General features: G+C 37.9%; 11 protein-coding genes and 2 long non-coding RNA genes across 19 annotated transcripts; 7 read left to right on the top strand and 6 right to left on the bottom strand.

The window, feature by feature from the left end:
• Positions 1-13,086: 13,086 nt before the first annotated feature.
• Positions 13,087-26,530, bottom strand: LOC136240480 (kelch domain-containing protein 1-like). 2 transcript variants are annotated; one of them, XM_066031469.1, is made up of 5 exons: positions 25,722-26,527; positions 23,590-23,744; positions 22,096-22,344; positions 18,758-18,929; positions 13,087-13,311 (listed from the first exon to the last, which is right to left on the bottom strand). In XM_066031469.1, the coding sequence occupies exons 1-5, from the start codon at positions 26,401-26,403 to the stop codon at positions 13,145-13,147; spliced, it is 1,425 nt and encodes a 474-aa protein (XP_065887541.1). In that variant the 5' UTR covers positions 26,404-26,527; the 3' UTR covers positions 13,087-13,144. The 2 variants fall into 2 exon arrangements, with proteins under 2 accessions (XP_065887541.1, XP_065887542.1); XM_066031470.1 differs by lacking the exon at positions 22,096-22,344 and having other exon boundaries at positions 25,722-26,530.
• Positions 26,531-26,551: 21 nt separating this feature from the next.
• LOC136240479 (uncharacterized) lies at positions 26,552-46,236 on the top strand. Its single transcript, XM_066031468.1, has 5 exons — positions 26,552-27,035; positions 32,653-33,353; positions 33,665-33,799; positions 43,181-43,361; positions 45,686-46,236. Exons 1-5 carry the CDS (start codon positions 26,636-26,638, stop codon positions 46,039-46,041), a joined length of 1,773 nt encoding a protein of 590 aa, XP_065887540.1. The 5' UTR covers positions 26,552-26,635; the 3' UTR covers positions 46,042-46,236.
• Positions 46,237-48,160: 1,924 nt separating this feature from the next.
• Positions 48,161-55,804, top strand: LOC136240695 (uncharacterized). Its single transcript, XM_066031719.1, has 5 exons — positions 48,161-48,590; positions 51,483-52,147; positions 53,956-54,090; positions 54,160-54,343; positions 55,297-55,804. The coding sequence occupies exons 1-5, from the start codon at positions 48,221-48,223 to the stop codon at positions 55,671-55,673; spliced, it is 1,731 nt and encodes a 576-aa protein (XP_065887791.1). The 5' UTR covers positions 48,161-48,220; the 3' UTR covers positions 55,674-55,804.
• A 5,029-nt stretch (positions 55,805-60,833) lies between these two features.
• On the bottom strand, positions 60,834-65,125 carry LOC136239977 (uncharacterized). Its single transcript, XR_010693617.1, has 4 exons — positions 65,025-65,125; positions 63,189-63,266; positions 62,274-62,334; positions 60,834-61,163 (listed from the first exon to the last, which is right to left on the bottom strand). It is a non-coding gene; the product is annotated as an uncharacterized lncRNA (long non-coding RNA).
• A 121-nt stretch (positions 65,126-65,246) lies between these two features.
• LOC136240876 (uncharacterized) lies at positions 65,247-68,663 on the top strand. The gene is made up of 5 exons (XM_066031941.1): positions 65,247-65,725; positions 66,713-67,377; positions 67,616-67,750; positions 67,808-67,985; positions 68,038-68,663. Exons 2-5 carry the CDS (start codon positions 66,754-66,756, stop codon positions 68,400-68,402), a joined length of 1,302 nt encoding a protein of 433 aa, XP_065888013.1. The 5' UTR covers positions 65,247-65,725; positions 66,713-66,753; the 3' UTR covers positions 68,403-68,663.
• Positions 68,664-69,184: 521 nt separating this feature from the next.
• LOC136240210 (leucine-rich repeat serine/threonine-protein kinase 2-like) lies at positions 69,185-79,609 on the bottom strand. Its single transcript, XM_066031128.1, has 2 exons — positions 79,151-79,609; positions 69,185-74,390 (listed from the first exon to the last, which is right to left on the bottom strand). The coding sequence occupies exons 1-2, from the start codon at positions 79,560-79,562 to the stop codon at positions 69,310-69,312; spliced, it is 5,493 nt and encodes a 1,830-aa protein (XP_065887200.1). The 5' UTR covers positions 79,563-79,609; the 3' UTR covers positions 69,185-69,309.
• Positions 79,610-89,984: 10,375 nt separating this feature from the next.
• Positions 89,985-94,309, bottom strand: LOC136240212 (uncharacterized). Its single transcript, XR_010693743.1, has 3 exons — positions 94,227-94,309; positions 92,335-92,406; positions 89,985-90,314 (listed from the first exon to the last, which is right to left on the bottom strand). It is a non-coding gene; the product is annotated as an uncharacterized lncRNA (long non-coding RNA).
• A 163-nt stretch (positions 94,310-94,472) lies between these two features.
• On the top strand, positions 94,473-97,875 carry LOC136240211 (uncharacterized). Its single transcript, XM_066031129.1, has 5 exons — positions 94,473-94,928; positions 95,923-96,587; positions 96,826-96,960; positions 97,018-97,195; positions 97,248-97,875. Exons 1-5 carry the CDS (start codon positions 94,550-94,552, stop codon positions 97,610-97,612), a joined length of 1,722 nt encoding a protein of 573 aa, XP_065887201.1. The 5' UTR covers positions 94,473-94,549; the 3' UTR covers positions 97,613-97,875.
• A 572-nt stretch (positions 97,876-98,447) lies between these two features.
• Positions 98,448-108,882, bottom strand: LOC136240209 (leucine-rich repeat serine/threonine-protein kinase 2-like). Its single transcript, XM_066031127.1, has 2 exons — positions 108,424-108,882; positions 98,448-103,610 (listed from the first exon to the last, which is right to left on the bottom strand). Exons 1-2 carry the CDS (start codon positions 108,833-108,835, stop codon positions 98,530-98,532), a joined length of 5,493 nt encoding a protein of 1,830 aa, XP_065887199.1. The 5' UTR covers positions 108,836-108,882; the 3' UTR covers positions 98,448-98,529.
• Positions 108,883-109,519: 637 nt separating this feature from the next.
• Positions 109,520-117,008, bottom strand: LOC136240532 (uncharacterized). The gene is made up of 5 exons (XM_066031524.1): positions 116,229-117,008; positions 114,982-115,130; positions 110,706-110,945; positions 110,480-110,651; positions 109,520-109,865 (listed from the first exon to the last, which is right to left on the bottom strand). The coding sequence occupies exons 1-5, from the start codon at positions 116,953-116,955 to the stop codon at positions 109,705-109,707; spliced, it is 1,449 nt and encodes a 482-aa protein (XP_065887596.1). The 5' UTR covers positions 116,956-117,008; the 3' UTR covers positions 109,520-109,704.
• A 24-nt stretch (positions 117,009-117,032) lies between these two features.
• Positions 117,033-121,465, top strand: LOC136240533 (kelch domain-containing protein 2-like). Its single transcript, XM_066031525.1, has 5 exons — positions 117,033-117,799; positions 118,251-118,402; positions 119,118-119,357; positions 119,459-119,630; positions 121,173-121,465. Exons 1-5 carry the CDS (start codon positions 117,091-117,093, stop codon positions 121,334-121,336), a joined length of 1,437 nt encoding a protein of 478 aa, XP_065887597.1. The 5' UTR covers positions 117,033-117,090; the 3' UTR covers positions 121,337-121,465.
• A 5,603-nt stretch (positions 121,466-127,068) lies between these two features.
• Positions 127,069-131,168, top strand: LOC136240449 (kelch domain-containing protein 1-like). Of its 5 annotated transcripts, XR_010693805.1 has the most exons (6): positions 127,069-127,816; positions 128,332-128,483; positions 129,169-129,503; positions 129,567-129,691; positions 129,743-129,837; positions 129,887-130,431. XR_010693805.1 is itself a non-coding variant. In XM_066031432.1 (5 exons), the coding sequence occupies exons 1-5, from the start codon at positions 127,108-127,110 to the stop codon at positions 131,064-131,066; spliced, it is 1,437 nt and encodes a 478-aa protein (XP_065887504.1). In that variant the 5' UTR covers positions 127,069-127,107; the 3' UTR covers positions 131,067-131,168. The 5 variants fall into 5 exon arrangements, 2 of the variants coding, with proteins under 2 accessions (XP_065887504.1, XP_065887505.1); XR_010693804.1 differs by having other exon boundaries at positions 129,567-129,837; XR_010693803.1 differs by having other exon boundaries at positions 129,743-130,431.
• A 723-nt stretch (positions 131,169-131,891) lies between these two features.
• LOC136240447 (uncharacterized) lies at positions 131,892-140,890 on the top strand. 2 transcript variants are annotated; one of them, XM_066031429.1, is made up of 5 exons: positions 131,892-132,376; positions 135,356-136,047; positions 139,837-139,980; positions 140,089-140,242; positions 140,359-140,890. In XM_066031429.1, exons 1-5 carry the CDS (start codon positions 132,004-132,006, stop codon positions 140,748-140,750), a joined length of 1,755 nt encoding a protein of 584 aa, XP_065887501.1. In that variant the 5' UTR covers positions 131,892-132,003; the 3' UTR covers positions 140,751-140,890. The 2 variants fall into 2 exon arrangements, with proteins under 2 accessions (XP_065887501.1, XP_065887502.1); XM_066031430.1 differs by having other exon boundaries at positions 131,892-132,358.
• Positions 140,891-144,179: the final 3,289 nt, after the last annotated feature.

Here is a 144,179-nt window from a genome sequence, read left to right on the forward strand (position 1 = left end):
GACTTCCCCTGGGACCAAAGGCTGTTCAGATTACTGAAACGTTCGGATTTGTGAATCATCAATTAACACTGTTTTAAGCTTTTATTGACTAAATAAGTATATAAGAGGTCTTCACATAGATCAAGTTTTACAGTACAGTGTATACGTTTTTGCAGATAAGTTGAATGAAAGTAAGTGTCAAGAGTAAGTTAGTTAGCATTACTGAAAGTGATGGGGTAGTGCACTCATCTTGACATTCATACCAAGTGAAACACTTGGTATGAATAACACTTAGTCTAGTCACTTCTTCACTTTAGCTTATCTTCATTCTTTTTAATGTCACTTACAGTTGATTTGCCAATGCCATATTCTTTAGCAATGTAGCTTAAACTTGCTCCTCCAGTAATCTTTTTCAATATAGTAAACTTTTGCTCAATTGATAAGGTCACACGTTTTTGCTTTTCTTCAGCCATATCCTCAACTTTTTAACCTCGCTAAAAACGCGTTTAATGCTGGGCGTTAATTAGTTTTTTTTTCTTGTTTTTTTTTGCTAGCTACATGACCCGTTCGGATTATCCGAGGATCCGGATTAGAGAGGGTCGGAGGTCCACTGTAATGACAATTCAGGTGAATTTTGTGCCAAGAACAAGCGGCACAAAAATTCACCTGAATTGTCATTATTAAAATTTTTACCATTAACCTACCATCACAGCCATTTCTTGGCCGCCACCTTGGATTTCACATCTTTTTTCACCTTAGCCTTTCTGAGGGCCGCACACTTTTTTTACAGCTTGGCTGTTTTGGATTAGATTTATATTACATAAACATCATTCTAACATGTCTTGATATCAATTTCAGTTTCATTTTTTGAAATACTGGTGCATGTATATGTACAGGCCTACAGCTTGCAAATGTCAAAATTTCTTGAATATGCAGACCTACAGGTTGAATATGATTCATATGTGTATAGTACAAGCTGGGATCATATAAACCTCTCAATGCATATGTATTCATCAAGGAGAAAATAATAATTTGCTATCCATATCATTAGAAAGCACAATTATCATCAGGTAAAGCATCACTTGAACGTATAGACATTACCAACTGCCAGGGTAATGATGGAGCCAATGCAAATCCTCTACGGAAAACTGTTGAGGTGACAGTTACACAAATGAGTACATGCAACCATCACACATCATGTTATACTAAATAGGTTATAGGGCTGTGTAAATATGAATAAGTTTCTATGCTGTACAGGTATCCAGCAATAAGTCAATTGTATACTACAGCATATCAAGACACACGATAGTGTGTTGTGCAGCCCAAGAAGCCGGCGCGCCACACCGTGAGTATATTAACAGGAAGAAAGAAAACGCAATTTTCACACATATGTAGCTCTGTGAATTGGACCCAAACTTGCTGCAGACGTGCCGGCCAGTTATGGAAGTCTACATACCAAATTAGAAGAAATTTGGTCCAGCCATTTCCGAGATACGAGAGAACAAAATTTCGTATTAATTTCTTCGTTTTTTTCTTCTTCATCTTCATTTCGCACACTTCGCAAAATCCGCCATAAAACACGGATGCGTACTCCAATCGGGATGAAATTTGGCACACGTGACGTGCTCATTAAGGCGGATCTCAGTACCAACCTCGGTAGGAATCCGATGGACATTCACGGAGTTATGACCGATTATGTGCTTAAAATAAGGTCGAAGGTCTGTCACGCCTACAGGATAACCCCTTGGAAGAATGAGTTGAAAATTGATATGTAGATGGAGTAACCATCGTAGGAGTGCCTTTTTGTGGTTTAAAAGGAATTGAGATAAAGACCATGGAGATATGACACAAAACCCAACCTGTGTCAAAATTACGCGATCGATTTTTATGAATACAAAATCTATTAGTTTTCACGTCTACCAGGCAAACCGCTTAGAGCAATGAGCTGAAAATCAGTATGTAGCTGGAATAAGCATCATAGAAAGTCCTTGCAGTAGTACAGAAGAATCGGATTACAAACCACTGAGTTATGATTCGAAAGGCAACTACGTGTAGCAAATGCGAGATCGAGATACTCTAATAGAACAGTCACCCTAATAGAGCATTCAGCTACGTTTATAACTTACTCCATTATAGAATGATATTACATTGCAAGATATCCTGTACGGAATTCAGCTACAAACAGTTAATCTGATATTTCAGCTACATGCAAGTCACCCTGTAGAGAGTTCATCTAGAAACAAGTCACCCTGTAGAGAGATCAGCTAGAAGAAGTCACCTTGTAGAGAGTTCATGCTACAAAGAAACCACCATGTAGAGAGTTCAGCTGCAAACAAATCACCTGTAGAGAGTTCAGCTAGAAACAAGTCACCCTGTAGAGAGATCAGCTAGAAACAAGTCACCCTGTAGAGAGTTCAGCTAGAAGAAGTCACATTGTAGAGAGTTCAGCTACAAAGAAGCTACCATGTAGAGAGTTCAGCTGCAAACAAATCACCCTGTTGAGAACTCAGCTACACAAATATGCCCTGTAAAAAGATCAGCTAGAAGAAGTTACCTTGTAGAGAGTTCAGCTACAAAGAAACCACCATGTAGAGAATTCAGCTACAAACAAATCACCCAGTAGAAAGTTAAGCTATGAACAGATCACCCTGTAGAGAGTTCAGTTAGAAACAAGTCATCCTGTAGAGAGATCAGCTAGAAGTATCACCTTGTAGAGAGTTCAGCTACATACAAATCACCTGTAGAGAGTTCAGCTACAAACAAATCACCCTGTAGAGAGATCAGCTAGAAGAAGTCACATTGTAGAGAGTTCAGCTATAAAGAAACCACCATGTAGAGAGTTCAGCTGCAAACAAATCACCTGTAGAGAATTCAGCTAGAAACAAGTCACCCTGTAGAGAGATCAGCTAGAAACAAGTCACCTGTAGAGAGTTCAGCTAGAAGAAGTCACATTGTAGAGAGTTCAGCTACAAAGAAACTACCATGTAGAGAGTTCAGCTGCAAACAAATCACCCTGTAGAGAACTCAGCTACAAACAAATCGCTCTGTAGAAAAATCAGCTAGAAGAAGTTACCTTGTAGGGAGTTCAGCTACGAACAGATCACCCTGTAGGAAGTTCAGCTACAAACAAATCAACATGTAGAGAGTTCAGTTACAAAGAAACCACCATGTAGAGAGTTCAGCTGCAAACAAATCACCCTGTAGAGAGATCAGCTAGAAGAAATCACCTTGTAGAGAGTTCAGCTACAAAGAAACCATCATGTAGAGAGTTCAGCTGCAAAAAAATCAATCACTCAGTAGAGAGTTCAGCTAGAAGAAGTCACCTTGTAGAGAGTTCAGCTGCAAATAAATCACCTGTAGAGAATTCAGCTACAAACAAATCACCCTGTAGAAAGATCAGCTAGAAGAAGTTACCTCGTAGAGAGTTCAGATACAAAGAAACCACCATGTAGAGAGTTCAGCTGCAAATAAATCACCTGTAGAGAGCTCAGTTAGAAACAAGTCACCCTGTAGAGAGATCAGCTAGAATCAAGTCACCCTGTAGAGACTTCAGCTAGAAGAAGTCACATTGTAGAGAGTTCAGCTACAAAGAAACTACCATGTAGAGAGTTCAGCTGCAAACAAATCACCGTGTAGAGAACTCAGCTACAAACAAATATGCCCTGTAAAAAGATCAGCTAGAAGAAGTTACCTTGTAGAGAGTTCAGCTACAAAGAAACCACCATGTAGAGAGTTCAGCTGCAAACAAATCACCCAGTAGAAAGTTCAGCTATGAACAGATCACCCTGTAGAGAGTTCAGTTAGAAACAAGTCACCCTGTAGAGAGATCAGCTAGAAGTATCACCTTGTAGAGAGTTCAGCTACAAATAAATCACCCTGTAGAGAATTCAGCTACAAACAAATCACCCTGTAGAAAGATCAGCTAGAAGAAGTTACCTTGTAGAGAGTTCAGCTACAAAGAAACTACCATGTAGAGAGTTCAGCTGCAAACAAATCACCCTGTAGAGAACTCGGCTACAAACAAATCGCCCTTTAGAATGATCAGCTAGAAGAAGTTACCTTGTAGGGAGTTCAGCTACAAACAAATCACCCTGTAGAGAGTTGCAAACAAGTTATCTGTAGGGAATAATTAACATGTAATAAATGTATTATTATGTATATATAATTTGTACATTTACTGATAAAATCAGAATTAGTTAAAGTATTTAAAAACTTCTTCATCTTTCTCTTCTTCCTGTTGTAAAGAAAAAAAGATGGTTAAAAAAGCCCCAAAGCCGGCCATAGGCCGGCTTTAGGGTATACAAAAAGAAGTGAAATCTAATCCAAAACAGCCAAGCTGTAAAAAAAAAGTGTGGCCCTCAGAAAGGCTATGGTGAAAAAAGATGTGAAATCCAAGGTGGCGGCCAAGAAATGGCTGTGATGGTAGGTTAATGGTAAAAATTTTAATAACGACAATTCAGGTGAATTTGGTGCCGCTTGGTCTTGGCACAAAATTTACCTGAATTGTCGTTATTAAAATTTTTACCATTAACCTACCATCACAGCCATTTCTTGCCCGCCACCTTGGATTTCACATCTTTTTTCACCATAGCCTTTCTGAGGGCCGCACTCTTTTTTTACAGCTTGGCTGTTTTGGATTAGATTTCACTTCTTTTTGTATTTGTATACCCCAAAGCTGGCCTATGGCCGGCTTTGGGGCTTTTTTAACCATCATTTTTTCTTTACCGCAGGAAGAAGAGAAGTTTTTAAATACTTTAACTAATTCTGATTTTATCAGTAAATGCCGGTACAAATTATATATATAATAATAATACATTTATTACATGTTAATTATTCCCTACAGATAACTTGTTTGCAACTCTCTACAGTTTGTAGCTGAACTCCCTACAGGGTAACTTCTTCTAGCTGATCTTTCTACAGGGCGATTTGTTTGTAGCTGAGTTCTCTACAGGGTGATTTGTTTGCAGCTGAACTCTCTACATGATAGTTTCTTTGTAGCTAAACTCTCTACAATGTGACTTCTTCTAACTGAACTCTCTACAGGGTGACTTGTTTCTAGCTGATCTCTCTACAGGGTGACTTGTTTCTAGCTGAACTCTCTACAGGTGATTTGTTTGCAGCTGAATTCTCTACATGGTGGTTTCTTTGTAGCTGAACTCTCTACAAGGTAACTTCTTCTAGCTGATCTTTCTACAGGGTGATTTGTTTGTAGCTGAATTCTCTACAGGGTGATTTATTTGCAGCTGAACTCTCTACAAGGTGACTTCTTCTAGCTGAAATCTCTACTGAGTGATTGATTTTTTTGCAGCTGAACTCTCTACATAATGGTTTCTTTGTAGCTGAACTCTCTACAAGGTGATTTCTTCTAGCTGATCTCTCTACAGGGTGATTTGTTTGCAGCTGAACTCTCTACATGATGGTTTCTTTGTAGCTGAACTCTCTACAAGGTGACTTCTTCTAGCCGATCTCTCTACAGGGTGACTTGTTTCTAGATGAACTCTCTACAGGGTGACTGGCATGTAGCTGAATTGTCTCTCAGATTAACTGTTCAGTTTGTAGCTGAATTCCGCACAGAATATCTTACAATGTAATTTAATTCTATAACAGAGTAAGTTATAAACGTAGCTGAATGCTCTATTAGGGTGACTGTTCTATTAGAGTATCTCGATCTCGCATTTGCTACACGTAGTTGCCTTTCGAATCATAACTCAGTGGTTTGTAATCCGATTCTTCTGTACTACTGCAACGACTTTCTATGATGATTATTCCAGCTACGTACTGATTTTCAGCTCATTGCTCTAAACGGTTTGCCTGGTAGATGTGAAAACTAATAGTTATTTTATTCATAAAAAATTGATCGCGTAATTTTGACACAGGTTGGATTTTGTGTCATATCTCCATGGTCTTTATCTCAATTCCTTTCAAACCACAAAAAGGCACTCCTACGATGGTTACTCCATCTATATATCAATTTTCAACTCATTCCTCCAAGAGGTTTACCCTGTAGGCGTGACAGACCTTCGACCTTGTTTTACGGACATAATCGCTCATAACTCCGTGAATGTTCATCGGATTCCTACCAAAGTTGGTACTGAGATCCGCCTTACTGAGCCCTTCAAGTGTGCCAAATTTCAACCCTGTCCGAGTATGCATTCGTGTTTTATGGCGGATTTTGCGAAGTGTGCGAAATGAAGATGAAGAAGAAAAAAAACGAAGAAACTAAAACGAAATTTCGTTCACTAGTATCTGGGAAATGGCTGGATCGATTTTCTTCAAATTTGGTATGTAGACTCCCATCACTGGCCGGCACGTCTGTAGCAAATTTGGTTCCAATCGGATAAGGGATCACAGAGCTACATAGGTGTGAAAATTGCGTTTTCTTTCTTCCTGTTAATATACTCATAGATATACTAAACTTTACAACGGGATTGGAAACGGAAGTAACTCACGTGACGTCTCTGTACAAATTCCCAATGTGACGTAACGAGCTCGAAAAATCATCCACGTTTCGCTTGCGCTAGTTAGTCGCCATAGATACTGTCCGTAGTTACGAGCGCGATATTATTTCTAATGGCTTTATTTGCCAACTATTAGCAATTTGTCGACTTTTAACTTGATGAATTGGTTAACCTAGCCTTGTACACAATAACAGGAAAGCGTGTGCAACCACAAGAGGCTGTTGTTTGTAATAAACAAGCCACCAGTATGTCAAGAGGTAAGCGAATTATGTTATGGCCACACCGTCTCATTTTTGTAGACTTTTCACAGATTCTCTGTGTTGGGAAGCAGCTTAGGTAGCTTTGTTTTGAAATCTATATCAAGTGTGTAGTGTAATAGGCAACTTGGAGTTATTGTATCAATTGTCATATTGTATAAAATTACTGTGCTTACCACTTTACACTTGTGGACTCAGTTTTAGTAGGCCCATGACCAATGCTAGATATCAATTTACCATACCATCAACTACTACCACACTTGGGGGGTGTAAAGTGTGTGTTGGATTGCTCTGAAACCAAAGCTGTATGGCACGGGGATGAAAGACAATCTTCTAATAAGACACAAAATTTTGAAGAAATCATCCAAGCCACATGATTAGACATCCATCAAAGAACACCAAATGACAGTGTACTGATGACCAACAAGCAAGAGCTCAAGATGCACTACCAAATTATATGTTTAAACAGTACGTGTACTTTCAAAAGAAGTGACATAAACACTTATAGCTAGCTACATTGCACATGTAATTCAACATACACATATTACTGTACCGTTAAAATATTCAAAGTGTATGGTTTCTTTGTTAGTTAGTGTGAGGGATTGTCGATTTGATTTAGAATTTAAACTCAAAACCAGTCGGCACCAGCCGTTCTTCCCTGGTTGAGTACACACAAAAAAAAACCACTACAAACACACATACATTATGGTTTATAGTACATGACACATGATACAACCACAAGAATACAACACAAAACATACAGAAAATAATTACAAAATCAATTAAGTAACTGACAATAAACATAAAAACAGTTCATCAGAAAAATCTCTTGCCATCACCATTTCCTCAGGTAAAGCATTCCACCACATAGTTGACTTATATCTAAAATGTTTTTGTGCAAAAGACAATCAGCTGAGCAAAAATTGCAGAAGTTCTAGTATGGTAGGAGTGTGTACTACCAAACACAATTGGTGGATCTAATGGTAAACGTTGGTACTTGAACATTCTATGCAGAGCACAAAGAGAGCGATACTGGACTAATAGTTCAAAAGGTAACCAGTTCAATGAGTGGTAATGATGACTAACATGGTCATACTTGTGAAGACATCTACACAAACGGACAGCATGGTTCTGCATACGTTTGATGCGTTCAAATGAACAATGTGGCAATGAAGGACCCCACACAGGCAGGCAATAGGTCAAGTGAGAAAAAACTAAACTTTCTGCGAGAGTTTTCAAGAAGTCATCTGTAAGGACATGCCGATGTTTACAAAGCAAAATGCAGATAGTATGACATGGATTTACACACTTTTGAGACATGGTAATATCATGTTAAACGCTCATCAAATATCAGACCAAGGTATTTCTGTTTGGGCATCACAGATTGTATAACATCATCCATCATAATTGGTGGGTAACCATGTGGCAATCTTCTATTAGACACTCTAAACCACATGACAGATGACTTGCTGTAGTTCACTGTCATCTTATTAGCACTGGTCCACTGGTCAATTAACTTCAACTGACTATTCATTAATGAAGCTACATCATCCTTAGTAGGTGCACTGCATATAATAGTGGTATCGTCAGCATACTGTAGCAGTAAACCACCGGTGACTTGAGATGGTAAGTCATTAACATATATTAAAAATAAGAGAGGACCCAATGCACTGCCCTGAGGAATGTCGACTTAACACAGTCTGGTTGTACTGGTGCGGCTACCTTTAGCCAACTCTGTAGCAATGGTGAATGGCTTGTGTAATTAACTGAAGTCATACTGGGACCAATCAATCATGTTTATCCACTTTGTAGTATAATGCCACGTAAGTACTAAAGCTTTCATACAGGCCTCCTGCAAATCTATGAAATCATAGAATGACCTGGACTGGGAATTGAAGAATGTGGCCTGGTGGACCAAGTGTTCTATTAGCTAGTTGCAGACACACTTGCAGGACAGTATGGTATGGTATGGAATACATCTAAAGTCCGTTCTTTCAAATATACGACTCAGTACAAGGTCACGGGTCGTTGAAATCAGTCACTAAACAAACTGGATAAATCATGCACCAGCGTCCAATGTGTCACTACCGAAAATTCGCCGAAATACGGCTCTTGCAAACTCTTCAAACTTTTGTTATTGCCCTGGGAGACTTAACTGCTTCATCCTGAAGTGAAGTTAGCAACAAACAAACTACGGACACTCCTGCTCGCCATCATCGTCCTTAGCAACGGCACTATGACGCAAATCGAAACACGGATGTTATAGTGCGCGAGTTCCGTTTCCAATCCCTATGTGTATAGTACATCTATGATATACTCACGGTGTGGCGCGCCGGTTTCTTGGGCCGCACGACACACTATCTTGTGTCTTGATGTAAATTCATGTTCAATTATCAAATTACTATCCACACATGTTGAAACCAAATGCTGCATATCAACAGCATTTTGTATAATATGTGACCAAATCAAGTGAATTCCTACATTTGCATGCTTGTGCAGTATGCTGTGTTTATACACTGTATGTGTTCTTTAAGTTAATCATCATTGTCAGTTACAGCTTAGTCTGCAGTAAGTACGTAACTAGGAATTGCAGGTACTCATCAATGTTACGTTGTTTCAGGTCATTTTAATTATGATGGTTCTGTAAACCTGTTTAACTTGTTACCATAACCACATGATGCAATTAATACAGGAAATCAAGTTTCATTGCACATGCTACGTAGCTCTACGTACGTGTGTATATAATATAGTGATCTCAAATACATATCAAGTTAAAGTTGTTCAGTGACTTAAGACAACCTCTTCTACAGATGCACTATAAATAGCATGCGCATACTTCACTGCTCCACATGCAAACTCTCAATATGCTGATGATAACAAGTTTGTTACTTGGAGTACTCCTTGCAGCTAATGGATGTCCTCTGGATCTTATCAACTGTACAATTCCTTATGATGACCTCAATGTCAGTACAGTTGTGATATTTGATGCTGCGCAATATTGTCATGTTGATAACTGTACAGTAAAGGTCATAAAAACAGGAGATGAACTGAATATTGCATATTATAAAGAGCACTATCATCTGGGATGTACAACCACTACACTGCAGCTACTGAAGTTCAGTGATAACAATATCAGTTATTGTGAACAAGAAGAAAATACTAAACCAAGTTTGGTTTACATATTTGCTGAATATGCAGTTGGCGTGATAGGATTTTTTTTCAATATATCAATATTAATTGTGATAATAAAGAAGAAAAAATATACAATACTTCCATTTCGTTTACTCCTGGTGTCCACAGCATTTTGGCTGGCAATGTATCTTGCTACATTTATCACTTTACTCACAATGTATACCATACAGGTTCCAAATGGAGTGTGTATTACACTTTTACTGATTTTATTTGGCTTTGTTCAGGCTGCAAACTTTATTGAAACTGAAATTGTAGTAATTATTTTCTACACATTTTATCGCTGTTATAAACTGTATTCCATACTATCTGAGGAAGCCATACAGAAACTCTTTTGGAGATTAATAGCTGTGGTGGTTGGTGTCATTATCATTTTGAGTACCAACAGAGCTTTGATCTTAGTACTTCAAGAAGCGAGTTACATGACTTCAGCTGGATATTGTATAGCACCTTCTGATATGTACAAAGCTGCTCCCAATGCACAATTCTTTGGTATAGCACTATATACCAGTACAGTTATTGCTCAAATTGTTTTCTCAGTTTGTTGTGGTATTTTGCTCTACACTTTATCAAAAAACAACAACTCCTCACAAGCTGATAGTAGTCATAAATGTTTACTAAAGATTGCAGTAATTATGTCATCTGTCAGTTTGGCAAGTGGAGTGATTTACACTTTAGCATTATATTTGCTTGGAGATTACAGCATTTTAATTGGCGGTTGTGCAGCAATTTGTGAAAGATGTACTATTTTATTTATGCTGCTGAACAAAGATGATATGAAAAAGTTCTATATATGTATTTAGCTAGCATATTTTATGTTTGTATCACTGTATAGTTATGTATTGAAATATTATACTACATTTGGTGTAGCAGTATCTAAAAGTAAACTCTGATACTAACAGTTAACATGTGTGTTGGGCTGCCAAGAGAGCCAGCATGCCATACCATGCATGGGTATATTGACAGAATATGCAATTTTCATGAATGGTCGAAGCATTCCCTTCTCCAAATGAAATGATTAATGTGCTGCATGCACTATAATCTTCTTAGATCAGGCCACAAGCACACTTACATCTCTAGTGTACATTGTGGTATGCTTCCCTACGCAAACCATCCTTCCACCACACCTGGCTCTACAACATTATATACAATGCTGAGAACAAGCAGACACTGACTGACCATAGACATATACAAACATACTGAACTAACACAGGAACACATGGGGGGGGGGGGGGGATTCAACGTAACACATGTCACAACATAAGAACACACTACACATGCAGCATCCCACACACATTGCATCACAGAGCTTAATTTAATTCTTAAGGTGGTAAGGACAAACTTAATGTCCTTATATATATATTCACAATTGTAATGGACATGAGCTACTTTATAAGGAATACTTTACACTGCTGGACTGCTGTAAAGCATTACTTAGGAGTATAGGTTGAGAATGTCTGAGCCATCTTGTCATATCAGGCATGGTTGAAATGTGCTGTGTAAAAAACAATCCCCACATTACAGAAATGATTTTTAGTGATGCTTTAGTAACTGAACTATACAATGCTGACTCACTCAATCATTTAGAAAATGCTTAGCCTAACTAAATTAACATGCTAAACTCAAACCCAGAATGCAAAACTTTAAGTAGCTCAATATTTTAGATTGCATACCATACAAAACTGTCAATGAATCACCCTTATCCACAGAGTCTGAAATAGCATGCAAGTTGCTAAGGGGTCATCCATTATATTTTCAGCCTTTACGCAAGAGTACAAAGAGTACGCTTGGGGGGAGGGGGTTAAATCACATGTACGCTTATAAAATGATGAATAATCATCGTGTATATACTGTACATAGTATCAACATTTATACAGTATGCTTTGTGAAGGAGGGAGGGAGTTAGAAAAAAGAGTACTCTTTGTACGCTTGCATAAAGACTGAAAATTATGGATGGTCCCTAAGACAATTGCATGACCATTTAGTGGCAGTATACAGAAGCTTGCAACCCAGACACTGCACTGCAAACCTCTGTTGCAGTCCTCCTCATGTTGGGGCCCCTTAGAGCAAGACGTGCACCAACACTCTCACCACACTAAAGATGCAGGATAGCTATCCATTGAGTGCACTCCTTTAAACTATTTAAATACCTCATCAGGATGTAAATTTACTTCAGTGCTGGTCACTGTAAAGTGTTAATAATAAATACTTTAGGTTTAAAGAAGAAAATCCATCCCTCCTGGAGGAAGACTGAGTGTGGCCCCAACTAGACATTGGGTTACCTGCAGTTCGAATCCTGGGGTTGGAGGGATTTTTTCCCTTACTTTGGCCCCTTTTCTGTTACACCTTTCCAGCTATAAGTCTAAGTCAGTAAGTGTAAGTCCTTGAAATTAGGTTAGGTAATCCTAAGGCTGCAGCACATAATGCTGTAGACCTTCAGTGTTGGTCACTGTAAAGTGTTAATAATAAGTGATTGTCAACTTTCAGTAACTGGTGTTATTGCAAGGTGTAAGGATAACTCGTTGAGTGAGATGAAAGAACTACATGTGAAGGTGGTTGTCATCATATGTCAGTGTCCACAAGGGTTCTTAACATTGGCTGATAATTAAAACAAGAACAGAAAGATTAAAATCAGAACAGAAACAAATGACAGGTTGTTCAATCAATTTACCATGTATGTATTATATAACACAGAATGCATGCACATAAATGTCTCAACTAAGTTAAGTGCAAATGGGATGTTTTCATGAATAGCATGTGAACAAGAGTTCATAATATATATACTAAGGAGAGTATCCTACTCTCATATACCCCTGTAGAAAGGCGTATCGTGAAGTTATGACGTAACGACAGGATGTTGTGGTTTGTGACGTACAGGAAGCCGTAAAAGTGCAAGAATCGTTAGCACCGTTTCACACTTGTGACGCTCAGGATAGCCGTATTCGTGAATGGCCTAGTAAGAAACGCCTACGAAGCGGTCTTAACCCATGAAGGAACGATTATAGTTGGGTGAGAAACGCTTAGAGCTGGAGTTAATTTGGTTGCTAGCCACGTTGGTAGGCACGCGTTCAATCGGTACCATGTTCAACGAATGACATCATTAATTATACAAAGAAAAACGGGCGAACTCAGAAGTGTTACATCATAACTTCACGATACGCCTTTCTACAGGGGTATATGAGAGTAGGATACTCTCCTTAGTATATATATTATGAACTCTTGATGTGAAGTATTGAATACATGCACGCCTAAAAAAGTTAGTTACACTGCAGCAGCACCAAACATCATTGGAATCACTGTTTCCAGACTGTTTTGATAGTTGAACTGATCAATCTGATGAAGTACCACATTGCTGACTTTTCCGAGATCATACAATGTTTTGTTGATACTGACTGTCATGAGACAAAACTGACGTAGAGAAGGGACTCCTAAGACATGTACAGAAGCACCAGTGAATCAATCAACTAAGAGTTCATAGTACAGAATATGTGTGATACATATGTTTCACACTGTAAAATAAAAAAATAATTTTAAAAAACAATACTCAGTAAAATCCCATTTATAATGACATGTTCTTGTCTATATATTGTATGTATATAGCTAATCCAAAACAGCCAATGGTGTGGCCTTATAAAAAGATGTGATATCAAAGGTGGCGGCCAAGAAATGACTGCAATGATATTATACTGTCACTTAATTTATTGACATATCATTGTAGCCATTTCTTGGGTGCCACCTTTAGGGACCCGCCGATTATGCTGGCATAATTATGAGCATAATAAGTGCCTGAAAGCATTGAGCATAATGCTAGCATAATGGGTAGAATATTTGTGTAATAGTATGAATCCTTAGTAGCTATCACAGAAAGATCGATATACTCTAATAGAACAGTCAGTAACACTAATAGAACAATCGTATAGGTACTATAGCTGACTGTTCTATTAGAGTATATCGATCTTTTCTGTAATATGCATTTTGACAAGTAAGTTTGTGCTTCAGCCACTTATTATTTATCCATAAACTGGAAATTATTGGTAGAGTATGAGAACTGAGGCATAAATAATTGGGCATAATTTGAGCATAATAGGTAAGTATTGAGCATAAATTTAAGCATAATAGGTAAATTTTTGAGCAGTGCAGCATAGCATAATAGGTAAAATTATGAGCATAATCGGCGGGTCCCTAGCCACCTTTGATATCTCTTTTTTTATACTAGCCTATTTTTTGAAGGACATACCCTTTTTTCACAGTTTGGCTGCTTTGACATTTCTTTTTGTTCTATTTATTTCTTTTTCAGGTAAGCAGATGAAGTAGATTTTAAGTAACATTTGTACTATTCTAAAATTTTGCATTATTTTGTAACTGCCTGTCACAGATGTATCCAGGATCTTGAAATCCATTTGTTTAGGCCATGCATTAGTTTCATTCTACGGGAGGGCAGATTTTTATTTTAACTAGATAGCTGAATTATAGCTACATAGCTAAAATGGCTCAGAATGCAGTTTTCTCAGACTGCTCTAGTTAGTCATCAAATTTAAAAGGTGCTAGATGGCTAAACTCAACCACCAGTGGTACAAAAAATCCTTTATGCAGTAAGAAAAAATGGGAGGGGATGAGAAACTAATAGTTTATTTGGTTTGTTTACTTTGTTATAAAATCCATTACATGTTGATACTGAGGTGCAAAAAAACTTCAACTAGTTTGCATAAGCGGTTTAGCCAGACAACAAATCACACTATTGCCGACTGCTCTATTAGAGTTGCATTACTGTTTAGTTTACAGCCTATTTTATTTTTTACTATTTATTTTTTTGTAGTACTGTGCTAGAACACACATTTTTTCTGGTACAATGCACACAGAATGTCCTAATCCATTGATAGATCTATCTACTCCAGCTGTGAAAAAGGATGCGCCCTCCAAAAATAGGTTAGTATGAAAAACGTATGATATCAAAGGTGGCAGCCAAGAAATGGCTGCAATGAAATTTATACTGTCACGTAAGTGACAGTATAGCCACATCTTTTTCGCAACCTCTGATATGACATAGATAATTTCCATTTAGTCAGCATAAGGAAACATTCTACCTGTGAATCTACACATAAAGAAATGGTAACTTGTATATACAGGCTTGATATTTTTAGCAGACCTTTGCGATCCCTACTATACAGTACTACCATACTGTATGATAGCAGATTGCAAGACCCAAGTTTGTGTATCATACTGATAAAGGCAACTTCTGATTAATGTTAGATTAGATTGATGCAACACTGGTAGACAAAGTGGAAGCTAAGCCGTAATGGAAATCTTTTTGAATTATAACGTGAAAACCAACATGTACCAAGCCAAGATTCCTTCTAGCTAGCACAAAATTTCAAAGTGTGGTAGCTACAAATGTCTTTTAGAATCTAGTTCTTCTGTTTACCTGTAGGTAGCAAAAGCCAGCATAGCTATACAAATGCTAAAATATATAAACATATAAATGGTATCTAATCCAAGAGCCCAGCTGTGAAAAAGGGTGCGACCTTCCAAAAATTGGCTATTATGAGTTGTTTTAGTTTATACTCAGAGGACCTTCAACCTACTATATTGATAATCTCCAAATAAAATACAGGCCCATAGCCAGGGGGGGGGTTTGGGGGGGTTCTGAAGAACCGCCCTCTTGCAAAAAAGTCCACAATTTTACCAAAAAGGTCCACAATTTTAGTATACACAGTGGTGGATCCAGGGGAGTGGGGGAGGGGGGGCACATGCCCCCCTTCCAAAAAAAAGTATACAAGATCAAAGATCAAAATACTCTAATATAGCAGTAAATTACTCTAATAAAGCAGTCTCAGTGTTCATGAGGCAGTGTAGCTTAACTATATGAAGCTATGAATAAGGATCTGAATAAGAATTTTTATATACTTTATAGTATATACATTTGGTAAAGGACAACCATTATTGCCGTGACCTTTTTTTTTTGTTATTCAACTTTTCAGCAAAGTGCATCCCCCCTTTCCAAACTCTGGATCTGCCACTAATACAAGCCCAAACTTTCAGTAGCAAAAGTCCATTGGCTACAGGTTACTACATACCACTAATAAGAAGCTGAATTAAGTGCTCTGAGTAGCTCATTCAGTGCTTATATTAAATGCAATGCATGATCAAGATACTCTAATAGAGCAGTCAACCACTCTAATAGAATAGAACAGTCACAATTACATTTTCTTTTAAAAGCTGTATGTAACTACTGCAAAAACATATTGAGATTGTCTAAACTTGAGCTTTCATTAAAACAATAAAAATTTTAGTGGACAAGCCCCTCCATGCAGAGCCCACGAATAGCATCCATCCTTCAACTCCATGAAATGTGTAAATTTCATTGTTTAAGACACTCTTTGTTCTGCTCCACTGCCCCTGTTGATCATGACAGAGTGCTCAATCTTTTCCAATCTTTTGCAGTCAGTATAATATATCATCATCACACGAAAAATGTAGTTAGTTTGATCTGAGTATTACAATCACATATTATAATACTTACAGCATTCTTAAATGCTTCGAGATCAATTTTGTCAATGTCAGGAACTTTTAGGGAGTTCCATTGAATAATTGTTCAAGGGAGGAAGGAGAATTTGTATTGGTGGTAGAGTTTTTTTTGTTAGTAGAAAAATTACTGGATGAGAAAGGTTACTGTGGCATTCCAATATATTATATTTAGACACATGCATGTGCAGACAGTATAATTACAGTAGCAGTTTTCCAGATGTCATCCATACAGTTGAGCTTACCTAAAAAATTGTTATTTTTATTGACTGAAATGTCACTAAATTCAACATTAGTATAAAATTCCGGGGGGCATGCCCCCAGAACCCCCTAGTTTCAGCATGCAAAGTATGCTGGATGAACACAGTGTGACCCAGTCTGGGAATACAGGTCTTATCACCCATATCAGCAGATTTGATTTTTCACCAAGAACACAAAACTACATGAATAAACTATTTAATTTCACAATCAAAATCAGCTAGACTTCGAGTGGTTGGTTTTGTTGGCTGCTTTTCCCAAGCCCAGTGGTGATCCGTACATGCAGTGTGGGGTCTTAATGGAGCTCTGGTCAGCCTGATGGTGGCTGTACAGCTCCGTGGTGTTGAATAAAGACCTATGCTGTAAATTTCCTTTCATTCGAACCAGTTTTGAGACCTGAATGGCCCACAACTTGGCCTAATTCATCCCTACGCCTTCCTTTTCAATTTTTTAAACAGCCTTTTGTCCTCCTTCTGGGCCCCCACCTCCCTCCCAATGGCAGATCCAGGATGGGGCATTTGGGGCAAATGCCCCCCCCCCCCTCATGGGCTAGCTACTTCTTTTGATTAGTACTAAACTTTATGTCAGACCAAGATCAATTTATAACTCATGAAAATATACAAATATTACTATTACAAATTCACCTAAAACCAAAGCGAATCAATCAACCAATCAAACTAGCTGTGAAATTGTCACCCAGCACCTTCGTGCGTACTAAGTGCCTCTAAAAATAATTATCGTGTTGCTGCTTTTAAAGACATTACTAGTCTTTTAAGCAGCTTTTAAGACTTTACAACCATCTACAAAGGCCAAAATGGCAAAAATCAACAGTGAGACACTATACTAAGAGGTGATTAATTTGCAGCTTCAAAAATGCAGCAACTAGCAAGAGAACTGATCTTGCTCTCCCAACCACTTACAACTTAGCCTGTTTGTGCCCCTCCCCTTTCCAGCTGCTGGATCCACCCCTGCCTCCCCTTTTGGAGTTCGCCTGATACAGCCAACCCCAGTTTAAAAACTATCTAAAATGATGGGAAACTTAGCTGCTGGCTACTTGAACAGTGGATGCTCTGGAAGGTAAGGAATTGGTCTAAAACGTGTGAAAATTTGGTACAACACACTAAATACTTAAAACCGGCATTTCTCGATACTTTAAAATAGGCAATAAGACCCCTTTCCCAGACTGGGTCACATATAATCTGAATCATGCCACACAAAAAGGTCCACTTTTCTTCAAAATGAACCTACCCAGATAAAACTCTGGCTACGGTCCTGAAATATCTCATGCATGCTAAATATCTGTAACAATTGATCAGAACCTTATACCTGGAATGAACATATTGCACAGATAGCAAGCAAAAATGTCACTACATTATAACCTATACTATTGCAGGGTATTTGATAAGGCAATATGGTGCTCCATTGGCACAAAATGACCTGGCTTCTGCTCCAATTTTCTCAGTATTAGTTCAGTTTTGTGGCTAATACAATTTAAGATTGAGGTGATTGACCCAGTGGTATACTACTGGTGGAGCAGCAAGCATCTGGGTTGGGCCAGTTTGACTTGCAAGTCAAAATACTTATCAAAAATCCTGTAATACTGCCCTGTCAGTATATGTCAAACTTGATGAAACTGTTATGGTAAGACCAAGCAAAGATCAATGGCAAGCTTGTGCTATATAGGGACTACTATAGATTATTTCATTGATGTTATACAAAGCCTTAAAATTTACCTGCCCTAAAACAGCTACACTGTATAAACAATAGCTTAGTTCCTGCTCCATATCTTTCCTGAGCAACTGTAGGCACAAGAGTTGATAGTCATTGTTTTCTGCTTGACAATTAAACTGTGGAATTCTATAGTCAACTTCCCTAGACAAGATCAGTTTTGTACCCTGCCACACCTTGGTATGTATTTACACCAAATGATAACCAATAACCACTGACATCACATTGCCCATACATAACAAAACTTGTTTACCAGCAAGGTTTAAAGTTTGTATCATACACAGAAGCCATGTAAATTTAATAACTTCATATGATTAAAAACATTTTTTATATACTCAGCATGAATAATATTTCCCCACAATTTACCAAATTCAAACATCCTCAGTGTGTTGACTCCCTTTCTAGCAGATCCTGGAATTTCTTTGTCAACATGTGCGTTACCACCAAATGCCACCACAATACATTCTTGTACACCATCAGCATAGTATGGCTGTGCTATGTGCCAGGCTGTTGGCTTGACTCCTTCAAGAGTTGGTAACTGTTAGAACATTAATAGCAACACTATTAATTTACACAATAAAGAAATGCATCTACATATAAAATGTGTGTACATAACAATTTTGTGATTGTTGGCAGCTTAACATCATACAGTATGGTAGTAGGGATCATATGGAGGATTGGGCTTTCCTGAACAAAAAACACACCTTCTCCAAGACAGCTTGGCAGTATATATAACTATATATTGGTTAGACATAAAATGTACCCCCAAAAACCTCCAACGAGTTTTTCTATGAAAAATTCTATTTAAGTGAATTTTCTACTAACTGACTGACCTTCATTACTCGACTATGATACTGTGGTTAATAAATGTTATAGGTTTAATTTCTTCATTGTTTGTCATCTGAGATGTCACCACTGCAGCAGCTACTAATAGACTCACCTTAGTCCTTCTTTGTTATTTCTTTCTCCATGAAGGTGTTGATTCACGAGAATCGTGTGTAATTTTCATACTGACTGGATTGATTGTAGAAGCACTTCTTGTACCGTTCTTTGCTTGTAACACACTGTATAATGGGTGGAACAGAGCTGAAAATGAAGAGGAATGGCCACAGTATTTGATAATACCATACCTGTTTCACTGCCCATATAAAAGTCTCAATAGTAGCAGTGAAATTTATCCCGTATTTCACTGACAGCAGTGAAAAAGTTGTAATTGCAATTTCATTGGCTAGAATTTATGTTAACAATGTAGCGCCAATTAGTGTTGACGCGTGTTTAGTACATAGTGACAAATTGCGTATATAGAAACGCTAATGCACAGCATGCATATATGCAGCGAGTATGGTATTAACTGGGAATAGCATGGGTAGCAGTGAAATTTGGGATAAATACCACTCTTGTTGTATTGGAAATGGTAAATTTCCAATACAACACTAGTGGTATTTATCCCAAATTTCACTGCTACCCATGCTATTACTAGTACATAGTTCATTTTTATGATGTTGGCACCATTCATTCCTTTGTTGCTATATTCACCAGTAATAAATTATGTTATTACAAAAAAGTAAACACATAAATACAAGGAAAAATTTACATTTGAGTATATAGAGATTATAGGCAATGAAACCAGGGAGACACCTGTAGCTATACTAGTGGACATTTAATCCTACAAGGCCGGAGGAGATGGTCCGGTTGCACTGGTCAGGCCTGAGCTGAACCAATAATCTGGAACTGGACCAACTAGCTGACCAGCTCAAACTAAATTACTTTCATGCAATCTCTGGACGATCATATTTACATTTCAGATGTTATTTAAAATGCATGGCACGAGTAGTTACCTATAGTTTCTCAGCCTAACTAAAGCACAAAACTACACGTACAGTACTTCAAATTACCTTACAGTACAGCATAGCATTCGTATCATTTTGTACTGAAATGATTGTGGGTTCTACGTGTCACGTGTGCTGACAGTTGGCATTAATTTATCATGTGTATGGTAGGTGCCTTCTTTGATTCTAAACCAGCACACTTATATCACAATTCAACCTTCATATATAATCATGAGCATTTCTTGGCTTGGCTTCTTTTACTGAGCGAAGGGCTGGCAGCGACAAACTAGGTGCCTCATTCCGTGGCAGGAAGCTGTACACCCATACATTACATGGCGGCCATCTGGATAAGATCTTGAGTAGAAATCACTCCTCTTCAACAACCCACTCATCCTGTCGAGATGCTGAACAAACTCCCCACATCGCGCCATTTTCGAATAGTGATTGATCTTGTGACTGTCCACCAGTATATTTACGTGATGATTTGTTCACTTATATTGCTTACAAACCAGTATAGCATGTATAGCATACTACATTTTGTAGCTGTGTAGCTATTCACTGTATCCAGCTATGTAGCTGCCTACTAGTAAATACATTAATTAGGCCACTCCAACAAAATTCATTGTTTCCCATTTCCCGCCCGCATGCAGATTTTCTTCCCGCATGGTCATTCCGGCATTATTGCTGTCAATATTCATTATTTATCCTGTGACTGCATAGGCAGTATAGCAGTAACTAGTTTAGCATTCAGAAAGCCCATTTAGCTAGCTTTTCACTGTTAAGGTTCTTAATTTAAATGTTTCTACTCTATTCTTACCTGTAAGATAGTTATGAATTTCGAAAATTGGTGGAAATATCTATAATGAATAATGGATAATGAACCGCCCGCCCGCATGTATTTTTAAGGTCAATGGAATGGGAAACAAGGAATTTTGTTGGAGTGGCCTTATAGGATATTCTATAAGGCGGTTGCATGGGTTCCCTGTGAAATTTGGGAGGAAAGTTGCAAGTTGCTAGCTCAGTAGTTTTACTTTAAACTTTAGCATCAATTTTAATGCATTTTCAAGCCTTTAAATTTCAAAAATTCTGCAGCTCCTGGGGGTTGCACCCCCAGACCCCCTTGAACTTCTAATTGCTATAACTAACTGTACACTGCATGGGCCTAGCAAGTTTCATGCTGTGTCTCCTGTCTGTCAGGTCTACAATTACCTATACATATATAATACATAGAAAGTCTGAAGAACAACAGATAGCTACAGGCTTGAGATTTATATTGCTAGCTAGCAGTGAGATATCACTAAAACTGCATATCCGAGTGTCGAATTTTCAAAAATTTTCCTGTGGGGGCATGCCCCCAGACCCCCCTAGAATGCTCGTGCTTTGCACTTCGCAGAGTGTGTTTCACACACTGTGCAGCACTTCCTCTCTCATTGGCAGCACCATGTATATAGTAGCAGCTTCAACATATACAATGGCCTGACCAACTCAATTTTCCCTCCTCCGGCCCTGTCCTATGGTTGCCGGTATTGTTGAGAGGCAGCTTTATAACTATTAGAATAAAATGTCTGCATGCTAGCTAGTACAGCTGCAGGTGAATTCAACCACCCTTGTTTCATTACTTTTTCTCTACTCAAACATAAAATTTCAAAATATCTTTATTTCTCTGTCAGTATTTCTGCACACAGATAGCTAATACATAGCTTCACTATTAAAATGTATTTACCTGGCATATAATATATGACATGCTGTTCATCTCACATACCTACCATTATAGACAGTCCTACATAAACAAGGCACTAATTAGGACTTGCTTACATGTAGATACAATATTACATTCTGCATATAAAGTGATGATTATACAATTGTGAAGGTCACCTTTTTCCATTTGAAGTTCTCGATGTCATCTCCATCAATGTCCAGTACCCACATGTCACTAGTGATATGTTCTTCATCGTCTTTACCCCACAGGATTAACACCTTCTGTGTTAGTCGAGGACCTCCAGACCATATTGTATTACCGACCTCATCAGGATTGACCAGACAAGTAGCAGTGTGGAATGTCAGTTTTCCTGGCCACTCCAGTGGAAACACATTATTAGGTGGTTTCAATGAATCGGTGAACTCCTACATATGTTATCTATGCATAAGTTATCTATACACCTTTGATAATTTCATTTGCCACAATAGTCATTTGTATTAGGTGTTTGTACTAAGCACTTCTTTAGGTGAGAATTAAACACCTTACTGTGTTAGGACTAGGCGAACAGTTCCCCAATAAACTCTTTGGCTACAATGGTATATATTTTGCGTACATTCTGTGTATCAATGTCAGTTGAATGAAACCTGCTGTGTTTGCACATTTCTTGAATTTCCTTCTGTGTTACCGATAATAACAAGCCAAATTTCAGCCACTCAAGTTGCATTGGAATTATACAGTGCTAGAGTATTGTACAACAAGAAATTCGATTTGTACTAGTAATAGCATGGGTAGCAGTGAAATTTGGGATAAATATCACGAGTGTTGTATTGGAAATGAAGATAAATTTCACGAGGCGAAGCCGAGTGAAATTTGCCATTTCCAATACAACACGAGTGGTATTTATCCCAAATTTCACTGCTACCCATGCTATTCCCAGTTAATACCATACTCGCTGCATATACGCATGCTGTGCATTAGCGTTGCTATATACGCAATTTGTCACTATGTACTAAACACGCGTCAACACTAATTGGCGCTACATTGTTAACATAAATTCTAGCCAATGAAATTGCAATTACAACTTTTTCACTGCTACCAGTGAAATACGGGATAAATTTCACTGCTACTATTGAGACTTTTGTATGGGCAGTGAAACAGGTATGGTATTAGTACAAAAACTACGTATAGAGCTAATAAAATTACAGGCATTTAATTAATCACTCATAACTCATGACTGAATCTAGGTATATACAAATATGGAGCATGGCTCAGTGTGTTCACCATGAACAGATGAATATACGGGTATAGTGTTTTCCCTAAAAATTAATTTCTCTGTGTGTACAAACAAGAAAGCATTCCATTGATGATGATGGTAAACTTTATGTCTAGTGCATTGTAAACAAGCTTCCATAACTTATTAGTGTACAGGTGCAAAACAAAAATATTCTTAATAAACAGGCAAATCTGGATTTCGTTGATTTGAGCTTTGCTTTACTGCATACTGAAGTGATTATAACAGGTGTAAAGGTTCTTATGTAGTAACCGTGTTTCTAGTTATATACTCAATACATTTTATGGCAAAATAGAATGCCAAATATAACAGGATTTCTCTTAGTCATGATCAGTCAGTCACATATTGACCTGAGGAACATTTATACTTTATAACTTACTTTGGTATCAAGATTAAAAATAAAGAGATCATCACTTCTATCCTTCATGTAGTTTCCAGCATATATCACAACTTGGTTGCTGTTTATTCTGGTGAATGTCATTACACCCATTGGTTCTGGCCTCTTGCCTCTTGTTGGTGGTGAACTCCACTCCTCTGTAAACAGCATGTATCTTATGATGAAGTGGCCAACTCAACAGAACAAGTATTTGATACACACCGTTTCAAGATATACAAGTGCACCAAAAAAATTGGAATTTTCAACTGGAGTAGGGACCATAGCACATCGATAAAAGTACTGAAACAAGCTGGAGTAGTGCACGATATTAAAACAATAAGAAGTGTTATATCCCTACTGTGCTCCAAGATACCATAACGGAAATGCACAGTAGGGATATCATAACACTTCATCTTATTGTTTTACTGTGATTTAATACCGTGCGCTACTCCAGCTTGCTTCAGTACTATTTATTAATGTGCTATGATCCCTACTCTAGTCAAAAATTCCAATTTTGTGTGTGATTGTTTGTCAACTTTTTTTTGTAAATAATTATTATGGCTGGTGAACCCATGCATACTGCATCTGAAATGGTGCCGCATTCCCCAGCTATATTAATTATTGTCTGAAAAGTAGAGTATCTGTTGTCAGCTATGTTCAACCCGTTACACGAATCAAGAACTTTTCGAAAAGCATCTCTGTAATCCACACATACCGAAAGAAAGAAATGGTGCCACACACCCCAGTTATATCAATTATCGTCTGAAAAGTGAAGTATCCATTATGCTTCATTGTTGGCTATGTTCAACCCATTACACAGCAGTACGAATCAAGAACTGTTCAAAAAGTATCCTGCAATCAAAATAGCCACTATGAAAAAACATAGACAACTTCCGTTACGAAGGGAAGCCATCATGTGCTACCACCAAATCAACACTTTTTGCTGTCAGCAAAGATAAATGGGACACAAAGGAGGACACTGTTAAGTCCATGAAGAATGCATTGTATGTACTGCAGTATACTAAAAGGCACCTCTCGGGTTGAAGCAATGCCGAACAGTGAAAAAAACAAGTCCGTAGCCTTAGTCATTATTGAGTTATGCTTGTCTGAAGGCATCAGTCAGTCAGTCAGTTACTCAGTAGAAAATTCTGTTAAATTTTTATTGTTTTTAAATTCCGTAACATAATGAGGATTGTCCGTAGTGACGTCACTGTTGCAAATCCCTACTTGTACTATATTATCTATGACTAAATCATTCCACCATACAGCTAGAGGTATAGCCAACTGTAAGGTGTAGTTATATGCCATTACAAGGATGATATCATTGTTGTTACATGAGACTAAAGTACATAGAGCCTAAGTAGAGATGATATCATCCGAGTGTATAGAAAATTGGGAATTTATGGATATCAGATTAAGCTTCTGCTGTAAGTGTACACAAAATTTCAGCTATAGCTACTAGAGAGACTATAATTGTGAGTCATGACTGGGTCTGCAAATACAGGGAAGATGGGTACATCAATTTGCTTAGTTAGTACATTATGGAAGTTTCATGACTCATAACTTTCCATAATCATGCAATTTTTAGCTATTTTAAACTTTAAATTATAGCTTTGTAATGCAAATTACAGAATGCAGATATTCTATTCCGGTGCTAATATGATCTGTTATGTGATGGGATATACTGTGCCCACATGCCTGGTTTTGCAGGTACAGTCACAATACAAGAAGCAGCCACATTATTCGCCTTTGTTTGGGGCTGCTTGAGTCATGCCTAAAAAGGAAAAAGGATTATGATGAGCCAGCCTCAGGGTGGCACTTTGAACTCGGTAACATTAGGCCTACACACACTGCACATATATCACATATAACTATACTAGTGTTGTCGGGGGGTAGCCAGTGCCCACACAAAAACCCAACAAGGTGTACAAGAGTCCCAATATTTAAGTATTTCAAAACGTATTTCTGTATTATTTCAATAAATATTTTATGTATTTATATGTATTTATAATTGGATTTCTGAGATAGTGTACGAGAGTCCCAAGACGTTAGCTACCCCTCGAGTGTTGTACGTACTACTATCAGTTTACACATGCACACAATTCCATGTACACTTGCATTTTTGCAGGACTTACTTTGGAGCACATCAAATTCAAAGTACTCATTAGTCCAGTATTTATCGTTGATCATAATAGGCCCATACGGCTTGCAAGAGGCACCATTTTGAAGATGCTTTCTTTTCCTTGGTTCAGTTCCAATTGGACATAATCTCTCTTCCCTGGTCATTCCTCCAAACACACACAACTTTCCCTTATATCCCAGTGTCCCACACAGATACAATGGAGGTGGAATATGCTCATTTTCTACCACCTCCAGCTTCTTCCACTTATAGGTGGTCATTTTGAGGTGATAAACTTCACTTGAAAATATCCCATATCGGATCTTAGTTGCAGACTCTTTCTTTATCATTTTTGCATTGTGTCCAGAAAAAGCGTACAGGTCGCCATGAATTTCAACCATATTACAGCCACGACCCAGCTGGGGCATATCATCTAGGGTATCTACCACTGTTGGCTGCTGTCTCCATGTCCTCTCCTTCAAATCGTATACATCCATGTTGGCATAATGTTTGCCATCCTGGCCTTCACTTATGGTCGGTAGTTGTTCTGGTCCGATGATGTGAGGAAGGGAGGGACAAAGTTTTAATAGTTCCTCGAAACCAGGTTGTATCGCTTCAACTTCGCCGCCCCATACGTATAGCTGTTCTCCAATAACCACCCCACACCCACCATTTCGCCTGGAAACAATTGCAGACATTGCCGGCTTTACAAATCACACAACTAGCCGTAATCTGATCTATATGATAAGCATCATTTCGACTCGCATCATTTATAACACTACAGTGTATAGGTGGTTGCGCTCATTAGTGACGCAATCTAGGGAATTCTAAGGGGGATTCCCGCTATTCATAAAAAGCTATGGTCTCTGCTATGGTCTCTGCTATGGTCTATTCAGTTCGAGATTCAGTTTTATATTCTAGACTGACGAGATGGCTGATCAAGAGACAGAAGTTGGGGTCGTACTTGAATTAAGCAGAGCTGAGTTACAACAGCTGAATTTTGGCCGGATCTTCAATGAGCTAGAAGAACGGGAAATTCTTCCAAAAGGCGTTGCGAATGCTATGAAGTTGAAAGCTGCGAACGAAAAGTGCAACGTGATAAAGAGTTTCCTCCAATATAAGGGGAAAGATACTTTCAGGAGCTTTCTTGAGGTTGTTATGGCCGAAGAGGATCCTCATTTTGTTCCACCATCCAGCGACTTTTTAGCTATGGTTCGAACATTTCCGGGTTACAAAGAGATTCCCGGACTAGTTCCCGGATTAGACCAGGACATCTGCCAAGTGCAGCTTCCCCGTATTGAAGCGGCTCAAGAGCACCCAACACAGCAAGGTATAGCTATAGCTACTCGTTATAGTTGACAGACGTCATAAGTACACTATATGCTGGCATCATACCTTAGCACTTATGCCCCAGGCGGGCTCTGGCTAATTAAACAATATAATACTATAATAAATACGGCTAGACCACTCAACATTATTTTTTTAAATGTTTTACAAGCTTTGCTTTTTGTGTACATCTTCCAGTGCTGAATAAAGATAACTAGATAACTATCAGAGCCAATCAGGTAGCCTGTGGTTTGTTTGAATCCTGGAGTGGAGGGATTTTTCTCTTGCCTAGCGTTTTGTTTGTAGCTGCATGCTGTCAGACCAAAGAAGTCTTCACTTCTTCATTCTCCATTCTACTGAGCTGTAATGCAGTTAGCACTAGTCATGTACTCTAACATGTGTTGTGTATAAGAACTTGGATGGTTTCAAGTTTAAATATGGAATGCCTCATGCATTGGTGTTACATATCAGTGGTATTCCCAAGAAAAAGTACCTGCAATTAAATAAGAAGCCCTAATGTGATTTCTAGGAACTTGTTAATTAATACTGTTAATTCTTGCAGGTGTTGGAAGCAAGACCATGCCTGTTTTGTTTTACAAGATCTGTGTGTGTGGGCCAGGAAACTACAATATCCTGCATTGTGTGAATTTATTTTCAGAGATTATATGGCATAGATGGGCCAAGTTGTTATGCTAATTGTGGTGCAATACCAATGATGAGAATGGTTAGGGCTCATTCAAACTGTCCTTCTAAATCCAAGGCTACTGTAAGAACCAGAACAATATGGACACCTTGGGATTAATAAGGTGTCCTTCCTGATTATACAGCACCAACTTTGATATCTATACTCCTTGACTTTGGTATCTATACTCCTTGGTCTATACTCCTTGTTTTGCCCAGTACCCTATATTCCCACTCCAGCTATGTGGATTTTGTAGCTAGTGTCAGGGGCGGATCTAGGATTTATAAAAGGGGGGGGCTAACTCAAGGTACTAATCTCTTGGGTAGAGGTGTGCGAAGTACACTTCCCAACATGTGAAGCATACTGGAACTAGGGGGGTCTGGGGGCATGCTCCCCCAGGAAATTTTTGAAAAATAGATACTAAAATTATTATTATTATTATTATTAACACTTTACAGTGACCAGCACTGAAGGTCTACAGCAACATGTGCTGCAGCCTTAGGATTACCTAACCTAATTTCAAGGACTTAGACTTAATGACTTATAGCTGGAAAGGTGTAACAGAAAAGGGCCAAAGTAAGGAAAAAAATCCCTCCAACCCCAGGATTCGAACTGCAGGTCACCCAAATACTGCAATTTGGAGACATTTCCACATAAAATATATTTTCTGCCTGTAGATATTTTATATACTGCCTTTAGATTATAGGTATGGCTCTCTGAAGCATTTTGCTAATGGAAAAGTTTGGGTAGGTACAGACAGCCAAGTACATGATGTACCCCTCTCACAATTGCACAACACTGAATAAGTGCATGTTAGAATAATAATGTTGAAAGTGGAAAATTTTGAAATTTGAACAATACAAGATTGAATCTGAGAGCATTTTCAATGGAAATTGTGTACCTGAATTAAGTATTGCCATACATATTAACTATACAAGTAGATGAATGAAGTCCTTTAAACAGACCAATGCACTTCATTGTATGTATAGGTGCAGGCAGATTTGGCATAACAGAACCAACTACATGTTTCCAGTGAATGTTCTATCAGAGTAGTTAGCTGACTGCTCTATTAGAGTATCTCGATCTTGTACACCTCCAATGCTGATCCGGGTCCTTGTTGCATAAACTTTAGCATATAATACCTTGGAAAGAACTGATGTTTATAAGGTGGTTTTATGAGTATTTGTATTATTAGTGATCATATAATTATGCTAAGACAAAATTTCATTGTAATACTCAGCATCTGATATTGATCAAGTAAAGCCTAAATATGAAGGGGGGGGGGCTTCAGCCCCCAAAGCCCCCCCCCCCCCTGGATTCGCCCCTGAGTGTCCCTGTTCTTTCACTGTCATGTAAACCCCTGATGATGGACACACAATAGTGTGTCATATGGCCAATTACAGCTATAGTGTGAATGCATGACAGACAAGTGTGGATTTTACAGGAACCAAGAAAACACCATTTTCATACATCTGTAGCTCAATGGTTCCTGAACAGAAATCAACTGGTTTTACTGTGGACACACCCTCAGGGTAAGATACCTCCTATTTGAAATTTGAGTCGAATCTACCTAGCCATCATTGAGATATGTGCCTTTGAACTTCACCTTATTTTCATTGTATTTTATTCTTAATCTTCTTACGTAAGTTCTTAATTCTAGATCAATTGTTGTAACTGGATTGACAATAATAAAGGTGTGCAGCTGTTATAGGTCACATAGAACCAATAAAAAGGTATCAAAGTAAATAGGCTTTCGCACACTTTAGAAAGATTGCAATAACTTGTGCGTGCTTTAGTCGAATGACTTCAAATTTGGAGGGCAGTATATAAAAGCATAATTCAGCACATTTATAGTCCCGTGTTTGTACAAAATCAAAATAATTAAGAACAAAGGAGTTATATGCGATATTGAATATTGCAAAAGCAATTTGTTGTCACGCCTACTAGGTAATTACCTGCTTTGTGGAATAATTTGAAAATCAGTCTGTTCATGAAGTTACTATTACCATAGTACAAAACAGTTTGAAAGTACTGAGAGTATTAGCTAAGGAGATACAAAGCAAAACCAAACATGTGAAACAAGCACAATCGAGATACTCTAATAGAACAGTCACTGATAACTACAAATATTGAATTGTTTTTCTCCAGGGTTTGAACCAGTGACCCATACACCTATATGCCCAAACCCTTTACCACTTTGCCACTCCTGTCAGTTGCTCATTTTAGGTTGAGTTTAGTACACCAAAATGATAAAGTTTTATAATCTCGTAGATCTATCAGTGGAAATTTTAGGTTTTTCTAAAAATTCTATATGCATTGTATTATAAGTACTCAGAAAAATTGTACTGTATTAGGACACTACAAAATATTAAAATAGGCTATATTATATTAAGACACACAGTAATGTGTCGTGTGGCCAAGTACAACCGGTGCTGGCTTGCGACAGACTTGTTTTATGGAACTAAAAAAATCCCATTTTCATGTATCCGTAGTTTGATAGTGTTTAAATGGTAATTAACCACTTTTTCTGTGAACACTTCCTCAGGGTAGGGCACCTCCCATTCCAAATTTGAGTCGAATTTGTCCAGCCATCACTGGGATACGCTCCTTCAAAGTTTGTCTTATTGTCTTCCACCAGTTCTTATTTTTCTTCTTAATTAATCTTAATCTTCTTATTCTTATTTTCAATCAAGCCACCATGTAGAGCATTCAGCCTTGTAAAATCACCCTGTAAATATTGCTGTAGATAATTCAGCTATTAGTACAAAACACCCTGTACAGGGTTTAGTTATGTAACAAGTCATCCTAATAGCTACATGATAATCATTTTATTCAGTTTGCAATAATAAATCATTTAGCTATCAATTATTTTATTCATTTTGTTTTTCATTTTTTTGCAATAAGTACATAGATTCACACAAATAGCAGTCGGTGACAATTCCTGCAGCAAAAAAGAACAAAATGAAGCCTCAAACTACTAGGCTCCGGCCTATTATGCTCAAACTTTTATATAACTATTATGCTTTTGAGCAGTGCTCACAAATCAAGCCTATAATGTTCAAAATTATGCTTTCAAAATCAAGGTTATGCTTGAGAAATGACTATTTTACAAAAGCACATTAGTGAATCCTAACTGCACGTGACTGCTCTATTAGAGTATTCCAATCTTATTTTACAAAGTGTGAATAACCAACCAAGAAATAGTTAATTAAGTTATTTTATGTGTTTCTATCAGTAATAATGCAAATTGGTAGTGATCATGTGCTTTCTTTCAGGTGCGAACATTGCACATTTTAATTAAATTTTCAAATATTGTCCCTACTAAAGTCTTTGAGCAGGCTGTAGGACCAGGTGTCCTACAGACCTTCAGCACTTGTGCTGTAAAGCATTAATAAATAAACTAGTGTCCATTTGGTTCTACTTGGGGTACTTAGAGATAATGAGTTACTCTCTCTAGAATTCCTATGGATATAATTACATGAAAATAACAAGGAGAAAACATCCTGACCACCTGGTAGACTCCTGTAAGCGTTCGAGCGTAAATCGGATGGCTGCAGGTTCAAGGCTACCTAGGTCCAGTCATGGATTTTTTCTCCTTTCTCCAACTTTTCAAACACACCTTAAGTAGTTAAAGTCTAAGTAGCTAAAGTCTTTGAGCAGGCTGTAGGACAGACCTTCAGCACTTGTGCTGTAAAGCATTAATAAAAAAAAATAATAATAAATAAATATTATGCTAGCATTATGCTTGATGCTTTTGGTTACCTATTATACATTAAATTATGCCAGCATAATCGGCCGGGGCCTACTCAAAGCCAACCATGGGCTGACCTTTGGGCTTGCAATTACACTGAAATAGAAGTGATATCTATACCAACAAAACAGCCAAGCTGCAAAAAAGGGTATGGCCCTCCAAAAAGGCCAGGGTGAAAAAAATTGGAAATCAAAGGTGGCCATTTTTTCACAGCTTGGCTGTTTTGGTATAGATGTAAACTTCACAAATAATGTTTGATTAGTTTACACTTGAAATGAAGGTGAAGACGAGGCTTTTTAATCACAAAGATCCACCATTACTGATTTTGACAATGAGTTTGCTTTATAGGTGGAGGCATTGTGGGGTTGGATTGTATGTTGTTTTAAAATTGTCACACAATGTTAAAGTCAATGCAGAAGACTGAAACATGTTTATGTCAATGAGCTGAAGAAATCAAAGCTTGCACCTCAATACTGCTTCCAAGATAATGTCGACAAGGAAATTGATGAATTGATGTCAATTCCCTCACCAGTGCCTATGTAATCACAACAGTGCGAAGAACAGGTGTATAAAACAGTTTGAAGACACGGGTTGAGTACATTACAATGTCGACTAGTTGTCACAAGTCGTCTTATGACGTCACAGCAGTATGCCTGAAGAATAACCATTTTACAAGGAAGCTTACCCATCTAGGTATTGGGTAAAGTCCATCCATAGTGTACTAGTTGAAGGTGAAACAGTCTATAAAATAGATGTGCTGCAATATTTCTGGACTTGTCCGTTCATTATAACAAACTTAGCTACAACATTAATCTCTACCTCCCATAATTAAATCCTATTAAACAAATGAATGGGCTCAATAGAGTGGTTGAACTTGTGTTGGCTTGGGTAACTGGTCACCTGCTGAGTATGAATAACAAATTAATGACTGAAATTGGTCACCTGCTGAGTATGAATAGCAAATTAATAACTGAAATTGGTCACCTGCTGAGTATGAATAACAAATTATTAATGACTGAAATTAGATTTGTGGATTTTGTAGACCCCAAGTATTAAAGCATAATATTATTATACCTATTTTATAGTAATAGTATGAAGGCAATAAACATCAGGGTATGGTTTCTAGTAAGGTAATATGACTATATTTTTGCAGTTTGAAAGATTATGTGCCATGTTTCGTCATTTTAGAGCTTCAACCAACAGGAGTTACAGTAACACACAGCTTCACACAGATTGGTGATGATGGTGTGATGACTGTTGGTAGAGATGTCAACACTTATTATGATCCAGTTCATGGGATAACATTACATGTTCCAGAAGATTCTCTTCCTCAACATGTGGAGAAGGTTGAGGTGACCATCAAAGTTGGATTTACTGAACATCAACTTGACAGTGACATGATAATGTGTAGTGCTACAGTAGCTCTTCAGAGTGTTCCCCAAGTGTTGTTCACCAAAGATGTGTTCCTTGAGATTCCTCATTCCTTCTCATCTACAGACACTAGTGACCTCTGGTTTGTAAAGTTCAAAGATGACACAGATGAAACTGATTATGGTGAAATACACAGAGGTATTTTCCCTCCGGAACATCCTTATGGAGTGATATTGACTAGATCGTTTTCTTCTTATGTGATTGTGAAAGGAAGGAGGTATTTTCGATGTGAATTGTCACCAAGTAAGATTCCTTTTCGAAGCATTAACAGGAGAACTTTTTGTAAATTAAAACAGAAAGAAATTGTTTACAAATATGGTAGACTTGAATACGATGGTCACACACATCAACCAAGCTCAAACTCATTTTGGTTCTGTGTTGGCAAGACCAGTACAAATAATGAAACAGATAACAAGTTTCTATTTGCAGTCGCTCAGTACACACCTACAGGTTTTCGAGTAAGTTTTTCACAAGCCACTATTATGTGAGGTAAACAATACTCATTCTCATGTATATTCTAGACAATAAAGAATTAGTAAGATTCTTTAGTGGATTTTGTCAACTTTAAAAAAAAATATATATATATATATATATATGCACCTATTTTCATGGTATGTTTGCCCTAGTACTGATCATGTAAAGTTGCAATTCTAAACTATTCTATTAGAACAGTTATCCTGGCCGTTTGAATTATAATATATGGGGGTTTGAATTAGGGAGATAAGGAATAATGATAGAAAAATATACAAAGAGATTTATGATATTTTAGGCAATGAAGAAACATGTCAGTGAACAAGTATGGGAATGTTGTTTATCGTTCAAATTTGCCTCAGACAAACTAGAATTTCATCCACAGTCAGCAGAAGATCGTGGTTGGTCAGCTTCAATTGATGGATACTCTGAGGTAAGAATCTTGAGCAAACCAATTATATAGTTAGTAGTGTTCACAGTATTGCTTGTGAGAGGGCATAGGAAAAGGGACCTATAGCAGTTAGACATGGAATTTGAGTTATGCTAATCAAAGAATTCCACAATTTGCTAGCTATTCATATTTCAAGTCAATATTCATTTGTTTCACAAAGTTACGATGAATTTAAATACAAGTGTACTTTCCTAATGTATGTAATTTACTATAATTACTTCACAATAAATGGAAATTTACTGACTTTTACTCATAAGTTTAAAACCTCTCTATAGGTCCCTTTTCCTATGCCCCCTCACAATTATACAATGATATAGTTATTAACAAACCATATAATCACTGTTATTGTTGTTATTTGTTTTTGTGTAAAACAAATAAATACTATAACTTTAAGCTCTGATAGTATCTGATCACTTCAGGATTGTTGTTCACTATTTACACTCTACTCCAGCTTATCAGATGTTTCAGCTGTACTATCATTATTGTGTGTCGTGTAGCCAATATGTCCAGGTGCGCAACACTCAAGTGTGTATTATACAGGAACCAACATGATTTTCACTCATTCATACCTCAATAACAGCTAAACAGAAATAGTCCATTTTTTTGTGAAACATCCCTAAGGTTGGAATATCTCCCATACCAAATTTGAACTAAAATTGATCTAGCTATCTATGACATATACACCTTCAAAGTTCATGTTTATTTCTTCATATTTTTCTTCATCTTCCATTAATCAATACACATGGTACCATGTGTCTTATGGCCAAGAAAGCAGGTGCATCACACCATGTGTATATTGACAAGAAGAAAGAAATGCAATTTTCACACCTGCATTGCTCCATTGTCCCATCTGAACACCCAAAATGAAATCCTTAACCACTAAGCCACTGCTATCATGGCTGTTCACCCCACTCAATTCATGAAAATTCTAGCTTAATAGTTAAAGTTTATAATTTCATACATCTACCAATGGAAATTCTAGATTGTTGTTCTAGCCATTTTATGTAGCATTCCTCAAAAAGATACGTACTTTATTAGAGTATTACAGTAATATTACCAAAAGCCAAATAATACAATTTAACTTCTGTCTTTAATAATCAGCATTGTCTTGGTTGCCACCTTTGTTTCATAGGCGTAGGAAGTGGGGGGGGGGGGGGCCCAATAATTTGGCTAGTCATTTCAAGTTATCTCTTAAGTACTCAACAATCTACCTACCACCAACAATTCAGATTACTATATAATCACCTTTCTAACCAATCAGCAATCCATAAAGTAATTATGAAACTATCTACCTGCAGACCCAATTCCTCAGCAACACTTTAGAGTGACAATCGTGATAAGCGCCTCTAAAATTAATTTTCTTGTATTGGACATAAAGGTAACCTACACAAGTAAGTATATACACTACAGGCGTGATTTTTACTGTTAAAAATACACTGAAATTGAATTTCAGAACATTAGTTTTAATTTTTTTCTGGGGGCATGCCTCCAGAACCCCTAGTTTAGCAGGTTTTCTCACATGCTTTGCATATTAAACCATCATTTTATCCTTACCACTAGCCCCCCAACCACGAGGTACTCGCTACACCTGTGTGTTTGATTTCACAACTTTTTTCACCCAGGCCATAGATCCTTTACACCCCGGGATAGGAATCTCCGCATACTTGCTGTACTTATGTGCTGGACTATCCGTACCGTTAATTAATTGGTGTTGACTGGGAGGAGAAAAGTCTGATCCATTGTTCTGTGGTGAATTTCGTGTTGTTTGATACAGTAATCTTGTTCTTTACTTCGAATAAGGCGGAAAGGTGATTGTGGATGCAAAAACAATGACAAAACTCGCTGACAGACCCAAGCGGTTAAAACTTTTGCTAGCTGTAACTCTGGAATTGTTCACTCTATCAGCATCAATTTCAATCCGTAAGTATAACTTGGGATAAGGAATCGAACCAGCAAAGTCATTAGTCCATGTCCCTGTGTTCAAATCTTGCCGCTTGAATAGTGGTAACAAATTTTGGCTAGCTCTACTCGCCTGAAACAACGTCTTCTTAACTTACAATTTGTTTTGTGTACTTATCCATCTTTTGTTAACCGAACGGAAGTAAACTCATTGCTCGTACTGTCCACTAAACAGAGAATTAATACGCTAAAGTCGAGTTACTGATGCATGAATTCATAGATCTCTTTGTAGAAAGGCGTCGATGGAGGTGCGGATGGAAGTGTTAAAACAGAAGATTCCTATCCCGGGGGTGTAAAGGATCTATGCCAAGGCTATTGAAAGCCGCACCCTTTTTTCACAGCTTGGCTGTTTTAGTGTACTTTTTCTTTTTGCATCATTTACAAAATTGCTATAACTTGTGCAAGCCTTACCAGATTCTTTTCAAATTTGGAGAGCATAATGACAGAAACAAGTTAAATATCAGCATGCAGATAGGCTAACCATTGCAGCAAGGACCTTTCATGATCTGAAAGATCTGAGAGCATTAGCTAAGGATGTATAAAGACATGTGAAACAAGTGCAATCGAGATACTCTAATAGAACAGTCACTAAGAAGTATAAAACCTGTATACTTTTCATATTATAAGTATAATCTAACAACTGAATGTGTTACTATATAATACTCTCAATAGCAGCTTGATGTATTATATTGAAATACGTCAAGCGATTAGCCAATAGAATTACTATTACACTTGTTTGTCAAGGTCCCTTGACAAAAATCTATAATACTAATTTGATTGGCTAAAATAGTGTGGTGTGTTTATATTAGAAGTAAATGTCTAACTTGACAACTACTGTTACCATAGTGATAGATGCCTCAAGGTATAATGCAATATGGTTGCTTAGCAATGGTTGCTAGGTAATCATTGCTAAGGTGACCATGCCACAGTTGCTAAATGTGATTGGTCTTTTGCAATGGTTATTTTTCAATTTCTGTTACCTAGCAACAGTTGCTATGGTTGTCGGATTAATTTGCAATAGGATGGATGGCAATGCTATTCGGGATTAATAGTTCTCGCATTGTAAACAGGAAGGAATTAGTGCTCGGCTTTGCCTCGCACTATTTTACTCCTTCCTGTTTACAATGCTCGCACTATTAATCCCGAATACCACAGCCATCCATCCTATTGCATATACGAACATTCTATGTACATTGCATTAGAAGTGCTCAGGAAAAAAGTTGCATTCTAAAAACTAATGTTAATAAATGGTCAAATAAAATAGGCTTTATATCGTAAGATTTATGCAATCGAGATACTCTAATAGAGCAGCCAGTAATAGTGTGACTGTTGTCATGCCTACTGACTAAACTAGTTGTGCAAACTAGTTGAATTTTCTTGCATGTATCAGCCCCCAAGATATGGCAGTAATTATGTCAACATTGCATGCACAATAGCATCATTGCAGGCTGCCACCTTTGGTATCATCTTTTTCACGCTAGCCTATGTTTTTGGAAGGCTGCAGCCTTTTCACAGCTGGGCTGTTTTGGGTTAGATCAATTTTAGAGCTACCATAGTAGTGGAAAGTAATGAATTACTCAAAATACCTGTTACATAATTATATAGACATTTATAGGACTCTTGGAAAGTCTGTAAAAGCCCTTTAATTACAAGAGCTACGTATGTTAAGGTTTACTCAATTTAGAAGCCAGAATTCTGCTATACTATGCATTGGCAGTGTAGTGATTTTCTTGAGGTTACAAAATTGTTGTTATTGATCGATAAAAGTTATTGTTTGCTACATATATATTGTTTTAAGCCATTACATATACATAATATAGAGAGTGAAACTTAATATATATTGTTCTCATACTTTATTATTATTATTATTATTATTACAGTGGAACCTGTCTATAATGGTCACCTTGGGACCAAATATATCTGGCCTTTATATACAGGTGGCTGTTATAGAGAAAACCTGTATAAGATGGTCAGCAGCATTTGAGTGGCTATGGCCGTTATAAATGAGTGATTATTATTAAGAGGCTCGCGCCAACTGCAATGCAGTAATATTTTTAGTACAGAAAGGACAAAGTGAGCTTGTTATGAATGTTGGTTATAGCTATTGAATACGTTTAAGCAATGAAGCCTGATAGATTATATAGTATTCATTGAAAGGCAGGAAGTGTGATAATTGTGCATTAATTGAAGCGGTGCGGTGGTGCCAGACAGTTGGCTTAACATAAAAGGTAGCGACAGCTATATGAAGGAGGAAGTTATGTATACAGTGATTCATAGGCGAATTCTTGGTTGGCCGGTATACGTGTTAGACAGGTGCCGCTTAATGCAGACAACAATGCATACATTTGTATGGGAAAATATTAGGGACCTCCTGTCCAGGGGCGGATCTAGGATTTATAAAAGGGGGGGGCTAACTCAAGGTACTAATCTGTTGGGTAGAGGTGTGCAAAACACACTTCCCAGCATGCGAAGCATGCTGGAACTAGGGGGTCTGGGGGCATGCCCCCCAGGAAATTTTCGAAAAATAGATGCTAAAATACTGCAATTTGGAAACATTTCCACATAAAATTCATAATATTTTCTGCCTGTAGATATTTCATATACTGCCTTTAGATTATAGGTATGGCTTTCTAAAGCATTTTGCGGAACTAGGGGGTCTGGGGGCATGCCCCCCAGGAAATTTTCGAAAAATAGATGCTAAAATACTGCAATTTGGAAACATTTCCACATAAAATTCATAATATTTTCTGCCTGTAGATATTTCATATACTGCCTTTAGATTATAGGTATGGCTTTCTAAAGCATTTTGCGGAACTAGGGGGTCTGGGGGCATGCCCCCCAGGAAATTTTCGAAAAATAGATGCTAAAATACTGCAATTTGGAAACATTTCCACATAAAATTCATAATATTTTCTGCCTGTAGATATTTCATATACTGCCTTTAGATTATAAGTATGGCTTTCTAAAGCATTTTGCTAATCAAAATGTTTGGGTAGGTACAGACAACCAAGTACATGATGCACCCCTCTCACAATTGCACAACACCAAATAGGTGCATGTTAGAATAATATAATGTTGAACGTGGAAAATTTTGAAATTTGAATAATACAAGATTGAATCTGAGAGCATTTTCAATGAAAATTGTGTACCTGAATTAAGTATTGCCATATATGTTAACTACACAAGTGGATGAATGAAGCCCTTTAAACAAACCAATGCACTTCATTGTATATATGTATAGGTGCAGGCAGATTTGGAAAAATTCCATAACAGAACCAACTACATGTTTCCAGTGAATGTTCTATTAGAGTAGTTAGCTGACTGCTCTATTAGAGTATCTCGATCTTGTACACCTCCAATGCTGATCCAGATCCTTGTTACATAAACTTTAGCATAAATCCACTGATAATACCTTGGAAAGATGATTATAAGGTGGTTTTATGAGTATTTGTATTATTAGTGATCATATAATTATGCTAAGACAAAATTTCATTATAATACTCAGCATATTGATCAAGTAAAGCCTAAATATGAAGGGGGGGCTTCAGCCCCCAAAGCCCCCCCCCCCCCCTGGATCTGCCCCTGCTGTCCATGGCCGTTATGCAGAGGTGACCGCTTAATCCAGGTGACCGTAACACAGGTTCCACTGTATTATGTACTCTTGTTTTGCCATAGTATAGTTATTAATGTTACAATACTAATGAGTAGCTAAACTTTATTCTTGCAAAAGTATGTTTAGGATTTGGTGTGCAGATATCACAATTGTTTTGAGGAAAATGTTGTAAGCAGACTGATTTACAGTATGCGATAACCTATTATTCTTCTGCTTCACAGATGTGGCAGGTCAGTGTTTTGAAATAAATGAAGACCACATGATCTCCTTAAAAGAATGCTAATATGGTTGTAGACTCCTGGCAAATAGTCATAAGTGTAGTAGCAAACAGAGGAGAAGGAGATTCTCCCAGAAGCGTTTTAGAATGTGCATTTGTAAGATCAAAATACTCTAATGGAGCAGTCATATATTATTATAAAGAACCATGTGTGGGAGGATCAAAACAAAAAACTGTTCTATAATAGCCATACAGAATGCAACTGTTCTATACTGGGCAGTTATAAAACATTTCAATAGGCCACAGTTATATATCACGTGGTTATAACTTCATGTGACGCATAGTTTGGGCAAGGCATAGATAATTACGAGTAGGGATCCGCAACAGTGACGTCACTACGGACAATCCTCATTACGGGTAGGGACTTTGAGTGACGATATCTAACTAACTATACGTTGTTTCTTCTTGAATTTACCTTGACACTTTCCTATTTACTATTAGATTAAGTGAGTGTTATCAAATCACGGCGGTTTGCAGCCAGTTTGTCTCGGAACTTCTTCGCTTTGGTTGCTCAGGCGTGGCACCAATAGATTTTGTGGCACTATTACTAAGGATTGTGACAAAGTATGAGAATTTTTTAAGCATCAATAAAGTCCCCCAATGACTGAAGATTTGTATAAAGGTTATATTTTGTGAAACAATGCTGATTCTGAGCCTGTAACCTTGCATAACCAAGACCCATCAAACCTGTAACAAGGATTGTCTATACATAAAACTATTAGTTCCTATGGAAATGACGTCACTGTTGCAAATCCCTGCTTGTACTATATTATCTATGGGCAAGGCCTATTTGCAGGCTAATAGTATACTTTGAGTGAACAATCACCCTTTCTGGCCAGTACAACCAAGCCAGTGTAGGCTAATAGTCTGTGCTGCGCTAGCTGACCAGTCAACCCAAACAGTACAACTAGAACCACTGGATTAGATATACTTTTTTTATTTATTATTTTCCTGGGCTATATAGATCAACTGCCCTTGCCACCACCCCGGCACTAGATATACTTGAAGACTTCAATGATGGTTGCTTGTGGTTAGCAGCAGTGAATGTTCTTGCTATGTTTTGCTGACATAAAGACAAGTCCTAGTATTATCATGAAAATATGTTCATAATCGAAAATTTTTAGCCTTTAAGAAGATGGACTAGACTCATCCAAGTCCAGAACAAGAATAACACAGACAAGTCCTATGGAAATATGCTTATTAAGTACCACAATCAAAAAGTTTTAGTCATTAAGAAGATGGACTTACTCATCCAAGTCTACAAAAAGTTTAATTTAGTCGCAACATAGGTGCAACACAGACACAGTGCCTAATGACGATAGGACTACTTTGTGAGTTTCTAATTGTTTTATATACCTAAAGGTGACGGTTCTCTATACCAGTTAAAGCACTGTCTAGGCTTATGCTGTACATCAATTATAGCACTCAGCTTTGCCTCATGCTATATTTGTCCCTCGCCCACTCTTTTACATATATTAATAATTATAGCACTCGTGGCAGTGCTTTAATATACATTTCATCTTGAGACCACTCATTGAGTGCTATATATTTGATGCATAGCACAAGCCTAGGCAGTGCTTTAATTGTGTAGAACTGTCAACCGAGGTACACACAAGACACATGAAACTATTAGAAACTCATGGAGTAGTCTTATCATTGGTTGCACTTACATTAATCTTTTTGTGGACCTAGTCCATCTTCTTAATGACTAAAGTTTCGATTGTGGTGCTTAATATTCCCCCAACTTTCACTGCTGCTAATCACAAGGAACCACTATTGAAATTTTCAAGTATATCTATAAACTAAATCCTAGTTGGGTTGACTGGTCAACCAGTGCAGCTCAGGCTATTAGCCTACACTGGCTTGGTTGATTGATTGTACTGGCCAGAATGGGTAATTGTTCACTCAAAGTATGCTATATTAGCCTGCAAATAGGCATGGCACACATTGGTGTGTCACATGCAGTTATTTAACTACCTGATATAGAAGCGTTCTATAGCTGCCCAATATAGAACAGTTGCGTTGTGTGTATGTATGGCTATTATAGAACAGTGCTTTTATCCTCCCTCAATGTTTTTTATATGTGATCGGATTTGCGAAAAGTTACCTTTTTCACGCACAAAATTTGACCCATTTTTTGAAATTTAAAGCTTAATAAATTTTTCATCATGCATATGGCATATAATTGTCTGATTTTTTCCATGATTGTAGCTACAGTATCTGGCTGCATTTTAATACTAAGAGCAAGTTAATCAGTATAAGGAGTCAAGTGTTACATCATTTAATTTGCTGGAAAGTAAAATGTGTACCTTTTCTTAAATCCGGTCACATAATACAAGTATAAGGAAAAATTTGGAAGTTTAAGGTCAATTAGGGATCATGGAAATAGAAAGTAGGGTAACAATTCAAACAAGGGAGGTTGCCTACACCTGCAGATATACTAGTGGAGATTTTTAATCCCCAACTTAGTCGATATTATATACCCATGACTGAATTAGGGATTAAAATTAAATGCCCACTAAGGTACAGTATCTGCAGGTGTAGGTGACATCCCTTGTTTCCCTATACCTTTTATTTCTATGAACCCACATCAAACCTAAAATTCCTTATTTTTCCCTGTACTTGTTTGTGTAATATTATTATGACTGGTGAACCCATGCATACCACATCAAACGAAAGGATGGCACCAGAGTTAATGTTTTTGTATGAATGAGCACCCCAGCTATCAATTACTATAGCTGACTCTAAAGTAAGGTAGCCATTACACTTTGCTTTCAGCTATGTTCAGCCCGTTATACAGCACTACAAACAAAGAACAGTAGGAAAAGTACCTCTGCAGTCACCACAAAAAATACAGACGATTTGCAAGCCCCAAAATTAAACGGTGGCCATTACGCTTTGCGTTCATCTATTTCAGCCCATTACACAGTGATGCAAATGAAGAACAGTACGAGAAGTGTCTCTGCATGCAATCAATCCAGTTGCTACAGAAAATCTGGGCGAGATACCAACACAGCCACAGGGAAGCCACATCACGTTATCATGAGTCAACACCTTGCGTTGGCAGCAAAAAGAACTGGAACACAAAGGAGGACAAAGGCAAGTCCATGATGGGTGTATTGTGCATACTGCGGTTGGCAAAAAGGCACATCTTGGGACAAAGCAACATCAAACAGTGAAGAAACCAAGCCCTTAGCCTTATCCATTGTTGAGTTATGCTTGGCTGGAGGCATTAGTTAGTTAGTTAGTCAGTCAGCGTAAAATTCTGTTAAATAGAATTTTTAAAAATTCCATAGAAAGGGTTTTGGAGTTGGTCTGAAGACATTTTTGGGCTTGGCTGTTAATGCTGCCAAGCTGTCATGAAGGGGAAATTGTGGCTGGTTTTAGGGTGATATTTTTGGCCGGAAAAGCCAAGTTCTTCATGATCCCTAATAATATACAGTACTACTGTATTCTATAATACTGTAAAGGGTTGTATTTTTGACAACATTATTGTGTTGTTTCATTGTAACAGATAACAAAGCAGGAAGCGAACAAACTAACTGATCCTTATGGTACTCCGATAATTCCAGTAGTGCAATACAACTTGTCTCCAAAACAACTTGAGCTACATGTTCCCAGAATCACAGTGGAAGTTACAGGAGCCAATAAGAAAATTTCTCATATTCTAACTAAAAAAACAGCTCATTTTCAAGGTAAACCAAAACAGGTCTACATATGTATGATACTGTTTAAGTTCAAAAGGGAAAAATATGCCCTCATTTTTTTTGTAATGTGCCAAAGTGTGCTATATTGTCCATAAAAGTGTGTTATACTTTGCTTTGTATAGCACACTTTGTGTGAATGTAACACAACTCGCAAAGGCATTGGAATGACCACCCCACTAACAGTAATTATTACAAATGTCAATGAAATTACAGTAAACAGTCAACCATATCAAGTTCAGCAAATTATTGGTTAGATCATCAGTGGCTTGATATTGACACCTTCAACGTTGCAGCATTGTTTGCCATGCCTCAGACCATACTCATGAGCATCTATCAGATATAGTTGTTGCAAACTGTCCTTTGCTAAATAGCTAGCCTTCCTCAGTTGTTCTCCTCCTGTTCCAGCAATTTCAAATTGTGTGATTATCACTACCTTCTAATAATGACAAGTACATAGCTATTAGTTATCTTACTGTTACTGTGTCATACATGTATTATCCACTGACTTTCCTTTTGATTGCAATTCTGGATTCATTCATCAAACCAGTAAAGGCACTGTGTATTCTCTCTCATTATGAATACTATAACACTTGAGTGTACTCTTGAACCAAATGTAGTACTTAGCTTTGCTTCATGCTATATTAATTTTGGCTCTCAACCATACCTTCATGCTATATTTTCCATATTGCACTGATTGTGGCACTTGAACTAGTATCAATCACACGGTAGGGTGTTGTGCAGCCAAGAAAGATGATGTGCCACAATATGAGTATACTTACAGGAAGAAAGAAAATGCGATTTTCACACATACATAGCTCCATGTTCCCTTCTCAAACTTGTACTGCAAATTCCCTCCACCTTCAGCACCCCACATACCAAATTTGAGCAAGGTTGCCTAATGCAATCATGAAATATAAGTTCAACTTAATTTCTTCATTTTTCTTCATTCAGGGGGCTATGCTGTAGGGGGCTTAGATTATTCTTTTTGCACACTTTACAAAATCCACTATAAAATGCAAGCATGTAGATAAGTTTTCTTGAACTTTGGAGCACTTTAAGAACATATTCCGGCAAAATTATGTTCCAAGTTTGGTGCAAATCTGATAAATAGTCATAGAGCTGTGGACAATTAATTGCATTAAAAAAGCCAATTTTTTGTCATGCCTACAGGGTAAGTTGTTTATGGGAATAACATAAAAATCGATATGCATATAGGTTAATCATCATAGCTCAAACGTTTTGTGGTTTAAAAGAAATTGCACTGACAGCTTCAGAGTTACAAGGCAAAAACCAAACAACTTGGTTGCATACAATGAAAAAACAAGAACAAAATTATAAATCAATTATCATCAGTATTTATTGGTTAATGCATAGATCCTTTGGCTTTGTTATCATATCAATAAGTATTTTTCTGTATTGGTAGAGCACTACTTTGTTTTATATGATCATCATTGTATCTGTAGATAAGAAATTGTGTATATTTAAAATACAAAAAGAAGTGAAAACCATGCAAAAACAGCCAAGCTGTATAAAAGGGTGCAGTCTTCAAAAGCCTGGGTGAAAAACAGAGCATTCATGTGAGCTGTACATTTTCATTGGAAAATCTTCGTTTCAAGACAATTTTATTAAAACTATAGTGCAGTTGAAAGTTTATGTATTTCTAAATCTAATGGCGTGGTGAACCTCAACGAACCTCGCTGATTTGGCTGGTAACAAAGCCAGAGTTTAAAGTGCCAATTATATAAATTATGCAAAGTCTGTTTTATTGAGGAGGGTAATACAGTGAGATCTCAGTGTAACACAGTGAAGGGTCGTTGTTTCATTATAGAAAATGTACGTGACAAGTCTGGTGAAGTTGTATGCATCAAATCACAATTTATTAATTTCACCACGAATTTCAAGTGCTTTGAGAAAACAAAATACATTGCCTATAAGTGAAGGATGATTTGAATATCTAACAAACCACAGTGAACCCCATCATTTTTCAGTTTAGTATTGCGACTATTGAGGGTCACCCAAAATACCAAAGAAAAAATGCAATTAAGAGCAATATATTTAAGTAGCGCTTATAGCGCATCCAACCTCCTCTGGGTAAAAAAGTTGTGAGATCAAAGGTGGCAGCCAGAAAATGGCTGCAGTGATGCTACTGATAATAAATGTTAAATGCAAGCCGTTATGTTTACAACTGTTTTCAACCAGGATTTTGAAGGCCGCACTTTTTTTATACAGCTTGGCTGTTTATGCATGGACTTTTAAATGTATGGGATATAAAACTGACAATTCGTCTACTACATTTTTATCTTCTGTTACAGGTGCCAACATGTGTGAATTACTGGACCTCTTATCAAGACATTCAGTAGAAGCAGATGAATTCTTGAGACAATTAGCTATTCAATTACCAGTGTGGAAACCAGTAGCACAAATGCTTGGACTAACAGAAAGTGATATTGATCACATTGACTATGATGTGCCTTCTTCATGTCCAGGAGAGAAAGCTTATCAAGCATTTTTAAGATGGATGCAGAAGGAAGGCAACCACCGTACTACCTATGATGTTTTGTTACTGGCATTGTGTCGAGCTACAAATATCAGTGACTGTAAGAGTATCACCAATGCTTGGTGGTATGCTGACCAGTACTTGAACAAACTTGCTGAGCAGTCCACTTGACACCTCTATGAATGCATGCTGGCCAATGCACATCTATATTATGTAGCAAGATTAATGTTCTGTTATAAACAGCATATATTATAATATACACCCAAAGGCTCATACGTACATATAGTGTTGCATATATGTACTCCTTCTTATATGTTTTTACCACTATGCAGGTGACATGTCCTTTAAGTGAAAATAGTAACACTTACAATTGTGCAGTAGTCCATGTATTGTTGTGGAGTCAAGTATTTCTTCTGACATCACTCATTCTGATCTGCTTTTTGGTGCTCACCTCTCTTTTTAAAAGTCACTTGTGTTTCTTATAATCTTTTTTATGCTTGTTACTAGAGACGTCAACCACACATTTGCATGCCTTCACTGAGAAGAATTTTTACAATCCTCCATGTGAGGCCAGCTGAAGGATGTTGGTCAACCCATTTACAAGCCTTTCAACTTGCATTTTATAAGCTATAAGACAAATCCAGACTTTTGGAAAAGGGGATAAAAATTTGAGCATACCCTATTTTGAAAAAAAAATCAGATTTAACTACATGCTGAGGTGCAGCCAGATGTTGGCAATGCTAGGGCCTAAGCCACATAATGCCATAGGTAATATAGGGAAAGGCATACTTTAGTGAGCAAAGCACACTAGCTATAGCATGCAAAGCATACCAATCTAGGGGGTCTTGGGAGCACACCACAGGAAATTTTTGAAAATTAGACCTCTGTGATGGAGTCATGTGGGCACATAAAATTTGCCTACTTTTCAAGTTTTCATTGCCAATGAGAATTTCTTGGCATATACAGCACAACTGATATGAATACTAATAAAGGGGTCACTCAAGAGTCTCTCCCTCCCCAAATCTTCCACTGCTGAAAACCACCCTAACAATAAACTGGAACACTGTTCTACATGGCGAATGACAGAACTATAGTCATCCATTAGTGCAACTTCTAATTGCTCACTACTTGCACAACATAATCTAGCCGTATTTGTACAGACTGTATGTGACCTCAAAATCAGTCTTATATATAGCCCATCATTATGGCCATCAAATCTTGATCATAATTTCAAGGTTTAAAATTCAATAACTTTTTCTGTGGACATGATAACTATTTAACATTTTCTTCAGTTACGTAGAAATTTATGGAGATTTTCTCAGTTGAAACTTACAGAATTGTTATAGATTACACAGAAATGGAGATACACTATTATACAAACACATGTATTTTATGGCTATAAGAGTGATTTTGTCAGAGTCATTCACATAATATACTATAAAGCCTATTAGCTAATAATAATCTTCTTAATAGGGAGAAATCTAGAGAAACTTACCAGGAGAGTACTTAATACCATCAGTCCTTCACCCAAGTCATCACTAGCTATTATGAAATGAACAAATTAAATCAATCTACTAATGCCTAAACTTCTGCCTCAATGTGTGCTCTGCAGAAGGGATTTTTTGGGGGGGAGTTTGTTTCTTCTCAAGGGGGTGGATACACATTAAAGAGTACTAAAAACAGTTGTAGCTAGGAGCGGGATTTCTGTACACTTGTAGACAGAGACTGTCTAGTACCAAAATTATTACATGCAGGTAGCTACTGTCAATTTTTGTACTTCAGTGGCTACCAGTATCTAGCTATTCATGTCCTTGTCCAAGTGAATGCTACCAATACACTGTAAATTCAGAAGTATACAAAATTGCAACAGGAGTCATCGAGGGAGTCATACAAAATTGCAACAGGAGTCATACAAAATGGCTATTTTGTCGTATTTTGTAGCAACTTTGTATGACATTCATACTTTCAATTTTTACAGTGTATAGTTTGTAGGAGCAGGGATCAATGTTGGTATAGCTGCTAGTAGATACCATGGACCATCTCTTTTAACTTGTAGCCGTCCGTGCGTGTGCCAAGAGAAAACCTGAAGCGCGAATCACTAACCTCGTATTGTTACACGGAGAAACACGGTTGACCATAATACCTAATTATTCGAAGTGCTGTGGTAAGCTATTCCCCTACTTGCGTGGTACCTACCACATTAAGTGATCATAGTAATCCTGAAATAGTCTCGCGTGGCCAGACCGCTTAAAAGAGTAGGCGCTTATAATCTCTAATCGATAAGCGCCGTGACGGAGAAAAAGCGGTCTGGCCACGCGAGACTAATCCTGAAAGTGTATATACTACTGAAATGGCCGTTTCTCAGGAGTCGGAAGATGTCGACGTCGCTCGTATTCTTATTTTCTGTCGAAATGAATTGCAGCAAATGAACATCGACCGAATATTCATGGCGTTAGAACATAGAAACGTGGTACCTAAGGGAACTGCAAATGTCATGGTACAGAAACCTGCCAGCCAAAAGTCAAATGTGTTAATACAAGTGCTTCAATCACAAGGTGTGCAAGGTTTTCGAGCTTTCCTAGAAATTTGTGCCGCTGAAAGCGACCCTAAGTACCAGGAACACTCAAGAAACTTCTTGTCAGTTGTTAGTGTCTACCCTGGGTATGAAGAGTGGGGTATAGAAGCTGCAACCCAGGTGTTCAGCTCTGATGAGCTCAAAGGTAGTACTACCATAGATAGTATAGACTCTATGGTACTACGTATGGAGTGTTTGTGTTTCATATTACATGTGTATGTGTGTTAATTACACGTCCCATTAAGCCACTCCAAGAAAATCATTGTTTCCCATTTCCCGCCCACATGCAGATTCTCTTCCCACATGGTCATTCATTATTGCTGTCAACTAAATGTTTTATTAATTATTTATCCTGTGATTGCATAGCAGTAACTAGTTTAGCATTCAGAAAGCTCATTTAGCTAGCTTTTCACTGTTCAAGTTTTTACTTTAAATATTTCTACTGTATTCTTTAGTTTATGAATTTCAAAAATTTGTGGAAAATCTATTAATGAATAATGAACCGCCCGCCTACATGTATTTTTGAGGTCAATGAAATGGGAAACAAGGAATTTTCTTTGAGTGGCCTTATACAATGGTTTGGGATGTATATAAGTTGTAGCTATGATTTATATAGAAGTGCACACCACAAACATGTTATTTTTACTTTTATAATAACTAGCATGTCAAATCAAAACTTGCTATTGAGAATTGTAAACCGAAGTGGTCTAAAATATAATTTTGCATAACATCAAGTTCTACTATTAGATCTTATGAATTGTGTACTAAAACAGCTTAAAATCAACTTCATGTCATTTTGGTATTCATAGCTTAGTTAAATCAGTTGGTTGAAAAACCTTGTCAACTGCCATCATATTATTTATTTTATTTTTCAAAAATGTGTAGCCTCAGTTTGAGGATTAACGCACATATGAAACATGCATACAATATGATTGATTATGAGATTACTGATTGGTAGGGGAAAGTAATAATAGTTTCAGTTGGTACTTAAAAATTTGTAATGATTGTTATTGGATTAGGTAGAACAACAATCATTATTAACATATCTTGTCCTATGTAAAATACATGATTTTATACTAACTACAAAAAACAAAAAAAACAAAAACAGTCATTAGCATGCAGCACATTATACAAAAATTTAATCCCTTGAATTGCTCTACGTATATACAGTTCCACCCAAAGTAATGCTCTATTGTTACCATAGTAACATTTATTTGCTATTGATTACAACATAATATACGCCCCATGCAATTTCCTATTGATAATTTAATTACTCAGGTGGGAAAACCCCAAAAAGCAAGCTGTTACCATCAACTGAATTTGCTAAACTTGGTATCATTCTACGTGTTAACACTTGCTGATTAAGAACACGTCCAAAGTAAATACCTAACCAATTATTATACCGAGTTACATTGTAAAACATGTGGAAAAAAAAAACAGGGTTTTCCCTGCTGTTTTGTTATGTATTTGAACACATAATTTGGCAACACAAGGCTCTATCCTGCCTTTTCTCTTTGATCACTTCACAAACTCCTATAGATCACTTAATTTGCCATTGATCAAGCATTCTGATGAGCCATACCAGATCTCCGTAAATTAAAGTATGCAGAAGTTATGGTGCCGTGTATAATAGACGGTGTCATTTATGTATTTTTTTACGTTACAGATTTTTACAATGTGCAGTTAAGTTGACAAATGTTTTGATATGTTGACACACTCACTCACTCACTCACTCACTCACTCACTCACTCACTCACTCACTCACTCACTCACTCACTCACTCACTCACACACACACACACACACACACACACACACACACACACACACACACACACACACACACACACACACACACACACACACACACACATTCGGTTATCTATAGCTATAGCTAATTTGATGAGATATATAAAACGTATGGAGTCAAGTAGTTGTAATGCTCCTTTACCCTTTAGACTAGGTAGGCATGACTAATAAATAGACTGGAAAATAGACTTGATAAAGTACTGTGGAAAACTTGCCTAAAATATCCTACTGCCTGAAAACCTAATTACTTGATTACAATTTTGTAAGCTTGCGTTATAATCTTGTAAGCTTGCATTGTAATCTTGAAGGCCATATAATATCTGTAAATTTTTGTATGTTATCTAAATTATTTTTAGCATGCTAAATAGTACTGCCTTCCTTCCCTTTTTATGCAAAAGGGATGGTATGCCTGTGGCCAGGCTTCGTCATAAGGTTTGCATGGTAGGTAACATGCAAGACCACCACTTTATTGCAATTGGTATTGTGGAAGCATTGTCTGTCTTATTTGTTATACTTGCCAGTGTAGTACTGCTATTCTGCTACTGAGACAATCAAGGAGCTACATGTATTTCGTTGATTTAGCTTCAATATTTTATTGAATTACACAATCTTTGCTGAATCTTTAAATTGTACAATCTTGTACATTGAGTTTTGGACCCATTCTAAAGCGATATCAAACACTACAATATTAATGGCTTTAAACACTCAAGTATTATTATTAAGTAGTAAATCCTTTTTTCTGCATTAAATGTATGCTTACCACGTTGTGGTTGTAAACAAGCCAAAATACAAGTTTTAAGATGCTGTTACTTTCAGAAAATTAGTCGTACCAGTTTTATAGGTTATGGGTGGTAATGTATTGGTCTAGTGCTGCCGCCCCCTTGCATAATATGAAAGGTTGGGCCTAAGGAGAAGCTTTGATGCAAGACTACCTTGTAGGTTGTCAAAGCTGGCTGCTGCTGCAAAAAAACTGTGTTATCTTTTTTATTATATGGGATTGCAAACAATAATAGTAGAACTTAATATCGGCTGAAAGATTGCTTTTAGAGGCTTGTGCCGGACCAATAATATGGTTTTGGGTTGCTATTGTATAATCTATGTTGCTAAATTGATGCTTTAGGCCAGCCCAGCATATCCTGATTTCCATTTTGGTCTGTGTCTTGTTTCATCAATGTGATTTACCCACATGGTATAGTAGATGTCATCATAAAGAGTACTTTTTGTTGTAGGACTAAAACATAGCTTTATACAGATTGGTGATAATGGTGTAGTGACTGTTGGTAGAGATGTCAACACTTATTATGATCCAGTTCATGGGATAACATTACATGTTCCAGAAGATTCTCTTCCTCAACATGTGGAGAAGGTTGAGGTGACCATCAAAGTTGGATTTACTGAACATCAACTTGACAGTGACATGATAATGTGTAGTGCTACAGTAGCTCTTCAGAGTGTTCCCCAAGTGTTGTTCACCAAAGATGTGTTCCTTGAGATTCCTCATTCCTTCTCATCTACAGATACTAGTGACCTCTGGTTTGTTAAATTCAAAGCTGACATGGATGATACTGTATATGGTGAAATGCACAGGGGTATTTTCCCTCCAGAACATCCCTATGGAGTTATAATGACTAATTCGTTTTCTTCCTACATGATTGTAAATGGGAAGAGATACTTTCGTCCACTAAAGAAAACCCACTTATGTCAATCCAAAAGGTTATTCTGCAAGCTGCTACAAAGCAAGCATCTCAAAAAGATCAAAGGCAAAGACTATGAAGAGTTCGTAGACAAATCATATTCTAATTCCTTCTGGTTTGGTGTCACAAAATTCAGTTCTGACAATGAGAACTACAAGTTCCTGATCTCTGTTTCACAGTACACACCAACTGGTTTCCAAGTGAGTAGTGATATAGTATAATCACTCTTGAGCTTTGGTGGTATGTTGCTTAACATCACTACACATACAGACAGACACAGACTCACACACACGTAGCTAGCTGCCTTTGCCATGTGTAAAGTTAAAAGTGGTATCATGGTAACAGCTACTTATCTGTGATTTATGGAAGCTATGTTTTCCCTTAGTCTCTACCATATCCATTGAGTCCGAACAGAGATCTGTTTGTGAAAATTTCATTGCTGTAGTCAGCAATGTATATGTGTGTATGGCTTCTGGTATTATGCATACATATGCAGTTCTGTGATCACAAGAAGTCAAGTAGGCAGTGGTATATGCAACAACATTGCTGCACTTAATGTATTGTGGTTAAAATATAGGTAATGATATAAGAAACATGTTAACTTGAATAGATTTGCATAACACATATCCATTTAAGTAGGGATCGCCCCAAAAATTTCGTGCGCTGTCCAAAATTCCACTTTTGAAAATCATCCTAGAGATATCTTATGCGATGAAAATCACCTTTATGGAATAGTACTAGTCCACATGATATATAATTAAAACAAAACACTTACAGGTGGTCAGATATAGAATTTTTAGTTTCACTGCCTGACTGACTTACCACAGTTGCAAGGCTAGAGCAGCGCATGGCCACTTTTTATGCGACAATAACAAACTCACCAGTGGGATGTGCCTTTTTGGGGTTCCAATGAGTGTAGGCCCTCTGTGCCTTGTCTTTTCTTTTATCTTCAGTCAGGCTGCTTGTCTTCTTCTTCATCCAACAAAACCATATCAAGGTGTTCATTTTCTGCATCAACGCTTTCTTTCAGCAGCATATTTAATGCCACAGAATTATTTCAGGGTGTATACTAGCTAAATATCTGCAACTTCGTGATTGGGATCCACCCATCAAATGAAGATCTAGGTGGACTAATAGCGATAGAGTATGAAGACCACACCTCTACTTCACAGTAAACAAGATGACTTCACCCCTTATTGGTCTAGCTAGCTGTACACCCTTTGGCTGACTTGAGATACTCTAATACAACAGTCATGTGTGATATTCTAATAGAACAGTCACAAGTTACACTGTAGATAGCTGTGCTACAACAAAAAACTAAACAAACTAGTATTTTTTTAAAAATTGTTAATTTAAAAATAAAATAGGGATCTATGTAGTGAAACAAGAGATGAACAATGGTATTACAGTATAGCTCAGTAGGAAAGTCCCTACTTTGGCACATTAGCTATAAAATTATTTTGTTCACTGCCAAAGTAGGGACTTTCCCACTAAGCTATGCTGTAATACCATCATTCATCTCTTGTTTCATTACTTTTTATTGCATAGATCCCTACTTCATTTTTAAATTAATAATTCTTTAAAATATTAGTTAACACATAGGGGTTTCCCAAGCACAACAAATAAGGCTTCACTCTTGAGATCAATGGCAAAGTGAACCTACAAGAAGCAAATTTGTTTGAAATAGCTGTTATCATTGCAATATGCATTTAATAATTGGCTGTGGACATGAAGTACTACATAGCAAGGAAGGCTATGCAATTTTTATCCCCAAAAATTTTCCTTGTAGGCCTGTGGAAACAAATAAGGTAAGATATAAAAACATTTTTTTTTGACTGGACCTATACCTCTTCCTAATTAACTTCTAAGGCTTCTTTTGTGGTTGGGGAGTTGTTTAAAGGTGGTACTTAGGTGAGTCTTCTCTTAGGATTGTGGCAAAATATAGGTGATCTCTATAACCCACTACCATGGTTCATGATTATCATTAGTGGTTATATTATTGCTATAGGGTGTAAAGCAATATACCACTAAGCAAATGTGGGATCATTGTTCGTCATTCAACTTCGGTTTGGACAAACTGGTGTTCCATCCACAAGTGGCAGAGGATTGTGGCTGGAAAGCTTGCTGTGAAGGAACACATGAAGTATGCACAGGTTCCCCATACATGAGTGCATTTTTGTGATCATACATATCATGTGTTATTATTATACAGGTCACAAAACAGGAGGCAGAACAATTATGTAAAAGTAGTGAGCTTAGAATTCCTGGGATACAGTATACCTTATCCTTAGCACCAACTCAAGCTCACCTACAGATTCCTGGTGTTACTGTAATGGTTACTGGAGCTGACAAGAAACTCTCCTACATTTTAACAACGATGGCACCATCTTCTCATGGTAAATATACCAGCACTGTCACCTGTTATGCAGTATAGTATACACACACGTTTATATAGCTATGACCCGATTCGAAATTTGACCTGTTTACGACAAATCACCTGTTTCATAACAGATGACTGGATTTAATATTATTAATTACTTTGACCATTTGAAAACCAAATAACTAAGTTGAAAATGGGTCAAATTTGGTTGACCTTTTATCAATCCATTCAAAATAAGTCGATCCATTTTGAAACTATAAGCTTACAGTAGCTATTTCAAGACTATAATAGCTAATTAGTAAAGGTAGCAATACTCATGCCAATTGCTACACACAATCCTAAACACTAAATACTGCTATGCAGTCGGACACTGCTGCAAACCTCAATACTGTTCTGTTGCTGTTGCTGCTGCCACCGCTGCTGATGCTGCTAAATTTGTTCTTGCTGGCAGCAGCTGGTTTCGTTCTTTAGCTACTTTTTGCATATGCAGTTGCCAGCTAATGGCTATCTGCAGCTATTGTTGGCATAATTTGCTTTTGTACCATTTGCAATTTTAAGCATGAGCATGCAAGTGTTGCTTTTACCAGTTGCTGCTTCTTGTTAGCTGTGTGCTCTGTATTTTGTTAATTGTGACTTGTCATCAGAGATTAGATATTGCTACTTATATTGTGCAAACCAATCTATAATGATTTCTTTAGCTACTAGCTATGGAGTCATGCTTTGGTTTTGCAAGCCACAAAATTTGAAATGTCCAAAGAATCCAACCTGAAGTGAAATCAGCAGCAGGTTATAAAGTTTTGATATTAAAGAAACTCTCATTCCATTTTGCATTATTTTGTAGAGCGATAGTAAGTTGCTTATGCTGACCTATTTTAAAACTGATCAACTGGTTTTAAAATGGGTTATAGATTTTAAATTGGGTTGTGACACATGCACACCCACATATAAATATATTTGATATTTTTTTAGCATCTGCATATTATTACCAATCTGAAATGCTCCACACATTGTCAAGACTGTCAGTAGAACCAAATGACTTCCTACAACAATTAGCCTATCGATTACCAGTATGGAAACCAGTAGCCCAAATGCTTGGATTAACAGAAAGTGATCTTGATCACATTGACTATGATGTGCCTTCTTCATTTCCAGGAGAAAAAGCTTATCAAGCATTTTTAAGATGGATGCAGAAGGAAGGCCACCATGGTGCTACCTATGATGTTTTATTACTGGCATTGTGTAGAGCTACAAATATCAGTGACTGTAAGAGTATCACTAATGCTTGGTGGTATGCTGACCAGTACTTGAACACAGTTGCAAAAGAGTCCATGGTGGTTCTGCCTTGATTTAACTTGTAATGTAAAGCAAGCAATACCTTACTGTACTGTAGTTTCTTGTAAAGGATACTCTGCACGCATGCAATGCATCTTTTTTATATACCAAATGAGTTTCATAATAATGAAAACATCTAATAAGTTTCTCGTAAATCTCTAAATATTATCAGCACTAAAAAGAATATACTTTGCCCTAAGGGTGTGGTATTGTGTGTGACATGACAATTTTTTTCCTGAGAGGTGTATATTTTGATTCTCTTGTAACTTCAAAATTACAGAAGGAAACCTTGACGGATCCTCACTTCATCAGCCTTAAGTGGCACAATATTAATAGTATCATTTCCCTTTGTGTCACCTGGTGAGCCATTCTGATTTTTGGTAATATTGAGAGTCATATGCATATATGTATGTACCTATATATGCGACCAGATTTTACAAAAACCGATCCAAATCGCACAGCAGGCAAAATCAAACTAACACCACCAGTGGATAGCTACACTATCGTACTAGTAGTTTTGACACTCAGTACCACTCAAGCTACTCGAGGCTGGTTTTAACAGACGTCTTTTCTTGGGGGGGGGGGAGGTGTAGAGCTCGAATGGTGGTTTTAGGCCTTGTGAAGGACCTGGCTTGGTGAGAATCAGTGGTTTACTGGTGGACAGCCTGACAATGTTGGCCAGACATTTTTTCTGCTACATATCAGCCACTAGGGGGCCAGCGCAGCCCTGTAATCTCGTCTCTGGACTCCAATCGTGGTCTGCCTCCATTTTGAGGTCTAGCCCTTGCCCACCCCACGACCCACCCACCACCACCCCACGACCCACCCACCACCACCCCTTTGTGAGCACCCGTGATACTACTTCGCTCGTCCAACAGCTCAGATTTTCTATCTTATTTGGCGGGAAACTCTACAAGCAGCTACAAGTACTGGAAGTGGTCTGAAAGGTAATAGATTGATGCATCTTTAGTGTAAATTTCATACGCGTGCTTGCTATCCTTGGAGAGTTATGCTGGCTTGAATTCTTTAAAACCGTTTATCTCGAAACTTCTAATGTGTGATTTGGATCGTTTTTCCAAAATCCAGTCGCAATTATATATTGGTTTTGTGCTACAATTAATGAAATTATCAACAATTTCAGCTCTTATATGCAACAATGCCGGCCTGAATGGTTCATGGATGCTATAAGTAGGCCTATTAATGTGTGCATGTCAGCCATGGCTATATTTTAACTTATTAGCTACTTGATATGTTTTTTTAAATTACTAGTAGCTATTTAATTATGCAGCTATAAGAATCTGTATAACTAAATCTGATCCTATGAATTTTTTTACAATATTGGTGAGCGAATTTGGCAAAACCAGAATTCCACTCACCGGCATCCAATTCTTAACCTATCGGCATGCTATTGACCAACAATCCTTCCATATACGATATAGTGTGACCAGTATGCTCTCAGAGTTGCAGTGACCAGCACTAAACATTAGAAGACGTATTTCAAGGCTCACAATCCTATACCAAGGACTTCATAATTTAATATCATTAGAAATACCAACCTACATCACAACCACCACCACCCATTTAACTAGATTCCAACATCCTTTTCACTTTAACATACCTACTGCTAGATCTAATCATTATCATAATAGTTACTTTTTAAAGACTTTTCGTGATTGGAACTTGCTACCAATCCCTGCTATCGAAGCTAGTACTTTAAATTGTTTTACAAATCAATTACGTAAGTTATTGATTGTTAATAGTAACATAGCTATGTATCGTAACTTACTGTTAATTGTAACATACGCACTATAACTTAACTGTTTGTAATTAGTAGCTGTATATGTGTACTGTAACTTACTGTTTATAATTAGTGACTGTAACATACATACCATAATTTAATTAGTAATTGTAACATACGCACTATAGCTAACTTTTTTTTATGTAACACATACATACTGTAACTTTCTGTTCACAATTAGTATAGTAATTGTAGCATACATACACTTATTGATTGTAACATCATAGATTAATATACACTGCACTATTGTTGATTTTACATCCTAGGCAAACCAGCTGTGCTGTCTGCCTAGTAATTAATAATAATAAAGAATATACTGAGCTAGTACCTATTATGAAATGATAGGGCAAAGTTTAAAATTGATGTGCCTTATGGTCCCTCATACTCATAAAACTGGATGTGTGGTTTGTCACCATTCAGCATTTGAATGCCTTGATTTATCAAAATATCACGAGACATATAGGTGGGGTCTATTCTACGGAACGGAACGGAATGATGGACTAAACCACAGAACGGAACGCTTTCTCAAATTGAAGCTTGCAACTTACCATTGCTGAAACTGACCTACAAGTTATCAGTGGCACCTCCAGTGGGTGATTAAATGTAAGATAAAAGAATTAAAGGATCGATTGTGGGTTCTTGTTGGTTGTCATTAGTAACAAAGTATTAATTGTGGGATGAGGTGTATCAGTGATGTCCATCCATAGTTCACCTACAAGAAGGGCACTTTATGTGAGCTGTTTTGCTTATTTTGACTTTAGAAAACAGTATGGGCCAGGCACTTTTTCATAAGGCCATGAAACTCTCCACATAAATAGTCCTCAATACATGTATTTTTATATATAGTGCCGTTGCTGATTTGACCTTTGGTGACCTTCACTGCCACTTTTGTACAGAAAATTGATCATTTTTGTCTTTAACTCCCTGAGGCAGTAATTAACTTGTTAAAACATGGTACCAAACAAAAGATCTTACTGATAGAAACAACTTGATTTTTATTCGAAGTCAATAGGTGATTTCATTACAAAGTTATAATCATTTTTACTAGCTGCCAAATTTGATAAATTTACCTGCCCCCAAGGTATAAATTACCTGTGGGCAGATAATTATGCATAAATATTAAAATTTTGTAGCAAATAAAAATACTCATAACTTAAGAATGAAATTACCTATTGACTTCAAATAAAAACCAAGTTGTTTCTATCAGCAAGATCTTTTGTTTGGTACCTTGTTTTAACAAGTTAATTACTGCCTCAGGGAGTTAATTAAAGACAAAAAATGGCAGTAAAGGTCACCAAAGGTCAAATCAGCAATGGAACTATATCTAAAAATACATGTATTGAGGAGTACTATTTTTGTGGAAAGTTTCATGGCTTCATGAAAAAGTGCACAATACTGCCAATTTTGGGGGCTACGCCGCTATACTAACATTACAATGTTGCTATTACCTATTATTGTAGCACTACTGGCATTACAAACAAGCTACGTAAATTGGTCCACTACTAGTAAAATTTGCTGAAAGACGGGAATTCAGTACTATATCGAATCGGCTATGTTTATCAGTTTGAAATATGATGCAATATCGGCTATCAGAATAGGCCACTCCAAATAAATTCTCTGTTTCCCGTCCACCGCCCGCGTCTAGTTACTGTTAGCTCTAAATCTTCCATTATTCCGTATTCTTCCATTATTTTCTGGTTATTGTTGCATACTGACAGGCTCACTTAAAATCATGTCAGCTCACGTGTCAGCAGTGCTACCAAGTCGGCACAAACTTCACGGATATGCTATTTTTGCAACTTGAAAAGGAAGGAACAAGCTTAAGCATGCTTTTATGCAGTTTTTTATGGTTGTGCCAGGCAAATAATGGCTTGAAAAGCTGCCAATCTTATAATGAAATAATGGAAATGGACCGCCAGCCCACATGCAAATATGCTTGAGTCCAGGACGGGAAACAGAGAATTTATTTGGAGTGGCCATATCGGCAAATGTCATATTGGTGCAACACTAATGTGCTTATGATTGTACACTACTATTATTACTGTTTTACAGTGACCGGTGACAGCAACTTGTGCTGTAGCCTTTGAGTTACCAGCCTAATAATAGAATTGGAGACTTTAAAGAGTACTTAACCTAGTTAATAGTGGGCCAAAGAAACATGGTTGTCACATAGTGAGATACCAGTAAAACTGATGGGATAGTGCATGTATGTACAACAAGTCAACAACTGTAACTATGTAGTTTGTTCACTGAGTAGGAAACATATACTCAGTATGTGTATATGAAGTATGCGTGCACTGTGCAATCATGTACTGATTTGACACTTGCACACACTGTACACGGACACACACACACACACACACTACACTACACGCACACACTATACACTACATACACACACACTACACTACACACACACTACACTACACACACACTACACTACACACACACTACACTACACACACAGAGATGCACTATACTACACACACTACACACTGTAACACACACACTACACTACACACTGCACTACACTACACACTGCACTACACTACACACTGCACTACACTACACACTGCACTACACTACACTACACACTGCACTACACTACACTACACACTGCACTACACTACACTACACACACACACACACACACACACACACACACACACACACACACACACACACACACACACTATACTACACACAAACACACTACACACAAACACACTACACTACACTACACCACACGCACTGCACTACACTAAATGCACTATACTACACTACACACACACACACACACAAACACACGCATGTATAGTAGTGTTGAAATGACTATTCGACTATTCAGTTAGCATGACATCATTTGATCCATTGATACATTATTCAAATATTCATTAACACTTAGTAAGCTGTGATCAAGTGGAACTGACGCTTGAGATTGTGAACAAAGTGGTTTATTCATACTGAAAATTTTTAGAAAAGATATAGCAATAGCTTTGAGGCTATACCTAACTTCCCAACAAAGATTTCAGTGTGGACCAATAAATTCTTCAGAACTATATGACACCTTTAAGAAATTCTTTAGTGATAACCTTGGTGCCTTGGTGTTATCAACACACCTTCTTAGTTCTGCACATGCAGGCTTGTATTGGGTGCAAATACCTGCTACCAAGCAAACTAAATCTACGTACATGCAAAGTCCTCATCTAATGCAAAATTAAGCAGTAGTGTGTGCACATACATATTACAACTGTTCTGTGCTTATGTATATAATGTATAGAATTATCATCAACTTGTGATAAATAAACAATTAATTTACTAAAACATAACTTTGTCTGACCACTTTTGCAATTCCCTGCAGATACCCATGGCAACACATTTTTCATAATGTAAATATTCAATCAAATACAAGTATACAACACAAGTATAGTAAAATTGCCTGTAAATGTTGTCAGCTGCACATATATGCATACATAACTCGTATAAAAGACCTTGATTCTTTGAAACCTGATATAATCCTTGGGACAAGAGAATTGTGTTGAATTACTGTAGTGTGGATGTCAGAGTATTATATTGAAAAGTTTTTTGGTACTTAAAACAAGGTCAGATTATAGTGGTTTCACTGTATACAGTACAATGAACAGTATCATCTCACTAGCACTAATAGAAGTTCACAACTGTACATGCTGCAGTCTCATGATTGGCCCTATAAAATGGAATCACTGACAACACACATCAAATTGTATAACCAGATATTTATGTGGGATGTTACTTTTGCAAAATGCTTAAAGTGCCATGAGCTGGATATATTCACAGAGTGCATTTTTTGTTATTTTCATTGCATTGTACGCATGGTTGATTAGTGACTCTATGCGAGGATAACTATCATGTATGGCACACCCTAATCTGAGCCCTAATCTGAAAAGAGCTGTTTTGTCAAAGGGCTGGAATTATGCTGAACCATTTGCTGTTGCAGGCCATATAAAATTTCAACAGTGTGTTTGTAATATTTTGCAATCGGTTGTCTTGTAACTGGTAGTAGATGCTATTCATGGGATCTACCGCAAAGAAGAGAAGTTGGTTTTTTTGGGGAGACTTCCTTGATCGCGGCCTCTTGAATTGCTTAGTAATGCTTCAGGTGAAACGGCAACAGTGGTTGAAAGTGTTTCCATAGCTGGGCAAACTTTTTGACTGGCTTAGAAACATAACAATTTCCAGCACTGCCCAGTATGTGCTTAGGAGTATTATTATTGCTACAGTACATGTGTACTGAAATAATTTTCAGTAGAATAAATTTTCATGAGTTATATGTACGTCGCAAAATCCACAACTCCCACATAAAAAAACTGGATATACGGTAGATAATGTACTAAAATAGGGATTTGCAACAGTTACATCATTCCCATAAATTAAGGACTAACAGTTATGTATGGGCAATCCTCGTTATGTGCCCAGACTTCAAGTGATCATATCTCTCTACTGTTTTTTTTTCTTCTTCATGAATTTATCTTGACAGTGATTACCTTTTCACTGTCAAATCACAGCAGCATGTAGCCAGTTTATCTCAGACCTCATTGCTGTGGTGGCACCAATAATTTTGTGGTACTATTGCTAAAGACCATAACAAAGTACAAGAATTTTTCAGAATCCACAGTGATTTATATGAAGGTTGTAAAACGAGGCTGATTCTGTTGACTACTGAACTTGTAACCAAGACAAGTCAAACCCGTTACAAGATAGTGACGTCACCATTGCAAATCCCTATTTTACTAAATCATCTATGCGCACACACACACACACATACACTCACACTCACACAGTATATACTTATAGCATTCAGTTCAGACATCACCTCTTTAGGTCCTTGGGATTATTACCTATTTAGGCAGAAGATACAAACATTCTGATGTAAAGGCATGCATACACATACATGCCATACACTATACACACAATAAAAGCAAAGCCTTTGACTGCCCTAGCCCAGGGGTGGATCCAGACTTATGGAAAGGGGGGGTCAAAAATGAATTGAGGCACTACATTGTCTCTGGTTTGATAAGGTGAGACTAAAAAAAAAAAGTCACAGCCAGCTGACAATAGCTGCCCACCTCACCAACCACGCATTTATACGTAGCTGATGAAGTACATAAAAACCCTTAAATAGCTCACTACACACTGTTCTAATACTGTGAATGCTTTATTAGAGTGACTGCTCTATTAGAGTATCTCGATCTTGGTACACTAAAAAATTTTGGAGGGGGGTCAAGAGCCCCCTTTGACCCCCCCTGTATCCGCCCCTGCCCTAGCCTATAGATGGTCACACCTACCCAGTTGACTCACTACTCAGGTGATTAAGGGTCGGTAGTGGAAAATCATCCTGAAAACAAGACCAGGAAGCTGTACCATGTGACGGTGTGGGCACTGGTACCCAAAGTACCACCCAAACCGAACCTGCTACATAAAACATGGAAAGTTGTTATTTGCTTCCATAGTTAATACCAGATCTCCATTTAAACAGCTGGAGCAATGTGAGAAAGTTTCTTGCTCAAGGAAACGACAAAAGTATCTGAAAATAGATCTTAAATTACCATCCCTGTGCTCACTTTAACCACTCTACTATGCTGCTTCACTCACACACACATACACATATACTGTACTTTCTTACCCAAACAAATACGTACGCGCATGTGTACACAAACTTATACATGAGTGCGTACATATATACATATCTTACTTGGGATTGCTGATGCTGTTGCTGATGCTGATGCTGGCACCACATCCATTACTGGTCCTGTAGTTTCCAATCAGGTTACTGTTAGGAGGAGGAACAAGGAGGATTGCATACACACTATATACACACAGATTTTATAATGATGAAATGTAACATTTTAAAAAAACTATATACTACAAGGCTATTTAGGAAATATATATGTACATGGCTCCACTATTACGCTGACTACACATTCCATGAATATTCATTGTGAATTACACACATACATATAATAGTAAAGGTCCAACAGTGAAAGAATTTTAATTCCCACATGGTAATGATTTACATACAGTATGGTCTGTGTGCAAAAGTGCATGTACGGTTATAACAATTGTGTCGCACACACGTAGGAAATTTACTATACATGCACAATTGGTAGACATTAAGGGTTCTGTCTTGTATCCATTAGATCATGCAGATGTATTGCTTGAATAAAATATAGTAGCTGCGTGGACGAGCAATCACACTCAATAAAACATGCCTATAATGGCCACCTTCAGGTAAAATATTTGTAGCATTACCAGACAGGTACCATACGACAGAAAATTTGCACAGAAGAAAAACCTTACAAATGTGACATACATGTATCAGTATGAATTTGTTAAACCTAAATAAGTACCTTTAAAAGTAACATTTTGTTAAAGCTGATGAAGTGTGGATTCATCAACTTTTCCTTCCAGCAAATTTCCTGTTGTATGGTAGAGCTACATCAACACTTGAGCCCCCCCCCCCCCCCCCCCCCACACACACACACACACAAAAGGGTTTGGCATCTACATAATGACCACAGCTAGTGATCTACATAATGACCATGGTTAGTGTCACCTCCTGACAATAAGGATCTGGTGACATACAATAGAAATACTTGGCTGTAATTACAGTATATGACGTCGACATCAGTTACACTTTACAAATTGTGTGGCGTGCATTGATGATGGAGCTTTGCATAGGACATGATAAAAAGTGTTGGAAGCTTAAGACTGTGACCAGTACACTGAAAAAAGGGTCGGAAGACTGTGACCAGTACAGGAGACAACAAACTGAATTCTAGTCATACCAAAATAACTGACACAAGAGGCTATCTACAATCTGATTGGCAACCAATGAATTCCATGTGTCACTACCAAGATTTTGCATTGCGTGTCACCAGACCCTTGTGGTCTAGGGTGAGAGAGATTACTCCCCTGGGACAACTGATGACAGCTCAAAGTGAATTTTATAAGGTCATCAAACAAAAGTCTTAATAAATAAAGGGATTCAGTAACATTGTTTGCCCCAGTACTGGCATGGGGCACTAGCCAGTGTTGTCCCAAAATGATATGATCCTGGGGTGGGGCCATGACATTAATAACTGCATACACAGATAAAGGACCCCTATTATCAATGGTGCCCAGAGCAATACAACATATATAAGCCACTCCAAATAAATTCTCTGTTTCCCGTCCACCGCCCGCATCTGGTTACTGCCAGCTCTAAATATTCTATTATTCCGTATTCTTTCCATTATTTTCTTGCATACTGATAGGCTCAGTAAAAGCTATCTTGAAACAGTGACAGCTCACGTGTCAGCAGTGCTATCAAGTCGGCAGAACTTCACGTTTGTGTTATTTTTGCAACTTACAAAGGAAGGAACAAGCTTAAGCATGCTTTTATGCAGCCTTGTCAGGTAAATAATGGCTTGAAAAGCTAGCCAATCTTATAATGAAATAATGGAAATGGACCGCCCGCCCGCATGCAAATATGCCAGAGTCCAGGACGGGAAACAGAGAATTTATTTGGAGTGGCCTAATTATAACTCACATAGGATAGTTGTAAGACAACCAGCTGGAGTAGCAAGGAAGACGCCTAGAGAGCACCTAGCGAATTCATCCATTAAAGAAGCGCTTAAACACACAGTTGCTATGGTTACAAGCGCCTGCTTTCTGTCGCATATCGGGATTCCTAAAGAATAGTCTCGCGCCGCCCGCCCCATCTGGAATTGGGGTGGGCGGCGCAAGACTAGCTGAACAAAAAGACCAAAATTAAAACGAGTAAAAGGGTATTACCCTTCAAGTCACGAATGTTTTGAGCGATCTGCTGGTCTGTTTTGATAGTTTCGGCATTCAGAGTAACAGAATAATGGCCGTTTCTTTTCAAGTTGACACTTCAAGCGGTGTGAGAGATGATGTGTTTCGTATTCTAGTACTTTGTCGATCCGAATTGCAACAACTAAACCTCAATAGAATTTTCAGTGAGTTGGAACAGCAAAACATCGTATCGAAAGGAATTACAAATGTTATGCTGCCGAAGACTGCAAGCCAGAAATCCAACGTATTGGTACAGTTGCTTCAGTCTCGAGGCGTTCAAGATTTTCATACATTTCTAAAAGTTTGTACCACTGAAATTGATCCTAAATTCAAAGAGCCAACCAGAGAGTTTCTGTTGATGGTTAGCTAGCGTCTACCCCGGCTATGAAGATTGGTGCCATTATCTAGAAGATCAGGTGTATGATAACTTGGAAAGTAAGCAGAGAACTGAGGTTCAGGCGTGGCCAGGGGGCGTGCACGTGGTAGTAATTGGTTACGTCATTGTCGGTACATCGGACACACACCTATAATAGCTATTTGTAGTGTGGGACAAAATAATCTATAAGTGGACAACATTACACTGAATGTAGCACAACTTACTATCAGAATAGTATCAGTGCTGTCTTTGTTTCTCTTCCATTTTGTTGTAGCATAGATCTACGGTTGTAGCCACTATGTATACTGTAAATCCGGCTTAATTCTTAAAGTCTATATTTAGGAAATCACTCGTCCCTTCAGGAAGAAGACTGAGTTTAACCACGATTGAATTGGGTGGCCTACATACATTTTGTATTATAGGGATTTTCTTCCATTTGTTTATTTCACTGTAATAGGTTGTCTAAGATCTGTAGTGTAATTAGTCATTGTCAAGCCTGTTTAAAGTTGTTATATAGCTAAAGTATGTTTCAGTTAACCTTCAGTTTCTCAGTCTCCAGTTTTATTGTGCTGTGGAACATATTAGGGCCATTGAATTGTTTAGTTGTACTAACTTTAAACTATCATGCATGTGTCAAAGTGTAGCCACAATTATACATGTCACATCTAGATAGCCTTCAATTACCTATAGCTTCCTAGTAATTTGTATGATTTTATTCGGTGGTACTTGTATATATATATATCTACATACTGTGTATACAGGGGGGGAGGGGGGGTTTGATGGGGAAATGTTTCATGGATCACCATCATCCAAAATTTTGAGGGGGAAATTCTTTTGCTTCTTCAGGATACATTATAATACTTGATACCGTTTTAGTGAAGCTGCAAATTTCAAGGGGGAAATATTTGATGGATAGCAGCCAATCCGCAAAAAAATCATGAAACTTTCTCCCCCCCCAAAAAAAAACAACAACCTGTTATATGGTATATAGGCTAAATTCCAATAATGATTTTGTAATCCAATTACATTATTATGATGTGTAATAGGACCAAAGCACAGCTTCACACAGATTGGTGATGATGGTGGGATGACTGTTGGGAGAGGTGTCAACACTTATTATAATCCAGTTCATGGAATAACATTACATGTTCCAGAAGATTCTCTTCCTCAACATATGGAGAAGGTTGAGGTGACCATCAAAGTTGGATTTACTGAACATCAACTTGACAGTGACATGATAATGTGTAGTGCTACAGTAGCTCTTCAGAGTGTTCCCCAAGTGTTGTTCACCAAAGATGTCTTCCTTGAGATTCCTCATTCCTTCTCATCTACTGACACTAGTGACCTCTGGTTTATAAAATTTAAAGATGATATAGATGAAATGACGTATGGTGAAATACACAGAGGTATCTTCCCTCCAGAACACCCTTATGGTGTAGTATTAATTAGATCTTTTTCCTCTTACATGATTGTAAAGGGAAAGAGGTACTTTCGTCCACTAAGGAAAATTCACTTATGTCAATCCAAAAGATTATTTTATAAAGTATTACAGAGCAAACATCTGAGAAAGCATAAGAGCACAAATGAGGAGTTTGCAGACAAATCATATGCAAATTCTTTCTGGTTTGGCATCAAGAAAATTAGTACTAAAAATGAAGATTACAACACTTTCTTATTCTCTGTTGCACAGTACACACCTACTGGTTTCCAAGTAAGGGTGAAAAATATGTATATAACTGCGTGCATGCGGCATGTTTAAGGTGTATGCAAAGCAAATATAGCTAATATAACAGTACATGCATTTGTGCTGTGTAGGTATTAGAGCATATAATATTATTTGAGTCACATACACCAAGTTATTGATTTTGAGTCACTTTGCACCATGAGTCACTAATTTTGTTTCACATCATATAATGCTTTATCGTTAGTGGTTGTATTATTGTGTATAGGCTGTAAAGCAGTACACTAGTGAGCAGGCATGGGATCATTGGTTATCATTTAACTTCAGTTCAGACAAACTGGTGTTTCATCCACAAGTAGCAGATGATTGCGGCTGGAAGGCTTGCTGTGAAGGATCATATGAAGTGTGTGCAACAGTACTCTGTACAAGTGTATTTGTGATTGTCACCTATTGTATTTAGGTAAAGAAACAAGAAGCAGAAAGGCTATGTGACAGTCATGAGCTAAGAATTCCTGTGGTTCAGTATATCTTGACACCAACTCAGCCTCAACTACAGATACCTGGTGTTACCGTGGTGGTGAGTGGAGCCAACAAAAAGCTTTCATATATGTTAACAGCAGGATTACCACCTTCTCAGGGTAATTTAAAATACCAAACATACGTACAACTACATATTTCATGTTACAACAGAATCTATCAACCAGCCTGAAATGCTCCACACATTGTCAAGACTTTCAGTAGAACCAAATGACTTCCTACAACAATTAGCCTATCGATTACCAGTATGGAAACCAGTAGCACAAATGCTTGGACTAACAGAAAGTGATATTGATCACATTGACTATGATGTGCTTTCTTCATTTCCAGGAGAGAAAGCTTATCAAGCATTTTTAAGATGGATGCAGAAGGAAGGTCACTATGGTGCTACCTATGATGTTTTATTACTGGCATTGTGTAGAGCTACAAATATCAGTGACTGTAAGAGTATCACTAATGCTTGGTGGTATGCTGACCGGTACTTGAACAAACTTTCTGAACAGTCCATTGAATCATGATCAGTAAAAATAATAAGTATTTACTAATCTCACCTTCTTGCTAGTGTACCAGAGGGAATGTGTAACATGGACATTATTACACAGCAAAATAATTATATGCATACACACATCCTCCATGCACTTGAAAGGAACAGTGTATGACCAGGGCTGGAGCCCAGAGATTTTGAGTGATCCGGCCATCCATGGACTGCAATGGAGGTCGTAGTCATGTACACCACTTTTTATTGATCAGATGTGATTTTTAGATTATAATTATCTACTTTCATGTGATACTCAATTCAACTACATGTGATAAGTACACACAGGTTGCCAGGCTAGGGAAGTCTGGGGGCATGCTCCCCCAGGGAAATTTTTGAAAATAGATGTTTTGAAATGGCATCTAGAAGCTATTTTACTTGCAAGGCCTCTTTCTCCTTTTTGCTAACATCATTCTGGTAATTTTGTACTGCAATACCAACTAATTCAATTTCATATCTAAAATACTTTCACAATTTTAGTGAAAGCTTAGTTCTTTGAGATAAAGAAGCCATTGAGACTGTAATCGCTAATGTATGCATGATCAATTAGCTCATGCAGATAACTCACTGGAACTTTTGAAGACAATTAACATACATGTATAATGGCTTAGAACAGTGGCAATATTGTATAATGAATGCTCTATTAGAGTATTGCGATGACTGTTTTATTAGAGTATATAATGATGACTGCTCTATTAGAGTATGTCGATCTTTTTACAATTCAAGTAGCTGAAAAGTGGTCCAGCCAATACTGGACCGACAGGACCGTGGGCTCCGGCCCTGTATGACTATACTTACCCAAATAAGATTAGATAATGTACACAATGCCACATATACACTTACACTACACAATGTATTACTATAGATGCATAGGACAGTTGGGTAACGTGTTATGTCTCATCAGGGATTATCATTCCACTGAGCACATTGTCAGAGCCAGATATAAGATCATAAACAAGAAGATCGCTACTATCCTCTTGCTTGGGTTGCTGCTTAGTTTTTTCATTAATGGGTTGGTGAACATTAGCCTGATGAATTTGATGGTGACTTTGGCTGGTTTCTTGTGGTGTACTTTCAATAGCAACTGTAGAAACGTGCATAAATGCATGACAACACTCTTTAGAGTCTGTAAAGCCAGTATCTGTCATGGTCTTCTCAAGCCTTGAATAATTCTGCCATGAGGACCCATCATTGAGATATTGTACCTGCTGCATGTACTTTGCTGGAAGTGCCTCCCATAAAACAACAACCACAGATGACTGGCTAGTTTTATCATCATGTGAACAGTCTGTTAATTCTTTAAACCTGTCATCAGGTTGGTACATTTTCCCCCCACTTATCATCATGCATTTCTCCTTCTGACAAGGACCAGGGTAGTTAGTAGCAGAGAGAAATCGTACAAAGCTTTGATAAGGTCTAAAATAAGTCAATACCTCTCCCACAGGGTTCATACTAAACACAAAGATGTGTCCACTTTCTAGGCCTATCCATACAGTATCAAGAGCAGTACACATGGCAGTGATTACTTGATATTTAGGATTATCTACGTGACACTTCTCCTTAGCTATGATGTTCATGTCAATATCACACAGATGTACACATCGCCGAGCATTCCATGATGACAATATCATGCCTCCAACATGAGAACTCCACACCTGATTACCATCATCAGACATGTTCATCTGTCCAATTAATGCATGTGTGATACTCGTCCTCTCCACCATACCGTCAATGTCAAGACTTTCAGGGTTTAGAAGAAGAATTCGGTTACCAGTGGATGCCCACAGCCAACCTCTAGTCACTACTAATCCATCAATGGGGTATTCTGATAAATATTTGCAGCGCCTTTTCAAGTCACTACTGACATGCGAGGGAAAAGCAAGGCAGTAACCCTCCATTGTACCCATATACACTAGCTCATCAGAATAGGCAATACGTGACACAAGGTTGTCTCCAGTTTTGATGTGGTGAACTAATTCTTTAGTGCTCTGGTTAAAAATACAAACTGCACCATATTCTAAACCAGCTTGTGATGCCAACCAAATATGATCCCCACATTGTTTTATGTCGTGTACTTGAATGTCTGTCACAAAATGGGTCTGCATTTTCATCATTGTGTTTGTATCAAAGACATCTAATTCAACTCCTTCTGATCCATAACAGCAAATCCATACCTCACTGGAAGCAGGTACTGGCCCAACTTCCTTATTAGCAGTTGGAGTAACAAAGCAGCCATTGCGAATGGAGTACTTGCTCTTGATTGGGACAACACTCATAATTAGTTGTAGTGCTGGGGTGCTTAGCCATTTAGTAATCTCTTGTGTACTTGGCCGATCATCTGCGTTCCCAGCAAAACACAATCTCATGATTTGTGTCATGTAGAACAAACCAGTCTGAGCTATGGGAACATCTCTTAGCAGTGGCCTTTGTCCTTGTGCTATAGCTGCTTCAATTTCTGATGGTCTAACATTGTGGAAAGGATGACGACGAGCCAACAACTGGTAGAGAAACATACCAAAGGAAAATATGTCTGCCCTGTGATCATATATTGTGTGATCATAATGGGAAACTTCAGGAGCAATAAAACCTTTAATACCATGGAAGCCTCGTGATCTTTTAGGATCATATTGAGTAGCAATGCTGAAATCAGTCACTTTACAGTTTATCAAATGATCTGGTGATAGTGACCATAACAGTACGTTGTCTGCCTTTAAATTACCAAAGATGATATTATTGTTGTGGAGAAACTGCAGAGCAGATACTACTTGAATAGCAATACGATAAAGAACTATTCTTGAAAAAGCTCTTTGTTCTTGTAGCAAAGGAGACTGCAGTGTTCCAAGAGGGGGGTTCTCTAGAACTAGCGACATTGTAGGGTGAATAGTTACTCCAACCATACATACAAGACATGGATGATGCAATTGTTGCAAAATTGTACTATCTGATCTTATCGCTTTGAATCTCTCTATGACATTTCTAGCAAGGTGAAGTTTTATAGCTACAGGAAGACCCCTGTACTCCCCACGATAAATTTCCCCAAATGCTCCAGCTCCTAATAAACTTTCTTTTTCTTTACTGTAAATAACTTTATTAGAGTCAAGATGAAACAGATGATCAAGATCAATGAACAACTGGTCAGGTACAAGATCAACTAATTGTACCTTGTGTGACAGACCACACTCTGTGGTCAACTTGTTATTGGCCACAAGAGGTAACAACTGGTCTACTCTGAATTCATACGGATTTGAAACATTTGCTCTGAGACATTCACAACAGGGAACCATTTGTTCAACTACTCCAGCTAGTCCAGGGTACCACTCAGTAATTAGTTGTTCTACAGTGTCAACTAAATGACTAAGTATTCTACGGCCCGCGATAGTGGATGAACATGTAATCAAAATGCCGTCCTTACTCTCATATGCGCTTCTCTCTGACAAAGATTCAATACAAAAACACAATCCATTTACATTGTAGAAAAGACCTGTACGCCAGAATACTAGTGTTACACTTTGAGACTTATTCATCGTATTTACGTCATTTGTTTGAATCGGTGTCATTAGCACTTCTTTATCATAGCCAGAAACCTCTCCCAAATTATTAGAGTTATTAACATTTGAAGTTGCACCAGATACAGTTATAGACTCCCCAAAATTATTATTGGTTTCATCCCATTCTTCACAAGGTGCTTGGTGATATAGCATGCTCCTCACTTTCTCAATACAGTTAATGACACGAGTAAGGAGATGACTCCAAAGACCTAGAGGTGTTGCAATCGGATGACTACCTCTTGAAACTGAAGAACAAAAATGTATAAAACGTTTGAAACAACTTTTATCATCTAGCAAATGTTCATTTACTATTGCAGGACAAATGTCAGGTAACAGTGAAGGTATAAGAATTCTTTTGTATTCTTTGTCTAGTGGTACAACAATTTCAAATCTGTCAAGCAGTGTAAGGGACTGGTGGAGAGGAAAACGCTTGTTTTTAAATAAAGAAATGCCATCAGTACTGAAGACACCTTGTTTAAGATCAAGGTTACTTTGTTTGACAGAGAAAACAGCAGACAAGAGATCACACAACCATTGAGGATCAACAAAATACAAATCATCAAGATGGTGTTTGTGATCATCATAATGTAGGAGCACACCAACTTGATGTAAAACTTTAGTAGCTGCACAAAGCTCCTCATCAGCATATATATCTAAAAGCCCAAGGTTTCTTACCATTCTCTTAATCTCTACACCATGCATGATAGGCTTATGTTCTCTATACTTTACTTTCTGGTGAATATTGGTAAGTTTGGCATCCAATTTGTGGTAACTAGATGGAAGTTTGGCACCTATCACATACTGACCATTTATCTTGTACTCCGAAGCAGCATTGTAAATGTCAACTTTTAACTGAGCCACATTCTCCATTTGACCTTGCAATCCAACCATGGTAATCTTGGCAACAACAAGATGCTGGTACTGTGCAGTGAGCTCTTGTACCTTTTGTAGAAGATGGTCGATCTTTCCTGCTTGACGATCTTCTTCTGACACTTTGTCAAGAAAAGTACCTACAATAATGACACAAGAATCTGGAGCTAATAGGGCAATATTGCTAAGCCAAGGCTTTAGGTCAGCTACTCCATCATCCCCTTCAGTAATATTCCATACCAACAGGTACAAGGATCGCTGTGACATCAAGTATTGGTGAATTGCATAGTATTTTTCTTGACCTGAAAAATCCCAAATGTTGAAGTTGAAGGTTATTCTGTAACGTGCTGGAGAATATTTCCACTCACTAATATCCACACCAACTGTCGGCTTGTTGCTAATTTCATGGTCTCCTAGTCGAGCAACAATTGTGGACTTGCCCACAGCTTGCTTACCAACAAGGATTAACCTCATATGAAAATAACCATGTGAGCTTTGCAATTGACCGTACAAATAATGGACACAATCAGTTGCAGTTATGCAAACTTTCCTAGGGGGATCATTTAAATTATCAAGACCATCCAAGTTAAGATTGGTAAGATATCTCAGTCGACCTAGTTCAGTTGGGAGCACACGTATCTTAGAGTTGTCAGCAAGGTTGAGTGTGGTGAGGCTCACAAATGAACACACACATTGAGGAACAGTGTAAAACTGATTGTTACTGATGTTCATTGACTGCAGGTTGATGGCCACTGCAGAATCTGGTACGCTTCTCAATTGGTTAAAGGACAAATCAAGCTTAAGCAAAGTCTCAGACCATTCTGGTACATCAGGAATTTCCACAATTTCATTGTGTGAAAGATTTAACTCCCTGATGCTGGGTAGCTCAAATAAACAATGAGGAATTTCACTTAATTTGTTCTGCTGCAAATCAAACTTTGTGCATTGCTTCAGATAACTACCCATCTCTGGTGGCAGAGAAGTAAACTGGTTACCAGATAAGTTTAGGTCTTTCACCCAGCAAATCCTGTGCAGCCAAGAGTTCTCAAGATTCACAAGACCTAGTCCAACCCACATCACACTACAATTCTCTCTATCAACACCAGTCCTGAATAAGAGCTCTTCTCTTGTTTTGTGTGCATTGAATTGTCGTGCTACCTCTATAGGCAGCATGGTCTTAACAGTTTGATTACGCACACAGCGCTGAATTTCAGAGAAGTTGTTGTCTACGTTTAGTAGCAGTAGTATAGTGTCTATCCCATCTACATTATCACCAAAAAGTTTTCGTACAAGAGTCAGGTCATTTTTCATAGCAGCTTTGTTAAGGAGAAGAGCTGCAGTCATGGAATGATTTTTTAGCTGATGACTCTTTTCTATAGCTCTATCAATGTTGGTTGCTCCACGTATGATCAATTTTGCAGCATTGCTTTGACTACCAGTCTCCACAGCCACCATTAGGGCACTGTTGATACAACCATCCTCTAACTGGCCAATAGGTGTCTTTAGTAGTGTATTGAGATCAGGACCATCATCCGTCACAGCGTTGATAATTGCTATACAACAAAATAAGTACTGTTACAAAAAGTGCAACACTGACTATTTCAACATTAATATCAAAAACCCACAGCAATCATTTCTGGGCTGCTTCTTTTAACATTTTGACCCTAAGTTTTACGACCACAACTTACGCCTTGGCGTTTTATTTTACCTTTCCTTTTCTACAGGAATAACAGTGATAATTATTGTTAATAAAAGGCAGCAATGAAAGTTTAATTTTATTTTGTAACTAGCATTGGTACCTTCCCTATCTGCAGGACCACATTTACAATAATATAATACATTGGTAATGACAAGCTATTAACTTGAAACATCACCACCACAACATGCACAGTGATGTCACTTTCAAAGTACATGAGTGTTGAAATGATGCGAGTATGCAAGTAAGATAATGTGTTTAACACATGTAGTATGTCTGTCTTATCAATAACTTAGTGACAAAATCACTAAGCAATAAACTTTGCAGTGAGATGGTAAGGATCTAACACTTATTCGAAATGGCTGTGGGCACACTATGGGTTGCTTACCACTTTCCTGAACTCTTTTAAGGCTTGTTATATAACAGTGCAATGGGAATGAATAGAGTACTAGGCATTAAAATATATATGCATTAGGGCACTTTTAGAAAACTGTACCATATTGTGTGTTGTATTGTATCAGTGACTACAAAGTTGCTACATACAGATACGTTCTTTCAGGCGTATCACCCATCACTACTACATATACATGAAAATTGCGTTATTGTAATGGTGTGACACACCAGATAGTTAGGAACCATGTCACACTGCTATTTGGGCATCTGGATTCAGTGGAATGGATTGGTGGAATGGATTGGTGGAATGGATTGGTGGAATGGATTGGTGGAATGGACTGGAATGGTGGAATGGAATGGTAATTAGGTAGTGGTCACCTTTTTATAAGACCACCTCTTTATAAAGACCACCTCTTTATAAAGACCACATTACTTTAATGCTTAAATTGCTGCTATCTAGAGTATATCCCATAGGATGTCTTACTGAACAGCTGTGTACCACATGCCTAGAAAGTCAGAGTGATATCTGATTTGTAATATAGCAATACCCCCCATGCGAAAACAGCTTGGCTATACAAAAACGATGTGTCCATGAAACTAAAAGTAACTGACAACTAAATGAGCTAATATCCAAGTTATGAATGTTAATACCAGTCACTTGGTCCTTTATTACTGACTTGTGCAGTTCCTAATTAATTCCCTGTAACTCTAATTGGCTAGTAATTTGGCCACATTTTATCTCCTCTACAATACTGAAAAAGGTAACAATTTACTAGCCAATTACCGTTAAAGGGAATTAATTAGGAATACAGTCAAACTGCACGAGTCAGTGATAAAGGATCAACGTTGTTTGTAAATTATAGAAAGTTGCCAGTAATAACATTCATTTCTTAGCCTCACCAGATATTAGCTCCTTTAGCTGTTTAGTTTCACGGACACATCTATTTTTGTACAGTTATATGGGGTTATTATTGTATCATACGTAAATCACTCACTCTGGCTTTCTAGGCATAACACATGGTGCACAATTCATCAATAAGACCATCCTATCAGAATACACTATAAAACCACAATTTAGACATTCGAGTTATAAAGAGATGATCTTTATAAAGAGGTGACCACAAAGTAAAATTACTTAATTACCGTTCCATTCCACCATTCCACTGAATCCAGACGTCCCTGCCAATCATGAGACGCCCCCTGCCATTCTACGGTGTGTTACAGTTTAACACATAGCAGAAAATTCCAGTGGTTACTGATAATGAAGTATAGAACAAACAATTCCTATGACCAGACATAACCAATACCTTTAGCCTACCTGCTATATCAGCAGACAGGAAACCTCATATGAACTAAAGCCATTTAGTTATGAAAACTATGTGAAGGAGGGAATCTTTGATGCTTGACTATAATTGCTATGATAGGGTTGCAACACATGGTAGTGAAAATTCCTGAGTTATTTTGTGATAGCTGGTAGAATAGTATGCAACCATTCTTACATGTACACAAACATTGTTACCATTAAGTTGTTGACAACTTGCCAGCAAAGTAGATTTTTATAGTACAAGCCTCATTAATGTGCTCAAACTAGAAATTGAAGATGCAATCAATGTTGTGCTAGTTTTCTAGACACCCTAGCTAAGTATAGACAGAATTAACCAACCATCTATGAAGTTTAGTTTATCAATGTGAAACTGCGCGGATCAGGAGTGCTGTATTTTTTGTACACACAAGCATAAGCAGTGCTTTTAAGTGTTTTATTGTACTTCCTGGTTGTCTTGCTTGGAGCAATTTTCTTGAGTACCTGAATCACTTCAATTTTCAGTGATCAGACTATCAGTAAGTTGTCATATAATCTATTTGTAGTTGTAGAACGAACTGGTAGGATTAGCTTGGCTAGTTTTAGTCTTTAACAGTGTCACGCACGTGATCAATCGTGCTGCCTTGAGTGGGGTTGTTTTCGTAACATTCCTTATATAACTGCGCTGCATAACTGTACTGTATTTTCCCAACTATCCACATAACTGTACAGCACACGTCGGCACTTTGATCCTCCCACACAAAGTACAATAAGCATTCTAAAGCACTGCATAGATGTGACCGTCTCAACAAATTCTGCCTAGTTTGCACAACTTCTAAATTTTTATTTTCTCAGCATTATCTCTAGTGTCCAAGGAATGGATCACCAAAATTTCAGCCTATGGTGGTGAGCAAATTTAGGAATTATAGTACTAGACAGTAGGAAGAGCAAGGAATTTATTTGTACAGTGACTATACTGAAAGTAAACTACAGCTGCTTACATTTGCAGTCATACCTTCTGTTTGTATTAGTCTACAGAGATTTGGCTTAAACTGTTCGCCGTGGATTGGCAAATCAACCAAGATATAGTTTTAGTCCTGTAGTCACTTGCACATATACATATGAAGGTGGATATATTGGAAGAAATGATGATGATCTTGTTCACCGTATGTGACACTCATACCGTTTGAGCTACTGAATACACTATCACCACCATGCTACAACTGTTGGCACTGCTCTCCATATATTCACAAAGGCTGAAAATGCTAGAATATTTACAAAAACATGTACCAAACTATTTGAACTATACTGGTGCATGGTACAACAATCTATTGAGATACTATTCAAACCAGCAGGTGGGTAGGCAGCACAAAACTAGGTGGCTAACAATACTTACGAGTCCATAACTGAAGCGTAAAGATCCTGGTTCCAGTGCCAAGCACTGGAACAATGAAATTCTATACATATCCTACAACAATATCCCCTGCCACTACTGGTACACATGTTTCATAAGTATTCTAATAAATCAGTGCATCATAATTTGTAAGGAAGAGCAGTACCAGCAGTTATAAATAGTTGAAATAGCTGGTGCTGACCAAGTTTAATGGAACTGAAACTCCTACATACTTTGGTAAAGTTTTTTCTTGCCACAGCTATTTATACACATTATTGGAGTACCACCCACACAGTCTGACCACTAATGAGTTTAAAGAAACCATACACTGCACCACCACAGGAAGCCACAGTACAAACTATGAATTAATTTGCAAGCTTACTACTCAGCAATGAATAACCTGAAACATTCTGGCATTGTCACTCTTTGATTTATGTAATTAATTGACAGTGCATTAGTAGACCACCAAGACAGTAATATTGCCAATGTTTGAAAAGCCTTAGCATTTCCATGATTGTTATGTAAAAACAATAATAACATACAGTACTGCCCAAACGCAATGTCATGAGCAACAATTGTGCACGATTAAAAAGTTTGCTTGAAAGGGGGCAGGGCAGCCATTTTGTTTACGAGTCAACTAGAAGGATGAATACTCGCAAACGAAATGGCTGTCACACACCCTTTTTTGAGTTAGTTTTTTAATTGTACGCAATTAGTGTTTGCAACATTACGTTTGGGTGGTACCATACCCATTTGGTTGGTATCTGATTTGTAAACATGATGCCCAAAAGCCACAGGCCTGAGGGTGGAGTGTTTACGAATCAGGTACAAACCTCCTGGGTATGTCATAACTATAACATGTATTTATTTATGTATTGCTTTTGTCTGATAGCAACTTGCAATAGAGCCAACAGCCAAAAAAAAGTATGCATACAACATACAATCACATGTACAACTTACACCTTATTTATATGCTAACATAACTAGAACTAAGGTTACATATACACCCTTTTCAGGTGAGCTGCTGCCATAGCAACATTCCCCATCTTGGAGTACAACCCGTTTTGCAACCCTAGTAGCGTTGCTTTCTATAAGAGTAAAACAATACCCAGGAAGTAGAGCTGCTTCTTCTGCATTCCATAGCAAAGGTTTACCTGGTTAAACGTACACTTTCCCCCACGCTACCAGGGTTTCAAAACGGGTTGTACTCCAAAATGGTGGATGTTGCTACGGCAGCAGCTTACCTAAAAAGGGTCTATAGTGGGTGTGCCTATCAATTGTATAATACCCCAGGTCTGATGGGGATGCATTGCATGAACTTGTCTCCATTGCTAGGGAGTACACTATAGGTGTTTGCAACACTAAAACTGTCTCCTGGGGTGGCCAATTTGACATGTAATTTTTGTAGAATAAAGTCTTGACAACTGGGGTAGGTGGGGCCATACCCCAGGTACCTAAATAATATCTATGCCTATGGTGGGCTGAGGGTGTGGCATATCATAATAGGTACATAATCACTACACATACTTACCAGCACTTTTCAGTATTTTCACTACAGCATGCTGTTTGTTCAGTGAGGCCTCTGCTTCACCTAAAGGTGTCCTCCCCTGTCCATCAATTTTGGCAATGTCTGCGCCATTTGCTAACAGTACTCGTACACAATCTACGTGACCAGCGGACGCTGCCAAATGCAATGGAGTTGAACAGTTGGCAAGACTGCGACAGTTCACATCAGCACCGTGCTTGAGTAGCAGTTCTGCTATCTTCGCGTGACCATTCCTCACTGCTTCATGCAATGGTTTCAAATCTTCCGCATTACTGTGTAGCTGGGAAGCGCGATCTTCACAAGTTTTAATGAAGCGTTCGATTGTTTTATACCGACCATCTCTGCACAGCTTATTAAGGGTAACTTTGTCCTGATGAGTTGATCCACTTTTGGACATCGCCTCGACTACTCGACTTTATCGCACCAGATCAACATCGCTGGATAAGGTAAGTGCGGGTAATTCCGGACAGCGGCTAATTCCGGACACTTAGATCGTTCTCAACAATGGTAGAATCCTTGGGCCTATAATTTGGCATGCTAATGCAGTGTCCTATGGCCTATCTACAAACCAAAATTGAAGCGAATCCGTTATTCCACCTTGAAGTTTGACAAGTATTTGTAGCAAAATCACGGGTAGTTTTGTTCAAAAACTTTGAAAATGTTTATCTAACCATGCAGCCCAAGCTCCTATTTTCGATTTTCAGAGACTTATATGAAGGTCATACCCTCGGCTAATTGCATACTAAAAATCATAAGAATCCATGCAGCACAGGCGAAGTGGTAGTCGATTTTTCAGCAGCTGCTCGGTTGAAATACAAAGAAAATATTCGCGAATTACATAAACTTTTTAAAATACTCACTACTGCTTTCTCCCAAAAGGTATGAACTTTCTACTTGATTTATAAGCTGCAGATGAGTTGTACTTTAGTCTCCATACTTCAAAGAGGATTGTTATAACCTGTGGAAGGCGCTACTTGCTTGTTATTCGAAGTTTCCGGAATTAGGCGCATGTTGCATTTTTACACGCTGTTAAATTTTGGCTCATAACTCCTCAGCAGTTGATTGTATCGAAACGAAATTTGTACTGCAGATGCACGTTCCCATATACGCCATTCTTCATGACAATTAGGCGCCTATTAAATCAATTATGTCACTACAAATTTACTAGATGCTTGCTCTGGGTCAAGGACAAATTACTGGGCTAAAGGTGTTGATACATGTGCTAGATACTCGCCTAGATATCAAGCTATAGCTAGCTAGCTATAGTGAAGCTACATAGCCTAGCTACTCCATTGTGTTATACGTACATCCCTAGAAATTTGCACACCTGTCAATTACAATCAATTACAGCCTTGCAAAAATTTATACTCATGCAAGTGTCATATGCAACAAAGCATTACAAACTTATAAGGTTTTGCTGATTTTTAAACATACCATGTACAGTGTGTAGCATACTGTGGCAAAGTTAATGGTTCTTCTGCCATCTTAAGATAAGCATCTAAATAAACAATAACTGGCTAGTTCTAGCTATAGCTATGCATTACAACAGTTCAATGAGGCTAGGAGAGAAAGTTTATCAGACGAATATTCATTCACTGCCAACCTATACAAATGTATAGATTACAGGTGCATGCCATTACGTCTTGTAGACATTGATAGAGGAGTACACAACAAGTGCATGGGAGCCCTAGCTGTGCTAGCTCAAAGGGTGTAACACATTTCGTGTGGAAAGCAAGAGTACAAATACCTTTATGAGCTCCATAACTACCATATAAAAACTTTAAAGTCATGCACATACATACATACATACATAACATAGTCATGTAGTTTATACTCCAATTCAGTTTACAAACCATAAAACCTTAACTGAAAGTATACAATTTATCTATATACACTTATGTACATTAAAATGTTACTTGGCTCTAGCAAACATTGGGAACACAGTGTCCAGTCCTTTTCGATAATTGTATTGTTCAATTTGATGACGGGTCTTACCATCAACACTTCAAACATCATACAGTGACATGTTACAACTGATTGTCATAAGACATAACTGGCGAAGTGAAGGGACTCCTGTATCTCGATCTCGCATTTGCTACACAGAGTTGACTTTCGAATCATAACTCAGTGGTTTGTAATCCAATTCTTCTATACTACTGCAAGGACTTTCTATGAAGATTATTCCAGCTATACACCGATTTTCAGCTCATTGATCTTAGCGGTTTGCCTAGTAGGCGTAAAAAATAATACTTTTTTATTACTAAAAATCGATCACGTAATTGTGACACAAGTTGGGTTTTGTGTCATATCTCCGTGGTCTTAATCTCGATTCCTTTCAAACCACCAAAAGGCACTCCTACGATGGTTACTCCATCTACATAGCAATTTTCAACTCATTCCATGAAGCGGTTTACCCTGTAGGCGTGACAACAAATCGATCTTGTTTTACGCGAATAATCGGTCATAACTCCTGAACCATTCATCGGATTTGCACCAAATTTGATGCTAGGATTCGCCTTTAGACTCCCTTTCTGTGTGCCAAATTTCAAGGCGATCGGAGCACGCGTTTGCGTTTTATTGCAATTTTTGCAAGTGTGCGAAAAGACGAAGAAAAAAAACGAAACTTTGGCTGCTCATATCTCGGAAATGGCTTGAGTGATTTCCTTCAAATTTGGAATGTAGACTCCCCTAGCTGGCGGGCAACTCTGCAGCAAATTTGGTCTCAATCGGATAAGCTATCACCGAGATACAAAAGTGTGAAAATGACGTTTTCTTTCTTCCTATCAATATACTCACGGTGTGGCGCGCCGGCTTCTTGGGCCGCACGACACACTATCGTGTGTCTTGATAAACACTTAAACTTAAACAGTGGGCAGAGAGGCAAACTCTGCCCAGTCCTGGGATGATGGTATTGTTGCCATTACAGAAACAGCATTGCCACGTTGAACATCAATGGCAACCTTCTGAATCAACTATATACTTATTAGCTACTAGCTACGTACTTAACTTAACCAATGTCAAAGTCAGGAAATTCGTCCTCAGCAGTAAGCGAATACTGGCGGAGTATCATTTTCGCATTGTACCTCCACAAAGTCACAGACAGTTGCTGGAGAAGTTGGCGCCTAGCAAACTTTCGAGGTAATTGGATAAGGCCACTCCAAATAAATTTTCTGTTTCCCGTCCACCGCCCTCATCTAGTTACCGTAAGCTCTAAATATTCCGTATTATTCCGGTTATTCTTGCATTATTATTCCGGTTATTCTTGCATTATTATTCCGGTTATTCTTGCATACTGATAGGCTCAGTAAAGCAATCTTGAAACAGTGTCAGCTCATGTGTCAGCAGTGCTATCAAGTCGACACAAATTTCATATTTCATGTGCCACTTTTGCAACTTGAAAAGGAAGGTACAAGCTTAAGCATGCATTTATGCAGCCTTTTAGGTTGTGTCAGCAAATAATGGCTTGAAAAGTTTCCAGCAGGGGCGGTGGAGCAGGCCAAAAAGTGAGGGGGCCAGGCCAGCTGTAAGTTGAAGACCAAAAAGAAAAAAAAAGGTCACAGCCTGCTGACAATAGCTGCTCTCCACCAATTACATCTCCTTATTTATAACTACACATACGTAGCTAAGGAATTTGCTACACTGCTTCTCTGAATACTGTGACTACTCTATTAGAATATTCTGATCCTGACTGTTCTATTAGAGTATCTCGATCTTTTCTTGCAAACAGTGTCCAAAAAGTGGGGGGGGGGGGGGGGGGGGGGCATGGCCCCCCTGGCCCCCCCGTCCCCACCGCCTATGGTTTCCAGTCTTATAATGAAATAATGGAAAATCAAATGGACCGCCCGCCCGCGTGCAAATATGCTTGAGTCCAGGACGGGAAACAGAGAATTTATTTGGAGTGGCCCTAAACACCTTCTTGGGCCGCACGACACACTATCATCATGTGTCTTGATGTACATAGCTTGCAGGCTACACTGCTCCTCTACGACTACTGTGACTGCTCTATTAGAGTATCTCGATCTTGACTGCATGCTCCGGCTATTAGAGTATCTCGAGTAAGAGAGGCTCTTTCAGAAGAAGGTTCCATGGAACCCTTTGAACCCCCCTGGATCCGCCCCTGGGCACACTATCGTGTGTCTTGATATAATTAGTGGCTAAATGCATTGCCATAGCAGAATGGAATGACATACAAACTAACAAAGGGCCAGGTGTTTTTAACCAACCCTATCTGGTGGTCAGCTACAAAGAACCCACTCTATAGAGAGTTCAGCTAGAAACAAGTTACCCTATAGAGAGATCAGCTAGAAACAAGTCATCCTGTAGAGAACTCAGCTACAAACAAATCACTCTGTAGGGATTTCAGCTACAAACAGATCATCCTGTAATACAGTAGTTCAGCTATAGATACAAATCACCCTGCAGTAGGAGAAGTCACCTTGTCAGTAGAGAGACCAGCTAGAAACAAGTCACCTTGTAGAGACCAGCTACAAACAAATCACCCTGTGAAGAATTCAGTTACAAGCAAATCACCCTGTAGAGAGTTCAACTACAAACAAATCACACTGTAGAGAGATCAGCAGAAACAAATCACCCTGTAGAGAGTTCAGCTACAAACAAATCACCCTGTAAAGAGATCAGCTAGAAACAATTCACCCTCTAGAGAGAATCCTGTGTAGAGTTCAGTTACAAGCAAATCGCCCTGTATAGAGTTCAGCTACATTTCAAATCCCCCTTAGTAGAGAGATCAGCTGTGAACAAGCTATCCAGTAGGAATAACAGACATGTAATAAATATATGTATATAATTTGTGTAATTTCTGATAAAATCAAAAACAGTTGAAGTATTAAAAATCTGCTTTGTCTTTTTATTCTTCCTGTGGTAAAGAAAAAGGATAGGTTAAAAATAAAAAAGCCCCAAAGCTGGCCTATGGCCGGCTGTGGGATATACAAACACAAAAAGAAGTGATATCTAATCAAAAACAGCCAAGTTGTAAAAAAAAGCTGCAGCCCCTAAAAAGCCATGGTGAAAAAAGATGTGAAATCCAAGGTGGCGGCCAAGAAATGGCTGTGATGATAGGTTAACGGTAAAAATTTTAATAACAACAATTCAGGTGAATTTGGTGCTGCAAACACAAATTCACCTGAATTGTTGTTACTAAAACTTTTACCATTAACCTACCATCAAAGCCATTTCTTGGCCGCCACCTTGAATTTCACATCTTTTTTCACCATGGCTTTTTAGGGGCCACAGCTTTTTTTACAGCTTGGCTGTTTTTGATTAGATTAAAATTAATGGCATGGCTTTGTACTACAAGTCAGTAACATAATACAGATATGTAATTCTGGGACCCATAGGGTTTAATATCGTATATATATTCCCTTTTAATGAAGTTCACTCTGACACCTAGTTATGTTTTTAAGATACTTAGGAAATTCTATAGAAAAAATGTCAAGTTAAATAAAGAAAATGTCTACATAAAGGTATAAGCACAAGGGAATAACTACAGTGTGTCTTAAAGTTTCAAAGTCTTACTATAATTTTTCAAAAAAATATTTGAAAGGGTAAAAATTTCAAGTGCAGAACTGCAAACCTGAATTTTAGTGCATCAATAAACCTCCGCCCAGCCATGAACATAAATTATTAAGGCTCATCTCACTGTCAGATAATTATATTGATGCTTTTGCTACCTACACTGTTAAAATTTTGGTTTAGTCATAACACTTTTTAGGGTGTCCACTTGCATATTTAAATGTAAATTCCTTCAGGCATTAAAATGGTGCTGAAAAGGTGTTGTGATGACACCCACAGGGTGTTACAGAGGTGTTGTAATATGTGTAAAACCAGGATGTGAAGGTGTTACAAGGGGTGTAAATCCAGAGTGTTAGGGTGCTATAAGATGTATAGTGTTATGGTGCAGACTAGGCATTTATTTTAATATCCAAAGGGGACGGAGCCACTTTCTTTCCTTTGATGGTTTATTCAGGAAACGTCTGTGACCTGTGAAATACAGTAATTCAACAGGATTAGAAATACACTTACTTATTGCTTTTTACACTTTATTTAAGTTTCCCAATGTAAGTTGCCCAAGTTAAATTGCCCTTGTAAGATGCCCAAGTTAAATATTGGTCATCATTTAACTTCGAATTCATTTCAGATAACTGGTGTTTCATCCACAAGTGGCAGATGATTGCACTGGAAGGCTTGCTATGAAGGATCATATGAAGTGTGTGCAGCGGTACTCTGTTACAAGTGTATCTTGTCACCTATTGTATTTAGGTGAAGAAACAAGAAGCAGAAAGACTATGTTACAGTCATGAGCTAAGAATTCCTGTGGTACAGTACATCTTGACACCAACTCAGCCTCAACTATATACAGATACCCGTGATGGTGAGTGGAGCCAACAAAAAGCTTTCATATAATTATTTAACAGCAGGATTACCACCTTCTCAGGGTAATTTAAAATACCACACAAACATACAGCTACATATTTAATGTTACAACAGAATCTATTAACCAGCCTGAAATGCTTCATCATACATCATCGATATAATTATTATTCAGTAGAAGCAAACAAATTGTTACAACATCTATCTATTCTACTACCAGTGTGGAAGCCAGTAACACAAATGGTTGGGTTTGATATTGATTACATAGAGTACAATGTACCTTCAAGTTGGGGAGAGAAAGCTTATCGAGCACTTCTAATGGATGCAGAAGGAAGGTCACAATGGTGGTTTTATTACTGGCATTGTGTAAAGCTACAAAGATTAGTGACTGTAAGAGTATCACTAATGCTGATGGTATATGCTGACCAGTACTAGAACAAACTTTCTGAACAGTCCATTGTGTGCTCATGATAATTATATAGGTCCTACTGTAGATTGTAAATCATGATTAACAAAAAAAAATTGTATTCACGGATCTCACCTTCTTACTAGTGTACCAGTATTATAATAGCTGGCATGCGTAACAGTATATGCATGGTCAGTACACAGCAAAATTATATGTACACAGCCACACACACACACACACACACACATCTTCAACATCCTCCTCCATGCACTTGAAAGGAACAGCGTATGACCAGGGCCGGAGCCCAGAGATTTTGAGTGGTCCAGCCATTTATGGACTGCAATGGAGGTCATAGTCATGTATACAACTTTTTTATTGATCAGATGTGATTTTAGATTATCTGTTTTCATGTGATACTTAATTCAACTGCATGTGATAATTACACACAGCATGCCAAGCTAGGAAGGTCTGGGGGGGGGGGGGGTATGCTCCCCAGGGAAATTTTTGAAAATAGATGCTCTGAAATGGCATCTAGAAACTATTGTACTTGCAAAGCCTCTTTCTCCTTTTTGTTAACATCAAGGATAATTTTGTACTAGAATACCATTTCATATAATTTTCCTTTCACAAGTTTAGTGATAGCTTAGTTCTTTGAGATACAGAAGCCATTGAGACTGTAATTGCTACTGCATGTAGCTCAATGCAATGCCATGTAGATGACTTACTGGAGCTTTTGAGTGATTTGAAGACAATTAATATACATGTATGATGTATAATGGCATAGACTAAGTAGAACAGTGACTATATTGTATACCGATCGCTCTATTAGAGTATTGTGGTGACTGTTCTATTAGAATATATCATGATGACTGCTCTATTAGAGTATGTCTATCTTTTTACAATTCAAGTAGCTGAAAAGTGGTCCGGTTAATATCAGATCAGCCAGACTGTGGGTTCCGGCCCTGTATGACTATACTTACCTAAATAAGATTAGATAATGCACACAATGCCACATATACACTTACACTACATAGTGTGTTACTATAGATGAATAGGACAGTTGGTAACATGTTATTTCTGATCAGGGATTATCATTCCACTGAGCACATTGTCAGAGTCAGATATAAGATCATAAACAAGAAGATCACTACTATCCTCTTGCTTGGGTTGCTGCTTAGTTTTCTCATTACTGGGTTGGTGAACATTAGCCTGATGAATTTGATGGTAACTTGGGCTGGTTTCTTGCGGTTTGCTTTCAATAGCAACTGTAGACTCTTGCATAAATGCGTGACAACACTTTTTAGAGTCTGTAAAGCCAGTATCTGTCATGGCCTTCTCAAGCCTTGAATAATTCTGCCATGAGGACCCATCATTGAGATATTGTACTTGCTGTATGAACTTTGCTGGAAGTGCCTCCCATAAAACAACAACCACAGATGTCTGACTAGTTTTATCATCATGTGAACAGTCTGTTAATTCTTTAAACCTGTCATCAGGTTGGTACATTTTCCCCCCACTTATCATCATGCATTTCTCCTTCTGACAAGGACCAGGGTAGTTAGTAGCAGAGAGAAATCGTACAAAGCTTTGATAAGGTCTAAAATAAGTCAATACCTCTCCCACAGGGTTCATACTAAACACAAGGATGTGTCCACTTTCTAGGCCTGTCTAGTAAGGCTACAACCTGAAGGTGGCCATTATAGGCATGTCCTACTGTATGTGGACTCAGTAGTATCTTTAATTTGAATTCATGAAACTAGAGTCATTACTATATAAAAGCAAATGTTGATTGCATTGTAGTCTAAGTACCGTTGGATGTGCATATGGAAAAACAGCATTAGGGGATGTGGACATGTATGGTGTGTTGAGAGACTGATACAGCATGGGGCAAAGCCAACTTCTATATTAATCTTGAGACACTCCCAAGTGCTGTATTTTTGTACACACAAGCATAGGCAGTGCTTTAAGTGTTAAATTAATTGTACTTCCTCGTCATCATCTTGCTCATAACATTTTATCTTGAGTACCTAAACTGCTTCAATTTTCAGTGATCAGACTATAGCTAAGTGTACATTGTTGTTGTAATCTATTTCTAGTCATAGAACAAATTGGTAGGATTATATCAGTGATTTACAATGTACACATGTGATCAATCATACTGTCCTTGTTTTTGTAGCATTCTTGTACTGTATTTGCCCTATTATCCACATAATGTGGCAGATACAGTGTAGCAGCTAGGTGTTAGCATGTTCAATTTCAGTTGAATACTTCCTGAGACTCCTTTGTGTATGCATAGTGCTAATTATAGTGACTTAGGGCTGAAATGATCATGGTTTTTTAGTATTCGAGTACTCTCTAGAGTTAACGATTGAGTACTCACGAATACTAGCTATTTGTAGTCAAACCCATTTGACATGTTTTGTACCCACCTTAAACAGTTTACAGCTTTTCAAGTAACAACAATGATACACACACTGTATTAAAGTACTGATATTAGTGTCTATCGGTCATCAGAATAGGCCACTCCAAATAAATTCTTAACCTAGTTATTTTCCGGTTATTGTTGCATACTGACAGGCTCACTTAAAATCATGTCAGCTCATGTGTCAGCAGTGCTACCAAGTCGGCACAAACTTCACGGATGTGCTATTTTTGCAACTTGAAAAGGAAGGAACAAGCTTAAGCATGCTTTTATGCAGTTCTTTATGGTTGTGCGAGGCAAATAATGGCTTGAAAAGCTGCCAATCTTATAATGAAATAATGGAAATGGACCGCCCACCCGCATGCAAATATGCTTGAGTCCAGGACGGGAAACAGAGAATTTATTTGGAGTGGCCATATCGGCAAATGTCATATTGGTGCAACACTAATGTGCTTATGATTGTACACTACTATTATTATTACTGTTTTACAGTGACCGGTGACAGCAACTTGTGCTGTAGCCTTTGAGTTACCAGCCTAATAATAGAATTGGAGACTTTAAAGAGTACTTAACCTAGTTAATAGTGGGCCAAAGAAACATGGTTGTCACATAGTGAGATACCAGTAAAACTAATGGGATAGTGCATGTATGTACAACAAGTCAACAACTGTAACTATGTAGTTTGTTCACTGAGTAGGAAACATATACTCAGTATGTGTATATGAAGTATGCGTGCACTGTACAATCATGTACTGATTTGACACTTGCACACACTGTACACGGACACACACACACACACACTACACTACACTACACGCACACACTATACACTACATACACACACACTACACTACACTACACTACACACTGCACTACACTACACTACACTACACACACACACACACACACACACACACACACACACACACACACACACACACACACACACACACTATACTACACACAAACACACTACACTACACTACACTAAATGCACTATACTACACTACAAGCACACAAACACACGCATGTATAGTAGTGCTGAAATAACTATTCGACTATTCAGTTAGCATGACATCATTTGATCCATTGATACATTATTCAAATATTCATTAACACTTAGTAAGCTGTGATCAAGTGGATGAAGCCTACCTTGACGCTTGAGATTGTGAACAAAGTGGTTTATTCATACTGAAAATTTTTAGAAAAGATATAGCAATAGCTTTGAGGCTTTACCTAACTTCCCAACAAAGATTTCAGTGTGGACCAATAAATTCTTCAGAACTATATGACACCTTTAAGAAATTCTTTAGTGATAACCTTGGTGCCTTGGTGTTATCAATACACCTTCTTAGTTCTGCACATGCAGGCTTGTATTGGGTGCAAATACCTGCTACCAAGCAAACTAAATCTACGTACATGCAAAGTCCTCATCTAATGCAAAATTAAGCAGTAGTGTGTGCACATACATATTAGTACTGTTCTGTGCTTATGTTAATAATGTATAGAATTATCATCAACTTGTGATAAATAAACAATTAATTTACTAAAACATAACTTTGTCTGACCACTTTTGCAATTCCCTGCAGATACCCATGGCAACACATTTTTCATAATGTAAATATTCAATCAAATACAAGTATACAACACAAGTATAGTAAAATTGCCTGTAAATGTTGTCAGCTGCACATATATGCATACATAACTCGTATAAAAGACCTTGATTCTTTGAAACCTGATATAATCCTTGGAACAAGAAAATTGTGTTGAATTACTGTAGTGTGGATGTCAGAGTATTATATTGAAAAGTTTTTTGGTACTTAAAACAAGGTCAGATTATAGTGGTTTCACTGTATACAGTACAATGAACAGTATCATCTCACTAGCACTAATAGAAGTTCACAACTGTACATGCTGCAGTCTCATGATTGGCCCTATAAAATGGAATCACTGACAACACACATCAAATTGTATAACCAGATATTTATGTGGGATGTTATTTTTGCAAAATGCTTAAAGTGCCATGAGCTGGATATATTCACAGAGTGCATTTTTTGTTATTTTCATTGCATTGTACGCATGGTTGATTAGTGACTCTATGCGAGGATAACTATCACGTATGGCACACCCTAATCTGAGCCCTAATCTGAAAAGAGCTGTTTTGTCAAAGGGCTGGAATTATACTGAACCATTTGCTGTTGCAGGCCATATAAAATTTCAACAGTGTGTTTGTAATATTTTGCAATCGGTTGTCTTGTAACTGGTAGTAGATGCTATTCATGGGATCTACCGCAAAGAAGAGAAGTTGGTTTTTTTGGGGAGACTTCCTTGATCGCGGCCTCTTGAATTGCTTAGTAATGCTTAAGGTGAACGGCAACAGTGGTTGAAAGTGTTTCCATAGCTGGGCAAAGTTTTTGACTGGCTTAGAAACATAACAATTTCCAGCACTGCCCAGTAAGTACTTAGGAGTATTATTATTGCTACAGCACATGTGTACTGAAATAATTTTCAGTAGAATAAATTTTCATGAGTTATATGTACGTCGCAAAATCCATAACTCCCACGTAAAAAAACTGGATATACGGTAGATAATGTACTAAAATAGGGATTTGCAACAGTTACATCATTCCCATAAATTAAGGACTAACAGTTATGTATGGGCAATCCTCGTTATGTGCCCAGACTTCAAGTGATCATATCTCTCTACTGTTTTTTTTTCTTCTTCATGAATTTATCTTGACAGTGATTACCTTTTCACTGTCAAATCACAGCAGCATGTAGCCAGTTTATCTCAGACCTCATTGCTGTGGTGGCACCAATAATTTTGTGGTACTATTGCTAAAGACCATAACAAAGTACAAGAATTTTTCAGAATCCACAGTGATTTATATGAAGGTTGTAAAACGAGGCTGATTCTGTTGACTACTGAACTTGTAACCAAGACAAGTCAAACCCGTTACAAGATAGTGACGTCACCATTGCAAATCCCTATTTTACTAAATCATCTATGCGCACACATACACTCACACTCACACTCACACAGTATATACTTATAGCATTCAGTTCAGACATCACCTCTTTAGGTCCTTGGGATTATTACCTATTTAGGCAGAAGATACAAACATTCTGATGTAAAGGCATGCATACACATACATGCCACACACTACACACACAATAAAAGCAAAGCCTTTGACTGCCCTAGCCCAGGGGCGGATCCAGACTTATGGAAAGGGGGGGTCAAAAATGAATTGAGGCACTACATTGTCTCTGGTTTGATAAGGTGAGACTAAAAAAAAAAAGTCACAGCCAGCTGACAATAGCTGCCCACCTCACCAACCACGCATTTATACGTAGCTGATGAAGTACATAAAAACCCTTAAATAGCTCACTACACACTGTTCTAATACTGTGAATGCTTTATTAGAGTGACTGCTCTATTAGAGTATCTCGATCTTGGTACACTAAAAAATTTTGGAGGGGGGTCAAGAGCCCCCTTTGACCCCCCCTGTATCCGCCCCTGCCCTAGCCTATAGATGGTCACACCTACCCAGTTGACTCACTACTCAGGTGATTAAGGGTCGGTAGTGGAAAATCATCCTGAAAACAAGACCAGGAAGCTGTACCATGTGACGGTGTGGGCACTGGTACCCAAAGTACCACCCAAACCGAACCTGCTACATAAAACATGGAAAGTTGTTATTTGCTTCCATAGTTAATACCAGATCTCCATTTAAACAGCTGGAGCAATGTGAGAAAGTTTCTTGCTCAAGGAAACGACAAAAGTATCTGAAAATAGATCTTAAATTACCATCCCTGTGCTCACTTTAACCACTCTACTATGCTGCTTCACTCACACACACATACACATATACTGTACTTTCTTACCCAAACAAATACGTACGCGCATGTGTACACAAACTTATACATGAGTGCGTACATATATACATATCTTACTTGGGACTGCTGATGCTGTTGCTGATGCTGGCACCACATCCATTACTGGTCCTGTAGTTTCCAATCTAGTTACTGTTAGGAGGAGGAACAAGGAGGATTGCATACACACTATATACACACAGATTTTATAATGATGAAATGTAACATTTTTAAAAAACTATATACTACAAGGCTATTTAGGAAATATATATGTACATGGCTCCACTATTATGCTGACTACACATTCTATGAATATTCATTGTGAATTACACACAACATATAAAAGTAAAGGTCCAACAGTGAAAGAATTTTAATTCTCACATGGTAATGATTTACATACAGTATGGTCTGTGTGCAAAAGTGCATGTACGGTTATAACAATTGTGTCGCACACATGTAGGAAATTTACTATACATGCACAATTGGTAGACATTAAGGGTTCTGTCTTGTATCCATTAGATCATGCAGATGTATTGCTTGAATAAAATATAGTAGCTGCGTGGACGAGCAATCACACTCAATAAAACATGCCTATAATGGCCTCCTTCAGGTAAAATATTTGTAGCATTACCAGACAGGTACCATACGACAGAAAATTTGCACAGAAGAAAAACCTTACGAATGTGACATACATGTATCAGTATGAATTTGTTAAACCTAAATAAGTACCTTTAAAAGTAACATTTTGTTAAAGCTGATGAAGTGTGGATTTATCAACTTTTCCTTCCAGCAAATTTCCTGTTGTATGGTAGAGCTACATCAACACTTGAGCCCCCCCCACACACACACACACAAAAGAGTTTGGCATCTACATAATGACCACAGCTAGTGATCTACATAATGACCATGGTTAGTGTCACCTCCTGACAATAAGGGTCTGGTGACATACAATAGAAATACTTGGCTGTAATTACAGTATATGACGTCGACATCAGTTACACATTACAAATTGTGTGACGTGCATTGATGATGGAGCTTTGCATAGGACATGATAAAAAGTGTTGGAAGCTTAAGACTGTGACCAGTACACTGAAAAAAAGGGTTGGAAGACTGTGACCAGTACAGGAGACAACAAACTGAATTCTACTCATACCAAAATAACTGACACAAGAGGCTATCTACAATCTGATTGGCAACCAATGAATTCCATGTGTCACTACCAAGATTTTGCATTGCGTGTCACCAGACCCTTGTGGTCTAGGGTGAGAGAGATTACTCCCCTGGGACAACTGATGACAGCTCAAAGTGAATTTTATAAGGTCATCAAACAAAAGTCTTAATAAATAAAGGGATTCAGTAACATTGTTTGCCCCAGTACTGGGGCACTAGCCAGTGTTGTCCCAAAATGATATGATCCTGGGGTGGGGCCATGACATTAATAACTGCATACACAGATAAAGGACCCCTATTATCAATGGTGCCCAGAGCAATACAACATATATAAGCCACTCCAAATAAATTCTCTGTTTCCCGTCCACTGCCCGCATCTGGTTACTGCCAGCTCTAAATATTCTATTATTCCGTATTCTTTCCATTATTTTCCGGTTATTCTTGCATACTGATAGGTTCAGTAAAAGTTATCTTGAAACAGTGACAGCTCACGTGTCAGCAGTATTGTATTGTATTGTATTAATGCTTTACAGTGACCAGCACTGAAGGTCTGCAGCAACATGTGCTGCAGCCAGTGCTATCAAGTCCGCAGAACTTCACGTTTGTGTTATTTTTGCAACTTACAAAGGAAGGAACAAGCTTAAGCATGCTTTTATGCAGCCTTGCCAGGCAAATAATGGCTTGAAAAGCTAGCCAATCTTATAATGAAATAATGGAAATGGACCGCCCGCCCGCATGCAAATATGCCAGAGTCCAGGACGGGAAACAGAGAATTTATTTGGAGTGGCCTAATTATAACTCACATAGGATAGTTGTAAGACAACCAGCTGGAGTAGCAAGGAAGACGCCTAGAGAGCACCTAGCGAATTCATCCATTAAAGAAGCGCTTAAACACACGGTTGCTATGGTTACAAGCGCCTGCTTCCTGTCGCATATCGGGATTCCTAAAGAATAGTCTCGCGCCGCCCGCCCCATCTGGAATTGGGGTGGGCGGCGCAAGACTAGCTGAACAAAAAGACCATGCAACCACAAAAACGAGTAAAAGGGTATTACCCTTCAAGTCACGAATGTTTTGAGCGATCTGCTGGTCTGTTTTGATAGTTTCGGCATTCAGAGTAACAGAATAATGGCCGTTTCTTTTCAAGTTGACACTTCAAGCGGTGTGAGAGATGATGTGTTTCGTATTCTAGTACTTTGTCGATCCGAATTGCAACAACTAAACCTCAATAGAATTTTCAGTGAGTTGGAACAGCAAAACATCGTATCGAAAGGAATTACAAATGTTATGCTGCCGAAGACTGCAAGCCAGAAATCCAACGTATTGGTACAGTTGCTTCAGTCTCGAGGCGTTCAAGATTTTCAAACATTTCTAAAAGTTTGTACCACTGAAATTGATCCTAAATTCAAAGAGCCAACCAGAGAGTTTCTGTTGATGGTTAGCGTCTACCCCGGCTATGAAGATTGGTGCCATTATCTAGAAGATCAGGTGTATGATAACTTGGAAAGTAAGCAGAGAACTGAGGTTCAGGCGTGGCCAGGGGGCGTGCACGTGGTAGTAATTGGTTACGTCATTGTCGGTACATCGGACACACACCTATAATAGCTATTTGTAGTGTGGGACAAAATAATCTATAAGTGGACAACATTACACTGAATGTAGCACAACTCACAACTTACTATCAGAATAGTATCAGTGCTGTCTTTGTTTCTCTTCCATTTTGTTGTAGCATAGATCTACGGTTGTAGCCACTATGTATACTGTAAATCCGGCTTAATTCTTAAAGTCTATATTTAGGAAATCACTCGTCCCTTCAGGAAGAAGACTGAGTTTAACCACGATTGAATTGGGTGGCCTACATACATTTTGTATTATAGGGATTTTCTTCCATTTGTTTATTTCACTGTAATAGGTTGTCTAAGATCTGTAGTGTAATTAGTCATTGTCAAGCCTGTTTAAAGTTGTTATATAGCTAAAGTATGTTTCAGTTAACCTTCAGTTTCTCAGTCTCCAGTTTTATTGTGCTGTGGAACATATTAGGGCCATTGAATTGTTTAGTTGTACTAACTTTAAACTATCATGCATGTGTCAAAGTGTAGCCACAATTATACATGTCACATCTAGATAGCCTTCAATTACCTATAGCTTCCTAGTAATTTGTATGATTTTATTCGGTGGTACTTGTATATATATATATCTACATACTGTGTATACAGGGGGGGAGGGGGGGTTTGATGGGGAAATGTTTCATGGATCACCATCATCCAAAATTTTGAGGGGGAAATTCTTTTGCTTCTTCAGGATACATTATAATACTTGATACCGTTTTAGTGAAGCTGCAAATTTCAAGGGGGAAATATTTGATGGATAGCAGCCAATCCGCAAAAAAATCATGAAACTTTCTCCCCCCCCAAAAAAAAACAACAACCTGTTATATGGTATATAGGCTAAATTCCAATAATGATTTTGTAATCCAATTACATTATTATGATGTGTAATAGGACCAAAGCACAGCTTCACACAGATTGGTGATGATGGTGGGATGACTGTTGGGAGAGGTGTCAACACTTATTATAATCCAGTTCATGGAATAACATTACATGTTCCAGAAGATTCTCTTCCTCAACATATGGAGAAGGTTGAGGTGACCATCAAAGTTGGATTTACTGAACATCAACTTGACAGTGACATGATAATGTGTAGTGCTACAGTAGCTCTTCAGAGTGTTCCCCAAGTGTTGTTCACCAAAGATGTCTTCCTTGAGATTCCTCATTCCTTCTCATCTACTGACACTAGTGACCTCTGGTTTATAAAATTTAAAGATGATATAGATGAAATGACGTATGGTGAAATACACAGAGGTATCTTCCCTCCAGAACACCCTTATGGTGTAGTATTAATTAGATCTTTTTCCTCTTACATGATTGTAAAGGGAAAGAGGTACTTTCGTCCACTAAGGAAAATTCACTTATGTCAATCCAAAAGATTATTTTATAAAGTATTACAGAGCAAACATCTGAGAAAGCATAAGAGCACAAATGAGGAGTTTGCAGACAAATCATATGCAAATTCTTTCTGGTTTGGCATCAAGAAAATTAGTACTAAAAATGAAGATTACAACAATTTCTTATTCTCTGTTGCACAGTACACACCTACTGGTTTCCAAGTAAGGGTGAAAAATATGTATATAACTGCGTGCATGCGGCATGTTTAAGGTGTATGCAAAGCAAATATAGCTAATATAACAGTACATGCATTTGTGCTGTGTAGGTATTAGAGCATATAATATTATTTGAGTCACATACACCAAGTTATTGATTTTGAGTCACTTTGCACCATGAGTCACTAATTTTGTTTCACATCATATAATGCTTTATCGTTAGTGGTTGTATTATTGTGTATAGGCTGTAAAGCAGTACACTAGTGAGCAGGCATGGGATCATTGGTTATCATTTAACTTCAGTTCAGACAAACTGGTGTTTCATCCACAAGTAGCAGATGATTGCGGCTGGAAGGCTTGCTGTGAAGGATCATATGAAGTGTGTGTAACAGTACTCTGTACAAGTGTATTTGTGATTGTCACCTATTGTATTTAGGTAAAGAAACAAGAAGCAGAAAGGCTATGTGACAGTCATGAGCTAAGAATTCCTGTGGTACAGTATATCTTGACACCAACTCAGCCTCAACTACAGATACCTGGTGTTACCGTGGTGGTGAGTGGAGCCAACAAAAAGCTTTCATATATGTTAACAGCAGGATTACCACCTTCTCAGGGTAATTTAAAATACCAAACATACGTACAACTACATATTTCATGTTATAACAGAATCTATCAACCAGCCTGAAATGCTCCACACATTGTCAAGACTTTCAGTAGAACCAAATGACTTCCTACAACAATTAGCCTATCGATTACCAGTATGGAAACCAGTAGCACAAATGCTTGGACTAACAGAAAGTGATCTTGATCACATTGACTATGATGTGCTTTCTTCATTTCCAGGAGAGAAAGCTTATCAAGCATTTTTAAGATGGATGCAGAAGGAAGGTCACCATGGTGCTACCTATGATGTTTTATTACTGGCATTGTGTAGAGCTACAAATATCAGTGACTGTAAGAGTATCACTAATGCTTGGTGGTATGCTGACCAGTACTTGAACAAACTTTCTGAACAGTCCATTGAATCATGATCAGTAAAAATAATAAGTATTTACTAATCTCACCTTCTTGCTAGTGTACCAGAGCTGGAATGTGTAACATGGACATTATTACACAGCAAAATAATTATATGCATACACACATCCTCCATGCACTTGAAAGGAACAGTGTATGACCAGGGCTGGAGCCCAGAGATTTTGAGTGATCCGGCCATCCATGGACTGCAATGGAGGTCGTAGTCATGTACACCACTTTTTATTGATCAGATGTGATTTTTAGATTATAATTATCTACTTTCATGTGATACTCAATTCAACTACATGTGATAAGTACACACAGGTTGCCAAGCTAGGGAAGTCTGGGGGCATGCTCCCCCAGGAAAATTTTTGAAAATAGATGTTTTGAAATGGCATCTAGAAGCTATTTTACTTGCAAGGCCTCTTTCTCCTTTTTGCTAACATCATTCTGGTAATTTTGTACTGCAATACCAACTAATTCAATTTCATATCTAAAATACTTTCACAATTTTAGTGAAAGCTTAGTTCTTTGAGATAAAGAAGCCATTGAGACTGTAATCGCTAATGTATGCATGATCAATTAGCTCATGCAGATAACTCACTGGAACTTTTGAAGACAATTAACATACATGTATAATGGCTTAGACTAAGTAGAACAGTGGCAATATTGTATAATGAATGCTCTATTAGAGTGTTGTGATGACTGTTTTATTAGAGTATATAAGATGACTGCTCTATTAGAGTATGTCGATCTTTTTACAATTCAAGTAGCTGAAAAGTGGTCCAGCCAATACTGGACCGACAGGACCGTGGGCTCCGGCCCTGTATGACTATACTTACCCAAATAAGATCAGATAATGCACACAATGCCACATATACACTTACACTACACAATGTATTACTATAGATGCATAGGACAGTTGGGTAACATGTTATGTCTCATCAGGGATTATCATTCCACTGAGCACATTGTCAGAGTCAGATATAAGATCATAAACAAGAAGATCACTACTATCCTCTTGCTTGGGTTGCTGCTTAGTTTTCTCATTAATGGGTTGGTGAACATTAGCCTGATGAATTTGATGGTGACTTTGGCTGGTTTCTTGTGGTGTACTTTCAATAGCAACTGTAGAAACGTGCATAAATGCATGACAACACTCTTTAGAGTCTGTAAAGCCAGTATCTGTCATGGCCTTCTCAAGCCTTGAATAATTCTGCCATGAGGACCCATCATTGAGATATTGTACCTGCTGCATGTACTTTGCTGGAAGTGCCTCCCATAAAACAACAACCACAGATGACTGACTAGTTTTATCATCATGTGAACAGTCTGTTAATTCTTTAAACCTGTCATCAGGTTGGTACATTTTCCCCCCACTTATCATCATGCATTTCTCCTTCTGGCAAGGGCCAGGGTAGTTAGTAGCAGAGAGAAATCGTATAAAGCTTTGATAAGGTCTAAAATAAGTCAATACTTCTCCCACAGGGTTCATACTAAACACAAGGATGTGTCCACTTTCTAGGCCTATCCATACAGTATCAAGAGCAGTACACATGGCAGTGATTACTTGGTATTTAGAGTTATCTACGTGACACTTCTCCTTAGCTATGATGTTCATGTTAATATCACACAGATGTACACATTGCCGAGCATTCCATGATGACAATATCATGCCTCCAACATGAGAACTCCACACCTGATTACCATCATCAGACATCATCATTTGTCCAATTAATGAATGTGTGATACTCGTCCTCTCCATCGTACCGTCAATGTCAAGACTTTCAGGGTTTAGAAAAAGAATTCGGTTACCAGTGGATGCCCACAACCAACCTCTAGTCACTACTAATCCATCAATGGGGTATTCTGATAAATATTTGCAGTGCCTTTTCAAGTCACTACTGACATGCGAGGGAAAAGCAAGGCAGTAACCCTCCATTGTACCCATATACACTAGCTCATCGGAATTGGCAATACATGACACAAGGTTGTCTCCAGTTTTGATGTGGTGAACTAATTCTTTAGTGCTCTGGTTAAAAATATAAACTGCACCATATTCTAAACCAGCTCGTGATGCCAACCAAATATGATCCCCACATTGTTTGATGTCGTGTACTTGAATGTCTGTCACAAAATGGGTCTGCATTTTCATCATTGTGTTTGTATCAAAGACATCTAATTCAACTCCTTCTGATCCATAACAGCAAATCCATACCTCACTGGAAGCAGGTACTGGCCCAACTTCCTTATTAGCAGTTGGAGTAACAAAGCAGCCATTGCGAATGGAGTACTTGCTCTTGATTGGGACAACACTCATAATTAGTTGTAGTGCTGGGGTGCTTAGCCATTTAGTAATCTTTTGTGTACTTGGCCGATCATCAGCGTTCTCAGCAAAACACAATCTCATGATTTGTGTCATGTAGAACAAACCAGTCTGAGCTATGGGAACATCTCTTAGCAGTGGCCTTTGTCCTTTTGCTATAGCTGCTTCAATTTCTGATGGTCTAACATTGTGGAAAGGATGACGACGAGCCAACAACTGGTAGAGAAACATACCAAAGGAAAATATGTCTGCCCTGTGATCATATATTGTGTGATCACAATGGGAAACTTCAGGAGCAATAAAACCTATAATACCATGGAAGCCTCGTGATCTTGTAGGATCATATTGAGTAGCAATGCTGAAATCAGTCACTTTACAGTTTATCAAATGATCTGGTGATAGTGACCATAACAGTACGTTGTCTGCCTTTAAATTACCAAAGATGATATTATTGTTGTGGAGAAACTGCAGAGCAGATACTACTTGAATAGCAATACGATAAAGAACTATTCTTGAAAAAGCTCTTTGTTCTTGTAGCAAAGGAGATTGTAGTGTTCCAAGAGGGGGGTTCTCTAGAACTAGCGACATTGTAGGGTGAATAGTTACTCCAACCATACATACAAGACATGGATGATGCAATTGTTGCAAAATTGTACTATCTGATCTTATCGCTTTGAATCTCTCTATGACATTTCTAGCAAGGTGAAGTTTTATAGCTACAGGAAGACCCCTGTACTCCCCACGATAAATTTCCCCAAATGCTCCAGCTCCTAATAAACTTTCTTTTTCTTTACTGTAAATAACTTTATTAGAGTCAAGATGAAACAGATGATCAAGATCAATGAACAACTGGTCAGGTACAAGATCAACTAATTGTACCTTGTGTGACAGACCACACTCTGTGGTCAACTTGTTATTGGCCACAAGAGGTAACAACTGGTCTACTCTGAATTCAAACGGATTTGAAACATTTGCTCTGAGACATTCACAACAGGGAACCATTTGTTCAACTACTCCAGCTAGTCCAGGGTACCACTCAGTAATTAGTTGTTCTACAGTGTCAACTAAATGACTAAGTATTCTACGGCCCGCGATAGTGGATGAACATGTAATCAAAATGCCGTCCTTACTCTCATATGCGCTTCTCTCTGATAAAGATTCAATACAAAAACACAATCCATTTACATTGTAGAAAAGACCTGTACGCCAGAATACTAGTGTTACACTTTGAGACTTATTCATCACATTTACGTCATTTGTTTGAATCGGTGTCATTAGCACTTCTTTATCATAGCCAGAAACCTCTCCCAAATTATTAGAGTTATTAACATTTGAGGTTGCACCAGATACAGTCATAGACTCCTCAAAATTATTATTGGTTTCATCCCATTCTTCACAAGGTGCTTGGTGATATAGCATGCTCCTCACTTTCTCAATACAGTTAATGACACGAGTAAGGAGACGACTCCAAAGACCTAGAGGTGTTGCAATCGGATGACTACCTCTTGAAACTGAAGAACAAAAATGTATAAAACGTTTGAAACAACTTTTATCATCTAGCAAATGTTCATTTACTATTGCAGGACAAATGTCAGGTAACAGTGAAGGTATAAGAATTCTTTTGTATTCTTTGTCTAGTGGTACAACGATTTCAAATCTGTCAAGCAGTGTAAGGGACTGGTGGAGAGGAAAACGCTTGTCTTTAAATAAAGAAATGCCATCAGTACTGAAGACACCTTGTTTAAGATCAAGGTTACTTTGTTTGACAGAGAAAACAGCAGACAAGAGATCACACAACCATTGAGGATCAACAAAATACAAATCATCAAGATGGTGCTTGTGATCATCATAATGTAGGAGCACACCAACTTGATGTAAAACTTTAGTAGCTGCACAAAGCTCCTCATCAGCATATATATCTAAAAGCCCAAGGTTTCTTACCATTCTCTTAATCTCTGCAGCATGCATGATAGGCTTATGTTCTCTATCCTTTACTTTCTGGTGAATATTGGTAAGTTTGGCATCCAATTTGTGGTAACTAGATGGAAGTTTGGCACCCATCACATACTGACCATTTATCTTGTACTCCGAAGCAGCATTGTAAATGTCAACTTTTAACTGAGCCACATTCTCCATTTGACCTTGCAATCCAACCATGGTAATCTTGGCAACAACAAGATGCTGGTACTGTGCAGTGAGCTCTTGTACCTTTTGTAGAAGATGGTCGATCTTTCCTGCTTGACGATCTTCTTCCGACACTTTGTCAAGAAAAGTACCTACAATAATGACACAAGAATCTGGAGCTAATAGGGCAATATTGCTAAGCCAAGGCTTTAGGTCAGCTACTCCATCATCCCCTTCAGTAATATTCCATACCAACAGGTACAAGGATCGCTGTGACATAAAGTATTGGAGAATTGCATAGTATTTTTCTTGACCTGAAAAATCCCAAATGTTGAAGTTGAAGGTTATTCTGTAACGTGCTGGAGAATATTTCCACTCACTAATATCCACACCAACTGTCGGCATGTTGTTAATTTCATGGTCTCCTAGTCGAGCAACAATTGTGGACTTGCCCACAGCTTGCTTACCAACAAGGATTAACCTCATATGAAAATAACCATGTGAGCTTTGCAATTGACCGTACAAATAATGGACACAATCAGTTGCAGTTATGCAAACTTTCCTAGGGGGGTCATTTAAATTATCAAGACCATCCAAGTTAAGATTGGTAAGATATCTCAGTCGACCTAGTTCAGTCGGGAGCACACGTATCTTAGAGTTGTCGGCAAGGTTGAGTGTGGTGAGGCTCACAAATGAACACACACATTGAGGAACAGTGTAAAACTGATTGTTACTGATGTTCATTGACTGCAGGTTGATGGCCACTGCAGAATCAGGTAGGCTTCTCAATTGGTTAAAGGACAAATCAAGCTTAAGCAAAGTCTCAGACCATTCTGGTACATCAGGAATTTCCACAATTTCATTATGTGAAAGATTTAACTCCCTGATGCTGGGTAGCTCAAATAAACAATGAGGAATTTCACTTAATTTGTTCTGCTGCAAATCAAACTTTGTGCATTGCTTCAGATAACTGCCCATCTCTGGTGGCAGAGACGTAAACTGGTTACCAGATAAGTTTAGGTCTTTCACCCAGCAAAACCTGTGCAGCCAAGAGTTCTCAAGATTCACAAGACCTAGTCCAACCCACATCACGCTACAATTCTCTCTATCAACACCAGTCCTGAATAAGAGCTCTTCTCTTGTTTTGTGTGCATTGAATTGTCGTGCTACCTCTATAGGCAGCATGGTCTTAACAGTTTGATTACGCACACAGCGCTGAATTTCAGAGAAGTTGTTGTCTACGTTTAGTAGCAGTAGTATAGTGTCTATCCCATCTACATTATCACCAAAAAGTTTTCGTACAAGAGTCAGGTCATTTTTCATAGCAGCTTTGTTAAGGAGAAGAGCTGCAGTCATGGAATGATTTTTTAGCTGATGACTCTTTTCTATAGCTTTATCAATGTTGGTTGCTCCACGTATGATCAATTTTGCAGCATTGCTTTGACTACCAGTCTCCACAGCCACCATTAGGGCACTGTTGATACAACCATCCTCTAACTGGCCAATAGGTGTCTTTAGTAGTGTATTGAGATCAGGACCATCATCCGTCACAGCGTTGATAATTGCTATGCAACAAAATAAGTACTGTTACAAAAAGTACAACACTGACTATTTCAACATTAATATCAAAAACCCACAGCAATCATTTCTGGGCTGCTTCTTTTAACATTTTGACCCTAAGTTTTACGACCACAACTTACGCCTTGGCGTTTTATTTTACCTTTCCTTTTCTACAGGAATAACAGTGATAATTATTGTTAATAAAAGGCAGCAATGAAAGTTTAATTTTATTTTGTAACTAACATTGGTACCTACCCTATGTGCAGGACCACATTTACAATAGTATAATACATTGGTAATGACAAGCTATTAACTTGAAACATCACCACCACAACATGCACAGTGGTGTCACTTTCAAAGTACATGAGTGTTGAAATGATGCGAGTATGCAAGTAAGATAACGTGTTTAACACATGTAGTATGTCTGTCTTATCAATAACTTAGTGACAAAATCACTAAGCAATAAACTTTGCAGTGAGATGGTAAGGATCTAACACTTATTCGAAATGGCTGTGGGCACACTATGGGTTGCTTACCACTTTCCTGAACTCTTTTAAGGCTTGTTATATAACAGTGCAATGGGAATGAATAGAGTACTAGGCATTAAAATATATATGCATTAGGGCACTTTTAGAAAACTGTACCATATTGTGTGTTGTATTGTATCAGTGACTACATAGTTGCTACATACAGATATGCTCTTTCAGGCGTATCACTCATCACTACTACATATGCATGAAAATTGCATTATTGCAATGGTATGACACACCAGATACTTAGGATCCATGTCACACTGCCATTTGGGCATCTGGATTCAGTGGAATGGATTGGTAGAATGGATTGGTGGAATGGATTGGTGGAATGGATTGGTGGAATGGATTGGTGGAATGGACTGGATTGGTGGAATGGACTGGAATGGTGGAATGAAACGGTAATTAAATAGTGGTCACCTCTTTATAAAGACCATACTACTTTAATGTTTAAATAGCTGCTATCTTGTTGTTTTAGAGTATATCCCATAGGATGTCTTATTGATTAGTTGTGTGCCACATTCCTAGAAAGTCAGAGTGATATCTGATTTGTAATATAGCAATACCCCCATGCGAAAACAGCTTGGCTATACAAAAACGATGTGTTCATGAAACTAAAAGTAACTAACAACTAAAGGAGCTAATATCCAAGTTATGAATGTTAATACCAGTCACTTGGTCCTTTATTACTGACTCGTGCAGTTCCTAATTAATTCCCTGTAACTCTATTTGGCTAGTAATTTGGCCACATTTTTTCTCCTCTACAATACTGAAAAAGGTACCAATTTACTAGCCAATTACTGTTAAAGAGAATTAATTAGGAATACAGTCAAACTGCACGAGTCAGTGATAAAGGATCAACGTTGTTTGTAAATTATAGAAAGTTGCCAGTAATAACATTCATTTCTTAGCCTCACCAGATATTAGCTCCTTTAGCTGTTTAGTTTCACGGACACATCTATTTTTGTATAGTTATATGGGGATATTATTGTATTATACGTCAATCACTCACTCTGGCTTTCTAGGCATAACATATGGTACACAATTCATCAATAAGACCATCCTATCAGAATACACTATAAAACCACAATTTAGACATTCGAGTAAAATGGTCTTATAAAGAGGTGACCACAAAGTAAAATTACTTAATTACCGTTCCATTCCACCATTCCATCCATCCATTCCAGTCCTCCATTCCACTGAATCCAGACGTCCCTGCCAATCATGAGATGCCCCCTGCCATTCTACGGTGTGTTACAGTTTAACACATAGCAGAAAATTCCAGTGGTTACTGATAATGAAGTATAGAACAAACAATTCCTATGACCAGACATAACCAATACCTTTAGCCTACCTGCTATATCAGCAAAGACAGGAAACCCCATATGAACTAAAGCCATTTGGTTATGAAAACTATGTGAAGGAGGGAATCTTTGATGCTTGACTATAATTGCTACGATAGGGTTACAACACATGGTAGTGAAAATTCCTGAGTTATTTTGTGATAGCTGGTAGAATAGTATGCAACCATACTGTTACATGCACACAAACAAGGTTACCATTAAGTTGTTGACAACTTGCCAGCAAAGTAGATTTTTATAGTACAAGCCTCATTAATGTGCTCAAACTAGGAATTGAAGATGCAATCAATGTTGTGCTAGTTTTCAAGACACCCTAGCTAAGTATAGACAGAATTAACCAACCATCTATGAAGTTTAGTTTATCAATGTGAAACTGCGCGGACCAGGAGTGCTATATTTTTTGTACACACAAGTATAGGCGGTGCTTTTAAGTGTTTTATTGTACTTCCTGGTTGTCTTGCTTGGAGCAATTTTCTTGAGTACCTGAATCACTTCAATTTTCAGTGATCAGACTATCAGTAAATTGTCATATAATCTATTTGTAGTTGTAGAACGAACTGGTAGGATTAGCTTGGCTAGTTTTAGTCTTTAACAGTGTCACGCACGTGATCAATCGTGCTGCCTTGAGTGGGGTTGTTTTCGTAACATTCCTTACATAACCACACTGCATAACTGTACTGTATTTTCCCAACTATCCACATAACTGTACAGTACACGTCGGCACTTTGATCCTCCCACACAAAGGACAATAAGCATTCTAAAGCACTGCATAGATGTGACCGTCTCAACAAATTCTACCTAGTTTGCATAACTTCTAAATTTTATTTTCTCAGCATTATCTCTAGTGTCCAAGGAATGGATCACCAAAATTTCAGCCTATTGTGGTGAGCAATTTAGGAATTATAGTACTAGACAGTAGGAAGAGCAAGGAATTTATTTGTACAGTGACTATACTGAAAGTAAACTACAGCTGCTTACATTTGCAGCCATAACTTCTGTTTGTATTAGTCTACAGAGATTTGGCTTAAACTGTTCGCCGTGGATTGGCAAATCAACCAAGATATAGTTTTAGTCCTGTAGTCACTTGCACATATACATATGAAGGTGGACATATTGGAAGAAATGATGATGATCTTGTTCACCGTATGTGACACTCATACCGTCGGAGCTACTGAATACACTATCACCACCATGCTACAACTGTTGGCACTGCTCTCCATATATTCACAAAGGCTGCAAATGCTAGAATATTTACAAAAACATGTACCAAACTATTTGAACTATACTGGTGCATGGTACAACAATCTATTGAAATACTATTCAAACCAGCAGGTGGGCAGGCAGCACAAAACTAGGTGGCTAACAATACTTACGAGTCCATAACTGAAGCGTAAAGATCCTGGTTCCAGTGCCAAGCACTGGAACAATGAAATTCTATACATATCCTAAAACAATATCCCCTGCCACTACTGGTACACATGTTTCATAAGTATTCTAATAAATCAGTGCATCATAATTTGTAAGGAAGAGCAGTACCAGCAGTTATAAATAGCTGAAATAGCTGGTGCTGACCAAGTTTAATGGAGATTTTGGTAACTGAAACTCCTACATACATTGGTAAAGTTTTTGCTTGCCACAGCTATTTATACACATTAATGGAGTACCACCCACACAGTCTGACCACTAATGAGGTCAAAAAAACTATACACTGCACCACCACAGGAAGCCACAGTACAAACTATGAATTAATTTGCAAGCTTACTACTCAGCAATGAATAACCTGAAACATTCTGAGGGGGCTGAATCGGCATTGCCACTCTTTGATTTATGCAATTAATTGACAGTGCATTAGTAGACCACCAAGACAGTAACATTGCCAATGTTTGAAAAGCCTTAGCATTTCCATGATTGTTACAATGTAAAAACAAAAATAATATACGGTACAGCCCAAATGCAATGTCATGAGCAACAACTGTGCACGATTAAAAAGTTTGCTTGAAAGGGGGCAGGGCAGCCATTTTGTTTGCGAGTCAACTAGAAGGATGGACACTCGCAAACGAAATGGCTGTCACACACCCTTTTTTGAGTTAGTTTTTTTAATTGTACGCAATTAGTGTTTGCAACATTACGTTTGGGTGGTACCATACCCATTTGGTTAGTATCTGATTTGTAAACATGATGCCCAAAAACCACAGGCCTGAGGGTGGAGTGTTTACGAATCAGGTACAAACCTCCTGGGTATGTCATAACTATAACATGTATTTATTGATTTATTGCTTTTGTCTGATAGCAACTTGCAATAGAGCCAACAGCCAAAAAAAAAGTATGCATACAACATACAATCACATGTACAACTTACATCTTATTTATATACTAACATAACTAGAACTAAAGTTACATATACACCCTTTTCAAATGAGCTGCTGCCACAGCAACATCCCCCATCTTGGAGTACAACCCGTTTTGCAACCCTGGTAGCGTTGCTTTCTATAAGAGTAAAACAATACCCAGGAAGTAGAGCTGCTTCTTCTACATTCCATAGCAAAGGTTGACCAGGTTAAATGTACACTTTCCTCCACGCTACCAGGGTTTCAAAACGGGTTGTACTCCAAAATGGTGGATGTTGCTACGGCAGCAGCTTACCTGAAAAGGGTCTATAGTGGGTGTGCCTATCAATTGTATGATACCCCAGGTCTGATGGGGATGCATTGCATGAACTTGTCTCCATTGCTAGGGAGTACACTATAGGTATTTGCGACGCTAAAACTGTCTCCTGGGGTGGCCAATTTGACATGTAATTTTTGTAGAATAAAATCTTGACAACTGGGGTAGGTGGGGCCATACCCCAGGTAGCTACCTAAATAATATCTATGCCTATGGTGGGCTGAGGGTGTGGCATATCATACATAATCACTACACATACTTACCAGCACTTTTCAGTATTTTCACTACAGCATGCTGTTTGATCAGTGAGGCCTCTGCTTCACCTAAAGGTGTCCTCCCCTGTCCATCAATTTTGGTAATGTCTGCGCCATTTGCTAACAGTACTCGTACACAATCCACGTGACCAGCGGACGCTGCCAAATGCAATGGAGTTGAACAGTTGGCAAGACTGCGACAGTTCACATCAGCACCATGCTTGAGTAGCAGTTCTGCTATCTTCGCGTGACCATTCCTCACTGCTTCATGCAATGGTTTCAAATCTTCCGCATTACTGTGTAGCTGGGAAGCGCGATCTTCACAAGTTTTAATGAAGCGTTCGATTGTTTTATACCGACCATCTCTGCACAGCTTATTAAGGGTAACTTTGTCCTGATGAGTTGATCCACTTTTGGACATCGCCTCGACTACTCGACTTTATCGCACCAGATCAACATCGCTGGATACTATCCAGTATAACTCCGTTCCCATATACGTCATTCTTCATGACAATTAGGCGCCTATTAAATCAATTATGTCACTACAAATTTACTAGATGTTTGCTCTGGGTCAAGGACAAATTACTGGGCTAAAGGTGTTGATACATGTGCTAGATACTCGCCTAGATATCAAGCTATAGCTAGCTAGCTATAGTGAAGCTACATAGCCTAGCTACTCCATTGTGTTATACATCCCTAAAATTTGCACACCTATCAATTACAATCAATTAAAGCCTTGCTATACTCATGCAAGTGTCATATGTAACAAAGCATTGCAAACTTATAAGGTTTTGCTGATTTTTAAACATACCATGTACAGTGTAGCATACTGTGGCAAAGTTCAGAATGGCTCTTCTGCCATCTTAAGATAAGCATTTAAATAAACAATACCTGGCTAGGTCTAGCTATAGCTATGCATTACAACAGTTCAGTGAGGCTAGGAGAGAAAGTTTATCAGACGAATATTCATTCACTGCCAACCTATACAAATGTATAGATTACAGGTGCATGCCATTACGTCTTGTAAGACATTGATAGAGGAGTACACAACAAGTGCATGGGAGCCCTAGCCGTGCTAGCTCAAAGGGTGTAACACATTTCGTGTGGAAAGCAAGAGTACAAATACCTTTATGAGCTCCATAACTACCATATAAAAACTTTAAAGTCATGCACATACATACATACATACATAACATAGTCATGTAGTTTATACTCCAATTCAGTTTACAAACCATAAAACCTTAACTGAAAGTATACAATTTATCTATATACACTTATGTACATTAAATGTTACTTGGCTCTAGCAAACATTGGGAACATAGTGTCCAGTCCTTGTCGATAATTGTATTGTTCAATTTGATGACGGGTCTTACCATCAACACTTCTAACATCATACAATGACATATTACTACTGATTGTCATAAGACTTAACTGGCGAAGTGAAGGAACTCCTGTAAAAGAAATAAATAAACTAAATGCAATATGTTATAATATTAATAATAGTGAACAATTGCTATAGTCATACATACTAACTACATGATGGTAGCACGCAACATATAAAATTAATGTAAGGCAGTATGGCAAATTAACTCAGCTAGAATATATGTATGAATTTAAATGATATAATTGTGCCGTCTATCTTGAACAAATCAAAGGCTTCTAACAAATTATTTGCATGTCAGTTTACATCAGTTAAAATATTTGTAATTTTGACTAATGTGTCACTACAGGAATGGCCATGTGAAGCTACTAAAATCTATAATTTGCATATAAGCTAAGACGGTGAGATATTGTTTGCTCCACAGTTGTGGTTTTCACTTTCGACACAACAGTTAGCAAAAATATATAACATTTATTCACATACATCATACAAGCATTAATATTGAACATGTATCAACAATATTGTTGGTGGTAAAGCCAGCATAATGGCTACTGTCACGGCATGCAGCTAAGATCCATTTATGTTCTCTGTTACAAAACACTTCTGATTTGTAAATGCTACATATAGTCTGTAGCCTATATATATTTACAAATCAGATACCACACAATGTAAACATTATCCTACCAAATTCAAATATTCTCAAAGAATTCACTTCATGTCGGCGAGATCCTGGTGTTGGTTTATTAACATGTGAGTTACCACCAAAACACAACACGATGCATTCTTGTACACCATCAGTATAGTATGGTTGGGCTATGTGCCAGGCTGTTGGCTTGACTCCTTCAAGAGCTGGTAACTACAATATAAAACACTGCACATATTGATCATGGTGTTTTAGTGGATGCTATACCTTCTTCCATTTGAAGTTCTCAATGTCATCTCCATCAATGTCCAGTACCCACATGTCACTAGTAATATGCTCTTCATCATCTTTACCCCACAGGATTAACACCTTCTGTGTTAGTCGAGGACCTCCAAACCATATTGTATTACCAACCTCATCAGGATTGACCAAACAAGTAGCAGTGTGGAATGTCAATTTTCCTGGCCACACCAATGGAGTAGGTGGCTTTAATGTATCGGTGAAACCCTATACACCACATTAGAATATTGCATTTTAACATTAAAGAGACTGTTACATTTTATTGTGTAGAAATTGTGTGCTAAACCTTCTGTACTAGTTAATGTATTGTGGCCAGTCTATGCTTAGTCAATGGTGGAAGAGAGCAACACACACACCATAAAAAAGCACTGGGTCCAAATGAACACCTAGTGCAGTCATAATTTCTAATGCAGTGTCATGTAAACGATGAAGAATATGCACATTGTATGGCCTTCCTTTAACCCGTAATATATGCTAAGGAAAACATTGATCAACAAGAGTACAATACATACATAAGTTATGAAGTTGAATACTAGGAATATGTATGTATGTAACGGCTGGTGTCACATATAAATGCCAGCCTACAGTACATGTTTTATTTTATCGTAGCCAGGGAAAATTGCTTGGAGAAAAGCAAACAAAAACGTGTCCGGCCTGTATGGCAATACAGTACTGGTACTTGTACATGACTTTTTTGCATTGAAAAGGTACCTATTTTGCAATTTTGCCTAACTATAGTTCACCTGAGCCACCGCCAAATATAGTAATATTCAAAGAGGTGGACATGTGTTCACTCCCTATGGTTTTGTACTGGAACAAGCATGTTTCATGTTTGCGGGCCTGAATCATCCATACTAAATGTATGGGATATTTTTAAAACCTCATAACTCACTTTTTCTTGCCCGTATCAAAGCTCTTTTTTGATAAACAGTGAAGGGCTTTCACAGCACTAGAGCAGCTGACCCTTGTAACAAGAATTATTAACAAGAAACGAGGGCTCAGGTGAATGCAAACAGACTATGTAAGCATTTGCCTTAAATTGTACAATAACAGTAAGCATTATCATGTGAGTATGACCTACTTTATAGATTATCCAGATCTGATTTAATTCAGAAGAAAGAATAAACTTGATGACGTGGAAGTATATGTATGCATCATATTCTAGCCTAGCTTCCGTTCTCTTGTTATGTGGAATGTGTGCTGCTGTCTGTAGGTATATGTGGAGCCATGCCCATTTATCAGTAAAAAGCGTTGCTGTCTGTAAGTATAAGAAATGTGTTTTGTTGTCTGTAGGCTTATGTGGAACTACACTGACTAATTGATCATGATTCTATGAATGCCATCCCACTAGGAACTGTGAGAAGACTTAAACATGTAACTAAAACATGAAGTTAAGAATGCAGAAAAATACCAAGACCCAGCGGTGACTTGATCCCCATGCAGCAACATGCAGTGTCTAGGCATGTACCAAAGGAACCACAGCAACTGGGATTTGAGATCTTCTCTATTGCTTGTGCAAGAGTTTGGTTATCTAACACACTACTGGAGCACCCAAAATGTAGCTCCTGATGTACATCTCTGTTTTAATTACCCATCCTGGGGATTGCTATGGGTCAGCACTACTGATCAGGCCTGTACTATACACATTGAAAGTGTATTGTTCGTTGGTGCTCATAATCCAGTGCCCAGAAATTGCAATGGATTAGTGAGGATGTTGGATAGCATTATTCTTTTTTGGTGGAGCAAATAAGGTCAGATATTCTGGATTATGGAGAAGTCAGATTATGTATATTTACTGTGCTATACAAACAACTGGAAGGAAAAATTAATTAGCAAATAAAACTAACAGTGTACTGCTAGCATAACAGCCATTGTAATCATTAAGTACGGTAGTACTTAATAAGTAGGGATTTGGTAAGAAATCATATGCTTCATATTTTCGCACTTTAAAAAAATAGCCTCACAATACATTTTTCCAGAAATAAACACCTGGAATGCATTAGTACAGCTGTAATGATGCTGTACCTTGGTTAAATGCAGTGAAAAATTGACTGTTTCGATGTACAGTGAATTTTAAAAATTTTAAAATTCACTGTATTTTATCTGCCTGCCTGCCTGCTGTAAGACCCAGTGATGCTAGGTGAACAGCTCCAGAAATTTCAGACAGCCAAGGTAGTGATGGCAGATTCACAAATCTATTGTTTCGATTACATTTTGTCCACTGCACTATGTTGTTTGCATTCATCATTCATCAGCCTTCCTTCTTCTTGAAAGGTAATTGATAGTTGCGGCACGTGTTGCTGCCTTAACACATGATTATTGCACATGATTTTAATGAAGTATCACATGTGTGAATGGGCGTAGTAGTTAAGGAGTCACTATTGCTAGTTGCTTTATGGTCTTACCAGTTTTTTGCAAGGTAATCATGCCTTTGATGGAACAAAGGAAAAAAGCTACAACCAAAAGCACTACGTGGAAAACAAAGAGAAGATAGCTGAGAAAAAGAAGGAAGAACAAGGCCAGTGTAAGCACTATACGGCTACTATGGCAGTGGCTGTAGCAGGTTTTGCTGATTGAAAAGTACAGGTCGATATACTCCAATAGAACAGACAGGCAATAAAATATTCTAATAGAACAGTCATCAAATAAACAGCTGATTTGTGTCTGAAAACACTCTCAGATGCAATCTCAGAGTGGCTTTTGAATTTTGTCCCAGATGGGGGCAATCCAGACCCCTAAGAAGCATGCTTAGTACACAAGTGTTTTGCATACAACTTTAGTAGTAACCCTATTTAGTAGGACTGGGAGATTATATCGATTGTGGGATTAATTGTGATTGTCTCTGAACATCGTGATATTGATATGTGTTAAAAATAATCGTGATGATGCAGATGTGCATTAGTTAAAACAAAATGATGGCACATATACTGTTGTGGAAGAACACAATCTGAAAATCAAACATACACTTCTGAGACATTTCACTGCGTGGATAAGCCTTGCATATATAGTTAAAAGCTTACTCATTAGAAACTGTGAATGTCTAAGGATACCATTATTTATTATACTGTTTGTATTAAACTGTAACTACCTTAATTGTGTTGAACAGCAGTACACAATTTCACCATGTATTGTTAAAATGAATATTTCATACAAAGTTGTACATACACGATGCTATTGATGCATGGAAATTGTAACATTGTGGTAGTATGTTGCATCCTACAATTGTGAAAGTAGCAAAATATCACAATCGCTCAGCCCTACTATTTAGTGATAACCTGACTCTAGTCATTACTTTGCCTGATCTGTAAATTGCAGCTTCCACCAGCCCTGCAAAATATCAGGAAGAGCTAGGAGGCCATGAACTCTATTCTAGTGTTAAAGTTCAGTGAAAGGATGTGATTGTGTACAATATAGCTAACTAGATAGACATAAAAAGTTAACAAACTAGTTATCAAAGTAAGGAAACAAGTCAAACAAGATTAGATGACTACTTGCTAAAATAAAACGCATTTTAATCCCTACCTTTGGCTAATTTGATATAGCTAGTCTCATTTCAAGATTTTAAAATGTGTCTCATTTTAGCAAGTAGTCATCTAAACTTGTTTGGCTTGTTTCCTTACTTTTAGTTGCATGGCATTTCAGCTGTAAGCTTGTTTCCTTACTCTTTATATCATGTGTATTGTATCAATCCCTACTTCCTTTTAACAATTTAATTTTTTAATATAACTAGTAAAAATAGCTACATACAGACTGCAGTGCAGCAATTAAAGGATTGCTACGAGATTGTAAAGCATGGTCTATACAGCATGAACTGAACTGTTATATTCTTTGGAGCAATTACCTCAAGCACCAGATTATTAATAAATTGTCCGTACAATAGGAGTGGTTCTAGGGGTATTTCACAGATTCAAACGTCTTCATCTGCCACTGTAATTAGACGAACTTGACCAGTACTATGAATTCATAAGGATAACGCAACTGTTTCACTTTGGATTTGGAAAATTTTCCTAGAACTGCTCCTTTAACAGTTTGGCAATAGCTTCAATTCCATGCACGTGATCAATCATGCTGTCAGTGAAACTGTTTAATACTTTTCCTGGAATTATTTTTATAACTGTAATGCACTTTCCTTTGCTGGTGCTATATGGAAAATACAGCACACTTCTGCACTTATACAGAGGACACAAGGTTTTATTTTCAGTTTTCAGTATACAATATATTAAAAATTTAATAGGAAGCATACCTTTGTATCAAAGTTAAATATGAAAAGATCATCACTTCGAACTTGGTAGTTGCCAGCATATATCACAACCTTATTCTTATCAATTCTAGTAAATGTCATTACACCCATTGGGTCTGGTCTATTGTGTACTCTAGGTGAACTCCACTCATCTGTAACAATAGGAGAATCTGGAATCCTAAAGTTTAGTATGTACGGTATAGTCTTGCATGCTATTTGTCCAAGGAATATATTATAAGCGCACCATGCTACAAAATAAATGGTATATACTTTCAATAATAGCCTTGCTGTGTCAAAGTATGTGATGTGGGTTCCAAGTCACATTTCCATGGTGTGTGGCATACTGTTGCCACACATCTGTCTAACATGTTTTCACTGATATCTCAAATTCTCACATCAGTGTATGTAAACTGTGGGAACTTATAATTTAAAGTGTTAGGCAAAATCAGTTATACCAACAATTACTCAGTTTCTAATAAATCCATAAACACTCTACTAACGTGATTTTGGCCTATGCACGTATGCATATACGCACATTACACACACACTGTAAGCTCTCTTGCACATACATGCACACAAGCACACACATGTGCACACGAATAGCTAGTCTCGTGCCCAGACCGCTTTTTTTCTTTTTGTGTGGGGGCGGAGAAAAAAAGGGTCTGGTGGATCTCCAATACATTTTTTGTGCAGCCGGATCTACAACTTTTGGGGATCGTTGATTAGTTGTGATGAATAGCAAAGGCTTGTTAACGAAGCGACAATAGGAAATACGGCGCACGTACCCAAGGATGCAGCCTTGCCAAGCAAACGCGCGCCGTATTTCCTATTGTCGCTTCGTTAACAAGCCTTTGCTATTCATCACCACTAATCAACGATCCCCAAAAGTTGTAGATTCGGCTGCACAAAAAATGTATTGGAGATCCACCAGACCCTTTTTTTCTCCGCCCCCACACAAAAAGAAAAAAAGCGGTCTGGGCACGAGACTAACGAATAGCTACACACTACACACACACAGCAAAACAAAGCCTCAGCAGCTCAAAAGTCCATAAGCACCACATTGCAGTGTTTATGGGCTAGTATTAATATCAGAGATATTAGTACAGTTCTAGAGTCTAGTACCAGCTACAGGTCCCCAGGAGCAATGTAAGCATTCCCACATACACACGTGCACACAGGCTAGACCACACAACACAAATACAGTATACATGTGCATGTAACACTGGTACTCCATTCTGTCAAGACCTTACTTTTTACCACATCAAATTCGAAGTATTCATTAGTCCAATATTTATCTTTGATGGGTCCATACTGTTTGCAAGTGGCACCATCTTGAAGGTGATATCTCGTCCTCTTCTTGGATCCTATTGGACATAATCTCTCGGTCCTGGTCATTCCTCCAAACACACACAACTTTCCCTTATACCCCAGTATTCCACACAGATACAATGGAGGTGGAATGTGCTCATTCTCTTCCACCTCCAGTTTCTTCCACTGATAGGTGGCCATGTTGAGGTGATAAACATCACGAGAAAATATCCCATATCGAATCTTTGAGCCAGTTTCTTTTTCAATCATTTTTGCATTGTATCCAGAGAAGGCATAGAGATCTCCATTTATTTCAACCATCTGGCAGCCACGACCAAGTTGCGGGATATCATCAGGCGTTTTCCCTACTGTTAATCGGTGTCGCCACACCCTCTCCTTCAAGCTGTACTCATCCATACATGCAAAACATCGACTGTCGTCTTCCTGAGATGGTTCCAGAGTGGGTAGCTGTATAGGTTCTGTGATTAATGGAAAACTAGGATCGAGTTTCCACAACTCTTCTAACCCAGGTTGTATTTTGTCTGTCTCGCCACCCCATACATACAACACGTCCTTCATAACAACTCCACAACCACCATTCCGTCTCTCTAACTTAGAACTCTTATACTCCTTCGGTTCCAGCCGAACAACAACCGAGGATTCGTCCATGTTGGTGTCCAGATTTCGTTCATCACGGGGGTTTTAGTACGGGGATATTAAAATGACGTCATTAATTGTTCACGGTGAATCCTAAGGTTATTCCCCTCATTTGATAGGATTCAGTATTGTTGACTGAAAGAGAGAATGGAAGAGCTCTTTGCAAAAGGTTATAAAGACACTTTTAAATTGTATAGGAGGAATGGGCCGTGTGGGGTTGTCAACGACCGGAAATTCTATGTCTGGGGAGGAGAAGGTGACAGGATTAAAGCGGGATACGAATTCCTACAGAACGACCCCAATTTCAGCAGTATCAGGGAGAGCGTGACGTTTCCAGAACCAGAACCAACACAAGACAGTGACAACTATTGTTACTGTACCATTGACGAGTATGATTTAGAGGAAGGGGTGTGGCGACATAGGATGACTCGTGCAGATGGCATGGAAGACTTTCCACTGTTTGGAAGAGGCTGTAAAATGGTTAAAATAAATGGGAACTTTTATGTGTTCTCAGGGCACAACACAAAAATTCAAACACAACCAGATGGAACTCGACAAAGACAAGGTACATTCACAAATGTGGTACATTGTCTTAACACTGAAACATTTGAATGGAAGAGACTTGCTCCAGTTAACAATGCACATATACCTCCTCCTCTATATCTGTGTGGAGTAATGAGCTATGATGGAAAGTTATGTGTGTTTGGGGGAATGACTAGGAATCTACGACAGCCACCAGGCAATGAAGAGCCACGGACTGCAGCTCACTTACAAGATGGAGCTGGGTGTCACCAGTATGGAAGTATTCCAGACAAATTCTGGACCAATGAGTACTTTGAATTTGATACCAAAACTTGTAAGTTCTATACACAAGCATTTTGTTGTTGTTGTTATCTACTTTACCAGTTAGGCACCGGAGGGTGTACACAGAAGGCAGAGCCTGTTCAAGGTGTTTACCCATAGCCTAGGAGCCTAAGCGAAAATCTTTGAGCTAAATGTGTGTTCTTTAGTGGTTTTATAGCAAATGTAAGCTTTAAGTATACAATGTGCATATAGCTATAGATATTGAACTATACTGAGTTTTATACATAAAAGACGTTCATTTTTTATATAGTAGCTGTTTATAAGTATACCACTGAAACAAACCAACTTTTGTAGTAACATTTGCTAGTAGAGACAGACAGGCTGGTAGCACCAAATGAAATTAGTATTAATCACATTAAATTATCATATAAACAAACAAATTTCCCCTGCAAACCACAATATTATATAGTCATGCTGACATTGTATGAATATCTCCCTTTTAGTGGAGTGGAGTTCTCCACCTGTTAAGAACAGACCTCCACCATGTGGGGTAGTGACATTCACCAGGATCAGTGATCATCATGCTGTTATGTTTGGTGGAAATTATCAGAATGTCCGCAGTGATGACCTTTTCATTTTAGACCTCCAAACTAAAGTAAATATTTTAATACTGTGCAAGTGTAAGGAATTAATATTTCAATTCTGAGTAGAGATCGTAGAAATGAAACAATGGAAGTCATCTACACTTGCAGCTACTGTAAACGACGAAAGTTTGACTGAAGTTTGGTGAATTTGGTGAATTGAGGAAACTTTATTCACAAATCAGCTATTCACTATACTGCATGATAAATTCACAACACTTGTGTTTGCCAATTGCAACCTGAGCTGCTTCACATGCTAGCTGATTCATCAAATGTATACTAGTGGACATTTAATTCCTATGTACAGAGTATGGCCATGACGGATTAAATGTCCACAAATATAGCTACAGGTATGGATGACCTACCTTGTTTCATTTCCATGGCAAATATCTAATTTCTCCTCACAATTGTTTGCTTATTTTTTTTGTAACACTGGTGAAATAATGCATACTGCATCAAAGGAAAGAATGACTCTGGCTAGAAATATTATAGGTGATTTAACATGCGCCTCCACGTGGTTAGGGTTGTACTCTTGTGTATGTATTGTACATTGTGTATTGTCTATGAAATTCATGTAATGGGCTGAACATAATAGCTATATTGTATACAAAATCAATGTTTATTGTAGACAATTTTTGATATGCATTCACTATTGTGATTAAGCACTGAGATAGCAAAGTATTTATGTAACTTACATTTAAAATTTGGGTATGTGTATGTTTTAACAAGGAATTTACCAGCACTCTCAAGACAGGCTATGTTGGTAGCTGGCCACCCAGACTGACATTTCACACTACAACATGTCTTGTTAATCCTGACATGGTGGATAAGTGCTTAATACCAGGTACACCACCACTAACTCAAAAACTACTGATAGCCTGGGGTAAAGATGATGAACAATCCATCAGTAGTGATGTGTGGCTGTTGGAGATTAATGGACATGACTGTGGATCAATTAAATGGAGAAAGGTAACTGTATTATTGTATTTAAGCTGCATTTGGGTATCAGTGATCACTATTGTTTTCAGCAATGCTCTAGAAATTGCAATGTTGTTAATTCTTCTCTATAGTTTCCCCCTCAAGCCACCATACAGCCAACAGCCTGGCACACAGCACAACCATATTACATTGATGGAGTACAGGAGTGTGCTGTAGTGATATTTGGCGGAAATGCGTATGTGAACAGAACAGAACCTGGTAGTGCAAGAGATGCAGTGAACAAACTGAAGATACTTCAGTTTGGTGAGCTAGATATAGTAACACACGTCAATGCAACTTTGTTGTTATACAGCCCATACATTGAAATATTAATACTTAAAAATTAACTAAAATTCCATAAATATCACTACCATCTCTTTGAGCAAGAGTCTTCTATTGTTTCAATCCATTTAACTATACTTATACTATTAGCCTATGGATATTAAATATCTAGTTGGCAAAGTATGGCTATAGTGCATAAACTGCTTTTCATAAACTGAATGCATAAGACTGGTATAGCTGCAAATTAGCTATATGTTTCATTGAGATCATACTCCTTAATAAATGTGACCAGATTTGCAAAAAAGGTACCTTTTCACACACTTAGTTTGACCCATTTTTGAACTTTGAAACTTCATAACTTTTTATCATTTCATATAATTAAAAATTGTCTGAAATTTTCCATGAGTGCCGTACAGTGCCTGGATGCATTTTGATACTAAGAGAAAATTAATCAGTATAAGGAGTCAAGTGTTAAATCATTTTGTTTGCTGGCACGTAAAATGTGTGGAAAAGGTACTTTTTGCAAATCTGGTCACAAATGTTTAAGTCTATTTACTAAATTTCAGAAATTACATTGACATTGCTATTAAGTGTCTACCAAAGTACATGGCCAGGTACAGAGTGGCCAATAGCTTTTTAAGTTAAAGCAGAGTGATTTTTAAAAGGGGGCTTCCATTGAGATAAAGCGATAGACCTACTGTGACTAAGTGACTGTTTTATTAGAGTAGTTACTATTTCCTGACTAGAGTGCCTTGATTGTGAATTATAGTTCTAACCAGTAATTCATGTAGCTATTGCAATGAGAAGTAACTACTGCCTGACTGAGATAAGATTTATTTTAACAATGCATTCATCTGATTTCACGGTGAGTCTCATACTCAAGGTCTTAGTGCTCAAAGTACTATGTACAGTCCAAACAGAGTTTCCTTAAAAACCTCCCTGCTTAAAACCTTTGTAACATATGTACAGGTGTCCATTTGTAGCTTTTTCTAATATAGTGAAATCTGCTGGTCACTTTTACACCAAAAATTGGCAGGTGGCTACTTTAGATTAGGGGATTAATATTCTTCTCTCGGGAAAGAGAGGTAGCCTTATAAACAGGTGTCCAGTAAGACAAGTTCCACTATAATTATATGTACTCACTCTTTCATGGAGCAAGGCCACAGAAACATAATTATTAGCTTCTCATCCACCAGTGATCAAAAACTGAACCACCATTTGTAATACCTCATGAGAAATAATCCAACATTATCATAGTTAAATGTTTTATAGACCTCCTGCCTTGCTGTTACGTCACTTCCTCATGTAATTTGGCAAGAAAGTGAGAGAGAGTTGAAAAACTTGTGCCACTCCATCGCCACAATTAATATTGTGGATAGATCCTGAGCATATACAGAAAAGTAATTTTCGTGCCCCCCATATACTGCAAAGGTCTAGACAGTGCGGTGCTATTTTTATAAACACATAAAAGGCATAACTTTTTTGTTATCATATTATTTACAACCTATAACCATGTCTTTATAGGAGTTCAGTCTCTGAAGCATTTGTGTCTTCTGGTAATTTGTCCAAACCTCTCTAAGTACGACCTGAGTCAAGTTGATCATGTGAGGAAGGAGCAGATAAGAAAGCATTGTTGTCCGGCTAAACTTGATAATACATTTCCATTATTTTCAGTTCCAGTTTTATAATGTATTATTTTAGCTAGCTATTAAATACTGTACATTTCTTTGTGGTCTTTTGCCTGCATAGTTACCAAGTAACTATGCTGGCATTTTAAAAATTTATATACAGTAAATTACATGTTTGGATAAACTATGGCTGCAGTGCTATTTTGCATTTGTAGATCAAGACTGCTCATGCTGTGGCACACATTTGGAAATTTGTTTGGTGTTATAACTGCATGTGAGCATGAAGATACTCATGGAGGGTATTAACTCAACCAAAAACTGGCACTTTTGACATAATCTGGTCGTCTGGAACGAATGAGCTATTTGCAAGAGAACATAAGATTTATTTACAATGCACGAAAAGACTGGACCATTATGGTTTGTAGTAAAGCAACTGTACATGATGTCTCAGTGGGTAAGAGATGGAAACAGCATTAAAGCAGATTATATGACCAGACAACCTGCATGATATTCCATCTATACACACATCACTACTACTGAAGCTATTGTCAGTCACTGTGAACCCCACTAATTATAAGGCAATATTCATTTACATGCCTAATAGAAAGAAAGAAAATAATCATCTACCCTCAACTTAAATACCATGGCAGGTACAAAAAAACTCATGTTTTCAGTCAGAGAATAATTTATTAACAATTCTTAAGTTTGGCGAGCTATAGTTACTATATATATAATGTGCTAATCCTTGGTTAAGACCACTTAAACTTAACTATAGTTGTTTCTTTGTACATTGAAATAAATTTCCACTAAAAGATGAGACTGAGCTTAAATACTAAAATACCATTATCAACTCTTTGAGCAGGAGGCTTGTATTCTTTTCAATCCATTAACTACTATTCATGTACCTATGCACTTTTTGCTATAGTTTTGTGTGGTAAGACAGGCCCAGCTAGACCAGACTGCTTTTCGTAGAAGACAATCTGCATGGCCACACAAGTCTGGTATAGCCAAATCACGTCCCTTACTTGTGCTAATTATTTAAATTTCTTTACTCCTTGTTTTGATGATTGATTTCTGTTTATATCAGTTTTGATCTATACCTATTTTTCTTGATGTTTTTTTCCATGAAACAACTAACCAAGGTGATGTACACATAACTTTAACAAAATTGCATTGAGGGTTTCCACAGGCTGGTCAGATATCTAAGATAAACTCACTATGAATTAGCGACTGTTTTATTATAGTTGTTGTTTCCTGACGACTACGTATTTTGTTGATCGTTTCTTGTTTAATTTATTTTTACTAACCAATAATTTATGAAGTTATTATAGCTAATGAGAATTGAAATTACTGCTGCCTAACTGAGATAAGGATTTATTTAATATGTTCATGGTTGATTTCTAGATCTGAATACTTTGTTTATAGCCAAAATGAAACCCTTGGCACAATAAAATAATCCCTGCCAGTTTGGCTTTATAAAAGGAGCTTCCACCTTACAACAGCTTTTAATATTCTTTGACTTCTTGACCAACAGCCCAACGCAAATTGATACTATATACCTGTAAAGCCTTCGACACTGTTTCACATGGAATCCTACTAAATCACCTCTGGTCTTTTGGCATTACTGGTACCCTGTGGTCGTGGTTTAAATGCTACATCACTGACCGAGTACAGCAGGTATCTATCAACAATATCTTATCTGACAGTGTACTACCAGTTATATCTGGCATCCCCCAGGGAAGTATTTTAGGTCCCCTGTTATTTCTAGTTTATATGAACAATATCTCTTCCAGTATAGAAGTTAGTCAAGTATTGAAGTTTGCTGATGACATGAAATGTTTTATGACCATCTCGTGTGATGAGGACCGCATCAAGCTCCAGCAAGATGTTGACTCTATTATTCACCAAACATTCCTTTCCAATCTAACTATCAGCTTTACCAAGTGTGTACATGTTCCCTTCAAATCAACGTCCAATACCAGATACCTTATTTCCAGCACAGAAATCAATTGTCAGGAGACTCAAAAAGACCTGGGAGTGATTGTCTCCAGTGACCTGAAGTGGTCAAATCACTACAATTCTATAATATCTATAGCATATAATTCGTTGGCTCTGATACGACGTACTTTTTGTTCCAATCACTACCCATCAGTCAAGCTACATCTGTATATTACTCTAGTTCGTCCTCATCTTACCTATTGCCAGTGTTGGGCAAGTTACTTTGTAAAAATAACTAGTTACATATTACATATTACTTGCAACTGAACTATTTAGCTACAGTTACATATTACCCATAAAATAAAGTAACTGTAATAATATTACATATTATATTACTTTGTGTCCACAGCCTTAAGCTGTCACGTGTGAAACTACCACCTTATCACGTGACATGATTTCGCTGTTGGACAATATGCAAATTTTGGTTATAAGTAAGAAGCTGGTGAATAAGCTTCATTCAGTAGGCCTCGCATTACTCAGAGGATAACTAACGAGATTAGTAACTTCGTTACTTGTAGTAGTAAGGCCCCTATTCGGTGATTATTAGTTTCTCATCCAGCCTTTCTAATTGTTATGATGCGGGCGGGAGGGTATTACCATTATGCCATTATTTTATAATATTAACACACTGATGTACAGACCTTGTCCAAATTGTCTTTCTTTCTTACTACAAACATTTCCTTCACCAGCTGATTCTAGTTTTCGTAATCGCCAACTGTTTTTCGACGGTCAACTGAAAGCCCGCTTTGATGAAGTCGATAGAGCACGATTGCAACTGGCACTGCAGCAATTTGCTAAGGAAAACAACAGTTCTCCTGGTGATATATAGCGCATTGTAGCGTTCATCAACAAAAATTATAACAGTTTGGTATCACGTGTTCTTCTGAGCATGCGCAGAGTAAATAATGGCTTACCATGCGGTAGCTTAAGAAGGATGCGGGCGGTGGATGAGAAACTAATAATCACCAAATAAGGGCCTAATATTACGTAATATTAGACTCGTTACAGTAACTATATTACTTAGGTAACACGTTACATTTGTAAGTAAAGTATCTTGCGTTATATTACCTGTTTTTATAGCGTATTTCGTTATATTACTTTGTTACCACAAAAGTAATAATATTACGTAACGCATTACATAAGTAACGCGTTACTCCCAACACTGCCTATTCCTCTCAGTTATGGCGACCATACCTAATCAAGAACATTTTATGTTTTGAGCGTATTCAACGTCGAGCAACCAAACACATCTTGAATAATTATAATATCAGCTACAAATTCAGGTTATTAGAACTCCATCTTCTACCATTCATGTATATCCTCGAGATTCAGGATGCTTTGTTTGCGATCAAGTCACTTAAGTCACCCACAAGAAACTTTGACATTAATAGGTACATTACATTTACTCAGGGTCACACCAGATCCTCTACACATACAGGGGCGGATCTAGAATTTATAAAAGGGGGGGGAGGGGGGGGGGGCTCACTCAAGGTACTAATCTCTTGGGTAGAGGTAGCGAAGCACACTTTCCAGCATGCTTCGCATGCTGGAACTAGGGGGGTCTGGGGGCATGCCCCCCCCAGGAAAATTTTGAAAAATAGATGCTAAAACACTGCAATTTGGAGACATTTCCACATAAAATTCATAATATTTTCTGCCAGTAGATATTTTATATACTGCCTTTAGATTATAGGTATGGCTCTCTGAAGCATTTTGCTAATGGAAAAGTTTGGGTAGGTACAGACAACCAAGTACATGATGCACCCCTCTCACAACTGCACAACACTGAATAGGTGCATGTTAGAATAATAATGTTGAAAGTGGAAAATTTTGAAATTTGAACAATACAAGATTGAATCTGAGAGCATTTTCAATGGAAATTGTGAACCTGAATTAAGTATTGTCATACATATTAACTACACAAATAGATGAATGAAGCCCTTTAAACAGACCAATTCACTTCATTGCATGTATAGGTGCAGGCAGATTTGGAAAAATTCCATAACAACCAACTACATGTTTCCAGTGAATGTTCTATTAGAGTAGTTAACTGACTGCTCTATTAGAGTATCTCGATCTTGTACACCTCCAATGCTGATCCGGGTCTTTGTTGCATAAATTTTAGCATAATTCCACTGATAATACCTTGGAAATACGTTTATAAGGTGGTTTTATGAGTATTTGTATTATTAGTGATCATATAATTATGCTAAGACAAAATATCATTATAATATTCAGCATATTGATCAAGTAAAGCCTAAATATGAAGGGGGGGGCTTCAGCCCCCAAAGCCCCCCCCCCCTGGATCCGCCCCTGACATAATAAACTCAAACATCGTCTCCATATTACTAACTTAAATAGAAACTCTTATTTCCATCGTCTTCCTCGTTTGTGGAATGCTCTTCCTGTAATCAATATCAATTTATCAATTGCAACCATCAAGGCTAAACTAAAGAAATTTATTTTGTAACTCATTTTGACGATAACAATCACTGTACCTACCATTATCTATGTCCATGCAGCAAATGTCACGATCTCTCGCCACCATCAAACTTTCAAACACTATAGCTAAGTTATAATTAGTTAAAGTAATTATAATGTATGTATAACTTGTGTTTTTAGGCTGCAAGCACCAGTTGCTTGCAGACCCTTGGCATACTTGCCATAAAGTAATAATAAATAAATAAATAAAATAATAATAGGTGTCCATTTGTAACTATCTCCTAATATGTTCACACTAGACATAGAGCAAGGCTACATAGTCTAATTTTTCATCTACAAAAAGCAGACAGGCCGCTGACTTAAAATTTTGTTCGATGACTCTCATGCATGACTCAGGATGTAATTCCTAGTAACTAGTTACATATTACATATTACTTGCAACTGAACTACTTAATTAGTTACAGTTACATATTACCCAAAAAATAAAGTAACTATAATAATATTACATATTATATTACTTTGTGTCCACAGCCTTAAGCTGTCACGTGTGAAACCACCACCTTATCACGTGACATGATTGCGTTGTTGGGCAATGTACCAATCTTGGTTATAAGCAAGAAACTGGTAAATAAGCTTCATTCAGTAGGCTTCATTGCTTCGATGTGGCTAGGCTTACACAGTGGATTACTAACAAGATTAGTTACTTCGTTACTTGTAGTAATAATCGTAATATTAGACTCGTTAGAGTAACTATACTACTTATGTAACGCGTTACATTAGTAAGTAAAGTAACTTAAGTTATATTACCTGTTTTTATAGCGTATTTCGTTATATTACTTAGATACTACAAAAGTAATAATATTACGTAACGCGTTACTATCTTACTGAAAATCCGGAGAAGAGAAACTAGTAATAACTTCACGTAATCTTATGTGGTGCTATTGCTATGCACTTATTCAGGAAGTGCTCTTTTTGTATAAACATGCAGTTATTTTTGTTATTACATGATGAATTCATGTCTTTATAGGATTTATCCAGACCTCTCTGATGAGGCTGAGTCAAAGTTGTTCACGTGAGGAAGGAGCACGGTTTAAGTTTCAAAAATAGCTATAGCTACTAAATTCTGTTAATTTCTGTGCGGTATTTTTGCCTGTATTAGCTACTTTAGCTAGAGTATTTTCATGCTGAAGGAAATTACGTGTTTGTTAAGAGTTTCATTGTGGTTGCATTGTGTAGGAAGTGTCATTCTGCATACTTTTGTACATTAATTCTGCATTATTTTTTTTAAAGTCTACAATCGCACGTTAGCTTTAACTTAACCGCACGTGAGCTTTAACTACCGATGTCGTAACCGCACGTGAGCTTTAATTTGGCACTGCTGATATTCTGAAATGGACGAGTTATTCGAAACAGGTTATAAGGACCCTTTTACAATGCATGTAAAGAATGGACCATGTGGGGTTATCTACGGTAAAAAACTTTATATCTGGGGAGGGGAGGGTGACAGGATAAAAGCGGATTATGGATTCCTTTTGCAAGACCCCGCGTTACGCACTATCAGAGAAATCGTGTCGTATCCAGAACCAGAGCCAGCTCAAGATAACGATGAATATTGTTACTGTACCATTGACGAGTATGATTTAGAGGAAGGGGTGTGGAGACATAGGTTGACTCGTGCAGATAGTATGGAGGACTTCCCACTGTTTGGAAGAGGCTGCAATATGGTTGAAATAGGTGGAAACTTTTATGTGTTCTCAGGGTTTAACCCTAAGATTCTAACACATGAAGATGGAAGCCGGCAAAGATTAGGCATATTCTCAAATGATGTGCATTGTCTGAGCACAAAAACATTTGATTGGAAGAGACTTACTCCAGTTAACAATGTACATATACCTCCTCCTCTGTACTTGTGTGGAATGCTGAGCTATGATGAGAAGTTGTGTGTGTTTGGAGGATCAACTAGGACACTACGACAACCACCAGAAAATGGAGAAACAAGGACTGCAGCTCACTTACAAGAAGGAGCTGAAGGTCATCAACATCAAGTTGTTTCCGATCGGTTTTTGACCAATGAGTATTTTGAATTTGATACCAGAGCTCGTAAGTTTATTTTTTACATCTGACAGAATCAATATTTAGTTTGGCAGTGTCCACCCCTTTACATAATCTGATAATTCTGGCATCACAATATAGTATAGTATACGTGCATGCTACTGAAAACTGGTAACACAAGTCAAATTGCGTTGCTGGTAATTGCAGAAGTTTTATGATGTTTATTTTGAATTGCTATAAAATCATGCAATACATTAAAGAGTTTGCTTGTTTGTTTGTTTTTTTGAGAAGATGCATGCAATATATGATCAATTGGTTGCAGTTAAAAGCTTTGTAGTTGGAGCTGATGATTATGATCCTGACTAGTGAGTATAGTAAGAGTCTCTAAACACTTTGACATATCACTGCCACAAGAACCCCTACAAATTAGCACACACTGTTTATAGCTATAGCACCCAACTTCACATAAATAAACACATAAATTCCAATGTTTAATACCCTTGGATTTCCCCTACATTTAGAGGAAGCCATGTATTATGTAACCACATAAACTATTTTTTTAGTGGAGTGGAGTTCCCCAGCTGTAAAGAATAGGCCTAAACCATTGAGAACGTTGACATTCACCAGGATCAGTGATCACCATGCAGTTGTGTTTAGTGGAAGTTACACAACTGCTTGGAGTGAGGATCTTTTTGTTTTCAACCTTAAAACAAAAGTAAGTACTTTTAAATAGAACATGTAAGTGTTAAGTGATTAAGTGAATCTACTCATTTGAAAATATACACTCATTTGAAAATATACACACATTTCTGTGATGTGTGTGCGTGTGTGATGTTACAGCTAGATGGGCTGCTTCCCCAGATGACATCAGGCCACCAGGTTCCCATTTAAACAGCTGAGTAGACTGAGTAAAGTTCTTTCTCAACAACAAATATACCAAATTGGCATAACCAGGCATCGAACCTAGAACCTTTTGATTACCAGGCCAATGCTCTAGCCACTTAGCTATGTGGCCCACATTAATAGGTACCTGGTGTTTACAGGGAAAGCAAATTCCCAACTGTCCTTGTCTCGCCTAGCGAGCAGTATTGGGGTCATTGTGGAGCTTCTAGTTCCACGACCTCTCTCAGTGAGACCTGGACAGTCCTCCTGCAGGTTACTAGCCCTGCCCAGGAGGATTTGCCTGCACAAGGCTCAAGAGCAAAAAGGAAAAGCAATGCCTACGGCAACCATATGAAACACAACTATTGCCACCCAGCGAACCAGCACTGGGATGCCTGTGCGCCACTCAGGCGCTGTGAGCGTGTGTACATGTGTGTGTGTGTGTGTGTGTGTGTGTGTGTGTGTGTGTGTGTGTGTGTGTGTGTGTGTGTGTAGTTGTTACTTTATTTTTTGAGTAGGAATTTACCAGTACCCTCAAGTCAGGATATGTTGGTAGCTGGCCACCCAGACTGACATTTCACACTACAACATGTCTTGTTAATCCTGACATGGTGGATAAGTGCTTAGTACCAGGAACACCACCACTAACTCAAAAACTACTGATAGCCTGGGGTAAAGATGATGAACAATCCATCAGTAGTGATGTGTGGCTGTTGGAAATTAATGGACATGACTGTGGATCAATTAAATGGAAAATGGTATGTAATTATACTGAGGATCCACAGTACATTGGAACCTCATGCAGTTATCCAAACTTTCATTTAACTGAACTCCAAAAATGATCAGTAAAGTAGTGAGTGTTCTATTAGAGTAGTCTAAAACTTTATTGATAGGGTACTGCCACATGTGTGTATAGAAAATACAGCATGGGGTGTGTGTCAAGAGGTTAATACAGCACAAGACAAAACCATGTATGGGAAGATACGGTACAATTATTTGGGTACTTGGAACTGTATGGAAATTGCAGCATATTCATGCAAGGTATAGTTTAAAGTGTTTTTGTATGCTACTTCAGAATTATTCACTTTCCAGTTATCTGGACACTAAGCAAACGCCCCGCTGGTTTGGATAAGTGTATGTGGTTCAATTGATTAGTTACTCTATATCCACTCCAGAAGTCCAGTTTAGTGAATGTATGCAAGTAGCTAGTTTAATACAATAATCTCCACTTTGCAGTAATTCCAAAGAATGACACACTACACTGGCTACTGGAATTGTGGTTTCTTGTCAGAGAAAAGCAGCAAAAAAGTACATACTTTGGCATTAAACATGTTATTCAGAATACCTCCATTTGAAATGATTTGTCTGCCTGAGGAACACCGACTGAAACTGAGCAGTAGCAAGAAATATAGAGGCCCTGCATAGTTATGTATAAATAAAACAATCAAGTTAATGGTCATTTTATGGCTATTGACTTTTGATACATAAATAAGGTGTTAGAATGATAGTGTGAGTCCATTCCAGTAGTCCATTCTCATAATAAATGAATGTAATATACCTGTACTATAAACCATACTACATCAGTATAGGTACTGTATGCTATACCTATGCTGATGTAATCTGAGTCCTTGTTTCAGTTCCCCCCTCAGGCCACTATACAGCCAACAGCCTGGCACACAGCACAACCGCATTACATTGATGGAGTACAGGAGTGTGCTGTAGTGGTATTTGGTGGAAATGCATATGTCAATAGAACTGTACCGGGTAGTGCAAGAATAGCAGTTGACAAGCTCAAGATACTCCAATTTGGTTAGCTACAGCTGTGTATGTGAATACTTAGCTATCATACCCTTAACCTGTTGAGTGGCACCCTAGGCACTTGCCTCAGTAAATTGTATTAGTAGTTTAGGGATCAAGTCATCAACTGGTCTGCTAAATTACAGAGTTTTAGTGTCAAAATTCTAACTACCTGCCAAGGGAAGATATAAATGGGGTTCCACTGTGAGGCATGGTAGCTATGGTCATAGATATTACTAGTTGTATGTGACAGCCAACAATTATCTTCTGGTAGTGTATTCACTGTTATAGCTACATGATGACATTGTTTAATGCTTGGTTCCCGTATTTATAAATTTTAGTTTAATGTAGAGATGATTTTGCATGCCAATGCTAGTTAATATGTATGAGGATAGTTCATTTTTCATGTAAAACATGTACTATTTACCGTTACCATATAAATTCTTTCTTTATAGGAGTTGAGTCCCTGAAATACCTGTGTTTGGTTGTCATTTGTCCAAACCTCTCCAAGTATGACCTTTGTCAAGTTGACCATGTGAGAAAGGAGCAAATAAAGAAGCACAGTTATCAAGGAAAACTCAACAACACATTTTCATTTCGTTCACTTCAACTTTCATAATTTAATATGTAGGTAGTTATTCAGTAGAAACCAACCAACATTGTTCATGTTTCAACTGATGTAGGTACATGACTACAGTCTACATGCATGTAATAAAAACAAGTAATTTGATTATAGACATAGTTATACCAGTTGTGTCAACTGGAATGTCATGGTGATTCGGTATTATTCCTAGGAGGTGCTGTGGATGGGCAACCATATAAGAACAATTAAGTGATGGTCTACTAACTTTACCAATCTGTCTCCAGTGGATTTCTTGGAAATCTTATCCATACATAATAGCTATATCAATCAGGTGCTAATTTGTGGACAGTCTGGTTGTTATATTCAGTGTACTGAGTTAGTCAGCACACAGAAAAATACACTGTAGATGATTAATGATGATAACATCATGAAAAGTATGACAACATACAAGAGATAATGGGGGCCCAGACTCAGGGGTACCAAGTTGAAATAACAAGGGCCCTGGCAAGGCATAAATACAAAAAAAACACCTAACAACACACACACATTACAACACCAAGACACACAGTACAGCACAATAATTAGTAATATAAGTCAGTATATCCTCGCAGTAGTTGATGAGGGATGGGCATCAGTATAGTGAGTTAGTCTATAGTGCCGTCCAGCCGGACCGCTTTCCATTTTGTATTTGGGTGAGGGTCACCGTCTGGTGTAACTCCAATTCGTTCTGAATTCCCAGATTCTGGGGATCGTTTGAAGGGTTGTAAACAATCCGTGAACAAAGCAAAACTTATGTTTGCAGAATTCACTGAGTAGCTGCAGCAGGCACAAGCAAGGTCATTATAAGTGGGGGTTCCGGAGAGTATACGGATTAATTTACCGAAATTCAAGGGGAATCCCAGACGATTACTTGCAACGAAGTCAAGAGCTTTGACACGAAGAATTGATTTAGTTTGAGTAATAAATCAAGAAGATGGATTCAGAACAAACAGCTCCGCTCAGTCCAGCGATACATTTCTCGAGAATCCTGACCGAACAGGGCAGATACATGCAGAGAATTAATTTGAACAAGATAATCGACGCGTTAGCGAAAGACAAGATATTAACACCCCCTGTAGCCCAGGGGATGAAAGGCATTGATGACACGTACGAAAAGTCTCGTATACTGACCCAAATTCTACAAGGGCGAGGACAAAAGGAATTCAAACTGTTTCTGAAGGCTGTGACGGCTGAAACGAAAGGGAGCAAGTACTATGAAGCAACTAAAGAGTTCTTTGCCGGATTTGTACAGTTTAGAGGTTATGAAGAGTACGCAACTTGGCCAAATAGTGAGTCATTTTGTGAAGGTAATTAATGTGACACTAGCTGTAGCATTAAATAATCTAAACGCATCATGCACAAGAGGTGATTGACACTACACAGGCACTCACTCAGATCATTGTTGCTTTGTGTAAGACAAACTTGGCATGGCAGTGGTTATTGGAGGTGTACACTCCCATACAGCAATGATAAACTACAAAATTCCCCACAACATATTTAATTATATCTCTTGAACCCATTGTGGCCCCACCACAAAATTTTTATCAAACATAGACCATGACCCAATGATTATTCACTAAAAAATTCGAAGTATTTTAAACAGCATTTTTGGGAATTAAAGTTTTCAACTAAGTACTCAACCTTAATTAAGGTGATAACCCATAATTTATGCATCACTTGAAAGGTCTTCAATTTAAAATATTAACACAGTACAAAATTACAATTACACCAAAATATGGAATTTTCAACCAAGTAGGGACCATAGCACATCAATAAAAAGTACTGAAACAAGCTGGAGTAGTGCATGATATTAAAACAATAAGAAGTGTTAGTGCTCAATAACACTTCTTATTGTTTTACTGTGATTTAATACTCCAGCTTGTTACACTAACACTTCTTATTGATTTAATACTCCAGCTTGTTTCAGTACTTTTTAAAGATGTGCTATGGTCCCTACTCTAGTTGAAAACTCCAAAATTGTTTTTTGTACTTGTTTGTTAACTCTTTTTTGTAAATAATAATTATTATGACTGGTGAACCCACGCATACCGCACCAAAAGAAAGAAATGGCGCCGCACGCCACAGTTATATCAGTTATCGTCTGAAAAGTGAATTATCCATTATGCTTCGTTGTCAGCTATGCTCAACCCGTTACACAGCAGTACGAACCAAGAACTGTTGGAAAAGCACTCCTGCAATCAAAGTAACCACTATGAAAAACACAAACGATTTCCATTATGAAGGGAAGCCATCACGTGCTACAAATCGACACTTTTCACTGTCAGCAAAGATGAATGGGACGCAAAGGAGGACACTGGTAAGTCCATCATTGTACGTACTGAAAGGCACCTCTCGGGCCAAAGCGACGTCGAACAGTAAAAAAATCAAGTCCGTAACCTTAGCCGTTATCGAGTTACGCTTGTCTGAAGGCATCAGTTAATCAGTCAATCACTCAGTCAGTCAGTCACTAGAAAATTCTGTTAATGATTTTTTTTTCATTCTGTAGCAATTTGTTGAAAGCATTTCGGATCAATCTGAAGTCTTGTTTGGGCTTAGTTTACAATACTGCCTCGTTGTCATCTGGGAAAGTGTGGCTGGTTTTTCAGTGATGTTTTTTCATTATACTTTTGTGGTCCCTACTATACACAGTACTATCGCACAGTACTATCGTACTATATAATAGTTAATTTTGTATCTTCAAACAAACTAATGTTGTATGAAATATTCAAAATATTTGTTGTCAGAAACCATGTGATGTATGGGGTTAAAAATTGGTATGGGTGATGAGCACCACAGATGCTACTAACTCTGTAGATCATGGCACGTACCACTAAGAGATTATAAGCGCCTATTCCCACACTAAAATCCAAAAACTTAGGTTTTGTACTCATTTTAGAGGAGTAGCTGCTTCAGTGGCCCCATACTTAACATGCATGGAACATGAAACCAGTACCTTTGACAAATTCAGTGATCGTGGTCAACTAGATTTACCGCCAATGTAGTTGGAGTTGTGAAGAACAAGTGGCCAATGTTAAGCAGTTGCCAGCTAAAGACCAAAGTCAACACCCTTTTCAGAGTAGGTACTTAAAATTTTTTAATCAATAAGCATTGTGTAATGTTTTAGCTATGCAATTGTGACATGCAGAGTAGGCTAGTACAAGGAAAAAATGAATCAATGTTATGAAAATTAATATCACGAGAAAAGTTGGGTCACTAGTATATGTTCAGGTGTGGGTGACCTCAGTACTATATATTTCTTTCTATGATCCCTAGTCAGTTTAAAATTCTTCTTGATATAATTGTGAGTTCCCCTTGGTTCACTCAACTACTTGGTTTTCACATTTCAGTCAAGTTTCCTTTTAAACTAAACCTTCTAAACCAAACATGGTTTATGGGAAGAAATGATGCTGTATTGTGAGTTTCATGTCCGTGTAATTTTTTGTAAATTAAATTTTTGCTAACCACAAAGTTTTTCAACAGATTTTGTTGACAATGAAATCTTTTGAGCCAAAAGTTTTCCAGATGGTGGTATTGTGGCTTAAGAAATTGTGACTGTCTCAGTAAAAACCCAACTTGTTCACACAACTTCCGATTTTTTTGTTATTATTTTCTCAACATTATCTGCATTGTCCAAGGAATGGATCACCCAAGTTTCAGCCTGCTGTGGTAAGTAGTTTTGGAATTATAGTAGGAAGAGCAAGACAAATGATTTGTAGAGTGACTATACTGAAAATAAACTACAGGCACTTACATTCGCAGCCATAACACCTGTTTGCATTAGTATACAATGTTGCAATTTGGCTTAAAATGTTCACCATGGATTAGCAAATCAACCATAGTATAGTGTTAGCCCTGTAGTCACTTATGCATATTGGTATGAAGGCAGTTTAGTTGAAGAAATGGCAAAAATCTTGTGTATGTTACCATATCATAAACAAACGCATGTGACATGTATACTGTTGGGGCTACAGAAACAAAGCAAATGTGATGTATGATTTTAATTGATTTGAGTTTTCCTTCTCTGAGTAATGACCCGATAAAGCCTGGAGTATTTTTTAATTTTATGATTTTTTTAAAATTTAATTTTCTCAAAACGCATGCTTGTGCAAACAAGTCGGCTTTTTGCTGAGACGGTCACAATTAGATAAAGCTGTGTGCGCTGTCGTTTTATAGCCTATTTAATGTAGAAGAAATGGAATTTAATATGGCATGCATGTGTAATGTGTATTGATTGTGTTGCATATTCACACTTCATACAGACATACAGTATGTTATTTACATTGTAGTGAATTACTCAGCATGTGGTTTCATGGAGATTGGCAATGCACAAACTTTCACTGTTGAAAGAGATGGTGCTTCCATTTATGATCCAGTCCATGGGACCACTCTCTTCATACCTAATAATTCACTACCAAAGGGAACTAGTGAGATAGAGATTACAAGGAGAAGTGGCTTTGATGCTTGCAAACCCCACAAAAGCATGCAAGGTTGTAGTGCAACAATTTGGTTTGAGTGTCATCCAACAATAGTGTTCACAAAAGATGTTCATATTGAGATACCACATTCTTTTGTATCAAGTGATACTAGTGGATTGTGTTTTGTTAAATATGATGATGATATGGATTCTACTGGTTATGGTGAGATTCTCTCAGGACTTTTCCCTCCAGAATATCCCTATGGAGTCATCGCTGTGAGGTCATTTTCAGCTTACAGGATTTCTACAAAGAAACAATTGCAGTCAAAGAAGTTGGAAAACAAGCATCGGATGTCTAAGCCACGGAGACAAAGTCTTAGAAATAAAGTTAAAGTTGTTAAACCCAAGCATTCAGAATTGCTGGAGAAGGAGTTTGCATCACAAGAACCTGCTGGAATGGATGGAAACCATATTCCTGACTCTTACTGGTTAGGCATTATAGAGACTTCTGATAAGCGTACCATTTTCTTCTCATTATCACAATGTACTCCAACTGGCCAAGTGGTATGTGTAGTAACAACTAGTGTGTGTGCTATAAATTAGCCTTGACACCTTGATGCATAAAGGTTTCTGTTCTTTTAGTTGCAACTAGAGTGCTTGCTGTGAAAGAGCATGTGTAGAGAGTAGGGACAATAGCCAGCTACAATGACTACATAGAACAGCAGAACATAGAATACACATGCTCTAGATTTCTAATGCAGTTGCTCATGTTAAATGGATCATATGAATCATAGGGATTCTTCAGTCTCACAGGCCAGACCCTTTCAGTGCGGGGACCTATTGCAGGATAAGTGCCCAAAGAGATGACCTTATGTTAGAAGGGTCTGGTCTACAGGACTAGATACATATGACCATTTTAACACTACATTGAGCATGCACACATGCAACTATGTTCTGTGTAGCTGGCTAGAGTCCCTATACTCTCTGCACATCTGCTCTCATGACAAGCACTTACTAATTTTTCTGAGTAAGTGTGATTCATTTGGTCTGAAGTGGAGACTTGTGAAATTTGACTGTTACAATGTATTTCGAAAATGTTTGTATCTGACCATTTCTCCTTTTTCCATATACCCTATTAAGTCTAAAGTTATCACATGGAAAAAAATGCACCCAATAACATAGTGCTATCATACAGTACTGGTAGTACTGTATAGTAGGGGTCATGAAGGTTTTAGCTTTTCTGGCCAAAAATATCACCCTAAAACCAGCCTCACAATACCTTCATAGCACCTTGGCAGTATTGGTTAGGTACAACCAAGCTCATAAATGTCTTCAAAGCAACCCCAAACCCTTCCAACAAGTTTCTGTAAAATTTGTATTTTTTATTTAAATGAAATTTCTGCTAATTGAATGACTCCAGCCAAGCATAACTCGACTGTGGCTAGTGCAATGGGCTTGATTTTTTCACAATTCAATGTTGCTTCGGCCCAAGTCATGCCTTTTAACAAATTGCAGTAGCTACATTCCATGCATCATGGACTTACCTTTGTACTGTTCTTTATTTGTAATGCTGTATATATAGCAGGTGGACCAAAGCTGAAAATAAAGTGAAATGGCAAAACATTTTCCAGTAATTGAATGTGTTATGTCTGGCTGGCACCATGATACAGTATGCTTTGGTTCACCAGTTATAAATTATGTTACAAAAGTTAACAAACAAGTGTAAAGAAAAATCAGAAATTTTATATTTGAGTAGGGATCATAGAAATAAAAAGCAAGGAAGAAAGAGAGGTCATCTACACCTGCAGTTAACATTTTTATTCCCATAGCTGTGTATAACTGAAGTAGGAATTAAATGTCTACTAGTATAGCTGCAGGTATTGACCACTCTTTCTTCCTTGCTATTTATTTCTATACTCCCTACTCAGAGTTGGGATAGTTACTTCAAAAGTAACTAGCTACTTGTTACAACCAGCATTGAAACTGGGTCGGGTCATCCGGGTCAAATGGGTCACAATTTGTCCGGGTCATCCGGGTCTGACCCAGATTGGATCACGTGCAAAGCAAATTAATTAGTTGGACAGTGTGGTAGTGTATAAATGCGTCATAGTCAAGTCCTGTTGCAACCCAGCTTCTTTTGTGAGCCACACCCACTTATCAGATGACTGCCTGCAGCCATACGTGCAGCCACGCCCATTTATCGGTGATATTAAAGTCTACAGGTATGCACGAAACCATGTTCATAGCTGCCTGCTGGCTTATGTGGAGCCACGCCCACTAATCAGTAGTTATACTAGATTCGGTCTAAGCCAGCTTCTTTCGTGAGCCATGCCCACTTGATATTGGGAATGTGTCATACTGTTTTAAATTGTGACTGGATTTTGGAAAAACGATCCAAATCGCACATTAGAAGTTCCGAGATAAACGGTTTTAAAGAATTGAAGCCAGCATAACTCTCCAAGGATAGCAAGCACGCGTATGAAATTTACACAAAAGATGCATCAATCTGTTACCTTTCAAGCCACTTCCAGTACTTGTAGCTGCTTGTACAGTTTCCCGCCAAATAAGATAGAAAATCTGAGCAGTTGGACGAGCGAAGTAGTATCACGAGTGCTCACAAAGGGGTGGAGGCTGGGGGGTGGCGGGGAGGGCAAAAGATAGGCCTCAAAATGGAGGCAGACCACGATTGGAGTCCAGGCACCAGATTGCAGGGCTGTGCTGGGTCCTCAGTGGCTGATATGTAGCAAAATCTACAGAGAACACGTCTGGCCAACATTATAAGGCTGTCCACCAGTAAACCACTGACTCTTGCCAAGACAGGTCCTTCACAAGGCCTGAAACCGCCATTTGAGCACTCCACATCACCCAGAAAAGACATGTGTAAAAACCAGCCTCGTGTAGTTTGAGTAGTGCTGAGGGTCAAAACTTGTAGTACGATAGTGTAGCTATCCACTGGTGGTGTTAGTTTGATTTTGCCTGATGTGTGATTTGGATCGGTTCTGTAAAATCTGGTCACAATTATGGTGTGTTAGGTATGTGCAAAGCCACACCCACTTGCAGGAAACATACCTTGCTTTCAGCAAACTTACGTGGAATCATGCCCACTGACTAACATCATTACAATAGACACCCTTGTGCTTTACGCATTAATTGGCACTCAAAACATAGCTCTTGGCGCATGCCTCACTTTAAATTAATCCGGGTCACATCCAGGTCAAATCCCGGGTCATCCAGGTCAGCAGTAGTGACCCGGTTTCAACACTGGTTACAACATAACTAGAAAATTACATTACTAGTTACTTTGTTGTTAAGTTTTACAACATGTTTTCGTGATTGTTATACTCAGATATTCCTTAGCAAGGGAAGAAGAGAATTGCACTTCCTGAAAATAGTAGCAATTTCAGCTGACAGTTCTGATACTCAAACTAAATCATGAGGAACAGTACACAGAATATGTGTACATAATGTGACTGTAGCATGTATAAATACAAAAATTGAAAAGTGTTTTGGCTTTTAAGGTAGGATTACTATATACTATGTAACTATTGTAACTTAGTTACTTTATGGACAATTATTCCTAGTTACAAGTTACTGATTACTAGTTATATTACTAGTTACTTTAAAAGTAATGTATTACGTAACTTACTTGTACAAGTAACTAGTTACCCCCAACTCTGTTCCTACTCAAATATTATAAATTTCTAATTTTTCCTTACACTTGTCTATTATAGGACAAGGAATGAATATAAGAGCAAAGAACATCACAAGTGGTGCATGTTGTGTGTCAAATAGTGCATCCAGTTGTACATGATAGTAGGATCTGAATGTTGTGAATATGTGTAAATGACTGTACACTTTATGATATGTTTTCATTATTTACTTTACAATAACTCTCTCAAATGTGTCATACTTAGCACACCCCAAATGACATTACAAAGCTAAGCTCATACCGTATCCTTATATAGTCTCGAGTTAGAATAGTTTTGTAGATTAGCTAATATGATAAGATTTGGAAGAAAAATTCTATACGTCTCTTGCTACCCATGCAGCAAAGGTAAGTATATATTAGCCTGTAAAAGACTTTACCTAACCTTAAGCTAAAGATAGCCTGCTAATGGTTTGAGGAATTTCTTCACATTGAGTAATAAAACATGACCTCCCGTCAGCATGAAAATAGAGAATTTTGTGGATGAGAAAAAACAAATCATCAAGTTGCCCAGCCTAAGTTTTGTCTGTTGCCTTCATTAATTGCTAGTTTAATGGGGTGACAGACATAACACTCACTTACTGCATATCTTGTATGTATATCTATTGCATACCGTCTGTTATGATGATATTCTTTCAACATAACAGGCAATGTTACAGACCAGGGAAGGCAAGGGAGGAAACATGTGCTCCCTCAACCGGCTGACTTTCCAATCTGATGAGTTAGTGTTTCACCCACAATCAGCAGAAGATAATGGTTGGAATGTGTTTGCAGCTGATAAGAAATATAAAGTATATACAAGATGTTGCTTGCATGGTATAGCTACTGGGTGATTTGTTTGCATTACATGACCTACATAATTGGTAGCCATTTATATTCCCATTATAATTGTATTATAGATTAGGAAATCTGAAGCTAATTCTAACAGCCGTCTTGCATCAGTGAAATATCACCTTGCACCATCTCTTAAGCAATCGGCAAGTCCTTGTATGCCGGTGACCATCACTGGAGGGGACCAGCGAGTTACACATTACATCACAGATGTGGACATAGGTAAACTAATATTTCATACAGGAAAATATTGTTAACCGTATGTGATTAACAATTGCAATGTACGTAAACACCGCTTTGCAGTTGGCAATGGTTGACATTATTCTGTTTCTCTACAGATCCTTCAGTTAGTGCAATTGATAAAGAAGTACTACAGAAACTGTCACTTATTTCAGTACGGATCAAGCATAACACATTTCTACAAAAATTAGCAATGAAGTTACCACATTGGCAATCAACAGCTAAACTCCTTGGTCTTAGTGAGGTTGATATACAAGAAATACAAGTGGACTATCCTACAGACCAGAGACAAGATGGGAGTTTTCTTCCGACCTTCAGAGGAGAACAAGCCTACCAAGCATTACGAAGGTGGACGGAATCTAAAGGACACTATGCTACCTATGCTGACCTACTGGTAGCATTATACAATGCAACATTGAGTAATGAACACACCACAGATGCATGGTGGTATGCCTACCAAGAATTGACAAGTTCCACATTTTTGCTTTAGGCTCATCACGTACCTCCATATCTCACTCAATTCACTTATCAGCTATACAAAATTAACTAAAATCATGTATATAGTTACAAATAATTTTATGCAGCATGGCAGTAGTGATTTATTTGCAGTAATTATTATTTTCAACACCAGTATAGTCAAGCTGAAGAAAGGTTGCAGCCTTAAAATTTAAAGCCAGGGTAGTGGGAATTGTTGTGAAATTAAGAAATGACTGTAAGTATTTTAACACTGCAGCTTCTTACATTACCATGCAGTGTGTTTGTGTGATTATTGCATAATACCCACACTGGTATAACCCCTTAATATAAACAATGCCATGCAAGAATCCATAATTAAAAACAGTTGTCATACCATCTGTAATTATACACCCAAACAATATACAGAGAAGATAGCCACTGAATATCTCTTAAATGCAACGTAAATGACTACAATTCATGACATATGAATCTGTCTTCTGCTGCTGATGTAAGACTTATTATGTGACTGGATTTAGCAAAATCAACCATATGGGTGCAAGAGCCAAAACTGAGATAACACCAGCATGCAAGAAGTTGCTGAACTGTCAGGCTAACAATTTCCATTCAACTTGTTGGGTCTGCTTTTGGTAGACTGTTTTCTTGCAGCCTGTATAACCACGCCAGACGTCTGTACATGATTGTGAATACCAGGGAAGTGCTGTAGAGGGTTCAAACACTCTGGACAGATGAACATGCAGGGAGCTGAATCTGTGAGTATGTCTGTTTTGTGAGATTTCAGCCTATTTCCTGCCTCTGACTGGCTGCCAGTGGCTGTTTGGTGGTTTGGTGTCTTCAATTACCATCCTTGGCCATTGTGTAGCCTGGCCGGGTGAAAAATGTTGTGAAATCAAAAGTGACGGCCAAGAAATGGCTGCAATGATGTTAATGCTAATTAATGGCTGTGCAAATTTATCATTTCAGCCATTTTTTGGCCGCCACCTTTGATTTCACAACTTTTCTTTTTAAGGCCACACCATTTTTTCACAGCTTCCTGGTCAGTACAAGTCCTGCACTATAGTGTACAACCCGTGGCCACCTCCTTCTACTGCCCAGCAAAATCTACCTGGTGGTGAGTCCAATCCTCATTCTTGACAAGGAGTAATGTTTTCATTAAATCCCCTTTTAGTGATCATGATGAAACAATTGTATCTGTAATCAAGATCTGTATTAGGCACAGTTTTTATGCCACCTAAATTCTACTAAACCACATAATAGTGATCAGCACAGAAACATGGCTTTTAGATGGTAGACTCCTGTAAGCGTTCGAGCGTAAATCGGATGGCTGCAGGTTCGAGGCCACCTAGGTCCAGTCATGGATTTTTTCTCCTTTCTCCAACTTTTCAAACACACCTTAAGTAGCTAAAGTCTAGTAGCTAAAGTCTTTGAGCAGGCTGTAGGACCAGGTGTCCTACAGACCTTCAGCACTTGTGGTGTAAAGCATTAATAAAAAATAAAATAAAAATGATATAAATACAACAAAATTATCCCAAGTGAGTACAGCTATAACATTATTTTACAGAAGTGATCGTCAAGGTGGTTATGGAGGTGTAATGATTGCTGTATCTACTGCCATATCATCTTCTCTTTGAGCTGCATACAGCCTGTGAAATACTTTGGACCAAAATCCAGCTGCAAAACACCAAAACCTTGTACATACATTCATATTACCAGGAGCTTATAAACACCTCCAGCGCTTATACCAGGAGCTTATAAGCACCTTCAGCGCTTATAAGCTCCTGGTATTACAGGCCTCACATATCCAACCAAGATTCACTTGATAAACTTGAGTCTCTTGCCAAATTGTAAATGACGCGGCAGTTTGACTAGCTGGAGATTTCAATGCACCAAATATAGACTGGCAAAGTACTGTTGTTATGCCCGGATCTATAGTTACTTGTCTACACAAATAGCTTATTGAAACCACGGCCTATCCCAATTGATCTTAGAGTTCTAAAAGAAGCACATGCAGAGATTGCCTCTATACTTGGAACGATTTTCCAACACACTGGCGTACCATCTGACTGGAAACTTGCTAATATTACACCTATTTACAAGAGAGGTAATCGTGCATCTGTTTCAAATTACAAGCCAATTTCTCCCAAGCAAACTATATGAACATATTATATAATCTCACATTATGCACCATTTAGAATACTATCCAACTTTCAACATGGTTTCAGACAAAACTGTTCATGTGAAACTATACTATAATTTGTACGCGTTGAGCTAGATCCTCAAAAACATTTAATAACTCATGGATGTAATTATGCATGATCTTGAGATTTGGTTTATTTGCAGTACTGCTTGTCCCGCTAAACATAATTATTTCAAAATCCTTTCAATCAAATGCCCGACACGATATTTACAGTCAGTCAAAATTTCCACCATACATTTTCTGTGGAGAAGCCATAAAAGCATGTATCCATAGTTCATGGCTTGATGCATAATTACGACAATAACATTCAAACAGATCTAATCTCTACAGACTGTAGTCTAAAGCATTTGATAACGTACCATACCAATGCCTACTTTATAGTACAAACTGAGATAGTATATATACGTAGATGGTAACATCCACAATTGGATCAAGTCTTTTTTAACAGACTGATCACAGAGAGTTGTTATTTTTGGAGTTACTTCTTCTACAGTTCATGTAACATCAGGAGTCCCACAGGGTACCGTTTTGGGACCCTTGTTATTTCTACTTTACATTAATGATTCATGACTGTATTAAACATTCTACCATAAAGACAACTGCATGCATATTGTACAGACCTATCAAATCAGTTCATGACACTGTCTTCCTCCAGAAAGATTTTGATGCGTTAATTAGTTGAATAGTGTGTGGTGAACGGAACTCAATGTGACTAAATGTTGTAGTATGAACATCACTCAAAGACAACATAAGCTTTCCATTACCTACTAGCCTTATATAAGCACAAAACTCACCATTATCACTAACAGATAATTATGAGTATTTAGGGGTCATCATACAGTCTGACTTAAAGTAGAGCTTACATATTAGCATCCAAAGCAAACAAAACTCTGAGTCTTGGTTTGTTGTTAAGAAATATTAAACCTGCCTCTACTGCAACTAAGAAACTTGCTTATAAATGAGTCCAAGAAGGCTGAATCTTTAATCACTGCAGGGAGTTTATTCCAGAATTGTACTGTACATGTAGCAGGGAAAAAGGATTGTTGATATGAGGATTTTTTACACCATAAAAGGGCTAAGTTGCTTGAATGAAAATTTCTCGTCCTTGAAAATATAGCATAATTTTTGTGTGAATGAATTTAGAGAGATTTCTGCTTCTTTGTGTATGATTTTGTATAACACTGTTGATCTTAATTTGTTGCGTCTGCTTCTAAGATATCCCAGTCCAGCTGGTAGAGGAGATCATGA

This window comes from Dysidea avara, chromosome 12 (genome assembly GCF_963678975.1).
Source record: "Dysidea avara chromosome 12, odDysAvar1.4, whole genome shotgun sequence".
Classification (NCBI taxonomy): Eukaryota; Metazoa; Porifera; class Demospongiae; order Dictyoceratida; family Dysideidae; genus Dysidea; species Dysidea avara.

Bases quoted from the DNA above. Each gene is read 5' to 3' on its own strand.
- LOC136240532 (XM_066031524.1), bottom strand. From the start codon at position 116,955: ATGGACGAATCCTCGGTTGTTGTTCGGCTGGAACCGAAGGAGTATAAG. The intron at 115,131-116,228 runs GTAAGGTCTTGA...CTATTGTTACAG, and splicing joins CGAATTTGATGTGGTAAAAA to ATGAGTGGAGTTCACCTAGA. The intron at 110,652-110,705 runs GTATAGCATCCA...TTTATATTGTAG, and splicing joins AGAACTTCAAATGGAAGAAG to TTACCAGCTCTTGAAGGAGT.
- LOC136240449 (XM_066031432.1), top strand. From the start codon at position 127,108: ATGGACGAGTTATTCGAAACAGGTTATAAGGACCCTTTTACAATGCAT. The intron at 127,817-128,331 runs GTAAGTTTATTT...CTATTTTTTTAG, and splicing joins TGAATTTGATACCAGAGCTC to TGGAGTGGAGTTCCCCAGCT. The intron at 129,409-130,287 runs GTATGTAATTAT...TCCTTGTTTCAG, and splicing joins GATCAATTAAATGGAAAATG to TTCCCCCCTCAGGCCACTAT.
- LOC136240211 (XM_066031129.1), top strand. From the start codon at position 94,550: ATGGCCGTTTCTTTTCAAGTTGACACTTCAAGCGGTGTGAGAGATGAT. The intron at 94,929-95,922 runs GTAAGCAGAGAA...GATGTGTAATAG, and splicing joins GGTGTATGATAACTTGGAAA to GACCAAAGCACAGCTTCACA. The intron at 96,588-96,825 runs GTAAGGGTGAAA...TATTGTGTATAG, and splicing joins ACACACCTACTGGTTTCCAA to GCTGTAAAGCAGTACACTAG.
- LOC136240447 (XM_066031429.1), top strand. From the start codon at position 132,004: ATGGATTCAGAACAAACAGCTCCGCTCAGTCCAGCGATACATTTCTCG. The intron at 132,377-135,355 runs GTAATTAATGTG...TTTACATTGTAG, and splicing joins TAGTGAGTCATTTTGTGAAG to TGAATTACTCAGCATGTGGT. The intron at 139,981-140,088 runs GTATATACAAGA...ATTGTATTATAG, and splicing joins CAGCTGATAAGAAATATAAA to ATTAGGAAATCTGAAGCTAA.
- LOC136240479 (XM_066031468.1), top strand. From the start codon at position 26,636: ATGGCTGATCAAGAGACAGAAGTTGGGGTCGTACTTGAATTAAGCAGA. The intron at 27,036-32,652 runs GTATAGCTATAG...TCGTCATTTTAG, and splicing joins AGAGCACCCAACACAGCAAG to AGCTTCAACCAACAGGAGTT. The intron at 43,362-45,685 runs GTAAACCAAAAC...CTTCTGTTACAG, and splicing joins AAAAACAGCTCATTTTCAAG to GTGCCAACATGTGTGAATTA.
- LOC136240480 (XM_066031469.1), bottom strand. From the start codon at position 26,403: ATGTCTGCAATTGTTTCCAGGCGAAATGGTGGGTGTGGGGTGGTTATT. The intron at 22,345-23,589 runs GTAAGTTATAAA...TAACATATGTAG, and splicing joins TTTTTAATCTTGATACCAAA to GAGTTCACCGATTCATTGAA. The intron at 13,312-18,757 runs GTAAATTGTGGG...TACATGTCTTAG, and splicing joins ACTGAGGATGTTTGAATTTG to GAGTCCCTTCTCTACGTCAG.
- LOC136240533 (XM_066031525.1), top strand. From the start codon at position 117,091: ATGGAAGAGCTCTTTGCAAAAGGTTATAAAGACACTTTTAAATTGTAT. The intron at 119,358-119,458 runs GTAACTGTATTA...TCTTCTCTATAG, and splicing joins GATCAATTAAATGGAGAAAG to TTTCCCCCTCAAGCCACCAT. The intron at 119,631-121,172 runs GTGAGCTAGATA...ATGTCTTTATAG, and splicing joins ACTGAAGATACTTCAGTTTG to GAGTTCAGTCTCTGAAGCAT.
- LOC136240876 (XM_066031941.1), top strand. From the start codon at position 66,754: ATGACTGTTGGGAGAGGTGTCAACACTTATTATAATCCAGTTCATGGA. The intron at 67,378-67,615 runs GTAAGGGTGAAA...TATTGTGTATAG, and splicing joins ACACACCTACTGGTTTCCAA to GCTGTAAAGCAGTACACTAG. The intron at 67,751-67,807 runs GTGTGTGCAACA...TATTGTATTTAG, and splicing joins GCTGTGAAGGATCATATGAA to GTAAAGAAACAAGAAGCAGA.
- LOC136240695 (XM_066031719.1), top strand. From the start codon at position 48,221: ATGGCCGTTTCTCAGGAGTCGGAAGATGTCGACGTCGCTCGTATTCTT. The intron at 48,591-51,482 runs GTAGTACTACCA...TTTTTGTTGTAG, and splicing joins CAGCTCTGATGAGCTCAAAG to GACTAAAACATAGCTTTATA. The intron at 54,091-54,159 runs GTATGCACAGGT...ATTATTATACAG, and splicing joins GCTGTGAAGGAACACATGAA to GTCACAAAACAGGAGGCAGA.
- LOC136240209 (XM_066031127.1), bottom strand. From the start codon at position 108,835: ATGTCCAAAAGTGGATCAACTCATCAGGACAAAGTTACCCTTAATAAG. The intron at 103,611-108,423 runs GTAAGTATGTGT...TTTGTTGCATAG, and splicing joins GAAAATACTGAAAAGTGCTG to CAATTATCAACGCTGTGACG.
- LOC136240210 (XM_066031128.1), bottom strand. From the start codon at position 79,562: ATGTCCAAAAGTGGATCAACTCATCAGGACAAAGTTACCCTTAATAAG. The intron at 74,391-79,150 runs GTAAGTATGTGT...TTTGTTGTATAG, and splicing joins GAAAATACTGAAAAGTGCTG to CAATTATCAACGCTGTGACG.